Source organism: Sceloporus occidentalis, unplaced genomic scaffold (genome assembly GCF_023333645.1).
Source record: "Sceloporus occidentalis isolate IW3139 unplaced genomic scaffold, rSceOcc1.0.p SCAF_9, whole genome shotgun sequence".
In the NCBI taxonomy this organism is placed as follows: Eukaryota; Metazoa; Chordata; class Lepidosauria; order Squamata; family Phrynosomatidae; genus Sceloporus; species Sceloporus occidentalis.
In genome coordinates, this window is record NW_028316989.1 from 25,729,229 (window position 1) to 25,869,362 (window position 140,134).

The window sequence follows — 140,134 nt, forward strand, 5'->3', positions numbered from 1 at the left end:
GGCCCCTAATCCCCTGAGTTCTCAATCCCATTGGAAATGGGGCCCCTTTGCTCATAGCTGCCCTGGGCCTTTGGGCTTCTGGGCTCTCAGCTTCATGGCCTCCAGGGCCCATAAACATTGGGGTGCCATGGGCCACTAACATCATGGGCCCTGGAGCACTGAGGCCCACGGCCTCCTTGGACTGCTAGCCCCAGTGCCCCAGCCCCCAAAGGCCCTGAGCTCCTTGGGCCCTTAGTTCCCGGGCCCCAGTCCATCTTCTGGGGTAGGAGCATCTTCCTATTTTGGCACTCTGACCAATGGCTGGCCATGTGCCTGAGAGATGCCAGTAGTCCTCAGGAAGATGGAGCAGCCTCCCTTCGGATGGATGGACAGGGAGGTGGAAAGCAGAAGGTTCCATCAGGGAAGGAAGATTTATTACTGGCCATCACTGGAACAAGGTGGTGCAAAGTGGATGAAGACATTCCACATTCACACTTGCTTTGCGTCAACATTTCCCCTTGTTTTGGCAATGGAGACAAAAGGCCCATCCTAATCCCGGGGAGCCCTTCTGCCTGCATGGAAAGAGATGTTAGCCCAGAAATGGAGGGAGGAGGGCCTCTCTCCTTCTGGCTGCCTTTCCAGATTAAAGCTGGCCCTTATTTGAGAAGCAGAAGCCAAGAAGGCCAACAGGGCAACCCCCTTTTCAAGGCAGAGATCAAGGAGGACTGTTTTGCTGAGGGGCCACAGGGGCCCCATTGACTTGAGGAGGGAGGGAGGGAAGGCCCGCTGCCTTGCTGGGCCCCCAAAGTGGCTGTGACCATGTCCCCCCAACCCCTCTCCCCTAAACAGACCCCCAGCCGCCCCCTTCCCCAGACGCTTCCACAGCCGGATTCAGAAACCCTGCCTGGCTCCTCTTTCTCCTGCCTCTGGATTATTGCATAAGACAATTAATATGTTGTTGTTTTTAATCTATGGTTTTAAATTGTTAAGGTTTAATTGATGTTTTAAGGAGAGGGTGGGATTGGGGATATGGGATTGTATGGAAATTTTAACTTGTAAACCACCTTGATTGTCATTGACAGAAAGGCGGGATATAAATAAAAAAAAATTATTTTATTATTTATTATTCTTATTTACTCTCAGCCTGAGCAGTGCTCCTGAGGCTATCTGATGCGGGGTGCTGGCAATTCTTTTTTCCCCAGTGTGCCATATTTGGGTCCCCTGGCTATGGTTGTTTGTTTCTTTCCTGGAATTGTGGGCCAGTACTGGTCAGACTGGGAGCACCACTTGGAGTAGAGCTGGCGTGAGATGGGAGAAGCCCTCCCCAGATGTGTGTGACAGTGGAGGTGCTGGTAAATCTCTGGTACAATAACCGGTTAAGGATGCAATGCTGGAAAGAGCCCTGGCCGGCCTGGTGCTCAATTGATTCCTGGTTTGCTTACTAAGTGGTGCAGATCAGGTTACAACCACAGAAGGATAAAAACAGTCTCACAATATTTACTTCCAAATATTTCTGTTCCCACCCACCATCAAGGTGACCTTGCCTCCAAGGGATGGCGGCCATAAACACACACACACACACACACACACACACACACACACACACACGGTTCAGGGAGATGCCATTGCTCTCCATCCTGCGCCAGAGAGGTAGGCCTTTTCCTGGGAAACAGTTCCTCTTGGCTCTGTCCCTGTGGATGTGGCGACGGACACCCAGGACCAGAGCTTCATGGGGGCTGGAAATGGCCTGGGGGTGTTCAAAAGCAGCCCACCCCAGCCTATTCTGGGCCCTGCTGCATGTCTGGAGCTTCATGATGTGGGTAGAACAGCTTTCAGGACTTGGCCCAGCCTTTGCCCAGATGGTGCACTGAGGGAGAGAGGGGCAAGGAGAGGGTATCCAGACTTACTCCATACTCAGAGCCACCACTAGAAAGGCTCAACTGCCAGTGTTGCCGGGGGCCACCCTCTTCTTCCTTGGGGCCTTCCACTCATGTTCCTTGGACCCGGGGGATCTCACTTGCTCACAATGGTGGGTGACTGGCATGGTTCCCACCTTGGCCCTGAGGGTGGCTCTGCCCTCGCTTTGCACCTGAATGAGATTTAGGAGAACAGACAGATGGATACGCCCCCCCCCCTTCCATCCTCCTGATCCAGAGATGGGCCCATATCTTGTGCCCCCTCCCAAAGCTCTATGGGAGTTTTTTTTCTCCCAGTCCCCCTCCAGACAACTCTTGGACCCCAGGAATTTCACCAGCAGCTCCCCAGAGAGCCCACCCCCCCTTTTTAAGGAAATTAGGATCCTCTGGAAGAGGAAGAGGTGGCAGGCGGGGGCTGTGTGTGTATGCGTATTTGGGGAGCTTTCTCCCCTGTGCAGGCACCCAGACACAGGCCCTTTCAGGTTTCAGCCAGCCATCCCTTGTACGTCCAATGAGGGAGTTAGGGAAGTAGCTCCTCTTGTTTTGGTTCTACTGTCAACACATTTCTGCCTCATCAGCCCCAGCAGGTTCTTGGGCAATGGCTGGGCCAGTGCTTCAGTCCTGGCCAGTGCTTCTTGTTCCAACAGACCAAGGAACCAAGGCCCTTCTGTCACAAGAGGCTTCCTGGGTCTCCCTACCTGGGGGTGGGGATGCCTCTTCCCACTCCCCACATCCTTCAGCCATGTGTGGCCCACCCCAGAAGTCGTTTTAGTCTACAGGTGAACAGATTTCCTTTGCGAGGGTGGTGCTGGGAGCCCATGGGCGTTGCACCGACTGTGTGTGTGTGGGGGGGGCACTGAGGCAAGGCACCCCTCTCTGCACCCCCAGACTACATCCCACCAGTGGGGTGTCCAGCGCACACCTGAGGGTGCCCCTCTCCCTCTTCCTGGTGGGAATGCCTTTCTCTGGGGCACCAGTAGAGTAAAGTGAGCACCATCTCTAGACAGCCACCAGAGGTCACTCGGGCACCACTTTTCCAGGGCCACCGAGGGAAGATGGCTGGCTTGGCAGTGGAGGGGTGGGGAGAGGGGTGGACCCTGGGAGCCAAGGCCAGGGGGCACCCCACCGGGCCCAGCCAGCAGCGGAGGGTCAAGCAGGGCATAAGCAAAGGGAGAGCCAGGCCAGGGCAGACCAGCAAGCAGAGTGCAGAGGCAAGGCAGGTTTCCCTGCTGTCCCAGCCCCTCACGCTCCCCACTTGCACCCATGGCCTCTGCCTGTGTGATGCCCTGCCCACAGTGGCGGGAGGGGGCCCTGGTTTGGTGGGTGCTTTCACAGAGCCTACCCCTCGCAGCCTGGCTCCTTCTGCTGCCCATTTTGGACCGCAAGCTGCCTTTGGGTGAGCTGGGATGGCAGGGGAGGCCAGGAATGGACCCAGCCCTGATAGAGATAGAAATCCCTGCCCAAGGAACTGGTCACTCATGTCTTTTCTGCTCACCCCACACAGAACCAGTCTGGAAAATGAGTTTTTAGAAATGTGGGGGTCTTCTGAGTCAAATGCACAGAATACTTTAACAGCTGGGATGGGAGTGGGGCTGAAATGTCATTTCCAGCTATTAACTGAAGTGAGCACACTAGCCAGCTTTGAGTGGCTCAGAAATCTCCCAAAGTGCCAGTCAAGGCCCGGCTTGGGTCTCGTGCCTCCGTCAGGAGGAAAGTGCTTCATTTCACTGGTGTGGGGATCCCGTTTGGAGCCCTCCAGGAGATCAATTCACAGAGAATCAGTCCAGATAGTGGGAAGCAAAAGTCCGGCTTGTTAGCACTAATGCAGAAGCATATGGAGAATTGGTGAGGGAAAGTTGGGTGCCTGGGCTTGTCCCCAGGCTTCTGGGTGGCCCTGGCTTCCAGGCCTTTGTGTCCGCAGAGGCGCCTGGCACTGAACTGGCCCAAGGGGGAAAGAGGGTTCATCCCGGTGGCAGTGGTGGGTCACTTCGCCATCTGGCTGGCTCCCTGGACTCTGCTGCCTTGCCTCTCAGCTCAGGGGGGTCCTGGGGGGGGGTCCCCCAGCAGTGCACCGTCGTGTGGGCTTTCGTTTCTTGGTGAGACCACCCTTCCTGCATTGGTATTTGCAGTATATTGTCCTGGAATTAGGACATCAGCTAACAATGGAAAAACACTTTGTAGCCTTGCTGGTGTTCCTTTGTTGTTTTAATTATTAAGGCAGTTGGCAATATTTTCCTACAGTGTTGCATCCACATCCTCTGCTTATTTCAAAGCGGAAGATGGGGGGATTTGTGGAAATGTACCACCATCCAGTTGTTGTTGAACTGCAGCTCCCAGCAGCCCCAGCCAGTGAGACCAAGGAGAGATGCTGGGAGCTGCAGTACAACAGACAGCTGGAGGGCTGCACAACTCACCCCAGAAAGATGTGAAAGTGAAACCAGAAAGGCAGCTGGTGTCTGTTGTCCTGCATCCAGAGAAAGAGATAAGAAGGTGTTGTAGCTGCTGGCCAAGACCCTGGGAACTGGACAACCTTCCAGGAGAGGCTGCAGAGGGGGAAAGAAAGAGGGTCCAGAGCAGGACTTGGGGGACTGAGGAGGGGGGCACACTGCGATGGATGTGAGCTGGAGCTCCACCACCCAAAACTTTTAAGTGTTTACAGAATGGAGCATTTTTGGGACTCTGTTTGGTCTTGGGGGTCTCACTGTTAGCGTGTATGGATGACCCACAGGGCTGATGAGGAAGGAGGCCCAGTTGCAGCTGCTTCCCATCTGCTACTTGCTATTATTATTATTATTATTATTATTATTATTATTATTATTATTATTATTACAGCAGCCAGAGAGGAGAGAGCAGGTCAGTGGTTCCAGCCTGACCTCTCCTGCTTTCTTTTCCCATCAGCTCATGCAGACCACCGGGTTTAAAACCCTTTTCCCCATTGAAGGTCAGGGAGAGGATGACTAGGTGATAGAGCCCAACATTTCTGCACCCATCATCCCCTTACTAACTTACTTTGGCTGTTGCCTGGGGTGAGTGGGGCATGTGGGCTCCAGCTGCAGCACAGCCTTCCCTTTTCTCCCTTTCTCGCCATGTGAATGCATAGGCAAATGGGTACTTGGTGCTCCCTTTGTTATGAAAGGCAAGATATCTCGCGGCTTTGGAGGAAGCAACCATCTCCAGCCCTTGCTGAAATACCACTTTATGCCTTGTGAAATCTGGTGGGTTCGCCCTTCCCCGCCTTCTCTGGTCTGAGCCATTCCTGGGCAAGAGCATGCCTCTGGGGGCACCAATCCACCCACCCACTCTCTTTCTTTAACCCATTTCCATGTGAAAGGGGAGGGGGACAGCTCAGAAAGAGCCCTCACCCAGAAGGACATGCCTTTGCCTCTCATCGTCTCCCTGGCAGCAGGATGCCTTGCTTCCTTGGTGCTTCCTCTTCACCCACAGATTTGCAGTGACCCATGGCGCTCTCTGGCTCTCTGAACCCTGCAAAATGGCCTCTGGCTTCTCTCCCTTTTTTTTGGCTGCAGAGCTTGGAGGGAAGGCAAATGAGGGAAAACAACGGGGAGGCTGCAGATGACCCTCAGCCAGAGTGTATTTTCCAGCCATCATTTTCCAGTCTTGCCAAAACAGCCAGAAGCTCCCCCAAAGGGGAAAGCTGGAGTGTGAGGAGCATTTCCCCCAGCGCCGGGAGAACCCAAGACAAACCCCAAGGCAGCCAGGCCATCCATGGGGCCATATGCTCCAGGATCACTGGGTAGCTGGGATTGCATTCAGGGTCTGCTTCTTGTAGCTGAGGGGCTTTGGTCTAAGTCCAGGACGGAGGAGACTCTCAGCTGAGAGGAAGAAGCAGCTTGCTCATTAGAAACTCCAGCTGTCCTGCCGGCCTCGGTTTGGGCTTCTGAGTAGAGGAACACAAGGAATTGGGGGCCTTGTGGGATCTCCCTGTGAGGAGTCTTGGCAGTCATATTGGACCCTCACTGTGTGCCAGCGGCCACATCCACCTCTACCAGCCAGTCTTCCAGTGCCTTAATAAGATGCCACTTTGCAGGAATGAGACCTGCCCAGTCATCAGCATTGCTTCGGGACTGCTGCGATCTGGTGCTTTCCAGCCCAGCCCCAGACTCTCTGTGTCCCTGAAAGACAAGGCAGGAAAGGCAGGAGGGAGGGAGGCAGAACCGAAATATCTCGCTGCCATCTACTGTAAGACCAAGTGACAAGCATCCCCCCCCCCCCCCCAATTTGCAGACAGATAAATTGTCTTTGGGCTGCTGTCAGCAAGCAAAGCCAAGGTCCTCCTATAATAAGGTGGGTCACACAGGTGAAGGAGGCCTTTTAAGGAACAAAGGCCTGTTACAGACAGCCAAAATAAAGCTGCTTCGAGTCACAGTGGAGGTATGGTGTTTCAATGATGCATGCATCCTAAGAGTCCAGAAGTCGCACCAAAGCCACGCTCCAGCTCTAAGGACTGGAGCATGGCTTTGGTGTGGCTTCTGGACTCTTAGGATGCATGCGTCATTGAAACACCATACCTCCACTGTGACTCGAAGCAGCTTTATTTTGGCTGTCTGTAACAGGCCAAAGCTTCCACCAGGAGCTGCCCCAGGAGCACTGCTGCTGGCTGATGCGGTGACACTTGCCATCTGCTTTGAGCCTGGACACAGGATACACTTTGCCCCGTCCACCCCAACAGGCAGAACATTCCAGAGAGGGTGGTTTTCCTAGGCTGGGGTGCTGGATGGATGTGGCATGTAGAAATGTGTCCCTGGAAAGAACTGCAACCCAACCCTCCCACCGGCCTCCTCTTCTCAGGCATGAGTGACCTTTAGTTGCAGGTAGGTAACCAAGATGGATGTATATTTAAGGTTGATGGTTCTGCTTTCTTTGACAGGATTCCATCAGCAAGAGCCCAGAGGTTCAGAGCAATTCAGGAGGCAGGGAATATTATCGGTTGCTAGTTTATGGCATCATGTACCTGCTATCTTAGGATGTTCAAGTGAGAGGAAAATGTGAAGGGATTCATCTTCTTTATGTGTCGCCACATTCAACCCAATTCTCCTCAGGAGTCTGAACCTGGGGAAATAGATCGCCCTTCCTTCTCTTTCTCAGAGAAGATAATTACCAAGAAAATGGTATTACCAGTTCATTTACTCATGAGGGAGTCAATTGGCCCTCAAGTCTGGCCATTTAACTCTACTGCAAAGAAATTCAAACCCTTACACTCTGCATGGAAAGCGGTTTTGAAAAGGTAAGAGAATGGTTCAGCATAGATTTCACTTTAATGTTCTTCAAAATAATAAATTGCCCTGAGATACTTTGTTTTCAGCCCATTTTTAATAAGGTGTATCAACAATGCTATTGAATGTGAATCCATTGGGTGGTTGCAGGCAATATTGGAAAGCACTTAGCACCACTTATTTAACCCTTCAGCTTCTTTAGGGGGACTCTGAGGGGAAGGTTGCTTCCAGGCAGGAATAAGGCAAGCGGGGCTTCTGCGAGGCAGAGCCTTGGTCTGCTCAGGATTTCTTGGAGGCTTCTCAGCAGTCCCATCTTCAGCGGCTTCCTCCCTTTCCCACCTTACTGTCATTTGCTCCCCTTCCACCTTCACCGAGGGATGCTGCTGATGCCCATGGCTGGCTGTGGCTGCAGCTGCAGCTGTTGATTGAACTGTCAAAGCCCGTTCGTTGGTGGTTTGTGTGTGCGTGTGCTGCTTTGCACAACAGCCCAGCCAGTCCTCCTCCTGCTGGTGCTACTGGGTATGCTGGGAGGAAAGGAGGGAGCGGTGGGGATAGGAAGCAGATCCTGGGCATTGGTGTGCCATGATCTGAAGAGACCAAGAGGGCAAGGCTGGCAGTGGGCACAGGGGCCTCTTTCCCAGGGCAGAGACCCACAGGACACTTCATCCAAACTTCCACTAGCCCTCTGAGAAAAGCACTTTGGGACTGGCGGGTGTGGATAATGAGCCTTCATGTCCTAGGGCAAGAAATAACATGCCCGTTGAAAGGGGGCAGAGGATGGGGACTGGCGCTTAAAGGTGGGAGAGGCAAAGTCGAAAGCTGGGCAGTGCAAGAGCCCCTCTTCTCAGGGGCAGAGGGGCCCTTCCAGGTGTTACCGTTTGGGGGAGGGATTCCATCTAGCTCAAGATTCAGCTCAGCCCTCGTGGCTTTTGTGGTGGCAGACGGCCTTGAGGATGGCTGGAGGAAGGTCACTGGCCTGTGCACCTTGACTTGCCAGTGCAAAGTGGCAGGGTGCCCATCCACCTGCCTACTGTCAGAACCCCTTCATTCATTTATTCATTCGCGGTTCTGTCATGATGATGTAAAGAGTTTAGATTAAGTCATCTAAGTTAGTAATTAGTTACATGCACATTGATGATACAACCTTCACCTTGTTGTATGATGTGTTGGAATGTTTGAAGGCAGACTGTTTAAAGCTGCTGATCATATTTAGTAGTGAACACACACACACACACACACACATATTAAATAAAGGTATGTATCTGTAGGACTCAATTGAAAAAACATTATGGGAAATGCCCATCTGTGGTCATGATTTGTAATTGAATGTGTCACGTAAGCAAAACATAGGCTAACAGGACAAAGAATCCTTCACACCCTGAAAAAGATTTACAACTGAGAGAGGTTCCACAGATACAAGTCATCACTCATCAATTAAGGCATCAATAGCTTTCCCAAGACAGAGGATGTCCGGAGACCAAATGATGCCCGCATTGGGTTGCTTTGATGTAGGGCTCCAACCTCCGCTGAGGAGGGGGGGTGAATTGGAGAAACCATCTGAGAGGGAAAGGAAAAAAAGGGTGGAGATCACTGGTCGGTTTAAATTAAGGCTTCCCCTTTGTGTGCCTCAGATTCTGCAATGACGTGGTCCCGGGTGCTTCTACATTATCTTTTACAATAAACTTCTTGTTTTACATTAGTTTGTTGTGGATTTTTGGTCAGAGCAATCCCAAGTCTCACACCTACCTCCCCCAGCTTCAGGCTCAGCAACCGAGAAGCACCCTATATGAGGCCAAAGAAAATCCAGGGGGCTGTGGGGGGCTCTCCCGGCTCTGCAAGAGCACCAAGCGAGTCACGTGTGTGGACAAACAAGTGTTAACACAGATGCTGCCTCCGAAGCTTCAGGCTCAGCAACCGAGGAGCATCATTGGCAGCCCTGTCCAACAGAGCCTCTTTCTTTCCAGGGCTTCCTTCCATTCCTTTGGTGTCCTGCACTGATATGCTCAGGAACTCCTGCCTCATCCGTATATGAAACATTTTTATGGATTGCAGTTCTGTGAGCTCGATCAAACCAAATGCAACTGGGAATCCTTTAGGATGATGGATTGAGTCCACTGCAAGGCCTTTGGCTGCAACGAACAATCACGCATCCAGAATCTGGAAGAGCCATCAAAGGGCACAATGAAGACCCTCCACTCGCTGCCCCTGAAAGAGCAAGCAGCCCACCTGGCCTTTGGGCTTCAGGCAGCAAAGAGAGAGAGAGAGAGAGAGAGAGACGTTTTGGCAGTTTTGCTCATTTCATAAATTGGGAGCTTGATGGCCACCAGTTCACTCCCAGCTTCCCTACCCTGGTCTTCTGGACACTTGTGAGCCAGGCAAAGCTGGGCAGCAACAAAATCCTAACCCCTGTGGAAGTCTTAATTAATTGATTAATGAATATTTGTTCTGCTGTAGGTGAATTAAGCACACCACATGTGTGCGGCATTTAAATGTGGCTGCAATGTGGACTGAAGGAGGCCACACTTTGTCATTGCTCCCCAGGAGGCAGAATGGGCAGGAACCAGCCCCCCTTGCTGTCCACGGCCTGGAAGGTGGGTCCCTCCTGGAATAGCTCCTGGGGGGAAAGAGGGATGTGCCCCCAGCCACCATCCTAGCCAAACCCGGCATCGAAAGTAGTGAGAGGCTGCCATGGTGGGCTCTGGCATGTCAGTTTAACCTCCAGAAAGAAGGACGCCTCTGCCAGAATTCACAGGCCAAACTAGCCAAAGCATCCCTAGGACAAAGCTGTGACAGACAGAAGCTGCAGGTGGGGGGGGGGGGTCTTGTGTAGTGGCAGGCGGGGAGACAGTGGGGCATCTGTTATTGGGGTCCCTTTTGAGGTGGGGGAGCGTGAAGAGTGGTAGGCATGCAAGAAGGGATGGAGACATGACTGACATGGGGGCAGACAGCTCTTTGTGGGGAGAGATGGCCTGATGGACCAACTAGGGTGCCCAGCTCTCCCGCCTGAGGCGAACGTGGGGCTGGGCAGGAGGGTCTGGCCTGAAGAGGGGTGGATTTGGCCAGGAGGGTCAGCCACTTCAAGGGGTCTGCAAGTCAGCCGGCCGGCAACACAAACTCCCAGACCCAGACAGGCCCCTTTCTCGTGGGGAGGTTCTGATGTGTGGCCTTCTAGCACTGTCTCTGCAGGCAAACAGAGGAGGCAGAGGAGCAGGTGCACTGCCACCCCTGCTACTGGATTTATTTCCATAAACAAACTAATCTGTTGACGACAAACACTGCAGCTCTCTCACATTTGATTATTGTAATGAATGCATTGTAATGCAAAGTTGGAGGAGACTTATCCTTCAGCCACTTCCCAGCACTTTTGAACGAAAACAATGCCCAGAGGCCCTCCTTCAGTTCAACAGAGCCAGCAGCAGCAGCAGCAGCAGCCGCCGCCTTCCCTCCACTGCTATGAGAACCCCCCCCTTCTTTCATAAGAATAGGCTTGGCTTACCTCACAGGGCTGTTGTAAGGAGGACTGGTGACAGAATAGACAAGGGACAATGGCAGTTTGGTGGTCAAAGCTAGAGAACTTGGTGCTCTCTCTGAGCTTCTCCTTGGGCTGAAACCGGACAAATCCCAGAGGTCTCCTGCTTGCAACAGGAAATATGGGGGTCCCTATGCCTCCCACCCCTCCACCCCCAGGAGCTTTGGCAAGGGCCTAGCATCCCATGGGGCAGACTGCCTGCATCCGGGCAGGAGGCACCCAGCTCCCCCTTCTCCAGGGAGCAAAGGGCCCCCGAGGGACAGGCCAGCAGGACTGGGGACCCCCATTCTGGCCCCATGGAGCGGACCTGGGCTTTGCCTGGGGACTGGAGCCCCTTGCAGGACCCCAGAAGCACACCTTGCCCACCTGCCTGCTTAGAGGGCAGTGCCTTCCAGGTCCTCTCTGGTCCCTTCCCTTGCTGTGTTGCTGTGTGCCTTCCATTCATTTCTGACTCATGAAACCCTAAGGCCAGCCTACCATGGGGTTTTCTTGGCAAGGTTTTCTCAGAGGCGGCTTTCCCCCCTTGGCTTCCCCTGAGGCTGAGAGAGTATGACTTGCCCAAAATCTCTCAGTGGTTTCCATGGCGGAACAGAGGGGGATTCAGACTTTGGTCTCCTGAGTCCAATGCTCCGACTGACCCAGTCTCCTGTGATTTCTTCCTGAGGCTGCATGGGCCCAGCCCTCCCCACCCCCCACACCACCTCTGTTTACAATCTCTCTTTTTAGAAAATATTTGTTGGATGTTATTTATAGCTGGTTTTATGGTCAGCCAGTGCTTTGGAGAGCTGTCCATATGGTTCCCTAGGCAGATTTATAACTGAATTATGGGGCTGAGTGGCTGGTGCCATGTTCTGGATGGTTGACCCTTGAGAGCCAGGCTGGCTGGAGTCTCTGTTCCTCTGCCAGTGCAGGAGCCCCAGCGGTTGCCAGGGACAGGTAGGGAAGACTGGCAGTGACTGGTGCAAGGATACCCCCCCTTCTCTGTCCATGGAGACCAAGAGCAAGGGGACCCATGGGGCATCTCCCACCCTGGCTGGGGATTCAGCTGGGAGAGAAGGCAGGATGCCAGGCAGAGTGTGGGTCAGGGCTGCAGAGCCACCCTCCACCTCACCTGCACCAGACAGAGGGATGGAGGGAGCTCGTGCCACCCTTCAGAAACAGCAGTGCCTCCCAGGCCCCCTGTGACTTCTTCGGGATGAACTCTTCAAATGTACCAGAGGCCCCAGAAGGCCCTGCTGTGGGAGAAGGGATATGTGCAGCCCTACAAGAAGGAGTCCCATTCTGGGGCTTATGGCAGGGACCCCCTGCTGTTGGTGGAGGGCTCTACCTGAGGACCGTACCTCGAAGGCCAGGTCGGGGCCAGCCTCCCCTCCCAGCAGCATCAGCCCCGGCTTTGCCTTCAGTGAGGAACTGGACTCCCATCCGCATCCAGCAGCTCTTCAACACGAACAGGACTCTGCTGGTGCTCTCCTGTCCATTTCCCATGTCAGCGTTTGCAGGGGATTTGGGATGGGGCAAGGGGACTAGGGTTGCAGCCCAGCTCTTTGACCTCTCTGGCAGAAGGGTCTGGGGGCCTTATTCTTGGCAACCATGCAGCCTTGGTGGGGTCCCCCCAGCCCCCTGTGTCCTATCTCCTCTGTGGGGTATTTCCTTCCAGGTGGGCAGGGAGCACCATTGGGAAGCCATGGACTGGTTGGCTTCTGCAGGGATGGAGGAGACTGCTACTTGGGCACTGTGGCTTTTCTATGAGGCCTGTTGCCTTGCTGTCTCTGGCCAGGGCTCTGGATGGATCTGAGGGCTGGAGCTGGGCTTTTTGCCCAGACACAAAGCCTCCTCCTGGGTGAAACTGACCCTCTCTGCCTCCCTCCTTCGCTGGGCCTCCCTCCTTTGCTGGGCCTCCCTCTCTGCAGCTCCCATGCCCACAGCCACTGGCCTAATTTTAGAAATTTCCATCCTCTTCCTGGAGACCCTAATTTCTGTGCCATTTTGTGGCCTGACAAAGCATTCTGGACAACACAAAAGGCCACTGGTCTGGCTGTTTTGGTTGGGCCTAAGGAAGCAGTGCCAAACCCTACTGTCAACTCCTTTGTTGGCATTTAGAAGGTTTTCAGCATCCCAGCGGCTGAGCTTAAGGACTGAGTTTCATTTGCCCCCCACATATTCTCCTACATGGGCACATAGATGCCCCTGACCAACCAACCTCCCAGAGCCAAGAGTTCCTGCCTATGAACAGAAATCCCACTTGGGCCCCTGGATCTGGGCCAACTAAAGGCAGCTGTTGGGGGGATACCACCCCAAATGTGTGAAGGAGGGGGGCTGCTGGGGGTCCTGGTAGGGGCTGCCTCTTCCTGTGGCAATGCAGTGTAATAATCTTGCAGCTCGCACTTTTGTCTCTCTCTAGTATTTTGTAAATGAAATGGCCACAAAGTTATTTATTATCTGCGGATTACTGAGATCCTCTCTTGGCTTAGGTTCTGTCCAGCTAAGGAACCTGATGTGTAAGAAAGCATCTTCCTCCCCCTGTTCCCCCCCTCCACCAAAACCCTTCCCCCCCCCCCCCCTCAGTACACATTTTGCTTCACGCTGTGTAGCCGGTGATGCTGATGAGGCTGGAAAGTTGTCTTTTAGCATTAAGGATCAGCTGTGGTCTTAATTATGTGGACAGCAGTGGCTTTCTCTGGGGCAGGCAGTGTGTGTATGTGTGTGTGTGTGGGGCAGGTGGAGTGGGTGGTGGGTGAGTGGCTGCCCCTCCAGCTGAAAGGAGTGAGGGAAGATTTGATTCCCCGGGAACTCTTCAGCCTCCCAGGTCCAACCAGAAAGAAAGAAAGAAAGATCCTCTTTTGCCATGTCCGCTAGCACTCAGGGCTGGGGTTGCTGCTGCTGCTGCTGATGTTGCAATGGCGAACCCAGAGAACCCTGGTCCTCTGATAGAAGGATGCCATCTACCAGCCCTTAGAGATGTGTGGCTGCTTCTGGGGAGGCATCTTGATGGCTTACTTGCCCACAGGGCAAATGCTTTCCTTGCAGCCTCTGCTCTGGGGCTGTCCAAACAGGGCTGGCATAGAACCACAGGATCCTAAAGTTGGAAGAGACCCGCAATGAGCATCCAGTCCATCCCTCTTCTTCTGCCAGGAAAGGAGACACAATCCCTGGGACTGAGGCCCACCCAGCTTCTGCTTAAAAACAGCCCCTAAACAGATTTTGCTGTCAGCAAGTTCCTCCTAATGTTGAAATGGAATCTCTTCTCCTGTAGTTCAGATCCACTACTCTGCATTCTGTTCTCTGGAGCAGCAGAAAACAAGCTTGCTCCATCCTCAATATGACAATCCCTCAAATACTTAAACAGGACTCTCATGTCACCGCTTAATCTTCTCCTGGCAAGGCTAAACATACCAAGCAGCTCCCTAGGTCTCTCCTCATAGGGCCTCATGGTTTCCACACCTTCTACCATTTTGGTTGTCCACCTCTGGACATGCTCCAGCTTCTCAACATCCTTTTTGAATTGTGTTGTCCAGAACTGGACTCAGGATTATTCCAGGGGAGGCCTGACCAAGGCAGAATAGAGTGGCACTATCACTTCCCTTGATCTGGACATTATACTTTTGTTGATGCAGCCTAGAGTCACATTGGCCTTCTTAGCTGCCCCATTACACTGTTGACTCAAATTCAACTTGTGGTCTACTTAGTTTCCAAGTTCCTTTTCCCATGTACTGTTGTCAAGCCAGGTATCTCCCATCCTATATCTGTGCATTTCATTTTTACTGCCCAAGTGTAGCATCCTATATTATTCCCTGTTGAAATAAATTTTGTTAGTTTTGGCCAAGTGCTTGGCAGACGCTCCCGCATGACCCTCCCGGCTGCACTGCTGAGAACACAAATGGGTTGCTGCTGCTGCCCCTTTTTCACAATGTCCCTTTGCCTTGCATTCTCCCAAGATGCCAGCCCTGCGCCATCCTCTGGTCCCAAACACCCAAACATGGCTCTGTCCAGAACCCCAATGAAAGCAAACTCTGGGAAAGCAATGACTATGAAGCACGTCCATGGAAAGCATTAGATTTCAGTTTGTGGCACATGCTTTGTGGTGGCGGCATTGCTCCAAATGCCACGCCATGACAGGTGGCATTCCTGGCCCATGAGGAAGTGTAGTGTCTGAATGGCCTGCCACTGACTGGGCCGGTGGCAGCAATCCTTGCAGAAGGGTGGCCACAAGGATTCCTGCCTGCTTGCCAGGGCCTTCCTTCAGCCTTGCCCAGATCTTCCCAGTAGGCAATGCCAGCCCCATGGCGATGTGCGCTCCCTGCTGCCTTGCTCTCGGCCAGCCATGGGACCGGGCATCACTTGCCAGAGGAACTGGTGAGCAATGGCGTGCTGTCCCTGCCACTTTGGGTGCTGCTGAAGGGAGCCTGCACTCCCACCGTGCTCCATTTTGGGAGCGTCTTCAAGGCACTGCCTACCCAAGGGAGGGCAAGTCTTGCGGAGAAGAGCCAGGTCTCAGGGGCACCTTTTCACTGGCCAGGTCCTAGGCTTGCTCTGGTGGCCCTTCCTTCACTTCCCATGTTAAAACGCACCGATAGAAACACAACATTCAATCCAGAGAACAGCAGACAAGGGTTGCTGCAGTTATTTGACACCAAAGAACGAGGGAGAGACCCTGCTTTTCAGGCCCTTCCTCAGGTCTGGCAAAGGCGGGTCAGCCATTGTGGATTCCTGGGCTGAAGAGATCCCTCTCCTCCTCCTGCCTCTCGCTTTACCAAGCATGGCTGTCTTTTCTACGGAGTTGCGATAGCCTCACCTTAGTCATTTTGGCTAAATCCCGTAAGGTCTAAGGCCTGATTGGCTCTTTGGCCCATCGATTTATACACACACACACACACACACACACCATACATACATACATCTCTAGGTATCCATTGGGAGTCCCAGGTGCCTCGGTTTCCTTTCTGCCGGCTTTCTTTCCCAGGAGCAGAGTCTGTCCTAGAGGGCTCTGGCTGAACCGAGGAGGAGGAGCTGGAAAGGCCTTGGCTTTTTCGTTCTTGGTTGGCTTCTGATGCCCTTCGCCCCCAGACCCAGCTGGAAGCCCCGGGGAAAGCTCGCCAGGCCTCAGGCCCTCCGCAGACCGGCTCCCTTCGGCCGAAAGCCGGACGCACTGACCGCCCAATGCCCCACGGACGGAGCCCCGGAGGGCTCTGGGGCGCAAGGGCACCCCCTGCTGGCCGAGAGAGGGAGAGCCAGAGAGGGAGAGCAGAGCCCCGGGGAGGGAGGCGGGGCTGGATTTCCTGCTGCTGCTGCTGCAGCTGGAGCCACTCTGGGCGCCGTACAGCCAGCGGACGGAGGAGCGGAGGAGCGGAGGGAGCCAGCGAGCGGGACGCCATGGCCAGGCTCTCGGCGGAGGGCCCCTGAAGGAGGAGGAGGCAGAGCCCCCGGACCCCTCCTCGGCCCCTTCGCCGCCCGGTGAGTCCGTCCCGGGGACCTGGGAGGCTTCGGAGAGAGAGGGAGGGAGGGAGGGAGGGCTGCTGCCGAGCGGGGGCCAGTCCTGGCGGGGCGGGGTCCGGCCCTCCAGAAGAGACGGAGGAGGCCCCGGGGGGCCAGGGACCCCTTCCAGAAAGCAGCCTCCGCGCGCTCGCCCTGCCTTGCCCTCCGGCCCCGGCCCTGGCACTTGGGGGCAGGGCCCAGGAGCCACGGGGAGCGGGTGCCAGGCCCACCCCCTCCAGCCCCCCCTCTTCTCCGCAGCCGAGGGGCGACCCTCTGCTAGCCCCCCACTTTGCCCGGGGCCCCTGGGTTTGTGGCTCCAGCGGAGGAGGATCTGGGCATCCTGGGAGCTTTCCCTGAGTCTGCCCAGGTGGGGAGCTCAGGCTCTCTAGGGGAAGCAGCCCCCTTCCCTGGGCCCGGATGTCAGGCCTTGCCCGAAGACCCCTGCCGCCAGAGGGTCCCAGCGCTGGGCTGGGCCAGATCCTGCGGCAGAGTCCAGAGGGCCAGGCCAGAGTCCGGTCGCCCTCCCGAAATTCACACACAGAGACAGAGACAAGGCCTGACCGGAGAGTGGATCCGAGAGCTGCAGAGGGAGGGAGGGGAGTCCACCGGAGGGGCCCCTTGGACAAGAGAGGCCCCCTTTGACCCGGCCAGGATCCAGGGCCTAGAGCTGCCTCTGGAGACCTGGCTGGGAACTGGGGGGCAAGCATTGGCCTTCTGGGAGGCAGGCAGGCAGGCAGCCCCCCTCCGCCCCATCTGCCGGCCCTTGGTGGTGCTCTCGGGGCGGTAGGCAGATGCCTAGCTGGCTGCCAGTTTGCGCCTGGCCTTTTGGGGTCAGACGGAGCGGACCATTTGGACATAAGGGGTCAGAGCATTGGACGTGAGCCTCTCGAGCGCTTCCAGCTGGGGCCAGGCGGGTCTTGGCTCCTCCTTGGCCCAGAGGCTCCAGGCAGAAGCAGGGAGGGGGCCGGGCCCCATCCAGAGCCAGCCCAAGTCCCTTGGGGTCACGGAGGGGGTCATCTTCGGGCGTGTGTCCGGCCACTCTGCGCCAAGGGCCAGGCTCCGGCACTGCAGGGCCCCCAAGAGGCACCAAGGCGGAGGTCCCTTTGCCCCCCAGGGGCTCGGGGAAGTGGGGGGCTCCTCTCTGGGGAAACAGGCCTTTGGCACAGTCTGTCTGCCAGTCTGCCAAGGTGGGGCGGAATGGGGCACCACAGGGCAGGACAAAGGCCTGCAGCCCCTCCCAGCCCCAGCAGCTTCTGCTCCGAAGAAGTTCTTCTGGGCCAGAATGCAAGTGATGGGCGGGGCATAAGGCAAAGGGGGCGGGGCCTAAAGATGCCCACCTTTGAACTGGCTGTGCCTTGCTGAGCCTTTCAGCCCTTTAGAAGGAGGAGGTCTTTGCAAGAGGCCCCCCTCAATGCTGGTGTCCTGAGCAGGGCCCCTTGGCCAGAGGTTGAGCCAGGTTCCCAGGGGCCCCCAGTTCAGTCCCAGAGCCTGAGCAGGAGGAAGACAGAGAGGGCCTAGGACAGTGATGCCCCTTTGCTGCGGGGCTGCTCTGAAGCCCCCTCCTGGTTATTTTGGAGATGCATAACAGCAGTGTGGCTTTGGAGGCGGGCGCGAGAGACCCTGAGCTGAGAGGCAGATGTGGAAGTGGAGTCTCTTTGCTCTTTGCCACCATCATCCCCTTCTTGCTCCTGAGCCTCTGGTGCAACTGTCAGCCCAAGACCAAAGCACCTGTGCTTCATCGCATGTGAGCATTTGCCTTTGCCCCCTGCGTCGCACTTGGCAGGGAGCTCACTTGGTTTAAGGGTCTTCTTCCCCTGCCCCTCCCCCCCAATGCAGCTAGAGGATGAAACTCTGGCTTGCTGAATGCCCTGAGAGCTGTTCTTGCAAATAGTGTCTGCAATTATATCTTGCATAACCATATCTTGCTTTGTGCGCGTCAGTGCATTCCTACAGGAAATGCTGCTTTGCTGCACTCATTCAGACTGATGCAAAGAGCAGAACAGCAGAACTGCCAGCATTTGTAGAAAGAGAGAGAGAGCGGAGGGGGTTCAAGCGGGCCAATGGCTGGCAGGGTTTGCAGAAGGGTCTCCTGGCATCTGAAAGCCATTGCTACTATTAGAAGAATAACGAGGAGGTTGGGCAGGGTACACACAGACCAGCCTCTCCTCTTGGCTTCTTTGCGCTACGCAGGCCTGTGACTTGTGAGCAATGCTGCCAAAGCCTTGCTGAATTTAATGCACTTGACCCAGGAGGAGGCCAGGGCAAAAGTCCAGTCTGTGTGGAAGCCTTGGCTCTGAGCAGGAATAATTTCCAAGCAAAATACATATATGACCAATCTCCTTTATAAAACCCTGTTCTTCTTGAGTGAGCCTTGCTTTTGGTTGGGAGTTTTTCTAAACACCAAACCTTTGAGCTGTGATATATCAAATAGTGCCATGAAAACCACAGAAGTCATTTTGTCTCTCAGTCAGAGAGTAGGACCCCTTCTGACATTTTTGTTAATGTCTGTAGCAAAACTTGGTTGTTGTTGTTGCTGTTTTTAAACAATTGCAAAATGTCAGATGGGCAATGCCCAGCCTCCCTCAGCCGAGTATGTGCAAGGATGGGTTTGGAGGCCATGCTGACGCCTTCTCCTGCTTTCTAGATGCTGCGGAGACTGATGGGAAGCTGAGCTGCATCATCATCGTTGTCGTCGGTGGGTCTCCTTCAAGAGGCGCTTTATAGCCTCCCTGTTTGCTGTGGGTGGCCTCGACGGGCCCCAGGAGAAGCGTGTGCCACGTGTGGCCCTTGTGGATGTTTGCGGCAGTCCCACTGCCTGAGGATGATGCAGGAAGCAGGCAAACCCACTTGTGGATAGACTCCCTTCCTTGCGGGAAACAGCTGAGTGAAGTTGCCCTCCATGGTTTCTGCGCTCTTCCAGAGTCTGCTCTCTTCTTACATATACAAGATTTGCAAAGGAATGTTTACAAAGAAATTGGGAAACAGTACAGAGAAGAAAGAGAGCTGTAAAGGCAAAAAGGAACAAGACGTTCCTCTGTCTGGGCCAGTAAAGAATCCCACCTTCTCCAATACTTTGAGGAGCACTGTCCGGAAGATCGCCAAGTGCTCTTCCGCTCGCAACCTGTCCACGGAGGAGGAGGGAGGCAGTCAGGACTTCTCCCTCTCCCCGACCTTCAGCTACCGGGTGGCAATTGCCAATGGGCTGCAGAGGAGCGTTTTCTTAACCAACAAGAATGAGGACCTCCCTCGAGATCCCTCCTCCAACGAGAGCTCCTATTCTGACTCCTTGAGCGAAACCAAAGGCCTGAGCAGCAGCCGGGAACATTCGTCTCACACGATGCCCGTCAGGCGCAACCGGAAGAGCCTGAGCAGCCTAGCCCCTTCAGATGGCAGCTCGGACGGAGAGCGCACCTTGCACAGCTTGAAGCTTGGCGCGCTGAGAAAGCTGCGGAAATGGAAGAAGAGCCAGGAGTGCGTCTCCTCTGACTCGGAGCTCAGCACCTGGAGGAGGACCTGGGGCCTGAGGAGTAAGTCCCTCGACCGGACTGCCCGCCCGCCCAAGTCCAGCCCCCTGGAGCCCAGCTTCAGCTCGACGGGTTGCATCAGCCAAACCCACGACGTGATGGAGATGATCTTCAAGGAGCTCCAGGGCATCAGCCAGATTGAGACGGAGCTCTCGGAGCTGCGGGGCCATGTCAATGCCCTGAAGCAGTCCATCGATGAGATCTCCAGCAGCGTGGAGGTGGTGCAGAGTGAGATCGAGCAGTTGCGGACAGGGTTCGTGCAGTCGAGGCGGGAAACCCGGGACATCCACGACTACATCAAGCAGATCGGGCACACAGGGAGCAAGACCAGCCTGAGGTTCCTCAATGTGCCCGAGGAGAAGGGCGAGAACGTGGAATGCGTGGTGTACAGGACTTTGGTAGACAGAATGGGGTTTTCAGAGGCCCAGAATTCTGTCAAAGTGGAGTTTGCCCACCGAGTGGGACATCAGAGGGATTGCCCCAATGCTAAGCCCCGGCCCATCCTCGTTTACTTTGAAACGCCACAGCAAAGAGACTTAGTTTTGAAGAAATCCTACAAACTCAAAGGGTCTGGCATTGGCGTCTCGACCGATATCCTCTCTCATGACTCAAGAGAGAGGAAGGAGAGAAGCCTGCCTTCCTCACAGACCTACGAGAGCATGGATATGAAGCCCCTGGCTGCTGAGGTGAAAGCGAAGAAACATGATTGGGAGTCACCCGACAGCAGTGACAAAGAACCCGAATCAGATATAAATCGGAATAGCTACGCAAAGATATCCAAATCGGCACCACAGATGAAAAGGAGCCCTACTGCCAAGGCCCGGGAGGGGCTCCCAAACACCCAGGTCCTCCAGGGAGCTGTGAATGGCAACAGGTTCCCTGGTCAAGTCAGCCACAGGGAAGAGTCCCCCGGGACGAAGGGCTTGGCCAAGGACCCCATGGCCATCAGCTACAACACCATGACCCCCCTCTGGCAGTCACAGAGTGACTTTGGCATGCTCAAGCTCAGCCGGTCAGAATCAGATTTCTCTAAACTCTGCCAGTCCTACTCTGAAGACTTTTCGGAGAACCCGTATTTCGGCAGGACCAATGGCAGCTCGCTCTTATCTTCTTCTGACCGAGAGCTCTGGCAGAGAACGCATGAGGACTCCTCCAGCTGGTGCTGCAGCTCACAAGAGCGGACATTGAACCAAGGAGGTCACTTTTATAGGACTGGGGATGAAGTTGACAATGCTGAAGCCGTGGACAGTGGTGTCAGCAATGGCCTGGTGTGTGTGTCCAGCGACAGGAGCCATTACAGCGACTCCCAGGTCTCCCTGGAAGGTGATCCTTCACAATGGAAGGAGTGGAGTCAGCTAGAACAGGACACGGACCTGGGCTTGGATTCCTCAACACAAGACGTTTTGACTTACGACTTGAGCAGCTCTTCTGACCCACAGGTAGACTACGGCCAGATCTCTGATATCCAGTATGATGCTGAAAACAATGACTTTGCCCTGAACGGCAGCTGCCCTCCTGGTCAGGGGCTCAGCAGTGAGCCACAAGGCCAGTGGGATGACCAGTATGGGGGCTACCAGGAGAGCACCCCCAATAGCCTGTACCAGAATCAGAACCGGTTGCCTGCCATGTACCGAAGCCAAAGTGAACTGCCAAGCGACGACTCCGAGGAGGCGCCTCCCAAATCATGGCACAGCCGACTGAGCATTGACCTTTCAGACAAGACATTCAGTTTCCCTAAATTTGGAAATACTCTGCAGCGGGCAAGGTCAGCCTTGGAAGTGGTGTGGAACAAAAGCACACAGAGCCTAAGTGGCGGTGAGGACAGTGGATCATCTTTCATGGGGAGGTTTTGGACATTGTCCCAGTCGACAGCGAATGAATCAAGCACCACTCTGGATTCAGATGTTTACACTGAGCCGTATTACTACAAAGCCGATGAAGAGGAGGGCGAGGAGCAGAAGGAGGAAGACTACAGTGAGCCTGTTGGTGAGAACGAGACTGACTACATGGAGGTGATGGAGCAAGTGCTGGCCAAGCTGGAGAACAGGAGGAGTGCCCATGAGATGGAGGAGCCGGCCTCGGAGGACGAGCCGGAGGAGACACCCTATGAGAGCCCCTGCGCAGTCTCGCAGGAAGAGACACCCGAGGGGTATTTCAGTAACGATGTGGTTAGTGAAGATGTCTTGGAATTTGTGGGTGATTTGGTTCTTGAAACGGAAGTGGAAGAAGTGCTCGAAGATGAAAACCAGAATTTCCCGGAAGTTCCAGTTCAAATCCCAGTCAAGACGAGAGTACGCCCATCTTTTAAAGATGCTGCTCTCAAGGCGTACAAGAAACAGATGAGTGAGCTGGAGGAGAAGATCCTTGCTGGAGGTATGGCATTTACGATATTTTACCAGTAAGCAGCAGTAGCAAAAAGCACAATGACATAAAGGGGTGCTTGGTGTTTACAGTTGTTTTTCTCCCTTCGATTGCCATGCCACAGAAACTTTCTCTGCGTCCTGTAAGAATGAATCTGGACTCGAGGCAGAAGCTCCGGTTGAAGCCAGCTTGGCCAGACGCAGGAGCCGAACCGCAGTGCAGTTCAACCTTGATACAAGAGCTCTGTAGTCCCACTGAAACTGCCTGAGTAAACTGAATTAAATCCAGTTTCAGTGGTGTGACTGCATTACATATCAAACTGCTGGTTTTAAGAAAAATCTATTTTGCTCACTGTTAAAGTGGTAAAGGATTTTGTGGCATTTGCTCAGGGTTGCATTTACACTGCAGAATTAATGCAGTTTGACATCACTTTAACTGTTGTGGCTTCATGCTGTGGAATTCTGGGATTTGTAATTTTGTAAAATATTTAGCCGCCTCTGCTAGAGAGCTCTGGTGCCACAACAAACTACAAATCCCAGCAGTCCATAGGGTGGAGTCGTGGCAGTTAAAGCGGTGTCAGACTGCAATAACTCTGCAGTAGGGCAGCAGCGCCGGTCAGGGTCAGGGGTAGGGGTAGAGTTAGCAGGAGATGTATGAACCAGGCGTTTGATCCTCTTAACGGGCCCGTTCCCTGGGCTGCCTGCCAGGGCTGGGAGGTGCTGTGGGCAATGGGCACTGTGCCACTCTGGCGCCCACACAGCATACCTGGGTTTCCCACCTTGGGGCAATAAATGTGGCCTCTTCTTGTTCTGGCATCTGGGAGTGTCTTCACAACACTTTCGTTCCTGTTGGCTTTTGAGTGAGTTACAATACTACAGCTATTTTATCTGCTGGTGCTATTTTCATGTGGCTCTTGTTATCTACTGATGACTTTTATTTGATTGTTCTATCTGATTTATGTTATGCTGTTCCACCATGAGGTCTTATTTTATTTTACTGACTTATCATAAACTGCTTTGGGAGGATAATTTATCATTGAGGGAGGTTTGAAATAAACTAAACAATAAAAAATTTAAAACAATGTGAATTCTAGGGTTCATGTAATTTAGATGTGCTGAGTTCTCAGACTGAGCCCTAGAGATTCTTCTGACCTGCCCAGTTGGTTGAACACTGTACTTTTCTTAAAAGAAGTGGCCCAGAGACAGCCAGGAAAACCAAAGACATTTATTGAAGAGCCGAGGGTAGAAGCTGGGCAAGTGGCCCTACGGCAGGGGTCGGCAACCCTCGGCCCGCGGAGGCGGCAGGACCAGCCCCAGCCCGGTCCTGCTGCTGCTGCCGCCGCCACCACCACCGCCTCCTCCTCCACCTCCTCCTGGGCCACCCGATCGCGCTGCCCTCCTCCTCCACTACCGCGCGGAGGAGGAAGAGGAGGGCTGCGTGGCCTGGGGCAGAGGAGGCAAAGGGGGAAGCCCCGCGCTGCCCTCCCTGCCTCCCCGCGCGGCCCCGCGCTGCCCACCTCCTTCTTCTTTGCCTCCTCCGCCCCGCCCCCAGGCTGCGTGGCACATGGAGGAGGGGGGAGGAGAAGAAGGAAGAGGAGGAAGAGGAGAAGGAAGAGGAGGAGGGGGGAACAGAAGAAGGAGGAGGAGGAGGAGAAGGAAGAGGAGGAGGGGAGGAGAAGAAGGAGGAGGAGGAAGAAGAGGAGGAGGGGGGGGGAGAAGAAGGAAGAGGAGGAAGAGGAGGAGGGGGAGCAGAAGGAGGAGGTGGTGAGTGGCCAGAGGCCTCAAGGTTTTTTTAAATTTTATTTTGCATGCTTTAATTGCTAACAAGTCTCCCTTGCTTTGACAATGATAGTGTGGTGGTGGTGGTGATGATGATGATGATATGAGTCAGCTTGAGAGGCATGCAGGCACTGTTTCAGAAGACAAGAGAGTGTGACTTTCCAAAGTGCCTTTTCTGTGTATTTTTTGGTTCTTTAATGGTGGTATTGATATCAGAAAGCCTCTGAGGCAAGGCCAATGTAAATTGCTGTGATTTTTACAAACTCATGCGCAGTGAAGAAAAACCAAAGTCCCTTGACCAAGTACACACTTCTGAGAAGAACACTTGGTGCAAGAACTGTGAAACCACCTTGACATGTTCAATATGCATAGCCATGTGAACCCATGTTCAGTGTGAAACCCAAAGAGTTTGGTTATGCAATAAGCCTCTGAAATATCAAGAGGCCATCTTAAGTAAAGCCATGTTCAATGCCCAAATGGGCTGTTTGGAATGGGGGGAGGGGGGTTGGCCAGAAAGGGAAGCCCATTTCTGCCATCTGTCTAGGAATAATGCCCAAATGTCCTCCATTTTGATCATGCCTAAGAAACATGCATTTAGATTAACATTTTTAAAACTCACCAAATTTTTGAATGTCCTCCATTTTTATGAAATGTGTCCTACATTTGTTGTCCTATATTATTTAATTATTTAATTATTTATTTTTTGGCTCCCCCCCCTGTTGTCTGGGGGACACCAACCTGGCCCCCGGCTCAAAAAGGTTGCCTACCCCTGCCCTATGGCGTCCAGAGCAGCCACTTGACCGGACGCATTTGGGCCAGAGCAGCGTCCTTTCAGTTTGGCTTTGAGCGGCTTTCTTCAAAGGCTCCGCTGGGGAGAAAGCAGGCCACCTGCCTTGTGGGAAGGGGCAAAATGGACTGTGGCGTCCATTGCTCATCCTCTCTTGGGCAGCCTCCCATCGGCACCAGCTGCTGCGGTTGCTGCCAGAGAGGCCTGTGGGGACCTTTGGTGTCCTTGGCTGGTTACAGACCGGCACTTTAGTGCGTGACGAGCACGCACTAGGGTTACAAAAGGGCGGTGCTTCCGCACCGCCCTAACCCTAGTGCGTGCTCGTCACGCACTAAACAGTGGCGGCCCTTCCATACGGCCGCCGCCATGAGGACGTCACGGGCGCGCCACCTCTAGACGGGGCGGTGCGGACGTGATGTCCTTGCTCCGCGCCAGGGCACTTAGTGCGCCCTGAACACGGAGCAGGAAGGAGCTCTGTTTCGGAGCTCCTTCCTGGTTTAGTCTGCTGGGTGCAGCCTTCAGACAGCTGCGCCCAGCGGACTAAAAGAGAAAGGGGCCAAGCGGCCCCTTTCTCTTCTCCCTGCCACCGCGGGGTGTCCTTGGGGCTTGAAGCCCCAGGGACACCCCTTTTCAGGCTGCGGGGAAGCGGCGTTTTGCTGCTTCCCCGCAGCCTGAAAAGCGGCGGATCGGGGCCTCAGCGGCTGCCGTTCTGGCTGCTGAGGCCCCGATACTCCGGGGAAAGGGGCGGGTCCAGACCGCCCCAAATGGGTGGTCTATAACCCGCCCTTGTTTGCTTACAGAAACCCTTTTTTCCTTGTTTGGGTTTTATGGAAATCTGAGCCCTGTATTTTGATTTGCTGTGGCCCATGTCCCTCTAGACAACAGGCACTCCTTGAATGATCCTGGTGTCTGTTGAGGCATTTCTCCATCTTGCTCAGACCCCACGGCTCCCTAGGCACATCTTGGTCCTGTGACTGACAGCCCAGCGCTCTCCCCGGGTGGATCTGGGAGCTTTGCTTTGGTTGTTCTGCAGAAGAAGCTGTGGAATAGAAAGCAAGGGCTGAGTGGATTTCTGGGGTTTGGCTTTTCAGGTCTAAATGTGCTTTTGGAATTGATTGTGGGGATCTAGCAATGGGTGCTGTGGGAAACCCACCCTGTTGGGTTTCTGCAGACCTGAGCAGAGAAGGACGGGATGCTGCCCCCTTCTTCTGTCTCCAGCCCTGCTTCCAGCCTCCCTTGGGGGTTGCCAAGCAGTGGGCATACAGCAGTTGTTCTCCTTACAAGCGGCCTGAAGCTGGAAGAAGGGCCTCTTCTGCTGGAGCTCCTTTGCCCAGTTGCCTCTCCTCTGTGGGGGTCTCCTCTCTTGTGATGCTCCTTGGGGGATGCCACCTTCCATCCTTCCTTAGGCCCACTGCCTCAGATGTGGGGGTCTCCTCTCTTGTGATGCTCCCCAGCCAAAGAAGCAGCTTCTCTGTGCAAGCCAATGTTGCTCAGGTGTCAAGGAACAGGAGCCAGGGGCCAGGAGGGGCTTTATCTGGAGCTGATGTGAAAAGCCCCCCTTGGCCACTTGCCTCATGTGGGACGGATCTCTCTCTGTTTCTTTGCCCTCTCTCTGCCTGGCACACCATGAATGGTAGGCAAACCAGCCCCACACTGTCCCCTCCCAGGCGAGAAGTATCCGGATGGCAGGAGGATGTGGAGGCCGCCATTTCTCACCCCGTCCCTTCCATCTTGGGGTGCGCGCTGGGAGCCGTGTGCCCCCCAGCACTGCCCCACGCACCCCATTTCCTCTGGGGTGACATCCTTAGGGCAGGAAGGTTTCATTTCTTCATTGGGAACTCTCCCACTCTTCTGATCTGGTTCTTCGATAATAGCCATATAATAACATTAAGGAATTAAAATCTGTTTTTATCCCGGGGCTGTGTTCCTGACTTTCACAAAGTGAGGATTTGTGGGCTTTGAGCTGCAAGGGGGACACAGAGTTTTCCCCCTGCTTTTATCCAATTTGATGCTTCCCAGGCCTGGCTGGTGGGTTGGCTTCGTGTGGGATTTTGAGTGCCTTTGCTTCAGTGGAAGGGACACTTTCTTCCCTGGGGAGGCCTTTGGGGGCTATTTTCAAGTGGAATCATTTGGATGGCTCAGCAGTGGGCTGGTTGGTGGAAGGAAGGGAGGAAGAAAGGAAGAGAGGGAGGGAGGAGACTGAGGGCCAGGCCTGGGCCATCAGCATCCCCATGGTTTTGTGCTGCCATCCCCCTCATGGCCTGGCAGGTGCCACCCACGGCTCCCCTGTTCTGTGTGGTTCCCTCATTGCTTCAATCCCATCTGTCCTCCCAACAGCCCTGTGAGGCAGGCCAGGCTGTGAGAGGACGAGGGCTCTCTCTTAAGTTTCTCTGGAGTAATTTCCGAGAGGAGGCCGGTGGGGGCTACTTCTCCAATGGCAGTTCCTGGGATGGGGGCTGAGGGGGCTGGAGGATTGGGATCTCTTTGTCCCCGCTAGAATCACAGAATCAGAGAACTGGAAGGGGCCCGAGAGGCCATCAGGCCCATCTCAGTTCAGTGCAGGATCTCAGGCGAAAGCAGTTCCAGCAGGGAGCTGTCCAGCGTCTCTTTGAAGGTGTCCAGAGAAGGAGACCCCATCAGAGTATCCGCTCTGTTGCAAAACAGCTCTCAAGGCGTTCCTTCTAATGTTCAGTTGGGGTAGATGCCCTTGAGGGGTATTTAAAGAGGGTCATCATGTGACTTGAGCAGACTGTTTCTTTGGCCCCAGCTCAACCCCAAATAGAGCCAGGGAGGTAGAGGGGGGGCAGGCCTTTTTAGAGGACACCCCCACATTCTCAGTAAGGCCCCATCTTCCAGGGTTTTTAAAATAAGCTATGGAAACTTTTTCTTTTCTTCTGGCAATTTAAAAAGGTTTTTAAACATATGAAAACTCGGTGCCTCTTTTTAAAGAATGATATTCTCAGCCTTTTTGGCTTTAAGATTGAGATTTTGGTGGCCAGACTCATTGGGGCTAATGTTATGGTGCTGGTGTGCCTTCAAGTCATTTATGACTTATGGCAACCCTAAGGCAAAGCTATCATGGGGTTTTCTTGGCAAGATTTCTTCAGAATGGGGGTTGCCTTTTGTCCTCCCGAGGCTGTGAGCCTGTGAGAGTGGCAGAGTGGAGATTTGAACCTTGGTCTGCAGAGCGGTATTCCAGTGCTCAAACCACTATGCCACGCTGGCCTTTTATTTGTAAAGGAGCAGCTGGAGTCCATTGCCCACACCCTTGCGGCCATCTCCTGCCCCCCCCCCCCTTTCAGTGGCCTCCACCCGGAGCAAAGGCAAGGGCCGGGGAGCTGGCTGAGCATGTCCCCTCCCTCCCCATAGTGGTCCCTCTTGGCTTCCCCTCGCCAGTGCCTTCCCAAATGCTGGTTTCCCCTTCAAGCCTTCCTAATTCTTAGTTGACCTTCTCTGGATCAGACAAGTGGGTCTGGGTGCTGTGCCCCATGGACAACTGAGGGAAGCCTGGATATTCTCTTCCAGGTGCAGAAGCTGGGAAGGAAGGAAGGGAGGGAGGGAGGGAGGGAGGGAGGGAGGCGATCTTCTGTTTCCCTCCTTCTCTGCCAGCTGCTCCAGGCAACGCCGGCTCCTCTGGGCAAAGCCACCTCAGTCCTTTGCACTGTAGAGTGGTAATTTTAGACTCCATCATTCCTGCATGGCTTCCTTGGAGTCCTTCTGACTGATGGGGAGGCTTCCTCAGACATTACCCCCTCCATTTTCCTCTCCCAGCCTAATTAGGGGCTTCTGGAAATACAGCCCTCCTCCCCCCCCCCGTGCCCAGGCGCTCGCTCTGGGTTGCCGCGAATCGTTTCCGCAAACAGACTTCCCTCCCTGGGGTTTGGTTGCCAAGGAAATGCCAGCTGTTGGACCCAGGAAGGGCACAACTCTCTAGTATCAGCGGTGGCACCATGATGGTGGCCAGGGCAGTTGACTGGAGTGTCCAGGCTGTTGCCCTCTGGGACCTCCAGTGGGCTTTGCTCCCAGGGGTCCCTCTGGGGTCTCCTGGCAATGGCTAAGTCAAGCTCAGCATTTGGCTGTGGCTTGGGCTGGTGTGGGGGGGAAAGATAATTTCCCAGCCCTGGTAGGGGATGATGGTCACTGTGGTGGCATGATGCCAGCTGGGAAGGTGATGCAGCCAAGGAAGAATGACTGGGCAGAAGAGTGTGTGTGCATGTGTGTAGAGGACCACATGAAGCTAATTGTTGGTGCACAGCCCCTTCTCTGCTGACTCCCTCCCTCCTTGGTTCTTCATGTTGTGTACCCATTAGCTGCTCGTGGGCAGCGTAATGCCAATTACGGAAGAGTTGTCTTGTGTGGGTGCGCTAATTTGGCAGCGTGTGCTCTCAATTAAGGCATGTAATTTTTAGCTTAATGTTTCTCTTACACAGGAAGCCCTGAGAGTGATGCTTAAGTGCTGCCAGAGACCTCCTCCTCGGTAGCCTCTTTGCTGGGAGAGCTCTCTGCTTGGAAAACAAGACACCAGGCCTTGCCATGCATCTCCCCCTCACCACCCCCCTGGCTCCAGCCAGCCCTTCTTAATCAGCATTTGCACTCCCCCCAGCTCTCTCCTAATTAAACTGTTATAAAGAGAGTGGATTTCTTTGCCTGGCCAAGAGGAAGGGTTTAATTATTACAGCACATCTGTTTGATTTACAGGGCAATCTTTCTCTGTATCAGTTTTTGTGGTGTATCTATTTGAAGGTCCAAAGCAGGGGTAGGCAACCTGCGGCCCGCGGGCCGGATGCGGCCCGGCGAGGCCTTGGGACCGGCCCCAGCCTGGTCCTGCCACCGATTGCCACCGGGGCCTTTGGCCTCTCACGCACAGGGGCAAGGGGGGGCAATTGTCTATAGACGCCTCAGAAACATGCATTTATATTAACATTTTTAAAAAAATCAGCAAATTGTTTTGCTTGTCCTTCACTTTTTTAAAAAAAGTGTCCACCATTTGAAAATGTTGTCCTACATTTGTCCCGGTTTATTTATGTATTTAAATTTTTTAAAAATTATTTAATTATTTATTTTTTGGCTTCGGCCACCCAGTTGTCTGAGGGACAGCAACCCGGCCCCCGGCTCAAAACGGTTGCCTACCCCTGGTCCAAAGTGTAGATTTACTGGGCAGCTGGCATGTGAAGGGCTCTAGGGCCTGGGCAAGGGAACACTGCTGCTGTTGGCACAGATCCGAGCCCAGATTGGCCCAACAGCATCTGATCCAAACCATTTCATTGTGGGCAGCCAACTCTTTGCCCATAAGGTACCAGTCCAAGGCCTTGAAGGGAAGGAGCCAAAGCCTTGAAGGGAAGGAGCCAGCGTGGGGCCCAAGCCCTGTCCTGGGCTCCTCCTTGATCCAAGGGGGTTGGGTGGCCTTTGCAACCCCTCCTGCCCCTTCCCTGCTCATTTTGGCAGCTGTTCCTGGAGTGGGATAACCTGGTTGCAGCTGCGGGCATCTTGCCGAATGCTGCACTCGCAGAATCCTTGCTTTGCAATGTCAAACGCATGGCGCAGTGGGAACAACCGTGCATGCGTAAAATCATAGACTCCTAGAGCTGGAGGAGACCCCAAGGGCCATCCAGTCCAGCCTCCTTCTGCCATGCAGGAATACAGAACCAAAGCACTCATCATTTTCATTTATGAGTTTCCTAATCAGACATGTCGAAGCACAATTGGCTTTGGCTTCTGCCTAAGCCATGTGAGTGGCACACTCCCAGGGTCCTGGGCAGAGGAGCCTTTGGGTTGGATGGTGGGCTGTTGAGACATGGCCCCCTGGGTCTGAGGCTCTTCCTCTGCCAGGGGACCACTGTCTGGGGGGGGGGCACAGTCCCAGTGCTAGGAGCTCCAGGCCATAGGGAGGGAGTGAAGCCTGGACTTAGTACATCCCAATTTCTTCACACACTGGCAGTAGCTGGGAGGGCTGGAGGGAGGGTCTGGTTCAGCAAATGGAGGTGCCATCGCCAGCCACTTTGGCCTTCCTGTGGTTGTCTTGGTGCTTGAGCCATAGACATAGCCCTCTTGGTGGAAGCTCTCCATGTTGGGACAAGGCAGAGGGCACCCAGGGCATCTGAGTCCAGTCCTCTTCCTCCTAGGAAAAGAGTGTGGTACCATCAATGCCCTTCCAAACTACAGAGTTCTGGTGCTGCAATAATGTTTCCATTCCCACATTTCCATCCTATGGAATGTAGAGTCCAGGGAAGGGTTCTGACAGTTGCCAAAGAGCTCTAGTGCATCTCCAAACCATGAATCCCAGGATTCCATGGTGTAGCCATGGAGGTTCAAGTGAAACCATAGTGCTGCAGTTTTCAATGTGCATGAGCCCCATTGGCCCAACTGTGTATTTTGGTGGCTGTACTCTTTTATTTTATGCCCTGTTTGTATGGCCGTGGTGCTCTCGGCCCAGATGACCCATCCTTTGGGAAGGTGGGGCTCTTCACTTGAGGGATGCCCACTTGGAGCCAGCTTCTGAGGGCTTGGGTTCATCGATGGGCCATAAGAACTCTGTGCCAGAAAGGGATTTGGCCCCTAAAGGCCCCTTGGCCTGTGCCACATGCTCAAAACTGCCCCCGCCTGTGCCGCCCAGTCCTACCTGCAGCACAGAAGGGCCACAAAGCTGGGGAAGGGTGGGATGGATGGAGAGAGGGAGGGATGGTGGATGGGCACCCAGCCTGCCCTGCCTTGGCTTAGCCTTAGCTGTAGAGCCTCCCGTCCTGGCTGGCCGGCCATCCTGGCCCCTGGCATGAGGGTAGCCTTTGCATCTGAGCTGTGCCCCCTTTCCTGGAGACTCTTGGAACTAACTGTCTTTATTCCTCCTTTCCCCAATTCTCTTTCAGACAGCAGTTCTGTGGATGAAAAGGTTCTGACCTCACCTGTTTCCTTGGAGGGGGGCTGGGGGCTGTCTTTTGTGGGCCTGTGTTTTGTTACCCAGTTTGACCCGCTTGGTCCCCCATTTAAGTGGTGAAACACGCATGTTCCCTGCCATCCCTCTGGCTTTCCATGCTTCTGCCCTCCCTGCCCCCTTGATCCCCCCGCGATATGCAGGCGCCCCCTCTCTCCTCTCATAGTGGTTCTCTGACATATTGTGGGGTCATACGTCCTGCTAGTTCTCAGTCTGGGATTCCAGTTCTACTGCCCGTGGCAAGTCAGCCCCCTTACCCGCTGGCCACCCCCGCGCTTGCACCCCAGGTTTTAAAAGGAAGCCGCCTGCCCTTCTGTCTGCCGTCCCTCCGTCCATCCATCCCCAAGGGGCCACCTGGGTTGGCTGGCCGGCCAGGAGGGGATCTCTTTAAATGCTGGTTGTGGCACCTCCATTGTTGTTGTTGTTGTTGTTGTTGTTGCTGTTGTTGTTGTTCTTGTTATCTTTTTGACCGAGGAGGACTCTTGGCTTTGGCGTGGAGCTGGCCCTGCTTAGCTTTTCCGTCCCAGGTGTGTCCTGTTCTGTGTGTGGCGCACTTCTCTCCTCGCCCTCCCAGCCAGCCCAGTAACCCTGCTTTTCCTTCTTCTCCTCCATCCAAGGCTCGCATCGTCGGTGGTGGCTCCTTGGAGGCCTCCAAGCTGGCCATCCAAGCCTTCACTGGGTGAGTAGGAGCCTCTCGGATGGGGGGCATGGCAGTGGGGAGGAGGGCAGGGGAGATACCAGCCATGTGCCAAGAGTAGGCTCTGCATCTTTCTCCCTTCCTGCCTTCCTGAGAAAAACGTGGATTAAGCTCACCTGCATTATCTTTAACGCTATGTTTCTTGGGGAGACATTGTCCAAATTGACATATTTAATTTGCTTTACCCTCAAGTTAATTCTGTCTCAGGATTGCTTCCCCCAAACACATTTCCTCCCTCTTTCCCTTTCTCTTCCATCACCTTGAGGTCCTCTCCAGATGCCACCATCTTGCCTGGGCTTGTGGCGAGGGGCATTTTGATGGGTGGGGGCAGCTGGGTGTGCTGCAAAGTACCAGGGGACCATTCTCCTGGTGCCTCCTGTGGGGCCCAGAGGCATACAGAGCGGGAAGCTTTGGCTACCAAAGCACTGGGCTTGGCTGGGCAGCACACTGGCTGCACCCTGAACATTTCAAAAACAAAGCTGCCCTTTTGATCATCCCCCACACCTTTCATGTGTGTGGGGTGTGTGGCTTTTTGTCCACTGAGAGAGCAGTCAGGGAAGGAAGACGGATTGGCAGGGCCCGTTTTTTGCTCACATTCCCCCAAAGTGAGGATTCCTCTTCCTCCTCCTACTCCTGTTACTGATGCTTGACCTCTTACTTCAAGAGACCAGTCCTTCCTCTCTCTCTTCCCCGGTGGTGCTCTTGTGTGGTGCCAAGGCCCATCTCTCTCCGCCTGCCCACTTGGCATAATCCTGCCCACCAAATAAGCCACCAAGGAGCTTATGCAGCTTGGGCTGTTTTGAGGGATGCATGCTGTTCTGTGGGTTCCTGGTTTGGTTTTTGCCCCTTTGTTTTGTCACGCAGAAAGGATGTAGTGCGGTTGCTATATGTTCCTCTCGTCTGCATCTTCCTGTTTGATTTGAGTGAGGAGCCAAGCTTTGATGTGTTTGGAGCCTCTCTCTGTCTGTTTCCCTCCACTGCCATTGTCCCCTTCCAGCCCCTTCTGGATGCCCTCAGCACCATTCTCTTCTGAACGGCCTCCGCCTGTGAGTTTTGAGGGCTCCTCATCTCTCTGCTCTGGCAGCGGGAATCTTCCTGCACCCATTGAGCGCAAGCAGCTGCCTGGCAAGTCCTGAGCAGGGAGGGTGTGAGGGGAGAGGGAAGGGGTCTTTCTTTGAGGGTCTTTTGAAAGAGTTCAGTTGCCCACCTCTCAGGAGTACTTTGGCCACATATTCCTTTACTGGTGCCAACTGGATGGCTCTTGGGGTTTCTGCCTCACTGTGCTGCAAAGCAGGGGAAGGGGTGCTGGTGGCCTTTATTCTTAGCTGAGGAACCCAGTTTGTGGGATGCGTTTGGGGGAGGGATGCTGTATAGGAGAGCCATCATTTGACATGGCATCCTAGATTTCTTCAGCTTGGATCTTGTCTGGGAGTGAGGGGCTGTTCTATGCTTACCTCCTTCCCTTTCCCCTCACCTCCCTTGCCTACAAGCCCTTTGGGAGGCTAGTGTTTATGTTTCATTATAGTGGTCTTTTTAAATTGTGAGTCTTCATTTTGAGCTTCACAGGGAGACTGTAGGGTGGATGGGGGTGGTGTGGGGGGGTTGTCCTTGTCTGGTTTTGCTAAAGTCAGTAAAAGAAACGTTCCATGGTTGAGATTTCAAAAAGACTTTCCTGCATGGATGAGATTGCCACTCGGGGGTCCCACCCAGGAAGGGGGAAGAAGAAGGGCCAGGTGGTCTGTGGGGCCCTCCAGGCTCCCTTCCAGCCAAGGCAGCCCCACTCCCTGCTCATGGAATGGCTGGGCAGGGCACCTTCCTGGCTGTGGCAACCATCCTTGTGGTGGCAGAGGAGTCCAGCCCCACCCTTTCCTTTCTGTTTCTGTTGTTTCCCCTCCCAGCCCACCCTCATTTGCACATCTGCACTGACATGTGCACCATCACCACATGCACACATACCAGATTCTGCCAGAGCTTCCTACATTGGGCCAAGGGTGGCATGCATGCCCCAAACTCACTCAGGGCAACTTGGCCAGTGGCCTACCAGAGGCTGCCAGCTACCACCTTCCCACACTTGCTTTCAGGGGCACTGAGGGAGGAGTTGCCATGTCCTGTGGGGCTCCCATGGGGCTTGGTGGCTTTCCTTAGTGGGCCAACTGTCAACAGGGGGCTCCTTCGACTTATTCATCCTCTGCTGTCATGGAGGACATCTCAGAGTCCAAGCAATGCTTGGAGGCCATTCCTCCCAGAGACAAAGGCAGAGGCAGAGGCACAGTCAAGCCTGGTGCCTGCCTTCTCCAGGGCTCTTTGCGAACAGAAAGTGTTGCAAACAAGTGGTTCTTGAGTCGCTTGAGCTTTCAGTTGATGCTGCTGGAGCTGAAGGAGTCTAGTCCATCTCATCTGGCTCACGTGTCCATTGTTCACAAATCTCAGAAGGTCCCAGAGTGTTTTTAGCTGGCCCATATTGCTCAGGAATCATCTGGTTTTGGGGAAAGAGCTAAATGTTTTTTTGGATCCAGCACCTCAGCCGCCATCTTACCCATGTGTATTCTTTCCTCTTCAGCCCGAATAGTGCGCTGTACGGAATCGACAGCATGCCAGACCTCCGCCGCCGCAAGAAGTCCTTCCCGATTGTCCGGGATGTGGTAAGTGTCCACTGGTGTGTGGAGAGTCTGCTCCTTCACTGGCTCCTTCCTGAAGAAGCCCCTGGGCCCCAGGGGACCCACGTGGCCCTCTCAGAGTACTCCCCCATTGCACTGGCCCAGCAAATAGTCCATGCTGCCACCTCCTTCCCCTTTCCCAGCAGCAGACTTAGCAGGGGGGCCATGCCTGGTCACCTTCATGGCCGGAGGGCTGCTAGGGAGGCATGTCTACAGCTGGCCCTTGGCTCAGGACAATTAGTTCTGCAGGGAACCCAGAGTCGCCTCTGGCAATGAGCTCTATGGTAGTAGTTGGAGGGCTCCCAAAGCTTGGTGTGCAGGAAAGCTGTCCCCATGATAGCCTCCTTTGCCACAAGGTGTTTGCTCTCCAGCGGAGCCACTGACTAAATAAATGTCCAGGGTGCTTCCTGGGGGGAGAAGCAACCCGTTTTTTCTCAGAGGGATCGACACAATTGCCACTGGTGTTAATGCTGCTGAAAAGAGGAAATGCCTGGCAGGGCTTTGGGGAGGGGTCTTCTGGGGCCGGTTGGCTCTCCATGGGTCTTGCACCAGCGGACATCTCAATCGCTGTCTGTCTGGTCACCCTTGTGGCACCTGACTATTAATGCTTTCTCTCGTTCCTTTCTCATCCTCACTGGATTTTCCAGGCAATGGTAAGTGCTTTTCTGTTGATGGATGTTTTGAGATGTCATAATTAATCGTTAGTGTTGGGCTCAGTTCCAGAACAAATGAGAGGCCTTCCTTTCCTTACAAATCAGAAGCATGTCATAACAAAGAAGACTTGCATGCCAAATGGGTTTGCCAAAGATGTTTGAATCTTGTTTCAAAACAGCACAACTAATTCCAGAACAACTCCAAAATGAGCCAGTGTGGGGCTGAGCACCAGGATCTTTGCAGTGGGACCCGCACTTGCCCAGGGAGCAGACCAAGGTTGCTGCCCTCCTTGGTGGCCTTTCTTGGGAGTAAACCCTGTTGGCATCCATGGGGTTCCTCTGAATATTTTGTTCACTGAATCACAACATTTATAAAGTCCTTTCCCATTGCATTGGGGAGGCTGTGTGTAGGAACTCAAATAAATTAATGGATGGACAAGAACAATAAAGCCAGCCTGAAAAGCCCTGCTTCCGAAAGAAAGAGGCGGTACTAGGGGCTTTGTCATCTTTCGCAGCCAGCGAGGGCCCTTTGGTGACACTGGCCAGCCGCTTGAGGGAAGTCTGAGAGGCCCTCTGGAGGACTCCCCACAAATGTGTGCTCCTCTGCTTTGTGGGTGGCAGGGGTGGCATGGCCCTGTGGGCCCCTTGTGCCACGGAAGTGGAAGGTCTGCCTTTGGTGACTCCTCCAGTCTCAGCCCCTTCCTGGCAAACGGTATTCCTCTCTATCCTTAATTATTGATAAAGGCATGTAACCCAAATTCTTCCATGGAAGTTTGATAAATATTTAATAAAAACATAATTATGTACATTTCTCCATCCTCTATTATCAAAAGAATATTGCTCCAATGTGTGAGGATGATGTGGGCCTCAAAGCAGTGCAGACGCGCCTCGTTCTGCTCAGTCAGCTGCCCTTCTTCCCTTCCCAGATCCTGCAGACTCACAAGCTGGTGCCCTCTCTGCCAGGTGCCTCTCTTGGTACCAGGATGGCAACTGGGGCAGCCAGACCGCGGGGCGGGGGGAGAAGGCAGATCAAGGCCCACCAAGCCCCTTCATCTCCCCCCACAGGGAAGGGTTCCCAGCATCCAAAGCGGGGGATTCTTGGGGGCCTTGCTGGTATGTCACCAGCTCTGTATTCCAAGCCAAGGGAGGATGAACTTTGGCAGCCTCAGGTATCTGCCCTTTCGACATTTTCCCTGAGACCCAGACCTCCAAGCATTCTGTGAGTGGGGCCTAGAAGACCAGAGTAGGGTTGTGAAAAGCATCACTTTCGGGAGACTAAATCATTGTTGGCTCACCACATTTTTCTCAGTGCAATTCTTCATGGAGCAAAAGTTGAAAATATTTAATTTTGCTACACGAATATGGTGTTTTCATAGAAATGAAAGAGAAAGATGGAAGCTGACAAGCAAACAGAATTATTTCATTATGAATGGTTAGCTAAGGAAATTAATTATGAATTAGTGTCACAAGCTGGCTAAATTGCCAAGTGTTTGCAAAGAAAAACCATTTGCAAAGAGAAACCATGAGATTCGTCCATTAACCATCATGCGGTAATAATAAAGCAAACCAAATAAGGCCGTGCCAACGATTCTTTCTTACATCATAATTAGTTTCACAGAGTTAATCATATTACCTCCCTCTGCAAGTTTAACTATTGTCAGGGGAAACATTGCAGATTGGCTAGACTGGAAGAAAGAGACGCGATGCAGTTTTATTAGAGACTGTGTAAATGTTGAGCACTGTTAAATTGAGGCCATCGGCTCACAATTCCTGAGACGCCAGGACTCCTTGCCTGCAGCCCAAGAGCCTCTCCTTCCATGTTATGCTTACTCCAGAGGAGGCCTGTCGCTTCTGCGTCCCTGTTTATCCCCAAGCAGAGCACAGCTGGAAAAGATATTCTATTCTGTCAGGCATTAGAGTTTCCCGGAGTGTTAGCCCTTTTGGGGGAAAATATGAAAGCTAAACTATTAGGAATCAACCTTCTTTTAGCAGACTGACAATTGTAGAATGATAGAGTTGGAAGAGACCCCAAAAAGGGCCACCCAGGCCAACCCCCTGCCATGAAGGAACTCACACAATCAAAGCACTCCCTGAGACAGATGGCTAGAGAAGACGAATTGATACTGATATCAATTTGATTGATGCCATCGCCCCCATCCCCCCCTCCTCTAGAGGAAGACTCATTTCTAGTGCTAATCTGCCTGAAATTTTAGTGTATTCATATTGGATAGTTTTAAATTTTTTGATGTTTAATCTTTTTTTAGGGGTTGGTCACTGTTTTTATGACTGGGGGAAGGGCTGGGGTTTTTGAGTTTTTAAATTGTAACTTTTAATTGTTTGATGGTTTAATTATACTGTTGGAATCCGCTTTCATTCCTTTGTGAAAAAGCGGAATACAAATAAATGTTGTTATTATTATTATTATTATTATTATTAAGAAGTGGAACCGGAATAGCGGAGACTGAGAAGTGGGGAGCCTTCATATAATGAGTGACCCCAGGAACTGTCTTGGGTAGCATGGTCTAGTTATTTGGATACATGAAGTTATTTATGTCTATGCGGCTGCAGGGGGGACACTTTGATGAGAAAGTAGAAGGATTTCATTCGCAGGAAATTCTGTCCTATCTAAGCCCCAACTGCTTTAACACCAAGAGAGGCCTGAGCGGGGATGCTGGATTTTCCCATGGAAAATATATAGGGACGGGGTGTTGGGTGCTGGTCCAGAGGAATACCTTTGGGGCTTTTTGCTCATCCCAAATATGGTTTGCTCTTGCAGTCTGAAGGACCATCTTGTGGTCACCTGGACTCTGTCTCTGCCTTTGCATTCTCTCCCCACGACTCCAGCCAAACACATGGAGGGCAAAATGGGCTGGGCTGAGTGGTTTCCTTGGAGCATTCCTCTCCCAAAGCTGGGGGCAGACCTGCCATACCACCCAGCAGTTCTAGGGCCCTTAGGAGGGAGCCCAGCCCACTTGGGGCCCTTGCCCTATCCCCCCTGGACCCTTCTTCCCTCAATGGCCCTTGCTGCCCTGCCGCTTCTAACCATGTGCTTTTGCCTTGAATAGAAGACTCTAGCTGCCCGGAAGTCCGGTGTCTCCCTGGCTATGCTCATCCGGACGTCCGTGAACAACGAAGAGATGGTGAGGAAAGGAAAGATGTGGGCGGGGGGGACTGGGGGTGTCCTTTAAAGGCTCAAAGGGCAGAAGGTCCAAGGGAAGCCTGTAATCCCTGCATGGACACAGCCAGCTCTCTTTTGCCCTCATCCACCCCATTCTCACAAAGACCTTTGGCTCCAACCTGGCCAGGAGTGCTGGCGGTGAGTGGGCTTTGTGGTGGTGAGGTGACTGTCCTTGTTGCCCTGAGCTCTTCCCACACTTCAGGATCAGTTTGCTGGGGAACAAGGCCCGGCTGCCCTGGGGATGGTTGGGAGATGCTGCCCCTGCTTCCCAGTCCCTCTCCAGGGCTAAACTGTTGGTCTGGCATTTATACATTTCTCTTGGAAAGAGGTAAGCAAAATGTCCCCCCCCCCCCCCCCGACAATTTTATGGCCTCCAGCAGTCAAAACATTTGTTTATATGCTCCTCAAACTGTATGGGGAGCACTTTGCCATGTGCCTACCTCCTGGCCATTTGAGATGGTGAGATGGGATGACATGGCTGTGCCCTGCTCTTCGCTTCCCCTCTTCCCACCCGCCTTCATCACAGTGTTTGCCAGTTTGCTCCTTTCCTGAACTGTCACTGCCAGGCCCACCTTGGCAGCCTGGAGATGGCACTCAGGCATCAGGCTTATTGATTGTAAGCCAGCCTAAAATGCCTTGGCAAGAAGGCTTATTGATTGTTCTCCTCTGGCTAATTTTATTTGCTTCGTACATTTGTAAATAGAACATCAATTTCTTTCTCTAACTTGGGACCTGGTTGTTTCAGCTGGGTTGACTTTCTCTTGCCCCAGGGGCCCTGGAAGAGAAAGCATTAAGGTGGGGGGGGGGAGCACCCTTCTTGTGGTGCAGGACATCCAGTCAGGCCCAGGTTATGGGGGCTACAGCCGGCCACAGTCCAGGAGGGTCCTTTGGGGTTCTCCCCCGTGCTTTGGAAGCATGGCCCACCATGAAGATCACGCGGGGGTCTCTAGGCCTGTTGTGGTCCTCTCCCCCCCTCCCCTCGCTGGAGCTGCTTCTCACTTCAGGACCACAGAGAGTTCCGGTGCAGCTTCAAAGCAGGCTCAGCAGTCAGTTGGTTTCCGCCTCGCCACCAAGAAACCTGCAACCCAGAGTCCAGCCCCATTGTGGCTAGGCATTGGGCAAGGGGTCCCTCCTGGAGGGAAGGTCTGAGGTGGTCCTGCCTGGCCCTGGACAATGCTCCCCCTCCATGAAACCTCCCTCTTCGGAGACTTCCAAAAAGGGCACCTTAAGAGGGGTGAGGAAGACACAGGCCGTGGGTTCTCCTCTTGCTCTCTGAGTCCATTTCTCTCGCTCTCTCTTTCTGGGTCTGTTTCCTGTCTCTTTTCTTGCCCCGTGCAGAAAATGCATGTTTTCAAGAAGACTCTGCAGGCCCTCATCTACCCCATGTCCTCCACCACTCCCCACTATTTCGAGGTCTGGACAGCCACGGCCCCCACCTACTGCTATGAGTGTGAGGGGCTCCTGTGGGGCATTGCCCGACAAGGGATGCGCTGCACCGAATGTGGGGTCAAATGCCACGAAAAGTGCCAAGACCTGCTCAACGCCGACTGCCTGCAGAGTGAGTATCGGGGAGACAATGGGGGGCCGCCAGGACCCACTCCCCTTCCTCACCATCAGAGCAGCCCCTCAGGAGGCTGAGCAACGCTTCTGCCAGGCCAGGGCTATGTGCCATCTTCTCCAAGGCCACTTTTGGGGGGGGGCACAAGAGGTCCCCAAGCCTTCTTATGGGTCACTGACAGCTGCAATCTTGTTCTTTTCATCATTTATTTATTTGATGCTGTCTCATACTTGGTGTTTTTGTTTGGTACACTATGCCATTAAGTTTGCTTATTAAGCACTTTTAAAATGTAAGCAGAATAAAGTATGACCATGTACTGCACTATTTATTATTATGTATATGGGACAATATTATCATTATTATTATGCTGCTGTTGCATGAAAAGCCTCTCCTAGTAATACTGTGATTTGTTACTCTCAGGGGCTGCAGAAAAGAGTTCCAAGCATGGGGCCGAGGATAAGACCCAGAATATTATCACAGCCATGAGGGATCGGATGAAGATCAGAGAGAAAAACCGGCCGGAGGTCTTTGAGCTGATCCAGGAGATGTTCCAGATCCCCAGGGAAGACTTTGTCCAGCACACAAAAGCCGCCAAGCAGAGCGTCTTGGATGGGACATCCAAGTGGTCAGCCAAAATCACCATCACAGGTGAGAGGACTGGCTTTCTGGTCAGTGTTTTACCCTGACAGGATCCCCCTCCGTCTCGCCAGTCCCAGGATCAGTCTTTGTGAGTCGACCTGAAGGAAGTTGACTGCCATAATAATGTAAAATGCCCAACCTCATGCATGTTCTCTGGCAAATGCCATCAGTACCAAATACAGAACATCTCTATGTGCCAACTGATAGATCACATTCAGGTGTCCCAGTCAAGCATCCCTGACAGATAGCAATGGTTAAAAGCAAGTCAGCAAAGATTGGGCGATTGGGTACTGCGTGACTTGGCTCCCATCTATTCAGAAAATAAGGAGCACCAGAATTTGCAGAGGAGAACAGTGGCAGCCCCAGCCCTGGTTTTGGGGAGAGCCCTCTGCTTGGCATGGGGCATTTGGTCCCTCCCCTCCCTGCTATTGTCCTCCCTTTCCCCTTGACCACAGCATTTCTGGCAGGGGTCTGGGATCCATTGCAGCTAAGGGCAAGAAGCAGCCTCAGGTGTTTTTTCTTGTTTATTTCCCAGTGGAGAGGGTGATAGTCCTAGTGTCATATTGCAGAATATTGCTGTGCTGTCCTGGGAGGCTAGTGCTCCTCATCCAAATATTCTGTGGGATAGTCTGTGACAAGGCTTCCCACTTGTTCTGGGGGGCATCACTGCCAAAGTCTCTTGCAGCAGCAAAGCCGACCCAGAGTCTGGTGGCACCAGAATGACTTGGCAGTTTATGGTCTTTGTGCCACAATCGCTTTGTCTTAGAGAGCTCACGGTGCTCTGGGCTGGTTTTTCCTGGCTCTTTTTGGAGTCTGAGGATATGACTCCTGATTCTAGCCCTCTCTGTGCGCTCCCCCCTTGAGCTCCATGGAGCCCATAGTCTCTTCAGAGAGGAGCTGAAGGGGCACAAGTTGTGGGGAGGGAGGGGGCATACACCAGTAGTTGGGCAGCAGTGTCTTGACATCACTTTTAAACGTTAATCCATATTTGTGCATGGATTAGAGACAGGCAGTGAGGCTGTATGCATGAGATGCTTTGGTCCTTGAATCTCTGTGAAGCAGCAGCGAAGGGTGCCTGGGGCTTGGAGGGCTGTCAAGGCTTGGGATGAGAAGAAGAAATGGAAGAAATCTCTGGCTTCTCCACCCCTCCCTCCCCGCAAGACAGACAGACAGACAGACAGACAGACACGCCATTTGCCTGAGCTGCCCTCAGCCCCCTTGGCAAGAGGGAGATCTCCCCAGAAGGGAAGCAAAAGCCATGCGGGGGGGGGGGGGGGCAGTTTGCCTTGGAGAACCTCTACTCCAGCTCCAGCTCCAGCTCCAGCAGCAACATCACACCCCTCCAGAGAAAGAGCAGGGACTATGCCCATTAAAATGCCAGCTGCTGGACAGAGGGAATGGGACTTGTGCCCATTAAAATGCCCCCAGCAGATGCTCCCATTCACTCCACAACCATCAAGACAGGGCAGCTGTCATGGGAGAGTCAGTTCAAGCCTGCAGCGGATGGCGGGACGGACAGCTCAAGTGGGCTCTTCAGAAGAGGCCCAGAGAGAGGAGCCCATGGCTAGTGCAGGTAGAAGGGGCCCAGAAGCCTCTCTGGTTCAGGGCACTCGGGCAGGGGGGAAGGAGAGAGAGGTTCCCCCGTGCCAGCAGAGACCACCCATTATGGGCAGGGCAGGACAGACCCTCACTGGTCCCTCTGTCCAGATCAAGACACCCATTTGTTAACAGCCTCAGAAGTTGGTTGAGGGCAGGGGGAGACGCCAGGATCCTTTCTGCATCCATACTGGGCAAATTTCAGAGCCAGGGAATCCTCCCCCTCACCTCTGGGGTCCCTTCCTCAGTGGGGGTCAGCAGGTTCCCTGTTTAGCCCCCATCTTGCAGGTTGGCTGAGTTGGTGGTACATGTGTGCATGTGTGTCACCATGGGTGTTCTGATCTCCCCCAATCCCAGGAAGGTGCCTCCAATTAAGGTGCCTCCAATTAATTGATCGGAAGTGTCCTGAGGACTAAAGATAGCCCAGCTTCACACTTCAGAGTGTTAACGCTGCATCCCATTTGGAGGCCTTAAATAACACAGAGCCTAGAAATCGAACAGCCTGAGCTCAGGGAGGGAGGGCGCACAGGAGTGTTTAGCTGTTGCATCGTTCATCTCCTTCCTTCAGTGTGCAAGCCTGCCATGATTTTGGCTGAGATATTTGCCTGTTATGAATTGCCATGGAGGAGACCACTGACAAATGCTGCTATTTATAGCTGCATAAGAAGGCACTGCTGGTCATAAATCACGAGGTCTCTTTTCCTGGGGAAGGACGGCTCCAGGAGACCTCATGGGCACTTGCTCTGCACGCCTTCTCTCCTGCCAAGGGTTCTGTCCAGGAAATGGCCTTCGGTGGAGTCGGTGGCAGCTGCAGGCGGCTGCGCTCTGAGGAAGGGGAGGCTGGCTGGGAGTGTGTGTATCTTGGTCTAGAGAAGCAGAAAGGAAGGTCTCCTGGGAGGGAGGCCAGTCTCTGCCTTCCATGGAGCAAAAGGGACTAGGAACGTTATTATTATTATTATTATTATTATTATTATTATTATTATTATTATTAATTAACCTTTATTTATAAAGCGCAGTAAATTTACACAGCGCTGTACATACAATCTTTTTAATTGGACGGTTCCCTGCCCTCAGGCTTACAGTCTAGAAAGACACGACACAGAGGGAGTGGTGGTGGGGAAGGGGCATCTCTAGTAGGATAATACATATAAAATACATAGCAATACAGGAAATGATTCAATAAAACAGACAACAAAAGAACATCAAATAGCAAGTGTCTTCCTGAGAGTCCTGCAGAGTCCCACACTGGGCTCTCAGACTGGGCAACATCTAGGGGATGCTGGGGAGGGGGCTCCAGCTATTCCAGGATGGAGGCAGTATGCCGGGCCCTGGTAGTTTGGTTCCTTTGTCCTTCGACGGATCATCTCGGACACCCCAGGCTGGTTATTGGGTTTTCCTTCTGTGCCTTCTTTGTAGTGATCTGTTTCAGTAACCTGGCCCAGATTATTTGTAATAATCTAGTCACTACATGTCCAGTTCAAAGATTATTGTTTTACCCTGCTTGGATAAAGTCCAGGTAGGGCAACATGCATCGGCCATCACAGAAAACAAAGCAGGTGGCACTACATTGCTGCAGCTCCGTGAGGCAAGCAGAGCTGACCAGGTGCCTCCTATTTTGAAGGATGAAGGGGGGAGAGGTGCCCTAGGTGTATTTATGGGGGTCATTCCCCCTCCCCTCCCCCTCTGCTGACCAGCTGACTCCAGACCCCCCTCTCCTTCCTGGGAGCAGGGAGTCTGCAGCCAGGGCCCTTGCTGTCCATGGAGGTGGAACTCTAACCATTGACCCATCCAAGCCATCCATCTGAAGCCAGCACTCTCTGCTCCCCAGGCAGGATAAACTATAAGGAACAAGAAGCATGGATGGCTGCCTCCACCAAACAAACAAACAAACAAGCTTCATTTATATACCACTTCATACCGCCTAAGCAGTGTCTAAGCGGTTTACAACTGTAAGCTAATTTGCCCCCAACAATCTGGGTACTCATTTTAGCGATCTCAGAAAGATGCAAGCCTGAGTCGAGTTTGAGCCCCTTTGCTGGTCTTGAACTCGCAACCTTGTGTTTTGAGTGAGTGGCTGCAGTACAGGCATTTAACCACTGCGCCACCAGGGCTGGGTAGCTCCCTCTAGTGCCAGGGAAGGGGACTGTCAGCATACGGGCCCAAGCCCCCTCAAGCCCCCCCCGTCAGGAAAAAGGCATGCGCACCTGCCTTCATTAGGGATGAGAGCCAGCGGCTGCTCCCTCGCCTGCCCTGGGCTGGCATTCCTAGGAGCTCCGGGCTCCAAAGAAAGAGGGTGGGCTTGCTGCCCCATCAATGGCCAAGGGGGCAAAGTGGGGGGTGCCTTCCTCTGTCTCCCCTTGCCCCACACATTGCCTCTGCAGATGGGCAGGAGGCAATGGAGAGCAGAGCTTGGTCTCAGCTAGACTTGGGCACGGGCCATGCCAGAGACACTTTCTGTGATGTCAAGTGACTGGAGAAGACCAGGGGGAGGATGCTGCCCCCTCACCCTGTTTCTGTCCCCTGCATATCTCTCTCTCTCTCTCTCTCTCTCTCTCTCTCTCTCTCTCTCTCTCACACACACACACACACACACACACACACACCACTGTAGCCTCCACTAGCAGAGAGAGACATCATCCTCCCCTTGCTACCTGCACCTTTTTAACCAGAGTCCTCCGGGGATTGAACTCAGGGCCCATGGGCCTTGGCAGGAACAACAGCTGCCACCACCTCCTCCTCCTCTGCTCTGTGTAGCTGGTGGCAGGGGACCCAGGGACCCGCAAGGCAGCCCCAAGGGAAGAGGTCTGGTGGCCCACCTCATGGCTGTCCCTTTGTCCCTTGCAGTGGTCTGTGCCCAAGGCTTGCAAGCCAAGGACAAGACAGGCTCCAGCGACCCCTATGTGACTGTGCAGGTGGGCAAGACCAAGCGCCGGACCAAGACCATCTTTGGGAACCTGAACCCCGCGTGGGATGAGAAATTCTACTTGTGAGTACTTGGGTGCAGTGCTGAGGGTGGGTTGGTGGGCTGACCTGACGTTTGGCCTCCTTCAAAACCCAGGAGGGAGAGGGGTTGACACAGGCTCCTGACATTGGGCACCAGGCATGGCAGCAGGGGGAAACTTGTAGGACAGGCCTGGCTGCTCCAGGGAATGACTGCCCAAGCTCCGTTGCTCTACCAGAGCAAGGAGGGGTGGCAAAGCCATTGTCAGAGTGTGGCTCCCATCATCCCTGGCCAGAGTAGCTCATGGGGAGGCATGATGGCAGGGCACCACAACGAGGAGGGCCCCAGAGTTTAACCAAAAGCCATTCCATGGTACCTGAAAGAGGGCAGTTGGCACCATCTTGGGGCAGCACGCAGAGGCGCATGAAATCTGCCTGGATTGTGACAGCCACACTGGTGAGGAAGCGAGGATTTGCTTTATCTCATGGCCTTGGCTTACTAACTTATTTTCTCCCTACATTTTGGTCCCATCATTTATAAATCTGTGACGATGTACCTGGACATCCACAGGTGAGGCGGAAGAGCTGCACTCCTCAAGCCCTTGATGGAGTGAAGCTCACGGTGCCCTCCTGGGCATGTTGGACCACATCAGAAGAAATGGGTTTGCTTTCTGGGGGACGCAGGGAAGCCGCCCCCATCGTCTGCGACTCATCCTTTGGCAAGGAGAGTGGGGAAGGCAATGGCTGGCTGGCTTCCCCTCCTCTCTAGGCTTCTCCTGGGCCTCTCTGGGATGGAGAAACCCACCCAGTTGGGTCTGTGGCTGGCGCTTGCATGAGGGTTCTGCTGGATCTTTTTCTCTGTCTGTGGATGTGCATTTGTGTGTGTCAGTGGCCTGCCTAGCAAGTGGGGCTGAACAAATAGACACATGGGGGGCTGGAGGTTGCTCCAGGGGAAGGAGGGGAGAGAGGTGGGGGCTTTGGTACTGAGGGGTGGGGTGGGAAGTGAAGGGGCAGCCCCTGTTAGATTGGGAAGGGGAACAGGTCTTCCCAGAGTGGCAACCGTCCTCCTGGGTGGACTCCTGTCCCTGCCCTGCTTTTGAGGGGAGTGCTGGGGAGGAGTGGGGGGACCCATTGAATAGTGCTGCCATGTGGATGGCCAGGCCCTTCAAGACCCCCTACACTGAACGGAGAACCAAGCCCATTATTTGGAGGGGAAATGGGCTTCAAGGTAGGGGCTGTGGAGGGGGGATGAGTGGGCCCACTCCTCCATGCGGAGGGGATCTCTGCGAGAGACAGCACAGGTAGGAAAAAGTGAAGCAGACCCCTCCAGGTGAGGCACTGGCTTCAGCTTCCAGCTGTTTTCTGTGGGGCCTGCCCTCTTGCTGAGAGTGGCTGGGAAGAGCATGGCAGAGAGCATCATGGTCTTGGAGCCCCAAGGTGCGTTCTTCTGTAGGTGGGCAGAAGGGGCTCTCTCTCCCCTCCTCCTGGATGGTTTCCTGCCTACCCTCCAAGTGCCACTCTGCAGACTCTTCCCTCTCTGCCGCCTGAGCCAGGAGGAGGAGGAGGAGGTCCCCCCTTAAGGCTGGCCACCCATAACCCCTAGGACCCCCTCATCCCTTGCCCTGGGGACTGTCCTTATGGTGGGCATCTGAGGAGAGGAGGCCGACAAGGCTGGCATGGTGGCAGAGAGGAGGGGTCCTCGGCTTCACCATAGGATGCTTCCCCATAGGATTGTAGGGTTCACTCTTGCATAGAACTGCATCTGTTCCTCCTTCCCACTCACTCTGCTTCTCTTGTTCTGCCACCTGCCTTTTCTGGCCAGAGATCCAAAGCAGACACTTGCTGCCAGAAACCCTTTCCAGGATTTGAACTGGCAGCCCTGCCCCCACGCCTCCCCTTTTTCCACAGCTGGCCTGCTGGCCTGGGACTTCAGTCTTCTCAGAAAAGGAAAAGGGTGCTCACCTGAGGATAAAGGAGCAGAGGACAGAAAAGGGGAATTTCAGCACAGAATAAGTAAAGAGACAGTACAGGAATAACTTGTTAATCTAAATGAATTTAAGTCTCCAGGACCAGATGAACTACATCCAAGGGTATTAAAAGAGCTGGCGAATGTAATATCGGAGCCATTGGCAATAATCTTTGGGAACTCCTGGAGAACAGGAGAAGTGCCAGCAAACGTTGTCCCCATCTTCAAAAAGGGAAAAAAGAGTATCCCAACAATTATCGTCCAGTTCAGGGGTTGGCAACCTCCGGCCCGCGGGCACCTTTCCACCGGCCCCCAGTTCCTCCTGCCGCCGAAATCGCAGCCGATTTCGGCCGCTTCCGCCGCCATTTTGTCCTTCAAAATGGCGGCGCCCATTAAGAGGCCCGCTGCGGCCTCCGGAGCCCTGAAACGGGGCTTCAGGGGCCGCACCGGGCCTCTGGGACGCCCGCTGCGGCCTCCGGAGCCCTGGAACGGGGCTTCAGGGGCCGTACCGGGCCTCTGGGACGCCCGCTGCGGCCTCCGGAGCCCTGGAACGGGGCTTCAGGGGCCGCACCGGGCCTCTGGGACACCCGCTGTGGCCTCCGGGGCCCTGGAACGGGGCTCCAGGGCCGCACCGGGCCTCTGGGACGCCTGCTGCGGCCTCCGGGGCCCTGGAACGGGGCTCCAGGGGCCGCAACGGGCCTCTGGGACGCCCGCTGTGGCCTCCGGGGCCCTGGAAGGGGGCTTCAGGGGCCGCACCGGGCCTCTGGGAGGCCTGTTGCCATCGCTGGGGCCCTCCAGGAGGGCTCCGACGGCGGCAGCGGGCCCCTGGGAGGCCAGTTGCCGTCGCTGGGGTCCTCCAGGAGGGCTCCGGCGGCGGCAGCAGGCCCCTGGGAGGCCAATTGCCTTCGCTGGGGTCCTCCAGGAGGGCTCCGGCGGCGGCAGCGGGCCCCTGGCGTCAGGGGCCAGCAAAGATGGGGAGGCCTCCAGCGCTGGCGGTCCCCGCCGGCTCTTTCCTGGCCTCTGACAGGGCTTGGGGCCCCGTCAGGGGCTGGCAAAGAGGAGGTGGCCTGGCCCCTGGGGGTGGAAGCCCCGCCCACTGGGGGGTGGAAGCTCCGCCCCTGGGGGAGGCTCCACCCCTGGCACGCGGCCCCGCCCCCGGGGGTGGAAGCTCCACCCCCCGGCTTCGGCCCCCCAGTTGTCTGAGGGACAGCAACCCGGCCCCCGGCTCAAAAAGGTTGCCTACCCCTGGTCCAGTTAGTCAGACATCAATCTCAGGAAAGATTCTGGAGAAGATCATTAAGCAGGGAGTCTGTGAACATCTAGGAGGCAATGCCATAATCACAGAGTCAGCATGGGTTTCAGAAAAAGAAGTCTTGCCAGACAAATCTGATCTTTCTTTGATAAAATTACCAGCTTGTTAGATGAAGGGAATGCTATGGATATAGAATCATAGAATCGTAGAGTTGGAAGAGACCACAAGGGTCATCCAGTCCAATCCCCTGCCATGCAGGAAATCACAATCAAAGCATCCCCGACAGATGGCCATCCAGCCTCTGTATAAAGACCTCCAAAGAAGGAGACTCCACTACACTTTGAGGGAGTTTGTTCCACTGTCCTTACTGTCAGGAAGTTCCTCCTAATGTTGAGGAGGAATCTCTTTTCCTGCAGCTTGCATCCATTGCTCCGGCTCCTAGACTCTGGAGCAGCAGAAAACAAGCTTGCTCCCTCCTCAATATGACATCCCTTCAAATATTTAAACAGGGCTATCATATCACCTCTTAACCTTCTCTTCTCCAGGCTAAACATCCCCAGCTCCCTAAGTCGTTCCTCATAGGGTATGGTTTCCAGACCTTTTACCATTTTAGTCGTTCTCCTTTGGACACGCTCCCGTTTCTCAATGTCCTTTTTGAATTGTGGTGCCCAGAACTGGACACAATATTCCAGGTGGGGCCTGACCAAAGCAAAATAGAGTGGCACTATTACTTCCCTGGATCTAGACACTAAACCTCTATTGATGCAGCCTAAAATTGCATTGGCCTTGTTAGCTGCCACATCACACTGTTGACTCATGTTCAACTTGTGGTCTACTTGGACTCCTAGATCCCTTTCACACGTAGTTTCATTCAGCCAGGTGTCTCCCATCCTATATCTGTGCTTTTCATTTTTCCGCCCAACACCTTTCTCCGTGTTGAATTTCATTTTGTTAGCTTTGGCCCAGTTTTCTAGTCTGTTCAGGTCATTTTGAATCTTTTGAAGATATAGTATATCTTGATTTCAATAAGGCTTTTCACAGAGTTCCCCATGACATTTTGGCAAACAAGCTTGTAAAATGTGGGTTAGACAAGGCAACTGTTACATGGATTTGGAATTGCTTGACTGGCTGACCCAAAGAATGGTCAGCCATGGCTCCTTTTCATCCTGGAGAGAAGTGACCAGTGGGGTCCCATAGGGCTCTGTCCTGGGGCCAGTTTGCTATTCAACATCTTTATCAATGACTTGGATGACAGAATTGGGAGCATACAATCTGCAGATGACACCAAATTAGGAGAAGTAGCTAATACTCCAGAGGATAGGATCAAATTTCAACAGTGCGATGCGGCGGCTAACAAGGCCAATGTGATTCTAGGCTGCATCAATAGAAGTATAGTGTCTAGATCAAGGAAAGTAATAGTCCCACTGTATTCTGCTCTGGTCAGGCCCCACCTGGAATATTGTGTCCAGTTCTGGGCACCACCGTTTAAAAAGGATGTGGAGAAACTGGAGCTATGTGTCCAAAGGAGGGCGACTAAAATGGTGAAAGGTCTGGAAACCATGTCCTATGAGGAACGACTTAGGGAGCTGGGGATGTTTAGCCTGGAGAAAAGAAGGTTAAGAGGTGACATGATAGCCCTGTTTAAATATTTGAAGGGATGTCATGTTGAGGAGGGAGCGAGCTTGTTTTCTGCTGCTCCAGAGACTAGAACACGGAACAATGGATGCAAGTTGCAGGAAAAGAGATTCCACATTAGGAGGAACTTCCTGACAGTAAGGGCTGTTCGACAGTAGAACACACTGCCTCAGAGTGTAGTGGAGTCTCCTTCCTTGGAGGTCTTCAAACAGAGGCCAGATGGCCATATCTCAATGGGGATGCTTTGATTTAGATTTCCTGCATGGCAGAGTTGGACTGGATGGCCCTAGCGGTCTCTTCCAAGTCTGTGATTCTATGATTCTATGACCTGGGCTGGGCTGGGCTGGACTTCTGAGAGCCACAGGAGTTGTGTGTGTGGGGGCTATGTTGGGCAGGCAGGGGCCGGAGGAGGAGGAGGTCTCCCTTCCAAGTAACTGTACAGAGCATTGAGCCATCTTGGAGGGATCTTTGTTTGCTGCCAGGCCCGTGTGTGTGTGCGTGTGTGCGTACGTACGTATGTACTCACATGCACATTTTCTCTTGGCCCCTGCACCCTCCACTGCACCCTCAGCAGACCCACACCTCTGGGTCTTCTGGTGCGGCGCTTGTTCCATTCCCCTCCTGAGAGAGGGAGTGGCGCTTGCATTTGCGTCCCATGGATTCCTTTGGCTGGCTGTCTCTCACTTGCCATCTGGCATCAATGAACGGCTTCTGCCTCTTCACTCCAAAATAAGCAAATAAATGTTAATTAACCCAAAAGACACAAACAGTTGAGCTTTTCAAGTCCACAAATTGCTCCTTTTGCCAACACATTCATCTGGACCAATTGTGGTTGTCTGCCTCCTCCTTGACACTTAATCAGGGGTGGATCTGGGTGTTTGCAGTTGGGGGGTCATCCTCCCATTTCTGTGGGTGGCTTTGTTGCTCTCTCAGATCTGCTTGGGGGTGAATGTGGGGGGCTTGGGGTGGAGGTGGGACAAGTCTTTCCATTTGACAAGAGTGGTCAGCTGCTGTACCAGTTGGCAGCCACCTTTGATGCCATCAACCTCCTCCCCACAATAAGCAGAGCCTTTCAGCATCCAAAATGAAGTGAAAAACATTTGGCTGGCTTCATTTAAATGTGGGCTTCATTTCAAAAGCAAGAGCAAGTTAAGGCACCCCCCTGGATCCTGGGCAGCCCCACACAGACCCCTTGCTCTGCAGAAAACCCACATGCGGGGAGGGGGGAAGGTTCAGACATAAGGGTCCCCTCATCCCATGAATGTGAAAACTTGTCTGCCTTCAGCCACCAGCCTCCCACCCTGGCCCTTAAAGTCCACTTGGAGGGCTGCTGGCTGACCGACTGGCAATGGGGGTTGGGGGAGTTCTCATCCAGAAGAGCTGCAGTAGAGGGGGGTACACAGTTTTCTGTGGGGCATCCACCCTCTCTCCCTCCCTTCTTTTTTCCCATTGCAGAGGTAAAGTATAGCACCAGTCCCTGAGGCTGAGCATGGCTCTGCCCCACTTTTCACCCAGGAAGCTTCTTCCCAGGATGAGCCACAGATTCTGGGGCCCTAGAGAGTGCTTCCTTTCTCCCCACGCTTGCGCTGGGGGGAGGCAGTTGCCAACTGCTTCTGTGGATGGGGGCTGGATCTCCCCCTCTGTCCCACCTGCTACTCAGCCTCTCTGCAGGGGAGCACTTTCTCTGCCTTGGTCTGGAGCTCCCCTGCAGCTCCAAAGGAGGAAGAGGAGGGCAGATGCCCTTTCAGGCCCAGGGCCACTTGGCCACTTGGGCTTTGCAGTTGCCATCCTGCTTCAAATATCATGGAGGGCTTGAGGAGAGCCAGCCACCCTCCCAGCCATTCCTCCTCCTCTTCCTCCCCCTCCTCGTTCTCTTTCCCTGGGTGCCTTTTAGCAAATGCGGCCAGTGCAGCATGGAGGGGGACGGGGTTTAGTGGCTGCGCAGCTCCATCTCTGCTCAGTGCCCCGAGATTAGTAGCGATGGCAGAGGGTTTAGTGCGCAGGGCTTTCTGATTGCAAGTATGGATTTATTTTACATTATCCTAATTGTTTCTTTGACCAGGCTTGGTTTGAGAATAATCCTGTCTTGGGGATGCGGTAGCAGGGAGACAGTTTGGAAAAAGAAAGGGGGCTGCTGGTGCTGTTGGGGAGGAGGCCCCTTCCTCTGGTGCCATGAGCCTAGTTTCCTCCTCTCCAACCTGGATCATGTTCCTCTGTTTTCATCCAGCAGACTCTCTCAGTCTGAGATAGTTGGCTTTCGGGTTCCCCTTCTGCCCCAATGAAGAGGCCCAGTTTGATTTGAGGAGTAGAGAGTCCCCCAACTTCCCTTGCCACTGACCACTGACCACTCATCATGCCTTGTGGTCAGTTGAAGGGAAACACTGCACCCCTCACTTGCCTTTCAGGTCAGTGTGATACCCACACTTGTCTCGCCTGAGCAGCCTCCCTTGCTGGCATGTCAGGCATTTGCCCTGACACCATTGTGCCCCCCAGGTTACAGTAGGGGAGGGGTGCAGCTGAGGGCCCCATTGGGGCAAGTGGTGGGGGCAGCAGCTGTGCCAACACGCCTCCTGGCAGCTCTGTCTCAGGGCTGCTTTTTCCCTTTCATCTGTCCTGGAGGGATGGAGATGGACAGGCCAGTGGCATCCACTCAGAGATCCGCTGGAGCTGGGCTGCTCTGTGTAATGCTTCCTCAACTCCTCCTGGTCATGATCTCTCCTTGCCCTTGTAGTCCTTGTAGGCCAGGTGTAGGGAAAGGGCCTGAAGGACATTTCATTTATGCCCCCAGGAAGAACAGCCAGCCCCTTACTGCGCCATGCGCCTGTAGCTCCCAGAGGCATTCAGTGGGGCTGCAGTGTACCTTCCTGGTCATGTGCACAGTGACAGATGGGAGGCACAGTCACCGCTGGCAGTTTCAACCGCAAAGCCTGTTAAATGAGAGAGATCCTGCTCCCCCCACATCCCTGTAATAAACAGATGCAGGTCTTGCAGACCATGCTTATGTGGATCCCACATGAGCCAGGAAGGGGAGAGAGTCTAGGGATCCCCTTTTGGAAGGGCCCCAAGCTTGGGGGGTGTTCAGCAGATGGACAGCAGGGACGTAGCCAAGCGGGGGGTCCGTGGGGTCTATACCCCCCTTCCATTAGATATAATGAATGGTGCATGCTGCCATGCTGCTGTGCCCAAGCCCCATTATAACAGTGGCACTTAGTCTGCCTTCCCCTTCCCAAAATCCTGGAGATGCGAGAGAGGAGCTTCTGCCAGGGCTGGACTAATAGGAGAGCCATTGAGACCCTTTGGGGAACTTGCAGCAGTCTGGCAGCGCCCCCACCTCCTGCAGGAGCCCCAGCACTTGGAGGCTGGGGGCCCTTCCTTTTTACTGGTGGGGCCAGCTGCCTCTGTTCTATCCCCTCCACCCCCTTTTCTCTTGGGTGGGCAAAAGAAGTCACCCTCCTCCTCCCCACCAATGAAAATGTTCCCTTCCCTCTTCTGGTGGAATGGGCACCAGCCTGAAGCATTGGGGTTCCCTCCCCAAATGGATCCCAGTGTCATCAAGTTATTTGTCCATCCATCCATCCAACCTTTCCCACCTGTGTGATGGAGATGCCCCACAGATGGAGCCCAGGACCTCTGAGTTTCAGCCTGGCCTGGCTCTTCCCCTCTTTCCTGCCCCCTGGACCCACTAGGTGGCCTTGCTGGACACCCACAGGCCAGTCTGGACTCACCCTCAGTGGATGCCAAGGATGCCAGCTTGGGAAGGCCATTCTCTATGCAACAGTGGGTGGGAAGCCAAGGGGGGGGGGGCAGATGAGTCTCGGCTGTGGCCGTGGCCATGGGGTAGAATCCTTTCCAATTCCTGGTGACCAGCGCCACATGTGAGCCGGAGTGAATCTACCTCAGAGCAAACCCCTTGGGGAGGGGAGGGTGAGCAGTGGGGGGCTCCCGTCCCCCCCAGGCTCAAACCTTTATTAAGGGAAGCCCTGAGTGAGTGAGCAAGGCATGGGATGTGATGTGACAGGTGGCCCCGGGGGTTGGACAGGGGGCTGCTTGCCACGAGGCTTTCCCACTCCAGCCTCCCACACTCTTCCCTCCGTCCTCCGCATGCTTCTGAGGCAGGTGGGGCAGGGGCATCGTTAGAGGAGAAACACAATGTTTAATAAGAGGCTGGAGAAGCCTCCGCAACCAGGTTTTGTTTATGCATTGACCTAGATTTGCAATCTGCCTCTTTGGTGAGACAGGAAATAAATTACTTCCTGTGAAATACACACAGACACTGTTTGTTGCCTGCAGTGGATCAGGGCCTGGACTGAAATGCCCAGTGTTTTCTGTTTTTATTCTTCTCCAATGAGTGTAAGCAACCTGCCTTAATCTAGGCGCTTAGATTTCAAAACCAAAGGAGAAACCAAGGCAGGTGCTAAAACAGGCCCATGGTTCCTGGTGGGCCTCAGGCTTCCAATGGGGTGGCTTCCATCCTAGCAGAGGAGATGCCACTGCCCAGATCAGGTCCCTGGCCACCCAGTTGCCCCCACACCATCTTCCCTCCCCCATTTATCAAGTGCCAACTTGCCTTTGTGGACAACTTGCCCGTGGGGTCTCCATCCGTGAAGCAGTCGGCCCTGCAAGCCAGTCAAGGCCGTTTTGGACTCCTGGGAGCTTCTAGGGAGCCTCCATCCTCCTAGTGTCCACATGACAGGGGAGACGCACGTCCTCCAAAGGTTGTGGTTGCTGTCCTGGAAGCACTTTCATAGTGTTGTTGGTGGGGAGACTTTGTGTGTCTCTTTGCTGCTTCCAAAGAGGATCAAGGGAAACCCTCCATGCCATAGCGCTGGTGGGGCAGGTGGGCTTTTGCCTTGTGCTGTGCACTCCAGAAGGTAATCTGTGCCTGGGCCGATATCCACTTTCCAGCGAGTGCCACAACTCCACTGACCGCATCAAGGTCCGAGTGTGGGACGAAGATGATGACATCAAGTCTCGGGTGAAGCAACACTTCAAGAGGGAGTCGGACGACTTCCTGGGTCAGACCATCATCGAAGTGAGGACGCTGAGTGGAGAGATGGATGTTTGGTACAACCTCGGTAAGTGGCAAAGGTGTTGCACCCATGCAGACCCACACAGACCCACACCCCATGGGAGGGGAGCAGGGGAGGGCTGCCCCCTTGCCTTGTGCCAAGCTGGGCTTTCCCTGTACCCAGGCAGTGCCTCCAGGCAGGCATTTCCTTTGCTTTGAGGTCTCCACGTTCTCTTCCTGTGCCTGGCAGGGGCTCACCAAGCCCCCCCCTCCAGTGCACCGCCCCATGTGTGCTTTTGCTCCTGCGTGTGCCAGAAGCCTCACTGAGGCCTGGAGAGGAGCTTGCAGGTGGCTGGGCACACAGGGCTTCTTTTCCCATTCTCCTTGCCTGCCTTTCCCCATAAAACCCAGGTGCCAGGAGCCCAAGTGCACCCCGTTGTGTGTGCACCGATATGGCTCAAGGGTTCCTTTGGTTGAGCTCCTTGCATGGACTGAGCGTGGGACCAAGACCCTGCCTTGAGTGGAAGGCACTGTGGCTGCGTGGCAGCATTGCTCCCTTAGCTGCCTGCGGTGTGTTCCTGCCAGAGCCAAGAGCTTACCTTTCCTCTTCCCTCTTTCCCAGACAAGCGCACCGATAAATCTGCCGTGTCTGGGGCTATCCGGCTGAAGCTCAACGTGGAAATCAAGGGGGAGGAGAAGGTTGCACCATACCACATCCAGTACACCTGCCTGCATGAGGTAGGAGTGTTTGCATATGGGGGGGTGACTTCATCCCGGAGAGGACAGTGGGGGACCGGAGGCCACTTTCCTGGGGGTGGGAAGGCCTTGTCGGCGAAGAGGAGGGGGTTGCCTGCTTGCCTTCCTTCCTGCCTGCTCGTCAGGGGTCCCTCTGGGCAGGTGGGACCACACAGCTGGAGCACAGCCAAGACCAATCCGTCCAGCTTGGGGCCATGTCTCCCCCCCACAAGGCAGGGGCTCTGGATCCTCCATCTCAGACACAACCTCAGTTGCTGGGTGAAGGGGTCCCCTCAAAGAAAAAAAACATCCCATGAGTGGATGGGTTACATTTTGGCTGATAAAGCCTTCCCGCAAGCGTGATCTGATCCTCTTCCACCCCAGAGGTCTGCTCAGGAAGGAGAGCAGTCCCATTGGGGAATCCCTGAGCAAGACCACCTAGCAGCATGGAAGACCAGGACAGGGTTGGTGCCTGATTACAGGAGAGAGTGTGGCTGTGTCGCCTCCTTGGGCAGAGATTGGGACACCAAATGGCCAGAAGTGTCCTGGCAGTCAGTGGAAGGCTCCAGGATTTTCCTGGGACTTGATCGTGCAATGATCATTGTAACAGAAGCATTAATGAAAACCTTGGAAAAACTTGAGTGGGATGCATCATTGTCTTTCCCAGTGGTGCCTGGAGGTTGACGTTTCCAGTTAAAGTGAAAAGTGTCTTCCCTTTAGAGCCTCTTCCACTACTTGACGGAGGTGAAGTTCAACGGGGCGGTGCAGATCCCCTCCGTCAAAGGAGATGATGCCTGGAAGGTGTATTTTGATGATGCTGCACAAGAAATTGTGGATGAATTTGCCATGCGTTATGGGATTGAGTACATCTATCAGGCAATGACGTATGTGGCGCCTGGGGTGGGTGTTGCTTGGAGGGCAGAATTGTGGGTGGTCCGGGCAGGGGCAGGCAGGCTAAGGCCAGGAAGGCAGTCCCACACAGCCCTTTCTTTGGCAGCCTTTGCCATCCTGGACCCTTGGCAGCCCCACTCTCAGGAGGTAAGGAAGCAGGGGCACTTCAGTTTTTTGGCCAGACAACCGAGATAGAGTGAGTCTTGCCGTTTGCACCCAGGCCAAGTTCCTTCTTTCACTCATGGGGCCCTGGAGCTGCATCTGGCTGGCAGTCCTCCACGGGCTGGATCCATGCTGCATCACCTGAACTCCACAGGAGGTGTGAGGACAGGAGGGACCTCTGTGCAGGTTGCCTGGGGGGCAATGGGGACTCCCCAAAGTGTTTCCCTTTCTATCTCTCCTCCTCCTACCTTCTGCTGAAAATGGGCTGCTGAGCTTCCCTCTCTTTGCAATGACAGAAAGACAGCAGGGCTGGAATTTCAACGAGGGAAAGAGGTGCAGCTCCGTGCTCAAAAATGTGTTTTGACACACTGAGTTGATTTTATTCCAATGTTGAAATGCCAGTTCTTAATGCCATCCCTTAGCTGAGCCCTGGGAAGGCGTACCGCTCTGTGTAAAGATGGCATCCTCTGAAAAACACAGTGATATTTGCATACTAATTAATTTTTATGGTGCAGTCGAGACTTGCCCCAATGGATGCCTTCTACCTGAGGCATCTTCAGTCTGCTTCACCACAGAAAGTGTGCCATGGGAGGGGGGTGCTCTAGGAGAGCTTGCCCGGCCTATTCCCTGATAAAGAATTTCTTGTATTTCCAGCAGCCTGCTAATGGTTGGGGAGGTGGCTTGGAGTGCTCCCTCCCATTCCTTTCCCACATCTTCTCTGACCCATGTGGCCCCCTCCTCTGAGTGGCACGGTGGGCCCCTATCCTGCCCTCGGGTGCGTGGGGTGGGGGCAGACCGTTTCCCCCTCAGGACCCCATTGGCATCTCTCTGGCTCTATGCCCTTGCAGGCATTTCTCCTGCCTCTCCTCCAAGTACATGTGCCCAGGGGTCCCAGCGGTCATGAGCACCCTGCTGGCCAACATCAATGCCTTCTATGCACACACCACCGCCACCACCAACGTCTCGGCCTCGGATCGGTTTGCTGCCACCAACTTTGGGGTGAGTGCGGGTTTTCCTCTCCTCCATTCAAAAGTGAACGTGAGGCTTTTCCTTCATTAAGGCTGATTTCTCTGGGCCAAACATCAAGGAAATCAGTTGAAGAGGGACAGTGAAAAGGAAGAGGAAGGAAGCAGGAAACCCATTCTTAGAGCCTTAAGAACCAATGAGATCTCCTACTGACTGATTTGAGAGAGGGCCCAGGATTCCCGCTGCTTTGAGTAACAATAGTCCTGGCGGCAGAACAGAGGACTCTCCTGGTCTAGGCTTTACGGCTTCATGAGATTCTTCAAAACCCTCACAGATCTTATGCAAACAGCTAATCTTGTTACATAAACTCCACTTTGATGGGCAGGAGGTGCTTAGCTGCTCAGGTGCCCAGGATGGGAGGAGGGAGGGAAGCCCCCCACCTTCAAAGCCAATGGCTTCCCCAAAGCCCCCGTAAGTCTTAGCGTGTTGGTTGCCCACTCAAAATGTTTTCCAAGCCTGCCCCACTAAGGTCCTTCCAAAGCATTTTTTTGGTTCTCCAGACATTAATACCAACTGCAGAAGAGATTTGAGAAAGCCTCTTCCTCCAAGTGTGATTCCTCTTCCAAGGGGAAGACTGTGTGGCCCCAGCCCCCCATTTTTTGCTCTTTGTTCCTATTTCCTTCTTGTTCCCAACATTTTGATGTTAATCTTTTGGAGCCCAAGTCCCCTTCCCACTGGTCATTAATGCTAATTTGCCTTTGACGCGAGTAGCAATCCAGTTTGTGGCTCAGCAGATGGCCACCATGCCCATGCCAGGACCACAAAAAAGCAGCACTCTGTGCTTGAGGTCTAGCCGAGGAGTGGCAATGGCGAGAATTAAAGGGGGGTTGCAAGAGGGGGTCTTCAGCTCTTCCAAAAGAGGAGGGTGAAGGTGTGTTTCCTGTGCCTTCCCTGCTGCCCTCCGAGGCTCTTCCTTGTCCTGCCAGGCCCTCTGCTTCTCCCTTATTCTCATGCCAGGGGCCTGCCTGCAAGAGCAGGACTGGCAGGCCTAGTCCAAAAGTGGGGTTTTGCATCAAGAGAAGTGCTTAGTAAGAGGGCAAAGACACCAGCACAAGTGGACACACACACCAAAAACCTTTGGATGCCCACCAAAGCAAGACCACCTTCTGGAGGAAAGTGCATTCCTCTGAGCCCTGCTCTTCCCTGACCTGGTAAAGGTGGCGAGCTGCACAGAGAGGCTGGGAGGGACGAGGGGCCACCTGTGCCAGACCGCTAGGTGTGTAAAACCAGAGCCTGCAGGGAGGGAGGGTGGCACTTTTGCCCCTCTACTGTCTCAATAGGAGAGCTTGGGGTGCCTGGTGGGGTTGGGAAGCCATGTGCATCCCATTTGATACTGGGCCCCATGCTGGATAGGGCCACCCTTTACCTCTCACCGGGTCTCACAAGTAGGCATAACCCTGGAGAAGCCACTCTTTGCCACCTCCAGCCATTCAGGACAGTCCCTGCTGGGCACCAGGGGTGGCTCTTGGCAGTTTCCAGTGTTCTGGGGTGAAGCCTGCCCATCTCCTGCCTCCCTCTCATCTTCTAGGGACTGGGTTAGGGTGGCTGGCTACAGCTGAGGCCTCCCAGGTGCAACACGGGTGCTTTGCTGCTGAGCCGCCATCCCCCGCCTTCCCTGGGGCCAGTGTCCTTCAAGGGACCCCTGCGGAGTCCAAGGGAGGCCCTCCAGACCACTGCGGGCTGCATGGAAGCGTGCCTCCAGCTGCCAGAAGTGAGGCATGCCTGGCACACACTCTGCCAACTTTCAGGCCTGTCTGTTGTTTTTTGGGAGGTAGGGGGCTGAATGACAGCTCAGGTGCCTTCCAGTTGTGTGCAGTGCTTTCAGCTGTTTTGAGGATGCAGGGGTTGGTTGGTGATGAGGCCAGTAGAGCAGACCAAGTGCTCCAAAGGCTTCTCCCACTGACCTGTCTCTGTTTCTCTCTTTTTCTGCAGAGGGAAAAGTTCATTAAACTGCTGGACCAGCTGCACAATTCCTTGAGGATTGACCTCTCCAAGTACAGGGTAAGGGCTGCAGATGGGGCAAGGCCTGAGGGGCCCCACTAGCTTTCCTCTGGGGCAATGGTGGGAAATGTTATGGGCTTAGCGGAGCTGTGTTTGCCCAAGGTCCCCTTTATTCAGGAGACAAGACCTTTTCCTCTGTGTCCTTCAAGTGAGGGACAACCTGGTAGGGCATCTTTCTTCCACTCCAGCAGAAAGGAGTCTCTGGCGCAGCACTTCCTTCCTGGGTAGTGGGGGCTGAAGAGAGGACAGGGTGCTCTTCATCCCACTGCCAGGCCCCATTGCAGAGCAGAGGAACCCCTCCTGGGACCAGCTCTTCCTGGCCCCCTTTCCTTTGTGAGGAGGCCTAAAGCAAAGCTCACACCCTGCAAGGCTCATGCTTTGCAGTAGAGTGGCATTTGTTGATGGACCTGAAACTTGCAGGCGTCTTCCTCCCCACATTTTAGGCACATGAGTGGACAGGTAGGTGCTGGGCCAAGGCAAGGGGGACCCTGCTCCGCTGGGTGGTCTGGCTGGCCTCTTTGTGGGTGATGGGCCTTTCCTGTTCTCTTCACATTCAGGAAAATTTCCCTGCCAGCAGCCCTGAGAGACTTCAGGACCTGAAGTCAACAGTGGATCTGCTGACAAGCATCACGTTTTTCCGCATGAAGGTAACATAGTCATTGCAAAGCAGTGCCTAAAACAAGATTTGGAGGCACGGCTCAGAGAGCCTCTCTCGTCCCTTTGGGGCTGGTCAGTGAGGTGACTCCCATCCAGACAATGATGTAGGATGCCCTTCTGATAACCCTGGGATGCAACTCAGGCAATTAAGGGGGGGGGGATTCCCTGGGGTTCCAGTTTCAGAAAGACTTCCCTTCTCTTGCAGGGTGGCTCAGTTCAGCCTTGGCAAACTCTTCCATTTTACCTGGAAGAGGCAGTGAACTTCTCGCTCCTTAAAGCCCCTTTGAATCCATCCCAGGTCCAGATCTTTGAATCTTTCCTTGCCTCCTCTGGTACTCTGGCAACCACGAAGCCTTCTTGGGGTCCCCAGTGTCCCCCGTTCCCAACTACTGCAAAGAGGAATATTCTCATGTCCCCCAAAATATCATTTTGGAAACTGGCCATCACCCTCCACAAAGCAAAGGGGGCTTCGATGGCATAGCTGGTCTCCAGAAAAGCACCCCCCCGGCCATTCCCCATCCCGGCCACATCCCTTTGCTCTTGCTCATCCTGGCTTCTGCTTCTCTGCCCCTCAGGTCCTGGAACTGCAGAGTCCCCCCCGGGCCAGTGCCGTGGTCAAGGACTGCGTCCGAGCCTGCTTGGACGCCACCTACAAGTACATTTTTGACAACTGCTATGAGCTCTATGCTCAGCTCATGGACCAGGTGAGGGCTCGCTGCCTCCCCATTGGCACAGAGGGGGCAGTGGGGCAAAGGACTCCTCCTGCCCAGGTGGTCACTCTCTCAGGGGGTTCTGCCTGGTGTCTCTCAGCAGCCTCAAGGATCCTCAAGGAAACAGATGCAAAAGTCAGCCAAATGGACTGGTTCAAAGAGGCTTGGCATCCTAAGCGGCCCCCAAAGGCTCTGGGGAGATGCGGGGCAGTAGGGGATGGGGATGGGGCAGGGGCACTTTGCCTGGCACCTCACTGGTAAGGCCAAGGGCCCTGGGGAGGAGTGTGCCTGAGGTGGGAGTCATGCTGGGGGGCAGGATCCTCGCCAGCTCTGCCATGGAGGGACTCTGCCCTGGCTGCCTCCTTCCTGCCCACTGATTTACTGAGGGATGGACCCATGGAGGTGATCTTGGTCTCCATGGGAAGAGGAGGCCACAGCCCTGAGATTGATCTGGAGCTGCTGCAGTTGCTGTGTGGGGAGGAGGGATCACCCTTCTGGCTTCCTTGGGACTGCTGGAGTCGGGTCATGCCACCCACCGGGAGGGATCTGAGCCCCAGGAACTAAGCAAAGCCTCTGGATCCAGGGACTGACAGCCTCTGGGAGCCAGGAACACCTCTTGCCACCCGCACGCCCTTCTGCTTGTGGACTTTGTGGCGCTCCCACCAGCTGCTGCTCCAAGCAGAACATGGTTCCCAATAGTTCCACAGCAGCCAAATCCACCACCACGGTCCAGCCCACAAAAGCAGACAGGTCCTGACAGCCTCGTTCCTTCCCTGACATCCTCTGGATGGAAGAAAAACTCCCAGCAGCCAAAATGGCAAATCTGACAATGTGATCAGCTCAAATGAACGTCAGAGAGAAGAGGGGATTGCCTCCCAACTGCCCATCGGAAGGAGGCAAAGTGGGAAGAGGGAGCCATGGCCTCCATGGAAATGTGAATGGAGGGGCTCTTTGGCTGAGAGCTGTGCTTGGAGCCTCTTCCTTTCCGTTGCATTGTCCCAGGAAGGCAGGGACCTGGGTCTCTGGGGGCCGGAGGAGCAGACGGTGTGTGTGGCTGGGTTGGGGCCTCAGGGCTGCCTGCCTGCTCTCCCAATTGCCTGCCTTCCTGGTTTCAGCAATGGCAGTGGAGGAGGTTAATCTGCTGACAGCTGCAGCACATGTGAAGGAGTCATTCCTGGGATTAACTTGAAGAGATTGATGGGCAGGATTGTCATGACCGGTGGCTGGTTCTGCTGCAGAGCAAGAATTCACCGATGCAACATAACGATAGCCCTTATCATGTCTGGAGCGCTCCTGCTGCCTTTTATAGCCCTTGTTTTCTTCCCGGTTTAAGCTTTGGGTGACATTTGGACATTCTCCTTGTTTGCCCCATTTTACAAGGATCAGAACAGCTGTCTTGCCAGAGGCCTCAACCCTTGTGAATTTTGAAATGGAAGCATGATTTAGCTCTTCAGTCTCGGCTTGGCACAAGGAAACGCCTCACAGATGTGGATAAGCATTCTGCTCTGAAGGATGCTTGCCATGAGTTACCAAAGGCAGAGCATTAGAGCCGCCAAAGCTCTCCTTGTGCAAGCAGGACACAGATGAGACTCAGATGTGCCAAAGCCACTGTGATGGGCAGCATTTGAAAAGGGCACAGGTGGCGTGGCAGGGGGGGGGGGGCTCTGCTGGCCTTCACAGAAAGATGCAGTGCTGCTGCTGGTGGTGGTGGGGGTTGATCCCAGCTGATATCCATCTGGGGGCCCTGCAGAACTTTCCCTTAGTGGACTTCAAGCACAGAACTGCCTCACTCCCAACAGCCTTCGTGGCCAAGGAGCCTTGGAGCCACCCTCCCTGCCTCCCTCTCTGTCTCCCTCCCATAGCTCTCGCTTTGCTGTGGCTTCCTGGTGCCATTTCCCTGTGGATCACACAGAGCACTGCAGCACTTGGCTAATGGTCAGCATTGCTCTAGGGACTGGCTGCAATGTAAGGAGATCTCCACCCACCTCAGCCTGCAGGGCAAAGACATTCGTTTTCGTGGGTGATGCCCCACTCTCCCTGGGGCTTACAAGAGGGATGAGCACAGAAGAACAGCCACAGCAAAACCTCAGCAGGTGCCTTGCAGGCAGGTGCCACTCATCGTCCATCTGTGGGGCTGCAGATGCACCATCACAATGCTGGCTTCCAAGTGGGAGCTGGGCTGTGGACCTGCCTCCCTTTGCTCACTTGGTCTCACAGTTGAGTTGCTTCACTGTGGTATCCCAGGGTCCTCCTCTGTTCGTTTGGGTTCTGGTCTGGGTTAGGCTGCTGTTCTTCTTGCAAGAAAAAGGGGCTGGGGCTGGCATTTGAAGACAGCTTCTGGTCTGGAGGGTCAAACCATGTGGGCTTCTTGCTCATTACCATTAATTCTTCCTTAATGGCAATTTCTGTTCTGTTCCTATCTCATTGGGAACAACAACTGATGTTAAAGGGCAATTCAAAGGAAAGAGTTTCCTTTATGCAGCTCCTTTAGATCTGTTCTTGCAGCTGTTTCATGTTTGGTTGTGTTTTAACCTTGAGATGCCTCTGCTGCCTAGGAAGCAGAGCTGAGGAGAGAGATGAAAGTGTTCAGTTGTCGGATGTTTTGGGGAGCTTTGCTTGGTAGGACTTCCTAGGGAGTAAACTCAAGAGGAGGCCTGAGCCTGTGGCAGAGGGCATTGCATGGCGTGAGCGTGGCAATGGGCCCTGATTAAGGGATGGAGCCTCTATGCTTGCTTGCCCGCTCTGTGATGGTGACTGGAAAGGGAAGGTCCTCAGGAAGGGTGGCAGGGTAAGCGGGGGGTTGGCAGGAGCAGCCCTGGGCCAAAGCTCCAGGTATTCTGGAAGAGAGTTTTCAGGCTTCACTGCTGAGCGAGGCTGCAGGTGTTTTCTCTTGAGTGGCACACAGAAAGCTGATTGTGGTGGCTTTGGGTAGATGAAGACACATTTGGGGTGGGGGCAGAATACAAATAGTAGCCCCTCTTTCCTGCACGCATCCCATGTCCCTTGTCTCTGCCCATCCTGAAACGCACCCTGCCTTGCCCAGGTAGTGGGAAGTGCCACTGGGGATGCCAAGCAAAGTCTGGGGGCATGGGCACCACCATCCCATAGAATGGCCACCCAGATCCACCTTGGGCCAGGGCAGGATTCCCACACACACCAGTAGCCATGGTGGGGTGGCCTTTCCCCATCAGTAGAGAACTGGTGGAGGAGTTGGAATGGATGGCAGGTGCTTCATTCCCACCTCTGCCTTGGCCAGGCCTTCCTCTTGTGAATTTTCTAGCTGTTGCTTTGTGAGAAGCCATGGAATGGAAAGTCTTTTCCTCTCTCTCACTCACTCCTTTTTTTGGCAATAGGGCAAGAAGCAAGATGTCCCCCGAGAGGAGCAGGGCCCGTCAATGCAAAACCTGGATTTCTGGACACAGCTCATCACCCTCATGGTCACCATCATCGATGAGGATAAGACAGCTTACACGCCAGTCCTGAACCAGTAAGGAGAGCTCTTTTTTGTAAGAGGAGGGCAAAGGACTGCAGGAGAGACCCTGGGGGTGGGTTGTTTTCGTTTTGGAGGGGTTGTGTGGCCAGTGAGATGCTTATGAGGCTGAGACTCCTCTTGGGCCTTCCATGCAAAAGGGCAGGAGGAGGCCCGTCCACCTGCCATGCCAGCTACCTTGTTTTTCCCATCCGATCCACCTGGCTGTCAAGAGAGGAGGGCACCCAGGCTCCTGACCACACAGCCCATGGCCAAGGAGTCACCAATCTGTGGGACAGTGGCTTTGCCGCAGTGTCTGGCTGTGTGGCGACCCCTGGCTCTTGTTATGGGGGGCAGCTCTTGAGAGGGCAGCCTAGTGCCACTTCCGAGCAAGACCCTCCTGATAAATCCAGCTGTCCCCGACAGGCGCGGAAGCCTCCTCCGCTTTTGCGCGCCAAATTCCCAGGAGGAATTAATATCAGCAAATACAGGGGTTATTTTTATAATGCCAAATTTGCGCAGCGCTTCTGAAAGCAAAATAATCTGGAAAAGATTATCCAGCACCGAGTCATGGGGAATGCATTAAGAGCTCCTTCTTTCCACTCTCACAGGGCCTCTGCTGCTACTTGCATTGTGGGTCTTCCTGGTCAGATCCCCCTCCCCAGAATAAGTTGGGGGGGATGGCTTTCCCAAGAATTGTGTTTTGAAACTGGGATGAACTGGGTCATCCAAAGCTGCTGAGAACAGGTTTGATCTGGCTCTCTGGCAGCTTCCCTGTTTGCCAGAAAGGGGCAGAAAAGAAGGGCAAAACACCCAGGGAGGTCCAGAGAAGTATCACCCTCTTTATAGTTTCACACTTTGGGCCTTTCACGGAGCCTGAAATGCTTTACCCATCCCAGAATATATTTCTTCAGATAACGAGGCGGTCCTTCTTGACGGAAAAGACCTCCTCCCTCTTCCATTGCTTCCCACCTTTCCAGTGGGTCAGAGGTAGGGTTGCCATATCCCGCCTGGGGGCGGGACTTTCCTGGTTTTGGGCAGGTCTGCACAGTCCCGCCCCGGTTTGCCCTTTGTCCTGGGTTTGCCCCCGCCCCCGGGCTTTGTTGCAAAGTCTGCAACAGTGGTGGCGAGGGAAAGAGAGAGGCCTGTGTAGGCCTCTTTCCTTTGGCGGGGGGCTTCCCTCCCCTCTTTGGCTCCACCGGCCGCCAGGAATGGAGCCGAGGGAAGGAAAGAAGCCTCGACGAGGCCAGACTTCTTTCCCTTCTTGGGCCTCGCCACTGGGGACGGAGTCCAGGCGGGGAAAAAAGCCTCCCTGAGGGGAGGATTCTTTCCCTGCCTGGGTTCCCCCGTGGGGGACGGAGCCCAGGCGGGGAAAAATGCCTTCCTGAGGGGAAGATTCTTTCCTTGCCTGGACTCCGCTGCCGGGGACGGAGCCCAGGTGGGGGAAAATGCCTCCCTGAGGGGAGCATTCTTTCCCTGCCTGGGATCCCCTGTGGGGGACGGAGCCCAGGCGGGGAAAAATGCCTCCCTGAGGGGAGCATTCTTTCCCTGCCTGGGCTCTGCCACCGAGGACGGAGCCCAGGCGGGAAAAAAAGCCTTTCCTCTTCTTTCTCCTCCTCTTCATCTTCTTCCTCCTCCTCCTCTTCTTCTCCTCCTCCTCTTCTTCTTCCCCTCTTCCTCCCCTTCTTCTTCCTCTCTACTTCTTCTTCCTCCTCCTCCTCCTCTTCTTCCTCCCCTTCTTCCTCTTCTTCTTTCTCTTCTTCCTCCTCTTCTTCTTCTCCTCCTCTTCTTCTTCCCCTCTTCCTCCCCTTCTTCTTCCTCTCTACTTCCTCTTCCTCCTCCTCCTCCTCTTTTCCCCCTCTTCCTCCTCCTCTTCTTCTCCTCCTCCTCTTCTCCTCCTCCTCCTCCTCTTCTTCCTCCTCTTCTTCTTCTCCTCTTCCTCTTCCTCTGCTTCTTCCACTCTTCCTCCTCTTCTTCCCCTCCTCCTCTTATTTTTATATTATTTTTCCTATTCTTTCTCCTTCTTTTCTTCATTCTCCTTCTCCTTCATTTTTCTTCTCCCCCCCCCTTCCTCCTCTGTTGTTGTTGCTGCTGTTCTGTGTGCCTTCAACTCCTTTCCAACTTATGGCGACCTTGGTTATGGAATAAGCAACTGAAATATGTAATAACCTATGTTAAATATATAACCATGTTAAATGTTAAACCCAAAGGGATTGGTTATGCAATAAGCCTCTGAAATATGCAAGAAGCCTTGTCAAATGCCCAAATGTGCTATTGTGTGTTTTGGAATTGGGGGGGGGATGTTTGGCCAGAAAGGGAAGTACATTTCTGCCATCTGTCTAGGAATAATGCCCAAATGTCCTCCATTTTGATCATGCCTAAGAAACATGCATTTATATTAACATTTTTAAAAAAAACCATGGAATTTTTTCGCATGTCCTCCATTTGTATAAAATGTGTCCTACATTTGAAAATGTTACCCTACATTTGTCCTACATTTGTCCCGGTTTGGAGGTCCTGACTTATGGCAACCCTAGTCAGAGGCAGAGTGTTTGCCCATTCACATGCAAGCATGACTGAAATGCAAGCTGGTCATGCAGCTCTCAAAGGTCTAAAAAAGCTTGACCCCGAAAGAATAGAGCCCTCCTGGGCCAAAACATGAAGTGATCTCAGTAAGCCCCAAACACTCCTGAGACAAGGGCAGAACTGGCTCCTCTCCCAGGAGAGGCTGCCTGCAACCCAGGTGTTGTGCTTTTCCTAATCCCTGACTGCCCTCTTACAAGTTGGGCATTTCCACTGAATGGAGAAGGCTGCTCTCACCTCAGGCAGCAAAAGAGTGCTTGCAAACCCCATGAAGCCCCACAATGTCTGTGGCCAAGAGGGTGGGATGACTCTGGCTGGTGTTTCTGTCCTTCTCCCTTCCTCCAAGAGCTAGGCTTCCCTGGCGACCCATCTTCCAGTCTGTCAGTGCCTCTGCTCAATGCCAGCTTGGTCCACAGTAAAACACACACACACACACACACACACACACACACACACAAAGCAAGGCTGGGCTTTGGCTGTAAGGCCTGACTAGGGCTGGGGTTCTGTTAGGGGTGTTCACATGTGCAAGTCACGCTGCGCTTATGGTATTGGAAAGTCACACTGTGCAATGGAAAGATTTCACTAGACGCCGCAGCAGAAATGGACAAGCAGCATATTTGTCAGTGCCTTGTTTTTCCAAGACACACATTGTGCATTGTGTGTTGCAGTTGTGCAGCCTATAACTTGCATTACGGGTGTGCATTGTGAATGGTGGTTGTACATCCTGTACTTTGCATTGTGCTTTGTGCATTGTGGTTGTGCATCTTATACTTTGAATTGTGGTTGTGCTTTGCATTGTGCTTGGTACATTGTGTTGTGTGTCCTATACTTTGCATTGTGGTTGTGCTTTGCATTGTGCTTGGTACGTTGTGTTGTGTGTCCTATACTTTGCATTGTGGTTATGCATTCTACTATATTGTGCATTGTGGTTGTGCATGTATTGTGCCTTTTGCAGTGGCACCTAGTCTTTGGCATGTGTTGCACAATGTTGTTATTTGGCATGGGGATTGTGTAGCACTCACATAAAATACAGGTATTCATAACCAGATATTCAGCTGGGCTGGGGGCAGGAATGGCCAATGCCCGCAATGAAGACCATTGATGCTGATGCCAGTTTTGAGGGGAGTGCCCTGTGTTGGACCAGAGAAAGAGAACACGTATAATAATAATAATAATAATAATAATAATAATAATAATATAAATAAATAAATAAATAAATAAAATTTTATTTGTAGCCCGCCTTTCCAGTGATCAAGGCGGGTAACAACATGTTAAAAATGCAACAACAGCATTATACACAGTAAAACATCAAAATAAAATCACAAAATACACAGTACAATAACACCAGCTAGCATTACAGTGCTGCTGAGAGGGGAGAGGGGACTACTTCGGGAGCATTAGGGGTATGCCTGCTGGAACAGGTGTGTTTTCAACCCCTTTTTAAATTGGTCCAGTGAGGTGGCTGAGCGAAGCTCGCCGGGAAGCGAGTTCTAGAGCCTAGGGGCCAAGATGAAGAAGGCCCTCTGATTAGTGATGGAATATCTCGCTTCTGGGACTCTTAGTAATTGCTTCCCGGCAGACCTAAGTGTGCGGGGCGGATTGTATGGTACTTGTCCTCCAAGTACCCTGGGCCCAAGCCATTTAGGGCTTTATAGGTAATAACCAACACCTTGTATTGCGCCCGGAAGCGAATAGGCAGCCAATGAAGGTCTTTAAGGACCGGTGTTATATGACTGGTCCTGGAAGTACCAGTGACCAATCTTGCTGCCATATTCTGCACCAATTGCAGCTTCCGAGTATGGTACAAGGGTTTTCCCATGTAGAGCGCATTGCAGAAGTCCAATCGAGAGGTTACCAGAGCATGTACTACTGTTTCAAGGTCCCTCCGGCCCAGGTAGGGACGCAGCTGGCGTATCAACCGAAGTTGATAACAGGTGCTCTTGACCGTCGCATCCACCTGAGATGTAAGGTAGAGTGACGAATCAAGGAGCACCCCCAGACTGTGGACAGAGTCCTTCACGGGGAGCGTGATCCCGTTCAGGACAGGTGGAGAAATAACCATCCCCGGGCCTGGAGAACCTATCACAAGCACTTCCGTTTTCTCTGGATTCAAGCTGAGTCTGTTTTCCCTCATCCAGCCCATTACTGACTCCAGACAGGCATCGAGAGGAGAGATGCCATCCTTGGTCACTGCATCAGTCAGAGACACAGAGAAGACTATCTGGGTGTCATCAGCGTACTGATAACTCCGCGCCCCGTGCCTCCGGATGATCTCTCCCAGCGGTTTCATGTAAATGTTGAAAAGCATGGGGGACAGAATGGCTCCTTGAGGGACACCAGATGTAAGGGCCCTCTTATCGGAGCACACGTTCCCCCAGCTGCACCATCTGCCCGAGAGGTAGGAACGGAACCACTGGAGCGCAGTGCCCCCGATTCCTAACTCCCCCAGGCGCTCCAGAAGGATACCATGGTCAATGGTATCGAAAGCCGCTGAGATGCCCAAGACACTAACAGGGACACGCTACCCCTGTCCATGCCCAGACGGAGATCATCGATCAAGGAGACCATGGCCGTCTCAACCCCGTAGCCTGCCCGAAAGCCGGTGTGAAATGGGTCTAGATAATCCGTCTCATCCAAGATCGATTGAAGTTGGATTGCAACCGCCCTCTCGATCACCTTCCCCAAAAATGGCAATAGTGATACTGGCCGATAATTATTGTGCAACAGGGGGTCGAGGAAGGGCTTTTTTAGCAATGGTTTTACCGTGGCCAATTTTAAGCTAGATGGAAATTACCCATCCCTCAATGATGTATTGATAATACGGTGCAACAAGGAAGTTACGACCGTTCCCCCCTGAGCCGCTAGCCACGAGGGACAGGGATCGAGAGAGCAAGTTGTCTTCCTAACACTTCTAAGGATCTTGTCCACATTCTCGGTACTTACACACTCAAAGTGATTCAGTACAATCGAGTCCGCGGAAGCTCTGGAGACCTCTACTCTGGTATCTGCACTAATATTGGCATCAAGATCAGCCCTTATCCGAGAGGTTTTATCCACGAATAAGTTGTTAAATTGGTCACAGCAGGCCTTAGATGGTTCCAAAATAGGGTTCAGGGCAGGAGGGAGCCGAGTAAGCTCGCTCACTACCCTGAACAGCTCTGCTGGACGCAACTCCGCGGACGCGATACGTGCAGCAAAGAACGAATTCTTTGCTGCATCTATCGCCTCTCCGTAGTCCTCCAAAAGAAGGTCCAGGAGAGCCTTGTCGGCTAAGCGCTGGTGTCTATGCCAGTCACGCTCTAGACGTCGCAGCACCCGCTTCCTTGCCCGGAGATCTTCCGTATACCAGGGCTGTTTTTTGGAAGCCAGTGTCCTGCCCACCCAGCTGCCCAGCCTCTGGGTCCCTGATGGAGACGACAAGGGGGACTTGGAGGCAGCGGAGCAGAGAGTGCCAGGACTGTGGTGGTCCTCAGAGACTTCAGCAGTCACACCTGAGGGTGCTAGTTAGGAACCTCTTGGGCTCTGTGATAACCGGGAACTCTTGTGACACATGACTGGCTTGATGCTTGTTGCAGGAGATGTCCTGGACAAGTGGTTGCTCTTCAGCAGAGAGCTACTGATCCCGTTTCAGCAACCTGTTGTGGTCAAATCCTTTTATTTCATCTTTGCTGTGCTTGTGCTGTGCGCATCACCCTGAGACCTCCCAGTTTAGGGCGGGATGTGACTCTTTCATTGACCGACTGACCAACTGATGCATGCCCCATCTTTGCTTTTTCCAGGTTCCCGCAGGAGCTGAACATGGGCAAAGTCAGTGCAGAGATCACATGGACCCTCTTTGCCCAGGACATGAAGTATGCCCTGGAAGGTAAGAAAACAGGCAAATGCCACTCGGCACATGAAGTTGGGGAGCGTGCCCTTGGAGCCACCTGCAGCCCAGAGAGAAGGACCACCATACAAGGGGAGGAGTTTCCCTCTAAGAGAAAACCAGGCCAAGAGAGCAACACTCTCAGCCCCTCATGTGCCATGTGCCCCCGCAAACCCATTTTTACTCTGAGTTGGGATGGGTTTGTACTCCACAGGCAGAATGATTGCTTGATGCTCTCCTTCCACATCTACCTGCTTGGTGGCATGGCACCTATTCCCCCCTCAGTCCCACTCACCAGAGGGTTGCGTGCTTTTGCCGGCTGGAGGGAGGCAGCCCAGCATCCCCTGTGCCAGGGAACGGCAAGAGCCAACAGTGCGACATTCTGGATCCCAACCCCCGACCATAGATTCTGGCAAAGCCCACCTCTGTTTCTGGGCCACATTCCTCCCGTTCTGTAGGGTATGTACCTGCTGGTTGTGTGTAGTTCAGCCATGGTCCAAAACGTGGGAGAAAAGAACCCCTGCCTGGTGCTGTCAGCTTGCATCATGCCTGCTTGTTGCAGAGGGCGGTTTTTATGTAACTCAAATTCAGTGGTTGGTTTGGAGCACAGCCAAATACACCTCCTTTCACAAAGGATTTGTGCAAGGCAGCAGAGGAGGAACAAGGCAGTGGCTGCAAGGGCTGAGGAGGTTTCTTTTCTAGAGTTTTGTGGTCAGCAAGGACATGGGGAGGCAGAGGGGGGCTCTCCCCTCCCCACCTCACACCTGGGGGGGGGAGGAGGCAGGGAGGGGCAGTTAGAAGGAGCCAGCTGGCAGTGTCCCCACCTCCTCGCCACCGCCGCTGCCTGCAATTTTCTGCCCCTTTAGATTTTGAGCTGCTGGGCTCCCACGTCCACAACTGGGCTCTCCCTGAAAGGGAAGGCAGACCCAAGGGACCCCCTGGGAGTTAGGGCTTGAGATTTCACTCCTCTCCAAAAAAAAAAAAAAAAAAAAAAAAAAAAAAAAAAAAAAAAAAAGCCTCAACAAACTCAAATGCAGCCATATTTTAGGTTTGGTGGGTGTTTCCAAAGGCTACTGCTAAAAGAGCAACCTTCTTTTCGAAAAATACTCCCCCCCCCCAACACAAAAACACCACAGTGCAACACATTGCCATTAGTTGTACCGTATGTTATACAACTTGTTGGAGTCACACAGACCCATGAAATTTCGGAGAGACTAGAGAAGCGGCTCCAGCTTTCAGCTGCAGGAGATGCTTTGGAGATGGCCAGTGACTGCAGCAGACATTTGTCCTCTGCCCAGGGGCTCATTTCCGGCACCCCCAACGTCATGTTGGCAGAAAGAGAGGAGCTTTTGGGGTGCACCCTGAGTGAACCAGGGCAGACTTTGGGAGGAAGGCAGGCAGGCTGGATCTGTGTTCCCGCAAAAAGGGTGTCCTTTGGTTGTTTTCCAGCTGCACTCCTTTCTGGTCAGAAAAGAGATCTTGGTTTAGAAAAAGGGGTGAGATGTACAGTCACCCCAGCCCCTCAGCTTGCCCCAATCCTAAAGCTGCCTGGGGGTGCAGCTGGGACTCCAGTGGGCCAAGGGCTGGTAGCAGGAGACCCAATCGGCCCCTGCCCTCCCTCTCCTTTCCACACCCAGGTGGATGCTGTCGGTGGCCAGAAGAGACTGCCCTGGCCAGATAGCTCTTCTATGGCCCATGTGGGCAACACCGATTGTGGTAACGCTGCCCTTGGGCTCCTCGTCCTCCTTGGGGTGGGTTGCCCAGCTGCCCAGGAGTTTCTGGTCAAGCTATCCTCCAGTGGAGCTTTGGGACGATGGGACGAGCGACGACAGCGGCTTCCTTCCTCTCTGTCTTTTTCCTTCTCATTAATGTATACGCTGGATCATTTCTTTCGACATGGTTCTAAACTGGAGTGGGAGCAACTTGGCAAGCTGTCACAACTGGACAGAGGCCTCCCTTGCGATGCCCTGAGGCGACGTCTCCAAAGTCCTTTGGACAGAGGAAGGTGGAGCGGGGCAGGGAGGGAGCTGTGCAAGGCCGAGGAGGAGGATGTTGCCACTGCCAAAGGACAGTCCGGCACAGGCTTCCTGGGTCTAAAACCAGATAAAGTCTGCTCTGGATAGTGCCCATGGCATTGTTCTGCGTGGCTTCTGGACACAGGGATGTGGGGCACAGCCTGGTGCTTTTGTTCCCATGGACTCACTCGCTTGCAGCCGTGCCCCCTGCGTTCCCAGCTTAGTGTGTGAGGGACTGGTACCACCAGAGGGGAGCAGAGGTGCCCATCTGGGAATCTCCTTTGGCCCTTGCACCAGTGGAGAACCTGCTTTCCTTTTGGCTTGCATCTCAGGCAGGTTTGAGATGGAAGCAGGAGATGGAGCAGCAGAAGAAGCAGCAGCATCTGGCAAGGGGGGGGGCATCATTGGCCGCACTCTCCCTGCTCCTTCAAACCCATCCTTCCTCTTCCTCCTCCTCCTCCTCCTCCTCCTCCTCCTCTTTCTGTCTCCTGCTTTGGGGGGGGGGGGATCAGAATATGGCTTATTTAAATATAACCTCTATTGAGCCATGTGCATCTGTCAGATATCTGTTGATTTTCTATAGTATTTAAGCCCTTTCTCTCAAATCCTGTCATACTTGGAGCAACGTTGTGTTTTACAACAAGATTAGCAGAGTGGCAAAGCATCAAGTGCCAGCCCTCCCCCACTTGCCTCCCAAATTTCACCAGCGAAATCCACTCAGCACCCTCCAGCTGGGAGTTAGTCACGTTTTACTGACACTTATAAATGAATTCAGGCCTCTTGTTTGCCCACCGTACGTTCTGATCTCCTGCCCAAAATGACAGATTCTGGGGATGAGCTTCCTATCTTGCAAGGAGGGAGCCTGGCATCAGTTGTACAGGTGGCACAGATGGGCAAGCGGAGGAGGGCAGGCTCCTGGTCACCTTGAGAGCAGGGATGCAGCCATGCTGGCTTTGCCTTGAAGCCTCCTTTTTGACCTGAGTGCTGCCAGGCGGTCTTCCAAGCCATCCATCCGGTGGGGTACCTGAAGTCCAGCCCTCCCTGTCCTTCTGCTGCTACTTCTGGGGGGCAGGCACTCCTTGCCCTCCATTTGCCAGACGAGGAAGGAGGCACTGTTGGCAGCTTCCCAGGGATGGCACAGAGCAAAGCCTCCTTTGGTTCCTGGCTGCTGTGCCTGGATACTTGCCTCTCTCAGGAGGGAAAGGGCTGAGGGAAGCTCCCCTGTTTTCCCGGCAGAGGGGCTGTGCAATTCCCCCTTCAAAGCCACAGCCAAACACCAAGGTGGGCTCCAGACTCACCCTGGCCACGTCTGTCAGTGTCCAACTTCCCTGCGAGGTGGATGCTTTTATGAGGCCAACTGAACAGGGTACACAATTGTGTGCCAGTTTTTGAGACGTGGCAATGCCTTTGTTGGGCAAGCCATGGCAAAAGCCAGGCTGGGCAGACATGACGGTGGGGCGAAGAAGGTGAGAGGAGCTAGACTGGGCAGCCTCCCTGGCAACTTCAGTGTTTTTCGGTTCACTCTTTCCTAGGAAGCATGGGCAGATCAAGGGCCACACTGGTTCCTTCTGGGGCCTGAGACATGGAGGGTCAGAGGCCATGGGCAGGCTTTACTGTTGCCTTGGTCCTTCTCTGGGTCCTTGCTGAGGCCTGAGTCAGAAGGGAGTCAGAGGGAGGAGAATAGAGGGGGGAAAAGTGTGGGGAGGAAAGGGGGCAGCACCTTGAAGACTCACTGGTTTTATCTTTGCACTTTGGTGGAAGAAGAACCAAGAAAATCCCAGATGGTCTCTGGCAGGTTGACAAAGGCAGGCTCTTCTGGGGAAGGGGCTTTTTTTTTGGGGGGGGGTGTCTCCTATTACAGCCTTACCAGGGACTCCCTCTCTCCTCCGCCTGGGGGGGGGCTGTAGATCGGACCCTCAGGAGGTCAACCCACCCCTGAGAAGAGGGAGCCAGATAGGGGGCACTGGGTGAAAGCAGTGCCCACACAGGAGAGGATAGCCTTGGTCCAAGCCAGCCCAGGCCAACCAGATGGTTTCCAAACACAGGTCTTGTGGGGCCACTTGCCCTCTGCCTTTGTAGTCATCCGGCAGGCGCTATGAGATACATCCCACTGGTCCTGGTCCTGCTGAAGATTCACCTGTTTTCAACGCTAAAGTCTGGCATGATTTATTTTGCTGGAGCTAAAATGGGATCTGGGATAGTGTAATTTTATTTACGGCTGCAGTTTTATTAAATATTTTCTTTTATTTTCTTGTGTTCCATTACAGAGCATGAAAAGCAGCGGTTATGCAAGAGCACAGATTATATGAATTTGCACTTCAAAGTGAAATGGTTTTATAATGAATACGTGCGAGAACTCTCCTCCTTCCGAGAGGCCGCGCCCGAGTATTCCCTGTAAGTCTGGGGAAGGGGCCTGGCACAGAGGGGTCAGGGGGGGTCTGGGGGCAGCCGAAAATGGCACTGGACAGGGAAGAGAAGAGGAGCGGTCCTGGTAGAGCTTTCATTCTGCGTGCTGATCTCCCTTTCCTTTAAATATTAATCTGGCACATCCTTGCAGCCAGAGTCCACTGAAGCGGAGGTGCACTCCGAACTTTAAAGACCCTTTCTTCTGGACGTCTGTGTTTTCCTGAGAGACAATAGCCGGCAGCCATTCCCCCCAAAGCCCTTCTCCATCCACTGTGCTTAGCGGAAACTGCTGGGGGGGGCCACGTCGTGTCCTGGGCAAGGCCCCAGAAGAGACAGGAGGGGCTCTGTCCATAACAGCAGCTGCCCCAGGCAAAAGAGGGCAGAGGGATAGGCACTCAGGAAGAGTCCCCACACAGAGACCCATGGGCACAGGCCAGGCATGGGCAGCCTGCCCCTTTCCCAGGACTGCGTGCCCACAGGACACCCTCCCACCCTCTTCCTGTGCCCTTGGGTTCCAGACTGCCAGGCTTCGTGGCACCCTGTGGGAGTCCCCCAACGGCCCCATCCAGTCTCTGCTCCCTCGGCTGGGCTGGGTGGCTGCCCTTCTGTGGCGGGGGTCCTTGGCACAAACACACACACACACACACAGCTTGTCTTTGTGCAGCTTCTTGGCATTTCAGGGCCTGACCTCTGCAGAAGAAAAAAAAGAAGTGACTTCCTGCCCCCCTTTTTTTGTCCCCCAACAAATGGGGTCCAGGAAAATGACCAAGGCAGGTAGGAGACAGCTGTTTTGACTCCCAGGGGCCCACAACATGCTGCACATCCATCCAGAAAGTGTTTTGAAACACACACACACACCCGGAACAGACCAGAGTCTGTTTTTTTTTAATTTTGAGAGAGAGAGATGGGAACAGAGAAGCCCTTTCTGGAGCAGGAGAACGGCTGCTCCAGAAAGGGCTTCTGTTTCCTGCTCTACAGACCCTTAGGGGTGGGGTGGGGGTCACTGGTGCCCACTTCAGCTTAGCTGTTGGCCAAAGGGGGGGGGGCTCTGGATGAGCCAACAGCTTCACCTTGAACCAAATCCCCCATTTGAGTGCAGTGCCCAGCTCAATCCCACAGTGCATCCATCCTAGGCTCAGGGGTGAGGGGCAGTGGGTCCCCTGGATCTCTGCCCCCTCCCCTTTTCTAGGCTGCCATCCCTTGCAAGGAAGGGGCCCCATTGCTCTGGCCCCCCAACCCAGCATTCACGAGCATTTCTGTACTCAGGGAGCCCTGCTGTTCTTTATCTGCTTCTGGGTGGGAGGGGGCTGCTGAGGTTGGGGGCAGCTGTAGGGGGAGAACCTCCTCTTCCCGTCTATCCTCCCTCCTTCTTTCCCTCACAGGTGGTTTGAGCCCTTCGTCATCCAGTGGCTGGATGAGAACGAGGATGTCTCCATGGAGTTCCTCCACGGTGCCTTGGGACGGGACAAGAAAGACGGGGTGAGGGAGAGGGGCTCAGCCACTGTGAGGGCAAGGCTGAGGTTTAGGGGAGGCTGCCAGGTCCCCATACAAAGGGGGACACTGGTGGGGAGCTGGCTGAGGAGGGCGCTGAACCCTGTTAACTTCGCCAAAACCAAGTCGGGGAAGGAGGCTGGCTGGACACTTATGGCTCCTTGTGGTCCTGGCAGTGATGCGTCTGACCTCATAGAATCATAGAGGTGGAAGAGACTGCAAGGGCCATCCAGTCCAACCCCCCTTCTGCCATGCAAGAACTCTCAATCAAAGCATCCCCGACAGTTGGCCATCCAGTCTCTGTATAAAGACCTCCAAAGAAGGAGACTCCACTACACTCCGCGGGAGTGTGTTCCATTGTCGAACAGCCCTTACTGTCAGGAAGTTCTTCCTAATGTTGAGGTGGAATCTCTTTTGCTGTAGCTTGCATCCATTGTTCCGGGTCCTAGTCTCTGGAGCAGCTGAAAACAAGTCAGCTCCCTCCTCAATATGACATCCCTTCAAATATTTAAACAGGGCTATCATATCACCTCTTAACCTTCTCTTCACCAGGCTAAACATCCCCAGCTCCCGAAGTCATTCCTCATAGGACATGGTTTCCAGACCTTTCACCATTTTAGTCGCCCTCCTTTGGACACATAGCTCCAGTTTCTCCACATCCTTTTTAAACGGTGGTGCCCAGAACTGGACACAATAGTCCAGGTGGGACCTGACCAGAGCAGAATAGAGTAGCCCTATTACTTCCCTTGATCTAAACACTATACTTTTATTGATGCAGCTTAAAATCGCATTGGCCTTTTTAGCTGTTGCATTGCACTGTTGACTCATGTTCAACTTGTGGTCTACTTGGACTCTCAGATCCATTTCACATGTAGTTTCATTCAGCCAGGTGTCCCCTATAATCCTATATCTATATATTTTTGCGCCCTAAGTGCAGTACCTTCCATTTCTCCGTGTTGGATTTCATTTTGTTAGCTTTGGCCCAACTTTCTAGTTTATTCAGGTCATTTTGAATTTTGATCCTGTCCTCTGGAGTATTAGCTACTCCTCCTAACTTGGTGTCATCTGCACATTTGATAGGTATGCTCCCAATTCTGTCATCCAAGTCATTGATAAAGATGTTGAATAGCAAACTGGCCCCAGGACAGAGCCCTGTGGGACCCCACTGGTCACATCTCTCCAGGATGAAAAAGAGCCATTGTTGAGCACCTCCATCTCCACCTTGTTTGGCTCGGTGGCTTTCTTTGCCCACTGAGGCCAGAAGAGCTTCATGCAGCCTTTGCAGCCCTGTCACTGTGAGGAAGGCCACCCTGGCTGCCAGTCCATCTCAGCTCTCAGCCTGTGGTTAGTGGTCAGCCGTGGTCTCTCCTGCTGCCCCAAAGAGAGGGAAATGGAGATGCTCCAGAGGCAGCTCCCACAATCTCAGGGGATGCGCTTCCTTTGGTCGTGGTGGGTTTAGTTTAGAGCAGGGATCCGGAGAGGATTCAAGGCTGCCCTGCCCTTTTGGACCCAGGAAGCCTGAAGTCAAAGAGCAGAGCCAAGGAATTGCTGTTGCAGCCTCTGGGGGCAGTTTTGGAGGAAGGCAGGAAGGCAAAGGGCCAGCAGGGCCCCATCCCATGCCAGCGTCCTCTAATGGTCTCACCCCCCCTTGCTGCAGTTCCAGCAAACCTCGGACCATGCTCTGTTCTCTTGCTCCGTGGTGGATGTCTTCACGCAGCTCAACCAAAGCTTTGAGATCATCAAGAAGCTGGAATGTCCAAACCCAGAAGCCCTCTCCCACCTCATGAGAAGGTTTGCCAAGGTAGACTGGTGTTCTCTTGGCGCTGCCCCAGGGGTCTGGCAGAGGGAGGCAGGGGTCAAGCAGGTGGGTCAGGTAGCAGGGTTCTGTCTCTGCGGCTTTCATAGGTGGCCTCTCTTAATCCTCTGTGGGGCTGCCCTATGCTGGCCTGCCCTCTCCCTCTGAGGAAACCTCCTGTTTTCTAGACCACCCAACTTGCCAGTGTGACCCCTTCCAGTGCCAGGCCTGTCCAAACTAGGACTGTGCCCCAAAGGCTGGTCTCAGCCCAACTAGAGACCTTGGACTGTATGCATGGCTCAGAGGGGTGCCAGGTGGCTCCAGGATGGGTAGATGCAGGGGGCAAAGTGCCCCAGGTTAGCAACAGAGTGTCAGAGTCTGGCTCAGCAACAGCTGCCCAGTTGCCCCACGTGTGGAAGCAAAGCAGTGGCTGCACCCCACCCTCAGGCCGGGAATGGCTTCTTGCGGTCTGTCCCTAGGCCCCCCGCCAAGAGCTCAGAGCAGCCTTCCTGGGAGCAAAACCAGGGGATTGTAGAGGCCGGATTGTGCTTGGAGGGTGAGCCAGAGAGCAGAGCTGCCTTTCTCCTGCCCCCAGGCTGAAGTGGGGAGGGGGTCTGTATCTCTCTTGCCAAAATGGCACTTTTGTGTGTGCGTGCATGTGAGTAAAAGCACATATGGAAGATGGTTGGTGGGTGCTGCAACCCAAAATCCTGTACAAGTTGCAGTGCCCCCAGCTAAATGGGACTTGAGAGCCAAGAGGAGCCACTATGGTCTTGGGAGTCCAGGGGGCCAGTTGGAAGTGGGCAGGGGTCCAGTTCAGGGGATGTTCTCTTCCCCTTCCCACAGGGGTCTTTGGGCCCTCTGCTCTGGACAGTGGTGGCATGACCTCCCCCTCTTTTTTGGAAACATGATGGTCCCCCTTTTTCTTCCAGACCATCCATAAAGTGCTCACTCAGTACGCTGCAATTGTCACAAACGACTTCAGCTCTTATTGCGATAAAGAAAATGTGGTGAGTATCTTTTCCTAGTGGATTTTCTCTATAACACCCGCTCTCCATAGCGAGGCAGAGGTGTTACTCGGGGGCGGAGGGAGTGGTACGCTTTGGGTCTGGATGGTGGCCTCGTGCCATGGCACAGTTGGGCTCAGGTGCAGTCCCATGGGGCAGGGCAAGAGATGGCCTAGGGGTCAGGGAGGAGACTAGGGAGTTTATCAGACTCAAGTTTTGGACACTGTAATTGCACTAAGGAAGTGTAAAGAACGTTGTGAAATGACTATTTCGCGCGATGTCTTACCATATTGCTTGCTTTTCCATCATTCACCCGTAACGTTATGTTAGCGCTACAATAGCGCGACGTTGCACAAAAGTTGCGATTCCCATGATGCGAAATCACGCATTGCGGAACTATTTACTACACTCGCACCTTCCTTTTGTCTTTCGCATTTCGCAACAACATATTTGCACATGCGCCTTGGAGGTTTTGGTGGCATCCTGACCTTTTTGCTTCCGGGGGGGGGAGAGGGGAAAGGGGAGAAGCCCCTTCCAGTCTCCTGTTTCCTGTTTTCGCCTGCAGTGTGTGCATATATATGATCGCTATGAGCGATCATATATATGCACATGCTAGCTGTGGGAGGATTGTTCACATGGGGTTCACCATTTCCATCCTATGAGGCTGAGAGAGTGTGACTTGTCCAAGGGCTTTCTCTGGGAGGGTTGCAGGTCGAATTAGGGGGGCAGATAGGGAGCAGATAGGGGGCCTAGGAGAACGCAGTGGATGATGGGATCAGTGGCAGGCAGAAGGGGAGGTGCAGATGGGCCCCTGGGGAAAGGCAGTGGATGACGGGATTGGTGGCAGGCAGAAGGGGACGTGCAGATGGGCCCCTGGGGAAAGGCAGTGGATGATGGGATTGGTGGCAGGCAGAAGGGGAGGTGCAGATGGGCCCCTGGGGAAAGGCAGTGGATGATGGGATTGGTGGCAGGTCAAATAATGGGGGCAGTCAGTATTGATACATCGATCTATATATATTTATATATACATCTCTCTCTCTCTCTCTCTCTCTCTATCTGTTTATAAGTAAATATTCACATAAATATGTATTGATATATACATATATATATATACATACATGTATGTGAGTATATATATATATATATATATATACTCACATACATGTATGTATGTACATGAGCGCCCATTTGAATATATATATATATATATATATATATATATATATATATATATATATTCGCATACATGTATGTTCACGCATGCCCATTTGAATATGCAGATGAGCCCCTGGGGAAAGGCAGTGGATGATGGGATCGGTGGCAGGCAGAAGGGGAGGTGCAGATGGGCCCCTGGGGAAAGGCAGTGGATGATGGGATTGGTGGCAGGCAGAAGGGGAGGTGCAGATGGGCCCCTGGGGAAAGGCAGTGGATGATGGGATTGGTGGCAGGCAGAAGGGGAGGTGCAGATGGGCCCCTGGGGAAAGGCAGTGGATGATGGGATTGGTGGCAGGCAGAAGGGGAGGTGCAAATGGGCCCCTGGGGAAAGGCAGTGGATGATGGTATTGGTGGCAGGCAGAAGGGGACCCTTAAATTTCTAGCATCCTAGGTGTTCTTGCAGGGCAGAGGAATGGGGCTGGAATGGATGACCCCTAGGGACACCTTTCATTTGCAGCCTCCCAGGTGTCCATGCAAGAAAGAGGAATGGGGCAGCCTCCCAGGTGCTGGAGTGGATGACCCTGGGGGTTCCTTACATTGGAAGCCTCCAAGGTGTTCATGAAAGACAGAGCCACCCCCCCCTTCCCTGGGGGTAAAGGAAGGAAGGCCACCGGCAGGGAATGGGGTCAAAAAGCAGCCCAGCATCATGGGAACTTTGCAATCAGTAAGTTTAGCGTTACGTTGCGCTGCTGCCTACTACACCAAACCATTTTGCAACACATTTCGCAAGATAACGGGAGACCATGGCCTGGCTTCCACTTTTACCTGCAATGCCCAAAAGGGGGAGGAATGACACTTAAACTACGGGAGCGTTGCGCAACGGGCTCCCATAGAAATGAATGGCGTCTGGAAGAACATCGCGCTTTCACATTATTGCGCAACGTTCGTGACGCTAACATTGCACGATAGGTGGGAAAAATCGCCAAAAACTCACGTCTGATAAACCTCTGGCACTCTTCCCCACAAGTGCAGAGAAGAGAACTGTGGAGGGTCTCTCCGAAGGGCATAGGGCAGCGTCTCCGAAGGGCATAGGGGCAGCCAGCCTCTCTCATCCCCACATTGAAGGGGAGCTCCAAACCTTCCTGGGCTTCTGTGCCACTTAGAGACCAGTGGCCCGTGGTTGCCATCCAGTCAGTCAGCCATGCCAAGAAGCCACTGGTCAGCTCCTGCTCAAGTGGCTTGGGGACCATGCCTTTTGGGCAGCTGCTGGATGGATTCTTTTTGCTGTCCTCAGAAATCTCATTCCAGCTGAATGATTTCCTCTGTCCAAATAATGTCTTCTCTGGCAGTCACAAATCAATGATTCAGACAATGCCACTTTGGGAGATTTCCACATCTCTCTTCAGCATTTTTTCTGTCTTGGAGAGATGGAAAATAATAATTTCAAAATCCCAGAAGCCTGCAAAAGGAACCAGGCTGAATGCTTTGCTTGCTGAGAGAAATCCCATGGACTCTGCCAGGTGGCAAGTGGGCAATCCATTTTAAGAAAGATGGAAACACATACTTGGCATAAGGGGGTGGGATGGTTTGGGGGATGGAGAGGAGGAAGACCTCCTTGCAAAAGGGTGCCCCACAGTGCCCCCTTGACACTTGCCTGCCCCCCCCCTCAATAGTGCCCCTTTCCATAGCTAGCATCTATAATTAGCTTCTGTAAATACATGTCCTCTCCTTATTTACTCATTTCTAGCCCTGTATCTTGATGAACAACATTCAGCAATTGAGAGTCCTGCTGGAGAAGATGTTTGAAGCCATGGGGGGGAAAGAGGTGAGTCAGGTGCTCTTTGTTCCAACACTTAATCTCTGTTCAAAGAAAGAACCCAGCTGTGAATTAGTTAGGAATTAATTAATTAAAATATTTCTGTGCTGTTGCTGTGTCTCAAGGTGGCATGCAATTAAGGCAATATAAACAATTTAAAATTCCAGATAAAAGCTATAAAATATTTTAAATCAGATAAAAGCACATTATAGAGATTACAAGTTGAAACAGCAGAGAAGCCCAAACCTATTAAAACCACCATGTTCACTGAAAAAGGAAAAAAGATTAGTCCCTGAAGGCTTTCACAAAAAGAAGCCGTGGTTTGACTTGGTACTTAAGACTCCCGTGTTGTTGCCCACTAGGACAGTCTTGCAAAGGTGCCATCAGGGCTGCTTTACAAGGCTGCCCTCGATTGGCAAGTGAATGTGGGCAGAGGGGGGCTGTGAGGCCCCTGTCAGACCCTCTTGTCCAGGAGGTGCAGAGGAGGCCGGTCCTTCTGGCCCTGGAGCACTGAAGCGGGAAGAGAAGAGGCAGAGAAGTGGGTCCCTTGTGGGCACAAGGAGCTCCATCAACAGGGGCTGGCACAGGCCAGGCTGCACCCCCCCCCCCCCCGGTCCTGGTGTGTGGCCAACTTCTCCCTCTGGGCCGGACTGCCGCCTCTGGTGGGGCTCTTGGTCCTCTTGGCTGTTTGTTGCTGGCGCTGCCAGCAATCATGCCTCCCGTCTGCACTGGCCCACATTCAGACAGGTTGGGGAGGGGTCCTGGAAGCAGCAGTGGGGCCGCTGTGCATGTCTGTAACATGTCCTCCTGTCTCTGTCTGATGCATTTAACTTGCCATTCCCTGAGCAGAAGCAAGAAGGAGAGCGGTTTTCTTTTGAGGTTTGTGCTAGTAAGCATCTTCCGTTAATTCTTCCCCTGGCCGCCTGCCCCATGGCTCAGAGTGACCCTTGTGCTGCCGGGGTTCTCTGCGTCCGCCTGTGCGTCCTCCCATCCTTCCGTCCATTCGTCCATCTGTGCGTGCGTGCGTCAGTCAGTTGGCTGGTGCAACCTCTGCCCATGCTCAGCTGCCCGAAAGATCAGCACGGCCTCTGCGTTACGCTCCAGATCTTTCTGTGCTCACAAAGATGGCTTCTTTTCCAGACCATGTGCAAAGGGAGGGGTGGGAGAGAGGCAGGGGGGGGCTTGCTTTAAAATGCCAGTTTGGTGCTGAGAGAGAGCAGTCACTTTCTACAGAAGCATTTACATTTTAGCCCATCCAGTGAGAGTTTGGGGTGGGGAGTGCCCAGGGAAGGGCCCTGTCAGAAGGGGGCTGGGGGGCATGCCCACTGGCACAATTTCCAAGCTATTGGAGGGAATGCAGGAAAGGTTCACGACCCAGCTGCCCCTATTGCTCCTGAGAACCTGCAAGGCCCCCAACCCAGCAGGTGCTCCCCTCTTTTCAAGCCCTCCTGGCATGTGGGGCTCCTCGCTCAGGGCTTTTGCTCACATGGCCTGGATTAGGGCTTCTTTTTATGCGTTTATACACAAGTCGTCTCTTGAAGCTGAGGGGGCTTCCAGACTCCCCCCTGCCCCCTGAACAGTCCTGCTGAAGCATCCCAGGATTCCCCATTCAGTTCCATGGAAGAAGCCAGTTGGGACACAGACCCTGCCTTCCCTGGAGTATCCTGCCTCCATGGTATGGGATGTGGGACCTCTGCCTCTGCGCCAAAGGGAGGGGGAGGTTGGAGGGGCCCACGTTTTGAAGCAGGGAGATGCCCTGTTCTCTGAGCCTGTGGCAGCAGCAACAGCGGGTGGACCAGAGGCTCCCGCCCCCAGCCTACCCTTCCATCTTGCCCAAGCAAGTGCCCTCCACCTGCATTCCCCCGTGGCCCTTGGCTACTCTGTGCAATGGGCTGCCAGGTGTTTCCAGAGCTCAGGGAGCCACTCCAGAGCTGTCCATTCTCCGGTGGGTGGTTTGAACCTCAGGGCAGGAAGTAGCTTCTCAAAGGCATGCATGATGCTCCCCTCGGATTGAGCCCTTGGGAAATGGGTAGCTCTCCTCACACATTGTGGCCCCGGGGGCAGGACAGCCACTTGGGGGTGGGAGAGTTGGGCCAGCTGTGGGGGGGGGGGCAACAAGAGGAAAACTCACCCTGCTCCCACTAAAGCCCAGACGGCAGCCATGTGGGCAGCTGAAAGAGGCACCTTTCTCTGGCCACTGCCACCCACGTCCCCTTGGTGCTGCAAAAGGACCCCAGGGACAGGCAGAGGTTGCACACTAGGGGCTAAATGTGAATGCCTGTGCATGGACACCCCTTTTCTCCCCACCAGCACCTCGCACCCCTTGAGAGATCTGTGTGTGCTATGTAAGGGCTCTCTCCCCATGGCACCTGGGGGCTGGGCAGAGACCCTTGAGCTGCAAGGGGCCCAAGCATGCCAGGGCCCCACTGGAGGCTGCCCGAGGCTGTGTTGGGGTGGATGGACAGAGCCTCCAAAAAGCAGGAGCCAAGCCCCTTCCTCCCCTTCCCCCCCCACTGCAGAGACCGCATGGGCCCCCCCGGGCCGCCACACACTTCTCCCCTTCCCTTCTCTGCACCCCAGCTGGATGCACGGCTTCTGCCAACATTTAATGCAAACCAGTGTGAAACTCCCCTCCGGTCAAAGGGGCGCAAGTCTCCCCCACCCCCTGCCCCACTGGGAGGCTCTCCTCCAGGAGCAGCGGTGGTCTCCCGAGGGCTTCCAGGGAGGCAGATCGTGTCCTCTCCCTTCTGGCTCTCCTGGCCTTGGACTTCCACATTGGTTTCCCATTAATGTCCCCTCCCTGTAGTAGGTGAGTGGATGCCTTTGCCTCCTTTCCGCCAAAGGGACCTCTGGAAAGAAGCAGCGGGGCTGGGGGGCTGGGGGGGGACTGGGAAGAGGATGTATTGACGGAGGGAGGCTCACCCCCTGTGCTCTTTTCCAGCTGGACCTGGAGGCCAGTGCAGCCCTGAAGGAGCTGCAGGCTCATCTCAGCGCTGTCCTGGATGAGCTCAGCGTCATCTATGGGGCCAGGTAGCCTTCCTTACACCTTCCACAGTAGGGCAGGGCCATGGGCAGGGTCCAGTCTTGGGTGCTCCCTGAGGCCAGCCGGGCAGGGCCGTCGCAGGAGGCCGTGGGTGGGGGTGAGTGGATCTTGTGGGCAGCCGGGGGGTCCGGGCACCAACGGCCTTATTCTGGAGGCCTTTGTCTGATTACGCGTGACCTGGACCTATGACGGTGATTTTGAAAACTGACCAAGGCACTTTCACTGTGCTGTGTGGTGTCCCCGGATGGCTATGATCTTGTGCCTCGCAAGGAGGTCTTGTGTTTCTAAAAAGGCAGCGCAGAAATCAAAAGGGGATGACCCTGGGTGCCAAGGCCTTCTTCAGGGAAGGAAAGAGGGCAACCGTCCCAAGAAAGGTCTTTGCCAATGGCTGGGCATCTCCTAGCAGGAGCCCCCCATTAGCCCCCTTCCATTGAGACCTGGGGCTTTGTGTGGGTCTGGTGAGACCAGATGAAGGTGCTTTGCCCAAACCTGTCCACCCGATTGCAGCAGCTCTCCCAGGCTGCCTCCAGCACCAGAGACCCCGCTGTCACCTGGGGAGGGTGAGATGTGGTCTTCGGAGTGGGAGGCACTCGGGAGTCCCCCCTCCATCCATCCTCACTCTCTTCCTGGGTTTATTTCTCAGTTTCCAGCTGGTGATTGAGGAGTGTGTGCGGCAGATGGGCACCGAGCTGAGCCAGATGAGGGGAGATGGACCCTCCGCCAACAAGGCCAACAGCGCCGTGGAGGCAGAGATCGTCCTGCGGCCCCTGATGGATTTCCTTGACAAAACGTAAGGATTGGGGGAGTTGGGGAGGGTGGAGGAGTTGGGGAGATGGAGGGCAGCTCCCCCGCTCTGCTTTTGGGGGTGCTCGGCCCTATGCCCACCCTCCCAGCACCTCATCCACCCCCCCCCTTGGCATCAGAGAGTGATGGGTTCTGCAGTCGCCTTGGCATTGGCCTTGTGTCGAGGGCCTCCCGCTTCTACAGAGGAACTTGGGGGGGGGGGGGTTTGCTGGAATCCACCCAGGAAGCATCTGCAGAAATCAGTCTGTGAACCTGAAAGCTGCCGATAGAACCCTCTTTCAGCACCCTTTCTCTTTTTTATACAACTTGAAAAATCCCCATCTAAATTCCTCTAAAAATGCTTAACAAAACAAAACAACTTCAGAAAGTAGCTAGAAGAGGTTCCTTCTCCTGCAATGTGGTAACTGGGTCCCCCTCCCACACAGACAGTGTTGCTTCTGAATTTTCTTTCCTTCACCCACCCCACAGTAGAGAAAAGCCCTAGAGCTCCTCCTGGGATCTGACTTGCAGCCCTCCAAGGGCCCAGCTGTCCCTGTGGCAGAGCTGCCTGTGGCTGCCCTCTGGGGGCTTCTCCCCACTCTCTGCCACCCATCCAGGCATCCGTCCCTCTGTCTGTTTGTCTGTGGATGGGACCCCTTCTTCCCAGGGCTCTCTCTGAAGGCAGCCTTCTTCCTGTGCAGCTTAAGCGCCTCCGCCAAGATCTGTGAGAAGACAGTGCTGAAGCGGGTCTTGAAGGAGCTCTGGAAGCTGGTCTTGAACACCATGGAAAAGCAGATTGTCCTCCCGCCCCTGACGGACCAAACTGTAAGCTCCCAGGGCTTCCAGGCCAGAAGAGGGGCGGCAGGCCACCGTGCACCCCCCCCCCCACCCAGAAGCCACCAGAAGTCCCTCCTTCCCTGAGTTTCCACAGAAGGAAGCCCCCCTGACCCCAACCCTGCTTCCCCTGAAGCCCCCCTGCCTGCTGGGAGCCCCTGAGAGGCTGGGGTCAAGCTCAGCCCCCCCTCAAGTGGATGGCGGGCGTTGGACCAGGCATGGTCCCACTTTCCCCTTTGGCTGCCCTCTCTCTTTCTCCTCAGGGCCCCCCGATGCTCCTCAGCGCAGCCAAAGACTTCAGCCAGCTCTCCAAGCTGAAGGTAACGGAGCCTGTGCAGGGACATAACTAGGATTTTAGGAAGGGGGGGGGGGGTCCAGACTAAGTGCCACCATTATAATGGGGCTTGGGTGCAGCGGCGCAGCAGCACACACCATTCATTTTTGTAATGGAAGGTGGGGGGGTCAGGACCCCATGAACTCCCCCCTTGGCTATGTCCCTGGCCTGTGGCCCTGTGGGAGGAGGGGGACCCACAGCTGCAACGTGGGGGAGCTGCGCCCACACATGCACACAGACACATAGGGTCAGCATCTGGAAGAGAATCTGCCCCAGTCAGCCTTGCATCCACCTCCACAAACCCACAGGCACAGCTCCATTGAGTGAACCTGGAGTCTCCATGGGGATATCTGTGCATCTCCCTCCCAAATCCCATGAATTTGTCCCACCTTCTTAGCTTGCACACCCCCCCACACACACACCCCACATACACAAACTGTGGCAGTCCGCTCCACATGTTAATGTTAGGTTAAATAGAGCTATGTCAGTTGGGGGTTTTCAGAGCCCTTGACTACCCTCCAACCGACTAGGGAGGTGGTGGTGAACAGCAGGCAAGGGGCTGCCCCACTTTGGGAAGAACCGCTGTGCCACAACCGCCTTCCCACTCCTCTTTCAGGACCACGTCATCCGGGAAGATAGCAAGAGCCTGACGCTGCGGCAGTGCGCGATCATGGACGTGGTTCTGGCCACCATTAAGGTAGGAGCTGCTCAGCCAGGAGCTGGCACACTAGGGGCAGCCCCTCGCCAGCCATGAGAATCCCACATCATTTCTGCCTGTGGCAGGGAATATTCTGTTGAAGGAGTGATGCCAAGGAACACGCTGACTTGGTGCATAAAACAAGTCGTGGAGGAACAGCAGGTCAACAGGGGTTGGCCCCGTTACAAAAGGGGGGAACAGCCTGTTGAGAGGATTTACCACTTCTTTCAAAATGTTAATTCAAAAAACATACTTCTATTCTGCCCTGTGTCGAAAAGCCCACATTTTCCCCAGTGTTTGAAGGAGGCCCTCCTTTCCCATGCCTCCTTCTGCGCCAGGAAAGTTGCTGGAGGGCAGTGCAGCCACACCAGTCAGTTATAGATGGCGGGCAGAGGATTTCCAGCCAGCAGCAGTCCGTAAATAAGTGAGCTGCTCTGAAATTTCATTGCAAAACAATGCATTTTAGGTCACTCCAAAGTGTTTTTGTGGAGGTTGAAAGAGAGTATCACACACTCTGCTATCTCTTTGATCTTACTTGACTTCAAAAGAGCATTAGAGGCTCATTACACACACACACACACACACACACACACACACACACACACGGCTTTTAATGAGTTTGCTATGCAGAATACAGCTTTTAATTCCATTGCTTCATGTAAGATCTTTCCCTCTTCACCGTAATGAATCTTACCGTCTTACAGTGAGGACAGGGTTGTTCCATTGAGCAGGCCTGAAATATTTGCTCCAGAGCTTGAGAAATGGGGCTGTGACCCACCTTGTGACCCCCCCATTGCTCTCTGAGCCTTTCCATCCTGGGCCCCTTAGTCCTTGCACCCCCATCTCTCCTTGTGCCATTCAGCACTTTTAGGGGGTCCTTTCAGCCACAAGGAGGGGCTGGGATGCAGGCAACAGCTCCTCTCCATCAGCGGGAAATACAGTGGTGGCAAATTTCACAGTTCCCTAAGGGCACATTTCCATTGCTGAACTGCTCTCCTATCTAGAAAGATGTGTCTAATTACACATTTGTACTGAATAACTGCTAGCTAATTAAATCGCCCTTCCAGCAATTTAAATGAGGCTAGCCACCATTCAGCAGAGCTGGGCAACTAGGCAGGCAGCTGGAGGATTCAGTGGTCATCTTCTCCTCCGGTTCTTGGCTGTGCTGAGGAAACAGGCCTCCCTTGGCACCGAGAGGCTGCTGACCCCTTCAGCAGTGGACGTCCGCTCCAGCTGGCCTTGCGCTTGACCTTGCTGCCCAGCCAAGGGGCTTTTCCCACTGCAAGGCCATGGGGAGCGTTCAACCTTGGCATGCAGAGCAATACCACATAATTTTCCCCGGATGGATGGATGGATGGATGGATGGATGGATGGATGGATGGATGAATAGCCTCTGCTTGTTAAAGCCTGAAGGGTTGCGGAGGGTGTAAAGTGGACCAGTTCGGCCCTGTGCTTCCCATCCCGGCCGTGGGGGTTTCTCGGCTGGACAAGAGCCCCACTGTGACCCCCCTCTTTTCCCCTCTTCTCCTTTCAGCAATACTTTCATGCGGGAGGAAGTGGCCTCAAGAAGAACTTCCTGGAGAAGAGCCCAGATTTGCAGTCGCTCAAATATGCACTGAACCTGTACACTCAGACAACAGACGTCCTGATAAAGAAATTCATTGACACCCAGACAGCGCAAAGTGAGTCCACAGCAAAGGGACCGTGCCCCCCTTCTCTTGCCGATAGTGCCCTTGTTCCATTGCAGATGTAAATCACTTCCTTCATAGCTGCGTTTGTCTACAGATCTGGGGGGGATAATTGAAAAGATCTCCAGTGTTTGTCTTATTTAATTGCACTGTTTCTGGAAGACAGATTAAGGTTCCCCAAAGACTCACTTTCAGAAATCAATCTGTGGCAAGAATTTGAAAAACACAGCGCCAAAGCCCTCCCAGCTCCTCACCCCCCCCCCCTTTACTTCTCCTCTTGGCCCCCAAGCACCAGCCTGGCATTGAAGGCCATGATGTGGAAGCAAAGTCTGAGCTGTAGACCCCCCCCCCAACATCCACACACACAAGGAGGGCTGAGAGTAAGCTAGGCCCTCTCCTCCTCTGAATGCCCCCAGCCTCTCTGGGGTGAGCCCTTCTATGGCAGTGCCCCTTGGGAAAGGCGGCCCACCAACAAGCCTGTCCCATGCCTAACAGGTGGCCCCTTCCACCCCTACAACCCCCATGGGGCTGGTGTTGCTGGGCTGCTCCCCTTCAGGCCAGTAGTTCAGGGGGGCCAGGTAAGGAACAGGGAGGGGGCAAAGCAGCCAGAGCAGCCGACCAATAGCACCTCGGCCATTCTGGGGGTTCATGGTGGAACCACCCTGACAAGGGTTCCCTGCATCTCTTTCACTCTCACACACACACCACACACGGCGGTGCCTCCCCACTGCTCTCCCTGGTAAGGATGGGAGGCTATTTGGAGAGTTTCAGAAGGCTGAAATGTCCCTCCTGCTGACCAGTCAGACGGACAGATGTCGCTCCCAACTCAGCCACTGCCTTGCCTCTTGCTTTTTGAGGAGGTCCTCAGACAACCTCCCCATGCAGCCCGATCCAGAGGGGGTGTTTTGGGTGATGTGTTATGCCTGCATGGAGATCACCTCTTCACAGGGCCCTCTCTCTGGACTTTAGTGTCACCTTGGCTTTCACCCCTGCCATGTGCCCCCTCCCTCTCCTCCACACTCTTTCCTTCGTGACCCTCCCGCAGCTGCCTTTTATATCCTTCCGTATCCTTTCTTTCCAGGCCAGGTGACAGAGAACACTGTGGGGGAGATCCAGCTGCAGGTGGAGCTCACAGTGCAGCCAGGAACCGGAGAGCACAAAGTGACGGTGAAAGGTGCGTTACCAAAGCGGCACAGACCTCACTGGGCCTGTGTCTGTGTGCATGCATGTCTCTTAGGCATGGGGTCCTCAGGTGGTCTGTGCTAATTGTTGTTGCCTTCAGTTATAGCAATTAACGGCCTCCACTGGCAAACAAGTGCCATGTTCCGGCCCTTTGTAGAGGTCTTCCTTTTGGGGCCCAGCCTCAGTGACAAGCGGAGGAAGCACGGGACCAAGACCAAGAGCAACACCTGGTCCCCCAAGTACAACGAGACCTTCCAGTTGTGAGTGGGCCCAGGGTCCCCCTCCCTTCCCTTCCTCCTTGTGCATGCGCATGCCATGGTGGAAGCAAGGAGTACCTGGCCACCATCCTGACCCCTTCTCTCTCTCTCTCTCTGGCCCCAGTTTTCTGGGCAAGGAGGAGCGGCCAGCGGCCTACGAGCTCCACCTGGCCGTGAAAGACTACTGCTTCGCCAGGGAGGACCGCATCATCGGCATGACCGTCTTCCAGCTGCGGAGCCTGACAGACGGAGGGAGCAGTGCTGCCTGGCACCCACTGCTGAAGAGCATTCACATAGACGAGACAGGGCTGACCATCCTGCGCATACTCTCTCAGAGGAGCAACGACGATGTCGCCAAAGAGTTTGTCAAACTCAAATCTGAAACGCGGTCCCCAGAAGAAACCGCCTGAGAACTCCATGCAAGTAAATGCAAAAAACAAAAACCGACGCCAAGGCCCTTGACCCAGTGTTACCGATGTCCGAACCATGCATGTGTCTGCAACTCTGTGGGAATGTTTAACTAACTCTATTTCTGTGTTTGCCAGAACGTAAAGTATTCCGTTTGCCAGATATGTCCAAGAGCTCTTGATCTTTTCTACATGTTGGGGTCTTTGAAAAACAAGTAATTGTTTCAATGAAGTGCCAAAACTGCCATCGCGGGCAAACTGGTTAATGGCATCTTTTGGAAATGTTGCTTTTGTCGCATTGCCCCATCAGGTTGCCCAGCAACATGTTTGTCTTTTGGGTTGTGTCTTTGTTAGCGACTGGCGTGGGCTCCTCCAAGTCTTGTCCTCCCGGCCCCCATCCTCTTGCACCGTCCAGCCTCGGAACTTTCGGCCGCTCGGCCAGTTTCCATTTTATGCAAACTCCATTTTAACTCTTACTTCCCCTGGTGGTTTTTCTACCGTAACTTACAGGTGCAGTTACTTCAAGAAAGGGTTTCTAATTTTATAATTGCTGATATAAAGAAATGATTTTTGCATACAAACTTAAAAATAAAAAAGGTGGAAATGTTTTATGCTGATCTTTTCCCCCCGACCTCTCATAATGATCACTGTGATGTTGAATGGCTTGAGGTAACGTTGTTCCGCCAAAGGTAACACCATTGCAGTATTAAGGGGGTCGTCCTGTTGCCCCCCATTCAGAGGTCGGCTGCATGTGCAGGCCCCATGGAGACCCTCAGAAGCCCCATTCAGAGTCGGTGAGAGGGCTGGGAGGGGGTGGGATCCTGCACAGCAGCCCCTGGTTGCCTCTTTCAATGAAGCAAATGGGCCTGGGAAGGCCTCAGGCGGCCAAAGAGAAGGCTGTGGCCCATGTGGGGTGGGAGGAGGAGGAGTGCGAGGAGATGCCAGCCAGAGGTGCCAGCGTTGGTCATTGGCTCAGGGTGCCCAGGGAGGGGGCTTCTCTCTCCTCTGGGCAGGAACAGAGGGCCCCCTGCCCCACGGCCTTCTGGATAGCAGCATGTGGGCGTCTGGAGGGGTTTGCGGCTGCTGCTGTTGCTGCTGGACTATACAGGGTTAAAGGGAGGGAAGGTGGAGTGGGGGGTTCCCCTTCTGGAGACCCTTCCCCTAGAAGCAGTTTTGCTGTTGACATTTTTCACTCTGGCCATTACAAACCTTTAACATACTTAGCTGGAATCTCAGTTAAGTGCTTTATTTCTTCTTTTTATTTTCATAAATGTTTGAAGGTTTCTACTTATGCAACATGCCTGTGTCCTGCACTGAGGCAAAAAAATAAAATAAAACCAACCAAAATATCATCCACATGCTGTAAATATATTTCATGAGAAATTGTAAAATAAAGCAAGAAGAAACTGCTCTTTCTTTGTTCCCTGTCTTTATTTGCTCAGCAAGAGGGAGGGAGGGAGGGAAGGTGGGCAGTGCTGCTGTGAACCAGCGGTTATTATTCCACTTCTGCCAGAGGCACCTGGACGCAGCAAGGGAGAGGTCTTGGCCACAGGCAGGATCCACACACTTGCAGCCCCAAAGGTTTGTGATGGAGAAAGGGAGCCCTGGGCTTGCTGGGGGGGGATTTTGCCCAGATGCGCCTCCCTTTCTCCGTCTCCCCTTGCAGCAGCCCGCCTCCCTCTGGGAACCCAGATGTGTTCCCACCTATCTCTGTTTGGCTTCAAGCCCGAGTGTGGGACACTCGCTCAGGGGCCCAGAATCAAGGATGAGTGAGTCTCCTCTCTCCTTTGGAAGAGCCAGCCTCACTGAGAGGGGAGCAGGAGGTGGGGACTTCTGGGACCCACAGAGACCTCCTCCAAATACATCCCCTCAATATGGACAATTGCAGGCAAAAGGCAGGAGCAGGGTGTTGCATGGCAGGCGGTGCAAGTGAGTGCCAGAGGATCGGTTCCCTCCCAAAGACCTTCTCCTCCTGCCCTTTTGCATGCCTGGACTTGGTCCTGTGGCCTGTTCTGATTTCCAGTCATGTCCCCCCAATTAACGCACTGTCCAAACACCAGAAATACTGTCACGTCAGCAAAAAAAGACGAGAGATCACTGTGTCTAAAAACGCCTGCAGCCCTACCTGCCCAAAAGTAAGCATGCAGGCCAAGTGACCCGAGGGCAGTTTCCCCACCTCCTGGCCATCTTCCTGGCCACCCTTTTTTGCTCCTGGGCAAAGGACTCTCAGGATCCGGCCTCCTCCTTTCAGAGGATTCAGCCGGATGGAGGTGCCTCCAAGGAAGGAGGCTGATGGGGCAAAGGGGCAGGCAGAGGCCTTCCCTTTAGGGGTTGTCCGTTACTGTCTTTGAGGAATGCCACATGGAGAGCAGGAGAGGGGTCCACTGTTGGGGTTCTTTCTCCTTTCTACCTGCCCACAGCTGCCGCCTGAGGAGGACATGCCCATGATGGCCTGGCTGCCCACCACCCACAAAAAGAATCTGCCAGGCGTTGGGGTGCCACAGGCTTCACGGCTGGCTGTGTTTGCTGCCACAGACCAAAGGGGTCGGTTGCACTGGAGACCCTCTGAGGCTTTGGTGGCAGAGGTGAGAAAGTGGCCGACAGGCAGGGACTTGCTTTCAGGGCTGGGCAGGATGGGCACCATCCCTGGAGGGGCAGCTGAGAAGTCCTACAGCTTGCAAGAGGACAGCAAGAGCTGTTCCAAGAAATTGGGGGTGACAGGGACGGCTAAGGGGCTTCCATATTCACCCCAGGAGACCTTGGCAGCTGACACCTTGCAAAAAGAAGTTAAACACTACCTGGGGGACCTTTTTCACCATGTTTTTACCCACATACACTCAAACCTGGTGCTGCACTTTTCCTACCCCTGTGCCCAGAGGATATTTAAGGTGCTTGCTTACTCAGTCATTGCTGACGAAACTAGGAGAAGGCTCTAGGAAAGATCCGTTAATCCGGCCTCTCTCTTGCTCTCTCTTCCACACACACAAGCTGGGTCCCGAGAGAACATCACTCTGCCCAGTAATTTTGCTTCTGCCATTGGAGGCATAGGAAACCTGGAGGTCTATTGCGGTGGAGATTAACCCTGCCCTTCTGCGGACATGCACTTGCTTGGTGCCGGCTAGTTTTGCAAGGAGAGATTGGCATCCAGCCACTCAGGGAAGAGCTGTGATATTGAAATTCATCGTGAAGAGTATCAGGGACGGGCTCTGCAAGAGATATAAATAAGCCCCATCAAAAGTCAGGTGACAAGAGGGAAGTGTCTTGCTAAGAGAAAAGCTTGGCATCCTCCTTGCAGATGCTTAGCTCCGCAGCCTGTAAAGAAGAAAATCCCTTATTTGAGCAAAACTGACATGTATTTCTTAGACTTCATAAAGAATTCATGTTAATTTGTATATGTGTGTTATATTTATTGTATATATTTAAGTATCGCTGATGTACACCTCTTTCAAACAGTGTGTAAATATTTGCAATTAAATAAAATATATTTCAAATTTGTTTATCGATTTGTTTATCAAGGTGGGCATTTGTAGCACTTTGCTGTTGTTGTTGTTGTGTGTCTTCAAGTTGTTTTCAACTTATGGCAACCCTAAGGCATCCCTATTGTGGGGTTTTCTTGGCATGATTGATTCAGAGAGGGTCTGCCATTGCCCTCCTCTGAGGCTGAGAGAGTGGGACTTGCCCAAGGTGGGTTCCCATGTGGATTTCCATGGCTGAGCAGAGAGGGATTCAAAGCCTGGTATCCAGAGTCCTAGTTCAATGCTCAAACCAATACTTCCCACGGGCCTATATACCCAATGGGACTGGTGTGGCTACTGGGCAAGCAAGGAAGACCAGCATTTCCCTTTCTCGCTTGCTCACCAGGCCATTCGGAGGCTGCAGTGGGTGGGTGACCAAGGGGGCAGGTGGGTGGGTGACCAAGGGGGCAGGTGAGGAAGGCAGCAGGAGGGAAGGAAGGAGGGAGGGAGGGACAGTCCAATGCTGATTCACCCATTTTGGGGACCTGCACCGGGTGACACCACCCTCAGTGGTCCCACTGAGTCCCAGTACAGTGCTGCCCCAGATAAGGGCCCTGTTGAGCTGGGGGTTGGACTGTATGGTCCTTGTGGTATCTTCCAACTCTATGATTCTATGATTCTATGAGCCACTGAGTTCCTCCGTTGGTGACCAGCATTCCCCCCACATCTCCCACTCCCCCAGACACATGCACCCACCTCTCATGGTTGTTGTGGGCAGCAGGGCAGTAAGCCACAGGTCCTCTGCACATGTTCTGGGGCACCAGGCTGCCACTTCCCCTGAGCTCAGACATTTTCTAAGCAGCGGGACGCTGGGCTTTAGCTCATTGCACTTGCCATTCTCCAAGGCGAGGCTCCTTGAGGCTCAGCCCCTGGGCAAGAAGAGGCGTCATTTCTCAAATGGTTGCACTGGCAAGGCTGACCCCACTGAGTTCCTCTGATAAGGAAATAACAAGTTTTCCAATAGGGAGAGAGAGCAAGAGACAGCTGGAGATGCCCCTGGGGGAATTGGTGAGGACTCTCATTATCTGAGGGAGTGCTTTAATGTCAATCAAATGGCAAAATTATACCTTTATGGCCAAGAATATCACTTGGCTTGTCAGAAGCTGTCACCTCCAGACAGCCTCCAAAAGTAGATGGCAGGAGCATGAAAATGCCAGTGGGAAGATGCTTGTGCCTGCCATGGCCTCCACCTCACCAAGGCCCCCTGGAAGGGGTTTGAGGGGGGCAGCCTCCCACAGAAAAGAGCGGGGTCAATCCTGCCCTTTGGCCCTTGCAGGTAGGACAACCCTGCTGACCACTAAGAACATTTCGCAAATGGAAGCCAGGACACTCGTGGTCAAACAACATAAGAGTGCCATCAGGATGGCAAAATTATTAATGAGGAAGAACAGGCAAGGCAGAAGAGGCTGCATCAGTTTGCTTTTGCCTCATCCAACTGGGAAAAGAGAGACTCTGCCCTTCCTCTTTTTTCCCTGTTGCTGAGTGAGCAGAATAAAAACCACTTTTGCACTTTTAACTCCGTTTGTGGCAATAGAAGTAAACTGAGGACTAAGAGGGAAAGTGGGAGGAGAAGAGGAGAGCAACTGGAACATTTTAAAAGAAGCTGAGAAAGCTGGGTGACAGAGGACTGTGCCTGCCAATGTGGGCCATATAGAGGGTATGTAGGAAACAGGGACCAGGAAGGGTTCACTTGCATTCCTCCGGTCCCTATGCCCCTGCCCTCTCTGCCTTCCATGCTCAGAGCAGCCCTGGGGTCCCTCCCATGGCAGTTGTGGGTCTGCCTGGCAGCACCCTCCCTTGGCTGCGGGACCCCCACCCAGGCCTCCAGGTGAGCAAGCCATCCAAGCCCCTGAGCATCTCTGCCTGGCTGTTTTCTTCCTGCACCGCTTTGGCCCAAGAGGGCTGCGTAACAATGCTGTGGGTGCAACGCAGCCACCATGGCAGGGCTGGCTCTGGAGGCGCCTAGATGCACATGGCGGCATCACACAGGGGCTGGTAAAAGCCAATGGCAGGCTGCTAGGAAGACGGAAGATCTGAACTAAGCACCCAGGGGCTATGCGATATTTGGATGTGAGGTGAAGCCGCGGCTGCAGAGCAAACGCAATGCTCCTCTCCTCATGCAAATTTAACAGGGTGACGTTAAAGGTCTGCTCTGGGCCTCCCTACAGTTAAGAGCAAAACAACTGATTAATGGCCTCTGCTTCACGCGTTTGCTAGAAATGGATTTTTCTTGTGCAGCGTTTGCTGCATAAAAGAGAAGACAAGTATTGATTTCTCGGAATGAAAGAAAATGGCAGCCTCGCTCTTTATACATAATAAATGTGGCTGCTGGATTCAAAGGACTGCCCAGCCTTGGCCAGGAAGCCACCAGCCTGGCTGCCCTCCCCCTTTTCAGGAACGAAGGCCTCTCTGGGGCCGTGGGCACAGATAGACAGAAGGCTTTGCTCAGCCCCAGAGCCCAGAGGGAAAAGGACTGGGCCACCAGCCCCTTGGCTGGACAGCTGGCAGGGAGGACCAGCAAAGCCAAAGCAAGGTTAGCTCCTTGGCCGAAACTGAATCCTCAGTGGCTGCAGGTAAAGGTTAAAGCTGGGGCATGCATTCAAGAGGCTGCTTCTGCCCATTGGACCTTACCACACGGGGGCTTCTTGAGCGTCAATTCGCATTGGCCAATGCGATTTCACGTCATATCGCATTGGGCATCCACATTCGCGCTCTCTCAATACGCTTTGCTGATCCGATTTCATGTCATATCGTATCATTCATCCACACCTGGGCGGCCTTCTGGATCGGCCAATGCGCATCGGCCAATGCGTATTGACGCAAAGCGAGGCCAGTGCGGATTGGAGAACCACACCAGCCGAATAATGTGTGTTCGCCGATGCACATCGGCAGCTTTGCGCATGCTCTGTGGGGCTCTGAATGGGGCGCAACATTTTTAACTTCCGGGGGTGAAGAATGAGGTCACTGTTTAGCGCGGAATATCGCGAGAATTGCTGCCTTTAGCCTCTTAGGAAAGGGGTATGCTCCATCTGTATATGTGTGTGTGTATATGTGTACTGTGGAGCAGCTGAAAGTGTAATGCTGCATGTATATGCTTGCACACACATCTTTGTGTGTGTGTGTGTGTGTGTGTGTGTGTGTGTGTATATATATATATATATACACACACACATACATATACATATACACACACGCATATACACACACACACACACACACACACACACAAACTGTGGAGCAGCTGAAAGTGTAATGCTGCATGTATATGCTTGCACACACATCTTTGTGTGTGTGTGTATACATATATATATATATATATATATACACACACATACATATACATATATATACACACACACACACACACATATATATACACACACACACAAACTGGAGCAGCTGAAAGTGTAATGCTGCATGTATATGCTTGCACAGACATCTTTGTGTGTGTGTGTATATATATATATATATATATATATATATATATATATATATACACACACACACATACATATACATATATACACACACACACGCATATGCAGGAATTCCCTGTTACAAGGAAATTTCCCTGGATGGCAATTGTCAAGGATCCACTCAGTGAAATCATGCGGTTGGTACATTGCCATTCAGGAATACTGGATCACCCACCCATGGCAATGTACCTACCTTTCCCTAGGGTGTGCTTCTTGATGTTACTTTGCCATGCAGGAATTCCCTTTTACAAGGAAATTTCCCTGGATGGCAATTGCCAAGGATCCACACAGTGAAATCATGCGGTTGGTACATTGCCATTCAGGAATACTGGATCACCCACCCATGGCAATGTACCTACCTTTCCCTTGGGATTGGAATGAGAGTTTATATATATATATATGGATGGATGGATGGATGGATGGATGGATGTGTCTTTTTAGATTGTAAGCCTGAGGGCAGGGAACCGTCCAATTAAAAAGATTGTATGTACAGTGCTGTGTAAATTGACAGCGCTTTATAAATAAAGGTTAATAATAATAGTAATAATAATAATATATACACATAAACACACACATATATATACAAAAACACACTGTGCCACAGCCAAAAGTGTGATGCCTTATTTATATGTGTACACACACATCTGTCTGCTTGAGTGTTTATATATATATGTTATATGTGTGTGTGTGTGTGTGTGTGTATATATATATATATATATATATATATATATATATATATATATATACTGTGAAGCAGCTGAAAGTGTAATGCTGCATGTATATGCTTACACACACATCTTTGTGTGTGTGTATATATATATATACACATACATATACATATACACAAACGCATATATATATACACACACACACACACACACACACACACACACACACACAAACTGTGGAGCAGCTGAAAGTGTAATGCTGCATGTATATGCTTGCACACACACACAAATATATACATATACATTCCCCCCTCCCCGGACACAAAAGGTTTCTGCTTTATCTTGTTCAGTGGAAATAACGCTCCCAGCCCCAGCAGTTGTGCTAAAAGGGGAAAGGGCCACCGGAAGGAGAAAGGGGAAATTCCAGTTCAGCATCATGGGAGATTTGTAACCGGTGGTCTTCAAGAGAACCAGCGGATTGGATGTACACACCAGCCAAAGCAGCAGGGGTTCCGCACTGGCCATCAGTGCGGATCGAGCAGATCCCCTAATTTAGCGTACTCGGAAAACGGAGGAGCCGGCTGCCTTCAGTTTGGAACCCAGCCGTGAATACGCATTGGCCAAAGTGTATTCACGTTATATTGCATTGGTCAATGCGTATTCAGAGCTCACAGGTGTGGAACTCCAATGCTATATAACGCGAATACGCATTGGCCAATGCGAACTGACACTCGAAAAGCCCCCGTGTGGTAAGGTCCTTAGTTTGTTTGCACTTGCTGGATCGGGCACTTCTCAAAGTACGGATTGCTGCCCCATGGAGCTTCTGACTTCTCTTGGGCTCAGGAAAAGAGGAGAAGGGGAGGGGAAGACCCTGGGGACAGGCACAGAAAACAGGTGAAGAGGACTGCCATATTTTCACACATAGCCAAGCAACATCCCTTTTCCAGCCATGCATTTCTCAGAATTCGGGGGGGGGGGGGGTAAAATGCTGCAGGTCTCTTCGTGGTGGATGGTTTCCTCCTTTCTCTTTCCCATGGGATGTGGCATCTAGTTGAGAAATCGAACCTGACGGCTGCCACGTTTAGAGACATGTGGAGACTGGGGCATAAGGAAGCCAGGCGTGGCTGGGTCCTTGTTGTAGGGGGCAGTTATGGGGTGTGAGCACAACTTGGTCCTTCTTTCTTGTATGGGTCCCTGCCCCAACAGCCAAGGGAGAAGAGAGGAGTCCTTAAAGACTGGGAGGTTGTTGTTGTTTAATTGTTTATTTGTTTAGTTTTATTCTGTTTTGTTTTTGTCTTGTAATAATGTGTATGTGTTAATGTTGTTTAATTTATTGGTTTTAATTATAATTGATTTAATAATTTTTTAAGGGGGGGAGGGAATTTTGATGTACAATGTATTGTATTTTATTGCTGTTAGCTGCCCCGATTGACCTCAAAGGGGTGGGATATAAATAAATTATTGTTGTTGTTGTTGTTAATGAAACCAGCCCAAGGCTCAAGAGGCCCAGAGAGTGTGGTGTTCACAGAGCCATTTGGTTGACATCCAGTGCAGTTTTGACACATTATAGTCCATTTTATGTTTACAAAGTGGAGGCAACCACTGTGGCATAATATCTCATTAGCAGCAATTTTGAGACATCTTTTCTGAAAGTAGCTGCCTTGCAAAAGGCTTTGAGCCGTGACGCTTGCTTGCTCACTCCCTCATTCCGGCTGTGCACAGGAGCAGATTTCCATTTGGTTTGCAATGCTTTTTGTTCAGTGACTGGAATGTGAAAATATTTTCCCAGCCGCTCTCCTTGCCCTTCCTGCTTCCCCACCAGAAGAGAAATAATGTCCCCAGGAGCTGGGAATGGTTTAATGGGATGAATGTCACAACGCCAGCTCTTGTCAAGCAGCCCTGAATGGGGAACCCCATGAACCTATGTGATGCCACTCCCTGCCACCTCCGTTCAACCTCAGATGTTTCCTGTGTGGATGATCAGGGTTTGCCTTGACATCCATCTTGGGACATGGGAACAGAACGGGAAGGTCCTCATTCCAACACTTGGCCAGGGACGTAGCCAGGATTTTAGGAAGGGGGGGTCCAGACTAAGTGCCACCATTATAATGGGGCTTGAGTGCGGCGGCGCAGCAGCACGCACCATTCATTTTTTTTAACGGAAGGGGGGGTCCGGACCCCAAGACACCCTCCCCCCCTTGGCTACGTCCCTGGCTTGGCTTGTGGGCACCAGACAGAGAGTTGAGGGGAAATTTTGACTGAGGATGGGAAGACTGGCCTTTGCCCGAGGGCTTGAGGAGCAGCATCTCCTTTTCCTGCTGCTTTTTGGAGAAAGTCAGGTAGGGCTTCTAGGCCTCTGGGCTGGCCCTGAGTTCCCTCTTTCCCATCCTCAGGGCAAGTGGAGAAGTCACAGGCAGAGAGCAATGCCTTCCATGTGTTCTCCTCATAGGCTCGATTGTATGTTTCAGCATGGTCAGTGCTGCCATGTATCAGGCTTCACAGCTCCAGAAGAAGCTACCTTGGCAACATCACCTGGGACCGTCTCTTGAGCCATCACAAGGGATAGTCCCTGGGCCTCAAGGACTGGGATAGTTGTCTCAACCTGGCAACCCTCCACCCATTTCTCAGCCTGGCACACGATTTCCCTGCTTGTGCCATTCAAAGCAAACGAGAGAGAAGCCACACTTGGGCTCTTATTTCTGGTGCCAAAGTGGCCATGAGAGCTCCCTTATCCATGGGTAAGTCTACTTGGATTCATGTTAGTAAACGTGGAGAGAAGGGCGAGGGAGGGAACGGCTGTCCTGGTTCCTTCCATAAACAGCCAAAGCTCCCCCTTCAGACCCTGCACTTCCCTTCCCCACACTGAGAGAGAGAGAGAGAGAGAGAGAGAGAGAGAGAGAGAGAGCGCAGCATGATCATGAACTACCTTCTTCAGACAAGGCCAACGGACTCGGACTCGGTGCAACCAGGGAAGAGGGATGGGGGCAGTAGGGGTCCCCTCTCCACATGCATCCCTCCGGGATTGTGCCTTGCCCAGACGTCAGGGTTTGTGTCCCTGTGCCATATCTGTGGGTTCATGGTTGGTTGGTTGAACACAGTGTTCTCCTCCTCTGAACACAGCCAGAGATCCCTTCTGGGTGCTGCTGCTGCTGCTGCTCCTGCTATAAACATCCCTCCTTTTTCTGTCCTGGGTGCCTGTTGCTCTGCTGCCTGCTCTCCCTGACCTCCCTTGTCCTGACACTGGCAGATTCGGTGCCTGCAGCCCAGTCCCAGCTTCACTCTGGATAGGCATGGCTGTACATGCCATTCTTCATCTGTGCTCTTTCTTTGCGCTCTCATGAACAAATAGCTCCAGCTCGGATGTTGCTGATGGTGCTGGAGGTGGGGAAACCCTTGCAGTCTCTCCCTTCCTTGGCTTTCAAATTAAATCTTGTATACATTTTGTCATGGCTGCACACAGGCCTCCCTCTCATGGGGAAGGGCTCCGGTGGATGCAGGACCTCACACACTTTTGGCAGCCAGATCTATGAGTCCCGGGAGGCTTTGGAGGAAGAGAAGCACACACAGACACACTCACACACCACACACCCTCACACCCCCCCCCCCCCGCTGGCCTCCCTTCCTGATGGTGCAAAGTGGCCCTGAGGGACCCTTCCAGAGGGAACGGCCATTATTTAGCCAACCTTGACATGGTCCCCATTCAAGAGAAAGGCCTGCATGAATCATGCAAGGGGCTGCTGAGCAATATTGGGTAATATTTCTAGTATTACTCTGTGCGTAAAACCAGATGAGTTTTGCACACAAACATACTCTGTAAATGTGGCCCAATAAGATGCCTCTCAGCGTGAATTACAAGAGTGTTTTAGGGTTTTCTGCTGCCAAGCAGCCTGTGGTGAGGAGGGGCTCTGTGTTGGAAAAAAAACAGCTTAATTTAGGAGGATGAATGCATGCGTGGGCACACACTTGGGGGCAGACAAATGGCCCCCAACCACCCCACTACTGGAGTTTGGGGCATCCATTGAAAAGGGGGTGCAAGGGGTCCCTCAGGAGAAGCCTCTCTGCTGATGCCCAACTTGGAGAGCAGCACTGCCCCCCGCCCCCCATCTTTCTGCCAGTGGTTTGAAGGGTAGGAATGGCAATGTTTGGGGGCACCAGCCACCCTTGCCACCCGCCTGCCTGCTCCCCCATTCGGTGGCCACCCACTGAGACCGAACTTTGGGGGATTCAGGGCAGATGAAAGGAAGCCCTCTTTAGAATCCTAGGACTAGAAGGGGACTCCAAGTCCAACCTCTACTCAACTCAAGGTCCCCTGAGAAATGGCCATCCAACCCCGGGCCGGCTCTAGGTATTTTGCCACCCTAGGCGAGAAATATTTTGGCACCGCTGTCGCCCGTAATAATTATTTTCACCCCTTGATTTCCGCTGTTTTGTTTGTTAAAGCTAAACATGACATAAAACTTAGGTTCGAATCTCTCGTCACAGTACTGAAAATTAGTCAAAAAGCCAATTAGGTTTTTACAGGTTAAAGACTTTTTTATTGCTGAGATATTTGGAATGGAGGCTAATGCACACATATTCCTTTTGCAAGCTGGAATGGAAAAATCTGGATCCCATCCCATGAATTTGTGGGGTAGTGGTGGTCCATCTATGACCCCTAAAAACTAAAAATCTTCACCCAGGGGGCAGAAAGGGCATCACAAGAAAGAGAAGAAAACCAGGAGGGTCACCAGGTGAGAGGACTAGGGCTGCTGCCACACTGCAGAATTAATGCAGTTTGACACCACTTTAGGTGCCCTTGGCTCCCACAGTGACCGGCTGTCCTAACTTGAAAGGAGGACAAGGCACTGCAAAATGTAGGTCTTTCAAGTAAAATGGAGGACATAACCAAGTAAAAGCTAAAGCCCCTCATATAAATATAAATCCATGCTTCTCAGTCAGGGGTCGGCAACCTCCAGCCCGCGGGCCGAATGCGGCCCGCGGAGGTCGTTGGAGTGGCCCCCGGCTGCTGCCGCCGCCGCCGCCGCCACCGCCGCCACCACTGGTGGCGGTCACGGCTTTTTGCTGCTCTGGACGCCGCCATTTTTTCGTTCAAAAATGGCGGCGCCCAGAGGCAAAGTCTCGCGTGACCACAGAAAAGGTCGCGTGAGACTTCGGCCTCCAGGAGGCCAGCTGCAGCCACCGGAGCCCTCGAATAGGGCTCCGACTGCGGCAGCGGGCCTCTGGGAGGCTGGTGCCATTGCTGGTGCCGGCGGGCGGGCTGCCAGAACCAAGGAGCCTCGCTGTAGCGAGGTCTCCTTGGCCCTGGCCGGCTCTCTCCGCTGGCGGGAGGGCTGCCAGAGCCATGGAGCCTTGCTGCAGCGAGGTCTCCTTGGCCCTGGCCGGCTCTCTCCGCCGGCGGGAGGGCTGCCAGAGCCATGGAGCCTTGCTGTAGCGAGGTCTCCTTGGCCCTGGCCAGCTCTCTCCAGGCAGGGAAGGAAGGGGCGGGGGAGGAGGAGGAGGAAGGAGGAAGAGGAGGAGGAGGGAGGAAGGAAGGAGGAAGAGGAGGGAGGAGGAGGAAGGAAGGAGGAAGAGGAGGAGGAGGGAGGGAGGAAGGAGGAAGAGGAGGAGGAAGGAAAGAAGGAGGAGGAAGAGGAGAAGGGAGGGAGGAAGAGGAGAAGGGAGGAAGAAGAGGAGGAGGAGGGAGAAAGAAGGAGGAAGGAGGAAGAGAAGGAGGAAGAAAGGGGAGGGAGGGAGGAAGGAAGGAAGGAAGGAGGAGTGCATTTCTGTGTATTTTCAGTGCATTTAATGCTAAAAGGTCTGCTGTAACAATGATAGTGGTGGTGGTGGTCGTAGTGATGGTGATGATGAGTGAGCTAGAGAGCCATGCAACTACTGTTTCTGAAGCTGAGAAAGTGTCACCTTCCAAAGTGTGTTTTGTGTGCTTTTAATGCTAACAAGTCTCCCTTGCTTTGACAATGATAGTGTGGTGATGGTGATGATGATGAGTGAGCTTGAGAGCCATGCAACTACTGTTTCTGAAGCTGAGAAAGTGTCACCTTCTAAAGTGTGTTTTGTGTGCTTTTAATGCTAACAAGTCTCGTGATGGTGATGATGATGAGTGAGCTTGAGAGCCATGCAACTACTGTTTCTGAAGCTGAGAAAGTGTCACCTTCCAAAGTGTGTTTTGTGTGCTTTTAATGCTAACAAGTCTCCCTTGCTTTGACAATGATAGTGTGGTGATGGTGATGATGATGAGTGAGCTTGAGAGGCAGGCAACTACTGTTTCTGAAGCTGAGAGTGTCACCTTCCAAAGTGTGAAATGCACAAATGTGCTGTTGTGTGTGTTTTGGAATGCATTTTGGGGGTGTTTGTCCAGAAAGGGACCGAGGAGGAGAGGGCGGGCACACGCCTCCTCCTCCTTGCGGGGCTTCGGTGGAGGCTCCGCCCCCGGAGTGTGGCCCCACCCCCGGAGGGTGGAAGCTCCACCCCTCGGCTTCGGCCCCCCGACTTGTCTGAGGGACAGCAACCTGGCCCCCGGCTCCAAAAGGTTGCCTACCCCTGTTCTTAGTGATGTTCAAAAGGGAAGACATTTTTGGAATTCCTCCTGGACAGAAGACTGAAATGTAAGATATACCCCAGAAAAAAAGGACATCTGGTCATCTTGCTGGTTCCATGCTATGGAGCCCTGGGATTTGTAGTTTGTTGTGGCTCCACTCCTCTCTGACTGAGAAAGGCAAATTCTCCTCCAAAAATCCAAATCCCAGGATTCCATAGCATGGAGCCAGGGCAGTTAAAGCAGTATCAAATTGCATTATTTCTGCAGTGTAGATGCAGCCTATGAAACAAGGATGGGAATGGCTTCAGGGTGAGAAAGAAAAGACACATAGTAGGCACACCATTTTCAGTGCTTTAGAAGGACAGGTTGCTTACCTGTAACAGTATTTCTTCGAGTGGTCATCTGTGAATACATACAAATGGGTTTCACTGCGCCTGCGCAGTGCTGTTCGGAAACTTCTGGAATCACTAGGCAAAGTTTACTTTGCAACATATAGAAACTTTTTGGCGGTAACTCCACCCACCCGTTATAAGGCCCCTGCCTTCCCGCTCTTTTCCCCAGTTCCGCAATTTTTCCGCCAAGCAGGCGATGGAAAGAGCCAATAAGAGCAGGACACTGAGGGGAGGACGGGTGGGATTTGTATGTATTCGCAGATGACCACTCGAAGAAATACTGTTACAGGTAAGCAACCTGTCCTTCTTCTTCGTGGTCTCTGCGAATCATACAAATGGGTTTAGACTGACAAGCTTAGGTAAGCGGCGGAGGGAGTGTTCTGAAACCAAAGCTATGGTAAAACAAAGGCATATTTATTGTAACAATAAAACCCTGAACCATAAAGAGAGTCAGTCTTTTGTATGTGCACAAAAACTCAACACAGCAATAACACTGCAAAACCTGAGAAGGGGATGTAAAGTCATGTAAGACCAATCCCATCGGAATTGTGCAAACCAACATTCAACAGAATGTAAAAACAGTGGCATTATTTACATAAACCTTGTAAACAACAATCACCAGTAGTGCAATCAATGCAACCCTGAGACCAACACAGCCCTCCTGAAAGCTGAGTCTCGGATGGCCCTGGTGTCAAGCCTATAATGTTTTATGAAAGTCAGAGGCTGGGACCAGACAGCAGCCTTGCAAACATCTTCCAAGGGGATCCCCGACAGGAATGCTGAGGATGCTGAAACTGCCCTTGTGGAATGGGACCGAACCCTGTCAGGGAGAGGTTTACCCAAAAGCTCATAGCAGAGGTGGATGGTACCAGCCACCCATTTGGAGAACCTCTGCGGAGACACAGGCAACCGTTTCTTCGGTTCCGAGTAGCACTGGAAGAGCCTCTCGGATCGACTGGAGGCAGCAGTTCTGTCCAGGTAAAAAGCCAGCGCTCTCCTGACATCGAGCGAGTGCAGGCTTCGCTCCGCATCCGAAGTCGGATTGGACGCCAGAGTAGGCAACACAATGTCCTGGCACATGTGGAAAGCAGACATAACCTTGGGCAAGAAAGTAATGTCTGTCCAGAGGACTACCTTGTCCCTGTGAAATTTTAGGAAGGGCTGGTCCCTCTGCAAAGCACAGAGTTCGCCCGCACGGCGGGCAGAGGTGATGGCCATAAGAAAAGCGGTTTTCCAAGTCAATAGTCTCAAGTCCGCTGTGGCCATCGGTTCAAAGGGCTTGGATTGGAGGGTGGCCAGCACTGCCTCCAAGCTCCAAGCCGGCGCCGGTACCGACACAGGAGGGTGCTGGTTGGCACATCCCTTAAGGAACCCCTTCACCAAGGGGTCCCTAAAGAAGGAAGCCCTACCCTCAAATTGGTATCTGGAACAAACTGCAGACAAATAGCACTTGATGGATGTGAGGCATAACCCCTCATCCAAAAGCGCCATCAGGAACTCCAGTACCACTGGAGTGGAACCTGAGTCGGAGACAAGCCCTTTCGATCAAGGAAGAGGTTAAACCTCCTCCACTTCAGGGCATAGGACCGCTGGGTGGAAGGTTTCTGCGCAGCCAGGATCACAGTCCTCACCGCATCCTGCAGTGAGGCTAGGGGCTGGATTCTCCAGGCCACCAACGGCAGGTTCTCGATGTCCAGGTGAAGAATCCAGCCGTACTGGATCGACAGCAGGTCCAGACGGAAGTCGAGGCGGAGGAAGCATCTCTTGGAGAGGTGGAGAAGGGATGCGAACCAGGGCTGCCTCGGCCACCACGGGGTGATCAGGATCGCATCCGATCGGTCCGTTGTCATCTTGGACACCACTCTGATGATGAGAGGGAAGGGAGGAAAGGCGTAGAGCAGCTCTCCTGTCCAAAGGAAGGCGAACGCGTCTCCGAGGGATCCGTCCATCCGCCTCCTGGAGCAGAACTGGGGACAGTGGCTGTTCCATTCGGTTGCGAAGAGGTCGACATGGGGGGTTCCCCACCGATCGAACAGGTCGCTGACCGTCTCCGGATGGAGCCTCCACTCGTGGCACACCGAGGGAGATCTGCTTAGGCGATCCGCCAACTCGTTGTCTTCTCCTGGAAGGTGAATCGCCTGGAGGAGCACCTGTCTGTGGATGCACCAGTACCAAATGCGGAGAGTGATCTCGAGCAGAGTCCTGGATCTGGTGCCTCCCTGTTTGTTGATGTAATACATCACAGTGGTGTTGTCCGTTCTCAGGAGGACCACCTTGCCTGCGACCGAGGATTCGAATGCCTTCAACGCCTTTTCGACTGCCAGCATCTCCAATGCGTTGATGTGGAAATGCTTGTCCTGGGCGGACCACTTGTCCTTGACAACCAGGTCGAGCAGGTGGGCGCCCCAGCCTTCCAGGGAAGCATCGGTTGTCAAAGTCAATTGAGGCTGAGGTTGGTGGAAGGGCATCCCGATACAGACATTGTGGCAGTCCAGCCACCACCTCAGGGAAGTGGCCACCGTCTCGGTACCGTGAGCCACTTGGACGGAGGGTCCTCCATCGGAGAGAAGACTGAGAGGAACCAGGACTGCAGGGGTCGGAGGCGAAGCCTTGCCCACGGTGTCACGAATGTTGTGGATGCCATGTGGCCCAGGGCTACCTGGACATCCCTGGCCCTCACCCTTCTGTGGGAGATGCAAGACCTCAGCGATGCTGTCAACGCCTGGAAACGGTCTGGAGGGAGAAAGGCGGAGCATCTTTCAGAGTCGAGGATGGCTCCGATGAACTTGGCCTGCCTGGTCGGTGTGAAGTGGGACTTCTCTTCGTTGACGACCAAACCGAGGGAGTCCAAAAGGTGCAAGGCGAATGAGACTGCCTCTTGGAGCTCTTGTTGTGAGTCGGCGACAAACAACCAGTCGTCCAAGTACAGGAAGACTCTGTGACCCCTCTGATGGAGGTATGCCACCACTGGAGCCAGGCACTTTGTGAAGACCCTTGGGGCCGTGGCAAGGCCGAAGGGAAGCACGTTGTAGTGGTACGCGGTGGAGCCGATGGCGAAGGCGAGGAATCTCCGGTGGGATTCCCGAATTCCGATGTGGAAGTAGGCATCCTTCAAGTCGACCATTGTGAACCACAGGTCCTGGTGGAGCAGAGGCAGAAGAGAAGCCAAGGTTACCATATGGAACCGGCGGTATTCAAGAAAATAGTTCAGATCCCTCAAGTCCAAGATGGGTCTGATGCCACCATCTGCCTTCGGTACCATAAAGTGCCTGGAAAAGAAAGCCCTGGAGTAATGTTCGGGCGATAAAGGGGAAATTGCCCCCTTGTCTAGCAAGGTGCGCACTTCATCGAGAAGGGTGTCCGAGGGGAGAGTGGATATGAAGGCTTCGGTTGGGGGGAGCTCTTGGAACTCGAGGGCATAACCCCTACGGACGATGTTTAGGACCCACAAGTCCGTTGTAATGGAGACCCAAGTGGTGGCAAAGGGCCTCAGAATGTCCAAAAAGAAAAGGGTGGAAGAGACGAAGCGCGCTGGAACCCTTCAGGCTCTCTTTTTCCCCTGGTCAGTATCCTGCCGGCAGGACTTTCGGTACCGGGGAGGAAAGTTGCAACAGCCAGAGGAGGAGGAAGACTGAGAGGGGTAACGGCGTCTCTGGGAGCCTTGCTGCTGAGACTGCCGGTCCTGCTGGAAGGGCCCCTGTGACTGACCTTGGGGCTGCCACGGACGCTGCCTCTTCTTGAAGGGCGAGATGGAAGCCGACGACATCCTGTGCTTCTTGGCCACCGCCTTCATCCTGAACTTTCTATTCAGGCGTTCGTCGGACTCGGCGTGGAAGAGGCCAGTCCCGTTGAGTGGCATGTCCTCGATGGCTGACTTCACGTTGGAGTTGAGGTCTGACCCCCTCAGCCACGCATGTCGGCGCAAAGCCATCGATGCCGACATGGCCCGTCCCACACAGTCAGCCACATTCCTGGAGGCAGTGAAGAGCCAGCTGCTGATGGAGTGGGCCTCATCACGGAGCTCTACCAGGCGTCTCTGGACTTCATCCGGGACGTCTGGGAGGAGTGGCGAGATCCCCTCCATTAGGGTCTGGATACAGGCCCCCATGCATGCGTTATAATTGATGGCCTTGACCGCGAAGGCCGCCGCTGAGTAGGCCTTCTTGGCAAGACCATCAACTTTTCTTGCTTCTCGGTCGACTGGAGAAGTAGCCTGCTTGGGGATGAAGCCCTGCTGAGCCCCCTCCACTATCGCCGAGTTCTGCTTGGGGTGGTCAGCCAACCAAGGGCGCGTTACAGACGGGGTGGCCTGTAGGCGTACCTTTCCCCACCGGACTGGGGCTTCAGTGGCCAGAGCGGCAGCCGCTGAGGCCCCGATCCGCCGCTTTTCGGGCTGCAGGGAAGCGGCAAAAGGCAGCCTGGAAAGGGGTGTCCTTGGGGCTTCAAGCCCCATAGACATCCCGCGGCGGCGGGGAGAAGGAGAAAGGGGCCGCTTGGCCCCTTTCTCCTTTGGTCCGCTGGGCGCAGCTGTCTAAAGGCTGCACCCAGCGGACCAAACCAGGAAGGAGCTCCGAAACGGAGCTCCTTCCGGGGTCGCGGAAAGGGCGCCCTAAGTGCCCTGCCGCGACCCCAATACGTCACAACCGCGCCGCCTCGTTTGGAGGCGGCGCGGCCGTGACGTATCGATGACGGCGGCCGTGTGGAACGGCTGTTGCCATTTTGTGCCCGCGCAGCACGCACTAGGATTAGGGCAGTGCAGAAGCACCGCCCTGGCTTAACCCTAGTATGCGCTGCGCGCGTCCTTTTAAGCCCGTGTGTAACGGGCCATGAGCAACTCGACGGGGAGATGCGGTAGAGGGACTCGATCCTCCGGGACGATCCTACCAAGGAGGCTGGCGCATCCCACGACCTCCGGACGATGGACTCCAAGGACGGCAGCAGCGGGATGGAGGGCGCTGTGGGCACCCGGCCATGCACCCGACGTTCCACTGGGTCCCGAGCCTCCTCCTCGGGGAAGGGGAGCTCAATGTCCCCCTTGCCATCTTGATGATGTGCTCGTTGAACGAACGCACATCATCGGTTGGAGAAGACGGCTCAGGATGGTGCATCTGTTCTGGGGATGCCTGGACGGAGGTGTCGTCGTCCGAAGGGTCCCCCGACGGTGGCAAGGGCTCCCCCTCCGAGTCGGTGTCCGATGTCAGCGGGATATCCGGGACCCGGACTCGAGTAGCGGGACGCATCAGGATCTGCAAGGCTAGCGGCTCTGTCGCGGGATGCTGCGGGGCAGATGTTGAAGCTGTCGGATGCGATGACGGGGGCTTCTCTCCCTGAGGGGCCACAGGACGCAGGTTCAGCCTGGTGAACTCTCGGCAGGCGGTCTCCCTCAGCACTGCCATGTAGTATCTCCCCATCTCCGAGTCCAAGAACATGTCAGTGTTCTCATCCACTGGTTCGTCGTCATCCGAATGGAGAGAGAAAGAAGGAGACTGCCTCCAGCCGACTGTCCCTGCATCGGCACGGGCGAAGTCCACCGTCGAAGGCAGCGATGTGTCCAGGACGGGAGCCGCATGCGAGGCGGAGGAGTCCTCTGGATGCGAGGAGGCTGGCGTGCGAACCTTCTTGGATGGGGAGCGTGGCTTATGGGAAGCGCGCTCCTTCCCCTTGGAGGACATCGCTGACCCACTCTGGTCCCCGGTGGGCTTGGAATTCTTGGGTGCGGAGTCCTCAGTCGCCTCCTTGGAGTGCCTCCTCTTTGATGATCATGGCGTCTCAACCCGATCCTCGGGGGGAAAGAAGGGGTTGTCCGGCAGATCTGAGAGGACAACGGCTCCCACAGACTGCGGCTTGGATGTCTTGTCCCTGTCCTCCATTGCAGCCTTCCTCGATGTCACTGAGGATGCCCCCTTCTCGGGCAGCTTGGAGGCATGTCGAGATGCCTTCAACGACGCCTTGGAGGATTGGACCGGCACGGTCAGGACCTCCGCCTCCGCTCGATCCTTCGAGCGCAAGCGCGAGCCCTCCAGGGATGGCTTCCTCCCAGACTTCGCCCCGGGCTCGGAACCCTCAGTCCCCGACGTTTTGTGGGGGCGCTTGGAGGGCTTGTCGGTGGCACTGGGTTTTTGCGAACCACAGGCCACATCGGTGGTGGTGGACGACTCTGCCATCGGCGGGGCAGACACCAAGCTGGACACGCTGGCCCGGGAAGAGGAGGCGGCCGGTACAGCCGAGGGAGCCGAGGATGGACGCGGACCCCCCTCTTAGACTTTTCCCTGAGCGATGGCCTAAGTCAGCCGAGACTCACGATTCTTCCGAGCCTGGGAAGAGAGGGACTTGCAGAGTGGGCAAGCCTTAGGGTCGTGGTCCTTTCCTAGGCACAGGAGGCAGGAGGAGTGCAGATCTTGAATGGGCACCTTGCCTCCGCAAACATCACACTTCTTGAAGGGTGCAGGCATCCTTCCGAAGTCGACAAAGTGAAAGGGAGAGTCCAAAAACGAGGTCAACAAGCCGAAAGTCCGAAATTACCAGGGGCGGGAGAAAGAGAATGGTCAAGAGACAGTCCGAGGTCAAAAGTGAAAGTGATTCCAATTGCAAGCTAAAGCGAGCGAAGTTCCCTGAAGCAGCTAGCGCGGCGGAAAAAAGGAACTGGGGAAAAGAGCGGGAAGGCAAGAGCCTTATAACGGGTGGGCGGAGTTACCGCCAAAAAGTTTCTATATGTTGCAAAGTAAACTTTGCCCAGTGATTCCAGAAGTTTCCGAACAGCACTGCGCAGGCACAGTGAAACCCATTTGTATGTATTCACAGAGACCACAAAGAAGAAATAAACTATAATAATAATAACAACAACATCACCAAGAGTGGGCAAGCCACACTTTCTCAGCCTCAGAGGAAGGCCATGGCAAAGCTTCTCTGAACTCATATTGCCAAGAAAACCCCATGATAGGTTTGCTTCAGGGCAGGGCACATCTCCTCCTTTTTCAGGACATGTCCTCCATTCCAACCTTCTGTCCAGGAGGTTTTCTAAAACATCCTCCATTTGAGCATGACTAAGAAGCATGCATTTACATTTCTAGGAGTGTTTTGAGCTTTTCTTGAGTCCTGTCCTCTCTTTTTCTTGAATGTCTTCCATTTTGTGGTGCCTTCTTTTGTGGTGAAGACATCTGGACACCCTGGGATGAAGACCAAGCTTTTAAAGTGGATTGTTGGAGCCAGTGTGGACTAGTTGTTTGAGCATTGAACTATGATTCTGGGTTCAAATCCCAGCTCGGCCATGGAAACCCACTGAGTGGGGGCATCACACTCTCTCAGCCTCAGAGGAAGGCCATGGTGAGCCTCCTCTGAACAAACCTTGCCAAGAAAACTCCAAGAGAGGGTGGCCAGGAGGCAAAAAGGACTTGAGGACACACAGCAAGAAACAACAACAACAAGGGGGTCTAGGAATCAGAGAAAAGGGTGGGTGAGTGGGAAGGGAGGCAAAAGTGGGTGGATAGGGAAGGAATAGGGCCAAAGTCTGGGAAGGAGTTATGGGGGGGGGGGAGAAATGGGGCCATGGAAACCCGCTGGGTGGCTTTGGGGGAGTCACACTCTCTTAGCCTCAGAGGAAGACCCTGGCAAGCCTTTCCTGAACAAGTCTCTCTCTTGGCAAGAGAGAGAGCGAGAGAGGAAGGAAGGAAGACAAGAAGGAGGGAGGGGGGAAGGAAGGAAGAAAGGAAGAGGGAAGAAAAGGGGAAGGTAGGAAAGAAGGGAGGGAGGGAGGGAGGGAGGGACAGGAGGAAAGAAAGAGGGAGAGAGGGAAGGAAGGAAGGGGGAAGGTAGGAAAGAAGGAAGGCAAGAAGGAAGGGGGAGGGAGGGAGGGAGGGAGGGAGGGGCAGGAGGACAGAAAGAGGGAAGGAAGGATGGAAAAGGAGAGAAGGAAGGAAAGAAAGGGGAAGGAAAGAAGATAGAGGGAAGGAAGGAAGGAGGGAGAAGGGAGGCACTCTGCACTCCACAACAAACTCCAACTCCCAGAATTCCATAGCCTTGAGCCAGAAAGAGTTAAAGCAGTGCCAAACCAGGTTAATTCTCCGGTGTGGATGCAGCCCAGGAGTTGCAGAGCACAGCAAACTTCTTCCCCCTTTCAGCCTCAGCAAGCAGGTCTCTCTCCCTGCTACTCGGAGGCTGGCAGTACTGCTGGCTGCTCTGCTTGGCTGATTCTATGATCCTCAGGCTAAAGCCACTCTCTCTCTTTCTCTCTCTCTGGCGCCCCCTACAGTTTGGCGCCCTAGGCAGCTGCCTAGTTCATCTATGGACGAGCTGGCCCTGATCTAACCTCTGATGTGGATTTTGGATTTTGTGGTACTCCAAAGAAGAAAGCCCATCTAAAAGTTCTCCACTAAAATGTTTTTTTTTCCCTGCTAATAAATAGGACCATGCTAAGCGAGTGGCCCATCCGGATTGGCCAAAGCCAGAAAGTACATTTTGAGAGAAACCTTGAACAGAGGCCTGTAGCACATGGGCAGGAGAGTGCCGCTGCTCTCTGGTCCTCCTGCTGGCCTTCTGATCAGGAGCATTGGGTGGCACCAGGAGGCTGGGCCAGAGAGGCCTCCCATAGTCTGCCCTGGAGAGTCTGCCTCCTGGGCATTGCAGTCCTCCTCTGGCAGGTGGGTTCATGTGGGCCACTTGGGGGGTCTCCTGGGCACTTCCAGGGGGCTCTGGGTGGCCACAGGGCTGCACCACCATGCCAGGCCCTCTGCCCACCTGGCACAGTCTCATACTGGCTTTTCATTTCTTGGCTTCTCCTCATGGTTCCAATGTGAACCTTCACAAACAGTCAGTAGCAGAACAAAAGGCTGCTATCAGTTTTCAAACTCTTCCAGGTTTATCTTTCAGACACCATCCTGCAAAAGTCAGTCACACACCAATTATTAATGATCAGTTCAAGGAGGAGCAATTGTTTTTTTCCTGGATGTGTCCATTTGACAAACAAGAACCACTTACACCAAGGTCTCTTTCACACTACATAGCACTGTGATTCTGGTTTAACTGCCACGGCTATGCCCTATGAAATCCTGGGATTTGTAGTTTGTTTAGGTACTAGAGCTCTGGGGCTGAGAGTTCTAAATATCCCTCCTTAAGTTGCAAATCCCAGTATTCCACAGGACACACAGCCCTGGGGGCCATTAAAATGGCACCAAAGAGCCAGAGGTGTGAAAGAGACCCAAGAAGTCTTTGAGCTTCTGTGGATGGGCTTAGAATCATAGAATCGTAGAGTTGGAAGAGACCACAAGGCCCATCAAGTCCAACCCCATTCTGCCATGCAGGAAATTCCAATCAAAGCATACCCGACAGATGGCCATCCAGCCTCTGCTTAAAGACCTCCAAAGAAGGAGACTCCACCACACTCCGAGGGAGTTTGTTCCACTGTCAAACAGCCCTGACTGTTAGGACGTTCCTCCTAATGTTGAGGTGGAATCTCTTTTCCTGCAGCGTGCATCCATTGCTCCGGGTCCTGTTCTCTGGAGCTGCAGAAAACAAGCTTAATGTATGTTAACATTATTTCAAGAGGTTCCCTCCTTGTTGACGGTTCCAAAGAAACCAGATTCCACAGCCACAGGTGTGGATTGCCATCACAGGGCATGCACACTCTGAAGCAGCTCCCTCTGAGTTTCATGGGGTTTGCTCTTTATGGCAGCATATTTGGGGATGCAGAGAGCAAACAGAGGCTTTATTTTCTCTAAAAACTGATAACATGCTGAGGAAGTAGGCTACCAGCTTCTTTCTTTCAGTCTGAAAGGTGCCCCAAGATCTCTTTGATATTCCTATGTCTTTTAAATGTCAGGAGATAGCCAAAGTGCTGAAATGTCAACCCCAAAGAGGTTCAGCTCCCTGGGCAGATCCTTGAAAGCTAAGCATTTCCTTTTAGACTGATCCCGTGTTGTGCAGCTGCCTTTGTCTTTTTAAAACCACAAAGTAAGTTTGCAGAGCCAATCCAGATTAGGACTACCTTGCACAAAAAGGAGAGAGTTATCCATTTAATTTATTAAATTTATGTCGTACCTTGTGTTCTCAGGTGGGACCCTCAGGTGAGACCCTTTATGTCTTCAGATAGGACCCTGTGAGTGACCCACCATCTCTCTCAAAACATCCTTGCTCCTGATATGCCAATTTTTAAGGAAAACAAAGCCTCCATGAATGTCCTGCATGCCACCTTAGTCACAACACCACCAGCAGCCATAGCAGCAGCAGCAGCAGCAGCAGCAGCAGCAAAGGACTTGCTCTGTTCTCTGAAGGACTCTTGAACGCTTCCCACCATCCCAGGGCCTCCTCTTGGGAACAACTATGGACAAAGCACTCTCTGCAGTTCCAGCGGGATCCGAGTTCTTTAAGCATAGACACCTACACTCTTCATGTGGGATGCTTCTGGCACTTTGCAAGGATTAACGTGAAGCAGGATTGCAGCCTCACAAGAGAGACAGCTTGTGTGTAAGATTCAAAGGACACTTCTCCAACTGGGGAGCCATTCTCCAGTTAATGGAGATGGATGTGGGGGGGGGGGGTTGCTGCAGTTGCTGAAGGCAGCTGTGCATGACTCCAAAGGCACCCTTGTGGCTTCCCCGAATGCTCCTGTCATGCCACCATGACCAGCAAACATGCCTGGGCTCAGTGTGTAGCTCAGCTTAGCTGTAGGGCTACCAGGTGACTGTGCCAGGCCCTGAGATTTGGAGGCCCAAACCCGAGAACCCGGGACAAGACTTTGTGATGGGACAGAGAGTGGCCCCAGTAACAGCTGGGCACCCTGCGCAGCACCCAGGGCTGCACAGAACATGCTATTCAAACTACCAAATGCTAAGGCTAACAAATGAGGAAAATATATGCATGCTCACACTTCTTAAGGCAGTGCTCCATACTCCGCAATGGACCCAGTTTGGCAGGAATAGTGCCCTCTAATCCACTGCCATCCCTCTTTCTCAGCTGCCTTAAAAGTCCTTGATATCTCTCCCTTCTTCCCATTTCCCCTTTTGTCCTCAGCCGACTTAGTTGTCCTCAGTTTACTTCAACTGTCTGCAGCCTACTTAGTTCCAAGCAGAAAGTAATTTACACTCAGCTAACTCTGCAGGAGGGGAAGTTTTGCCCTTCCCAGTAGCCTTTTTTGCTCAAGGCATAAATTCAGGGTGCCTCTTCTTAAAATAGTAGGTCTCTGTGTTCTTCCACATTGACAACTTTTGCCCTAGCATGGCCTGGCCACACACCAACACTGGCCAAATAAAAGTGCCCTTCTTTTCACCTGTGAGAGACTCTTGAGGGCCAGAGAAGAAGAAGCCGGAGTTGCAGTCCCAGGCCTGTCCCAGAGCTTTGGTGGGAACCCTCCTGGGCTAGCAGGGCCACTCTGCCTTCAGCAAAAGAAAGCAGCCTGGCAATGGGCACCAGCCAAGCCAAGTCCTGTTGCCCTCCTGACTCCAGTCCCCACTCAACCCCTCCAAGCTGGAAGGTAGCATGCCAGACTGTCTGTTGCCAGGAATGAATGAAGGATGCCAGTGTTCTCGCCGAGGCCTTTAAATGGGAAGCTGGCATAGCCTTTGCAGGGTAATCCCCTGAGTGTGACCCCCCCCTCCGTAATAGAGCCCATGCTGGAAACACAGATCCATGAAGAAAGGGCCTCTGGGAGGAGGGAGAAAACACCTGGGGGGGCTGAGGAAGGGGTTTCTCAGCCCCCACCTGTCAGTCTGCTGTGCCCCCAAGCAGAACCAAAATGGCAGGGCTGCTGTCCATAGACTGCCCAGAGGCGTCTTGATGATTCTTCTCTCTCCAAGGATTTTGACTTGTCCTTTTATTGGAATGCTTTTCAAGCTCCAGCTGAGAATGAAGCTTCTGCCCATCCTCCACATGGGCCCAGGCACATGGCCTTCTCTGGGGCCCCCGGGGCCTTTTATCCTGCCGGTCTCTGGGGACTCTGCTGAGGCCTGCCTGTCACTGCCACTGCATTTCAAGTGCATGGCCAGCCATTTTGCCACATCCACAAACACTGGAGGAGCTGGAGGAGATGCAGACTAAGCACCCGGCAAGTTTGGCCCAGATTGTTTTAGATTTATTCCCAGTGAGAACGACTTTGAACTCTCAGAAGTGAATTTCACTCTGAACTGCTGACTCTCTCAAAGTCACCTTTCCTCCATGGATGCCAGAAAAAACGGAGAAGCAGATGTACAAAAAGCCAGCTCGCTCCCTGCTCCCTTTCCCAACAACTCTATATAACTTCTAGCAGGAGGAAGAGAAGGAGAAGGAGTGGGAGCAGGAGTAGGGGGTAACTCTTTAAAGGCTACGCTGGGTCTTCCACAGCAACGTTCAAACCAAAGCCCAGTTGGAAAACAGTGGCACTGGACACTCCTGGTGAGTGGGAGAAGTGCCATAGAAACAGAGCATCACAGAATTGGAAGGGGCACCAGGGGCCATTAGTCCAACCCCATTCTGCCACACAGGAATGGGCAGCGGAAGCACTCCCAAAAGATGGCCATCCATCCACTGCTGAAAGATGGCCATCCAACCTGGGCTTAAAGTCTTACAGAGAAGGAGAGTTCACCACCACCTGAAGCACTTCCACTGCCAAAAGCAAGCTTGGCCACCTGCGGGACAAGCAGGTGGAAAACGCTGGTCAAAATGGGTCAGGGAAATGTACTGGTCTGTGCTGGGGAACAATGATTGCTGCAAAGGCCTGTGTTTAGGTTCTGAGGTGTTTTTAAAAAGAGAGACTCAGACGTTGAACTAAAGGGGCCAAAAACCCACCCCAGGACTGTCACTGGCTTGGGTCCGCCAGGTCCTTCTCTCTGCAGTCCTTGGGTGCTTTTCTTGGGGAGGTCATTGCACTTAGAGAGGCATAAAAGCAATCTCAGCATAGTGCTGCTCCCTTCTTTTCAACTCTGGCTTTTGGGCAAAGGACCACTCACGCTCCGAGCAGACAGGCCTTGTCACTGGTGGCCTTCCACTCAGGCAATGGCTCCTGGCGACCCTCAGGAGTCCCTTAGTGGCAGCCAGATGAAGCGGCACAAGAGCGGTACCAGGCAGAGCTAAGTCCCTCCTGTACACATTTTCAAAAGCATCAGAAAGGGGGCTTCATGTCTAATGGGCATTGGTCCCTGAGGACCTCTATACCCAAGAAGGGCTGCTGGGGCCCCAGGAGGTGATTCGGAGGGAGGCAGCAGAGATGGGCAGGAGCAGCTCTGGAGGCATGGGGATCCTTTGGCTTGGCCCTTTGAAGGGAGGCCTGGCCAACAGCCAAGGCTATCTGAAGGTGGAGAAATGCCACCTTCCCTGACACTCTCCCCAGGAAGCCATGGCCATTGCCAGGTGTCTTTCTCCGTGGGGTGAGAGGGGGCTGCCCTTCTCCCTTTGCTGCTGGGTCTTCCTGTCAGGCACTGTGCTCATGTTTCTCTTTTGTGTGTGTCTGTTGCAGGGTGTCTTGCCAAGGCTTCCCTTCTTGCCATTGCCACCGTCCATCATCTGGCAGCATCAGGAAAGGAGACTTGAGGGGGGAATGCAAAGGAGAAGGGGGTTCTTTGTTAACATTCAGCCCCTTCCCTGTGAGAAATCCCTGATGTGTTCTTGGTGACATTTATTAATCTGGAGGAGTGAGGAGCTGTGAAGAAGTTGCCGCTTGGCATTGCAGCACTCTCTGGCAGCAGTTCACACTCTCCCCAGAGGCATTACTTTCAGGGAGGACTCCTGTCACAATGGCCCTGCTCCCCACCCCACAAGCGCCAGCTCCTCAGGAGAAGCCCAGAGATGAAAAACCCAGCAGAGGAAAGAAAGGCAGGCATAGAGAAGGCACTGAGTGGCCCTCCCTGAAAAGGAGGGGGAGAAGTCAGCAGTGCTGGCCCCATGGTGACCTCTACAAACCAAAACGAGCAGCAGGCTTACAATATAATTGACAAGGAAGGAGGGAAACAAGGGTAAATTGTAAAAATAATTAGAATAACTGAAACAAGGACGTGACTTCCACATGCTGCCTCAGTTGTCTATCCCTCCTCAAGGTCCTGGGATTTGGGGAGGAGGAGCCCTCTGCCCACCTACCTGCCTCCTGCTCCCCTCAAAGACAGAGGTGCCTCCTCTGCCTTCTCCCCAAATAGTGGCCAAACCTTGCTCTGCTCTGCGCCTGTGCTCTTCTTGTGAACCAGCACAATGGAACATGTCATGCTCCAAATAATCCCTCTAACCCCAGCCAGAGGAAGGCGCCTGGCATCAGAGGAAGCCCCCCCCTCCACCTGCCTCCATTGCTTCGCCTGTTGCATCATCTGGGCTTATTCCTCACAAGGGACCCAGCCTGTTGCCAAGATGTGAGGCTTGCCCACAGAGGCGGCACAGGGGTTGTGGGTCCTGCAGTGGGGCAGCTTCACAGAGGGAATGCTTGTCCAACACCAAATGTTGAGGGGAGAACAGGTGGTGCAGATTATTTTATACATTTATTTACATTTTATGTACCACCTTCTCCACCACTGGAAGCAATGCGTAGAGCTAAAAAATGCTGCCTAATAAACCAATTTAACATATAAAGCCAATAAAGCAAGGACCCACAGCTAAATGAGAATTCAGAAAATACTAGCTTTTCAATTCGAGCCCAACACACAGAGAATGCTCTCCCCTCCCCCCCCCCCCCAAAAAAAAAGAAGGAAAGTCTTAAAAAGCAGCCAGAAAAGCTGCCCAGGGCAGCATCTCAGGGGGCAGGTGCCACCCCAAGGGTAAAGGGCAGCATGGGTTCTGGCCCCTTTGCCCCCTGCCCTCCCTTGACCCCCTTCAGTCAGAGAGCAGGGAGAGGGGCTTCTGGGAGGGGGCACACATCAGAGGATGTGGGGCCAGGTGTGTGTATTTTAACCCACCAGTCCAGCCCCAGTCCACAGTCTCCCTCCCAGAAGGTAAATGTTAAAAGCCACTCTAAAACTGCAGACCCCGAAAACCTTGGCACCAGGATCTTCCCACCTGCAAGGCCTGGCTGACCGGTGGCACTTTCCTCCCCCTTCCTTTGCCCACTGCAGAGGAGAAGGTAGAGCCAAGCAAAGGGCTGAAACCATGGCCCTCAAGAGAGATGCTCACATGCATTGGCACGTGCCAGAGAGGGAGCCGCGGGTGCCCAGCTCCAGGGCAAAATGGCATCACTCTCCGGTGCCCCTCTCCAGACCCTCTTTCCATGGAGGATCTTTCTCTCTCTGTTTCAAGCAAACCACTTCCAGTGGGTCTGCCAAGAATGGAAGGGCCGGATGGACAGGAGGGGCTGATCTGGAGCTGCGGCTGTGCAAACTGGCACCTGGCTGGTTGGAGGGCTCTTCTTCTCCAGCCATAAAGAGTGTGGCAGACATGCTTATGAAGACATAGCTCTTGTTTTCCTCTGAACCGTCACACTAATGGGAGCCATTCCTCTCAGGAGGCAGGCCAGCAGAGGAAGATGGATGGCTAACCAACTGCTCCATCGGCAGAGAACGCTCCTGAAATGGGCTGCCTGGCCACTGCAGCTGGGATGACTCTCTCCTTTGGAGGCATTTAAGCAGAGGCTGGCTGGGCATCTCCTGGGAGCGCTTTAGTTGTGGGTCTCTGCATAGTAGATTGGGGCTGGACTATATGGCCCTTAGGACCCCTTCCAACTCTAGGATTCTGGGATTTGACCCCTTCCCCAAGTCCAAGAAGATCCAATGGCCCAAGTGCTCAGGAGACAGGTGGGCGAGGGGCAGGAGTGAGCTGCTGAGTGTCCACTTTCATGCTGGAGATGGTTCCAGTCCATCTGCAAACATTTCTCGCTGGGAAAACAAACATTTCGACCTGGCGATGGAAGGTCTTCCCCTCTTGCCATTGGGCACTCGGCAGGAGCAAAGCTACTTTAAGCATCACCAGAAAGAAAAGAAAAAAGAGGAAATGTGGATTTGTGCAATATTTCTGCAGCCTGTGCAGAACTCCAATGTTACAGGCATATTTATTATCAATTATTATTAATATAAATAGAACAGAAATGCTCTAAATCCTCCAACACCAGAGGAGCCTGAGACCAGTCTTGCCCTGTTTGGCAGCTTTCAGGCTGCTGTTTATTTTCTGTGAGCTGTGGATAATGGGCAATGCCAATGCCACTCTACTTCACTCTTCTCCTAGTTTATTTACATTTCAACCAGACTGGAAGGTTCTGCAAACAGAGGGACTAAGAAAGGCCCTCCAATTCCAGCCCCCGTTCAAACAGAGGATTGTGCTCTTAAACAGGAAAAGGACAGGGAGGGAAATGGATCCGTTCGGAGTCAGGCTGGAGCGGATGCAGCCTCTGCCTGTAAGCCCTGGTCTTCTCTCTGGAGGAATGCAGCAGGCCAGGCCTCATGAATTCATTTTCCCAAGGAGATGGCAAAGGTAGTGCATAAATCAAATTATTGAAACAGTCATAACGAATATTAAATCAGAATTTGGAAGACAAAAGAGACAAGGCCTGGTGTGGTCAAGGCAGAGCCCTGCAGCTGCCAAGCTTCCTCTGGCTCCTCGAAACAATTCTCCTTTTGCGTTTCAGATTAATAGCAATTTATGTTTCAGCAACAGCTATAAACTCATGGCAGAAAACAAGAGGAAAATATATGTGGGCAGATTAAAAAAAAAGCTCAGACTTCATATTTCTCCTGCAGTGTTAGAGGGACAGCACTTCAGGGAATATGATGCACCCCAAACATAGCTGGTCTTCCACTGTCCCCCCCCCCCTTGTCCCCATATCCTGCCCCCCCAGTCTGGACACACAGTGCACATGCGTGTGTGTGCCCCCGCAGTGGAAGACTGGACCAGACCACATCAGGCCCCAGGGCTGCCTATGGCTGCGGGAGAGACCATTTCAGAATGCCTCCCCAGAGTTGGAAGAGGGAAAGAGAAGGGCATCCTGCAAGAAGAGAATTAGCACTGCAAAGTAACAGGCTCTCCTGCCTCTTTGTCCCAGGCTGAGGTTGGGGCATCCCCTGCGCTCCGGTGGCACAGTGGGCCCCACAACACAATGGCTCTGCACTACGGATGGCTGGATGCAATGGCACTGCACGAGGAACACCACAACATAGAGGCACTGTACTGCAGACAACACAATAACTTGCTAAAGGACCTCATAATGACACTTCATTGCATTGCACTGCAAATCCCACAGGCCCAATGGCAGCCCTGCTGCTTAACAGTTCAACTTAGAACTGAGGCAATGAAGACATAAAACCATCCCGGAAATCGGATTTCAAATGGAGTCTCCCTTCCTCAGTTGCAAAGGTCTGCCTTGTGTGAGAGAGGAAGCATCTCTGTTTTCTCACACTTCACCTGTGGGGAGAAGAGTCAATACATTTCCCACCCTTCCCCAGGGAGGAGGAGAATTTTGACTGCAATTTACATCCCAAGTGCTCTCAGGTGGCCATGGATCCTCCTGCTCCGAATGGCTTTCAGAGGCAGAGGCGCTGTTGCCCTAATTCCAGGCCCCCAGAGAGAAAAGTGGAAGGGGGGGAGCCCCTTGGCTCTTTGAAACAGAGCTGGGCCTCTGTCCTGAATGACCCTTCCAGGGTGCCCTCCTTAAGGGCTGCCTAACTCCCTGCTGGCCCCTCTTCTCCTCCATCGCCCCCAATTAAAGCCCCCAAGTCTTGCAGGCTCTGGGTCCCATGGCTCCCATCAGCCGATGGAGAGAATCACTCTCCTGGCTAGGTTCTGGAACAAGCAGCAAATGGAGAGGAAAGAAAGCAGGGGGGGGCTGCTTTGCTGTGTTCCCCTGCTGCCACCCTGAAAGGACCCCCCCCCCAGCTTGCCTTACTCCCTGCCTCCCCACTTCGGGGGGGGGGATATTAGAAGATGTATGTGCCACTGCCATTTCCAACATGACCCCTGTTTTTCATGATCCCCCCCAACCCCCCCCCCCCGGGGCAAAAAAACAGGTTTGTGGGGGAAGCTGTCTGGTCCAGCCTGGAATCAGGGGTTTGCTAACCTCCGTCCCTGGTTTTTCAGGGGCTCCTGACATAGGCCTGTGGAGGAGAAGGGAAGGCCCCAAAGCCAGTATGAGGGTGGGGGGCACAGCATTCACTGCACCTGCACACCATGTGCCTATGGCTTTAGTCTGGGATAGGATGCAGGGTAATGCTCTCCTTTTAAAAAGCAGCTCACTTGCCACCAGCAGCCTGGCCAGGCTCCTCATGACCTCTGTGCTCAGGCTGAGACCCTCCAGCTGGAACAGCTGTGGCCCCAGAGCCCCCTCCCCTGGGATCCCCCACGCAGGCTTTGCCCCAGCTACCCACCACCCCATGGCCAGACCCCAAAATCAGCCAAATTGTAATGGCTGCCCTAAAGTGCCCCTGCTTCCTCTGTTATCAAGTGAGTAAGCAGTTATTGGCAAATGTCCTTCCATTCTTCTGCTGAAAACCAAGCTGGGTGGATAGATTATGAAGGAGCGGTGGCATGGTTTTCAAAATCTGAACAACATGGGATATTTTCTGCTCTTGGAATTAAGCCGCCTGCCTCTTCGTGGATGTCTGCATGAAAGGCTTCCTCCTGCCTTGGCATTCCTCCCTCCTTGGATTATGAATCAGCCAAAAGCAGCACCAGGAGATTTGTCAAGGAGAAGGCAAGTCTCGTTGTAAGTCCTTATTTAAACTTGGGTGGGGCTGAGAGTGAAGCAACAGCTCCCTGGCAGAGGCATCCGTCATCCACTTGGGCTACAATAGTGATGTGGGAAGGGAAGGTGGCAGTGCCCTCCAAGGCAAGACCCTTGAGGCCAGCCTGGCATTGGGGCCCACTCCTCTCACACACACCCCAAATCTCTGCACTTTGTGCCCCAGGAGGAGCTGGGCAAAGTCAGTTCCCCCAGGAGCCACACAGGCTTTGAGAGCCTTCACAGCCAACTGAGAGGAAGGGGACATGACTCCCTGGTGCCACCTGCCATGTGCCAAATTAGGGGGTGGGCTGCCTGGGTGATAGTGGGCACTGTGCTGCTTCTGTGCTGTGACTTGAGGCGACTAGTCTCAGCTTGGAATGGGTGCTGGCTCTGGAAGCAAGAGGTCTTTGGCTGTAGGTTGACTCGTGTTGAGAAGCCACCTCATTCACCCGCTCTGCAGATAAAACCCAAAAGAAACACCCTGGTCTTGGGTTCCCCGAGTCCCAGCTGTGGTTGCCACCAGTGTCCCTGTTATGCCATCCCAGGATGCTGCCTCTCTTGCCAGGGAGGGCCTTCCCAAAGGGCTGGCACAGCAAAGGCACAGGGCCACATGGGAGCTTGGCCAGAAGGACCATGAAGAAAAGGAGAGGCTGACCCACAGCCTTGCTCCTCCTGTTTCTTCGTTTCTCTGGAGCAATTGCCATCCTTCCATCCGTCTGGAGCCATGCCTGAGCTTGACCCACCTCCTCGGTGGCAGCTGAACAGACGGACGCAGGGGGAGATGAATCCAGGACAAGGGGCTCCCTGTGGGCCAGGGGACTCCCAAGGCCCCTGCTGGGAGGAAGCGCTTCTAGGCTGTTGGATGGATGGTCTCTCTCGCATGAAGGAGCACATGAGCATCAGCAGCAGCAATAGCCCCATGGAAGAAGGAAGGGAAAAAGAGGCTGGGGATGGGGACCCTCAAAATGGAAGCCAGACAGAAGCCCAGAGGAGGACACCAAGGGAAGGGAGTCAGGGGGAGGCTTTGGACGGAGACTGCAAAGGGGCCCAGCTGCCCTCACCGGGGCAAAGGGAGTGCCCCTGGTTTCCACCGCCTGCCTTTTCCTTGCCTTAGCAGGAGCCAAGTTTAACCTTTCCTTCAGAGTGAGGGAAACAAGGTTGCTGCACAAGAGAGCACAAGGACTGGGTTCCCATTTGCATGGGAAGGGAGAGAGCAGGAAAGGCCCAGGCTGGAGGGAGCCATTGGAAGGAAGGAGGGAAAGGGCACTGTGGGGCAGTAAGGACCCCTGGGACTACCAAAAGGAAGGCAAAGAAGAGGGTGGGGAGGGAATCATGGGCCCCTTTGGAGGAAGTGCGTGACCACTTTGATGGCACCACTTGCACACAGGACTTTGGAAAGTGCTGCCCTTTGGGCACTGATCCAGAACAGGAGAGAAGGGGGATAGGTACACACACCCAAATGGTCTCCAGAAGTGCCCCCGACCCACATCACCTCAGCGGGGAGGGGCAGGAAAGTGCCTCCCTTCCCTTCCTCTTCCCAAAGCCCCCAGCCTGGGCAGCCCTGTGTTGCCCTTCAGCTCTTTTAGGGGGAGAAGGAAGCAGAGCCTAATTTGAAATGCCAAAGAAATTAATAGATGTTGATCAGAAAGCACTCTCTCTTGGGACAGAGACAGTTGCTGGTCTTGTTATGCTCTCCCAATTTTATTAGGTTTATTGAGCTGTGCTGACACCCTTAATAGGGCTATTATTTTTAAAAAACACATTAATTTTCACAGAGAGATTTATAAACAAATGTTTGCTCCCAAATTAATAATAATAATAATAATAATAATACTAAAATTTTATTTTTACCCCGCCTTTCCATAGTTATGATCAAGGCGGCTTACAAAATTTAAAACATTACAATACAAAATAAAAATTCAATATAAAAGTTAAAAGCATTGCTACAAGGAACAGGAACAGGAAATCAATAAAATACATATGTGAAGGGCAAAGAGAAAGAGAGATTAATTTACAATGGTCCGGGGTCGAAAGGGGAAAAAAAAAATAAATAAAAAATAAAATAAAAATAAGGGGCAGGAAAATAAACAATTTAACTAAGGTGGGAAGGCCAACCGAAATAGATACGTTTTCAGATTTTTCTTGAAAATATCTAGTGAGGCGGCGGAGCGAAGCTCTACGGGGAGCTTGTTCCAAAGTGAAGGGGCAGCGATGGCAAAAGCCCTCTGTGAGGTCTGTGCAAAGTTTGACCTAGGGACCTCCAACAAATTTGTCCCGGATGTTCTGAGTGTGCGGGGCGGATTATATGGGGAGAGACGGTCCTCCAAGTACCCTGGGAAGTTTTGCATTTCCCAGCCTTGCCGACTAACCAAAATGAGACATTCCCTTGGTGTCCCTCCGCACACTTTGCGGCCAGCCTCACCGAAGGCTGCTGCGCTCTGCCTCCTTCCCTAGATTTCACCCAAAAGAAAAGAAGGGGAGATACCTCCCCTCCCTCCCCTCAGAGGAGCCTTGCCAAACTGGCAGGCCATGGAGGGGGGGGGGGTCAAGGGAAGCAAGTGGGGCCTGAAGCCTCCTTTCTGGGGGAGGGCAAGACCATGCCTTCACTGGCTGCCAAGTCTGAGCAGAGGCAGATCAGCGGCCATTTGGGCAGGGCATGAAGTGGGCTGCCCTGGGACCCATTTGCACAAGTCCCAGTTTCCCCTTCCCCATAGAAGGAAGCTGGGGTGGGGGGCAGGCTGGCCAATGGGAGGTGTGTCCCCTGGAAGTGCTGGCAATGGTCTGGGATTGTAGGGACTGGAACCTTGCCCACCCCGACAGGTGGCAGCTGATCCCTGGCACCGGAGGTGGGACTCTGGCCCTAGCCCACCTGGAAATGCTGGTGGTTGAACCCTGGACCTCTGGTCCGCAGCAGGGCCACCCCACTCAGCCCTAGGGCCCAGTCTTTCTGCAAGTGAAGGCTTTGCCTCCTGCAGCCCCAACCTCAAGAGCCAGAGCAGTGGAGTTGTGGCAAGAGGCTGGGGAGGCCCAGTTCATATCTCTGTGACCCGTACTGAGTGACCCTGGGCCAGCCTACCTTGCAGGGCTGTTACGAGGTTACACAGTAAGGCAGGAAGAAACTAACATTGGCTTACCTTGTGAGATGTTTGTTTTCAGCGATGAGGGCAGACATCCTTAATGAGGGTTGGTTCTCCATTTTGCTCCAATCAGGCAGGATCTTGACTTTGGGCATCAGCACAGGGAGACACGCCCCCACTCAGTTGCCCAGTCATTGAAAAGCCAAGCAAAGTATAGATAAATCTAGAAGACTAAACGTCCCTATATTCTTAAATATCTAAAATTCGTGATAAACATGAAAACTCAACAACCTATAACTAGAAAAAACTTAGTTGAACTAACAGCCTGTCCCCCCCGGCACCGGGGAGAATAATTCCTCAGTTTCGGGAGGGCAGGATGTCTCCGCCCTCATCGCTGAAAACAAACATCTCACAAGGTAAGCCAATGTTCGTTTTTCCAGCGTTGAGGGCGGAGCCATCCTTAATGAGGGATATACCAAAGCTCTCCAATGGGCGGGGAACTGAGGTAATCAGAAATCTATAAAATGGACTGAAGTATCCACCTCCCAAACAACGCCTCAGCCGATTGGAAGGCATCGATTCGATAATGATGAATAAATGTGGAAGGGGATGACCATGTGGCCGCCCTACAAATATCTGCTAAGGGAGCATTAGTGGCAAGGGCAGTAGAGGTCGCGGCACTGTGAGTGGAGTGTGCGGTGACCTTTCCCTGGAGTGTGGCCCCGGAAATTGAATAACATGTAGTTATGCAAGAGCGAATCCATCTAGATAGAGTGGAAGATGAGACCTTTTTTCCCATGTAGTTTGAGCTGAAAGACACAAACAGGTGATCTGATTTGCGAGTTTTGCGGGTACGCTTGATATAAGTGAGGAGAGCCCGTCTAACATCTAGTGCAGGGGTAGGCAACCTGCGACCCGCGGGCCGGATGCGGCCCGGCAAGGCCTTGGGACCGGCCCCTGCCTGGTCCTGCCGCCGATTGCCGCCGGAGCCTTTGGCTTCTCGTGTGAGGACGTGGGGCCTTTGGCCTATCAGGAGGAGGCGGGCAAGGGGGGGCAAGCGGTGGGCAAGGGGGGCAATTGTCTATAGAAGCCTCAGAAATATGCATTTATATTAACATTTATTTAAAAATCAGCAATTTTTTTCACGTGTCCTCCATTTTTTTAAAAAAGTGCCCTCCATTTGAAAATTTTGTCCTATATTTGTCCCAGTTTATTTATTTATTTCATTTTCCAAAAAATTTTTAATTATTTATTTTTTGGCTTCGGTCCCCCAGTTGTCTGAGGGACAGCAACCCGGCCCCCGGCTCAAAAAGGTTGCCTACCCCTGATCTAGTGTATGCCATGTCTTTTCAAGTTCCTTTTTGGGATCTGGAACAAAAGAAGGCAAGATAATCTCTTGAGATCTATGGAATGTGGAATTGACCTCGGTCATAAAAGTTGGGTCCAGTCGAAGTAAAACAGAATCTTTTCTGAATATGCAAAGTTCACTTCTAGTTGACAGTGCTCCCAATTCTGATGCTCTACGTGCCGAAGTGATAGCTGTAAGGAAAAGAGTTTTCCAAGTCAAGAACTTTAGATCTGTTTTGTCTAAGGGTTCAAAGGGAGGTTTAGTCAGTGCCTGAAGGACAATGTGTAAATCCCAGTTAGGGTATCTGTGGACCATAGGTGGCTTGATGAGAGAGGCTGCTCTCAAGAACCTTTTAACATAGCGATGGTTCAATAGTTTGAAGGCCAATTTTGATGGGAGAGCTGACGTAATGGCAGAAATCTGTCTTTTCAAGGTATTAGGCCTGAGACCTTTGTCGAGACCATCTTGGAGGTATAGCAACAGTGTGCTTATAGATACAGAGGAGGAGGAAGTCTGGTTAGATCTACACCAATTATAGAAAGATCTATAAGAGTATTCGTAAATTCTCTGAGTAGATGGTCTCCTCGATTGGATAATAGTATCTGCGACTCAAGGAAGCAGTCCGTCTTTAATTAATAAGTGCCTCTCAATTTCCATGCGTGAAGGTTTAGCCATTCCTGGTCGGGATAAGAGACTTGACCCTGGGTCAACAGGTCTCTGTGGATCGGAAGGCGTAGAGACTAGAGCCATTTGGGATATCTCGGAAAACCATGCCCTCCTTGGCCAGTGTGGAGCTATCAGAATGATTGTTGATCTTTCGCTTCTTAGCTTTTGGAGGCACTGTGAAATCATTGCTGTTGGTGGGAACGCATACAGAAGGCCCTGGGGCCAAGGTGTGTGTAGGGCATCCATTTGTTCTGCGCCCTGAGTCAGAAAACGTGAGAAGAACCGAGGGACCTGGTTGTTCACTGGGGATGCAAACAGGTCGATCAGAGGCATGCTGAACCTCCGTGTTATCAGGAGGAAGGTCTCTAGATGGAGGTGCCATTCTGCTTGATCTATGTCCGATCAGCCAGTCGGCTCTTGTGTTTAGTTCTCCCTTTATGTGTTCTGCTTTGAGGGAGAGGAGGTTGGTTTCCGCTCAATGAAGCAGTAACGATGCTTCTTGCATCAAGGTTGTCGATCTGGTCCCTCCTTCTCTGTTTATGTGTGCCTTTGTTGTTATGTTGTCGGTGCATATTAGGACCGCTTTGTTCTTTATGTGTTGAGAGAACGCTAGAAGTGCTAGTCTTACTGCCCTTAGTTCGAGCCAATTTATGCTGTGGGCTCTTTCCTTTGGGTTCCAACATCCCTGTGCGTATAGGTCGTGTAGAGTGGCCCCCCAGCCCCTCAAGCTGGTGTCGGTTGTTATTAAGATGGGGGGGTTGGTTGAATTGGACGCCCCAGTAGGATGGAGCGGGAGTTCCACCATCGTAAGGACAGTTTGACCTTGTGAGGGAGTGGAACTTGCTTGTTTATCTTGTGCGTGATTGATTTTTGATGAGGTAATATCAGCCACTGTAGAGGGCGGGAATGAAATCGGGCCCAGGGAACACATTGGGAGGCTGCTATCATGAGCCCCTGTAGCCTTGCGAGGAGGAGGAGGTTTGGTGATGGATTTTTGGTTATCAATGCAATCGTGTCTTGAATCGTTTTGATCCTTTCTGGTGGAAGAGATATCAGACTTTTTATGGTATCTATAATCACTCCCAAATGATGTATGCGTTGGGTAGGGGAAAGGTGGCTCTTCCCAAGATTTACCAGAAAACCGTGGTGATGTAGTGATGAGAGAATGACATTGACATCTCTTGTCGCCTGAGATGGAGAAGGGGAGGCGATCAGGAGGTCGTCCAAGTAGGGGAAGACACGAATCCCTTGAAGTCTCCAATGGGCCACCAGAGCTATCATGATTTTGGTAAATACTCTTCGAGCCGATGATAGGCCGAAGGGAAGGGCCCTGTATTGGAAGTGAGTTTTGTAGTAGCAGAATTGTAGAAACCTTCAGTGGTCCCTGTGAACCGGAATATATAAATAAGCTTCGGTCAAATCCACAGAAGCTAAGTAGTCGCCTGGATGGAGAGATTCTAGAATAGTCTTGAGCGTTTCCATACAGAAGCGACGTTTGGGGACATGTCTGTTGACTCTTTTCAAGTCGAGGACTGATCTCCATGATTTGTCTCTTTTTGGGACTAGAAAAATGATGGAATAGGACCCTTTCGTGATTTGAGGAGGGGGAATGGGTTCGACTGCCCCAATCTGTAATAGATGGTTGATCGCTTCTAACATTAACTGGTGTTTGTGTGGCCTTTGGGATTTGGGGGAAATAATGAAATGATCCCTTGGAGTTTGAGTAAAGTCTATCTGATATCCTGAGGACAGGGTAGACAGTACCCATTTGTCTGAGGTAGTTGAGGACCAAGTCTGAATAACGAAAGGACTGTTGACCTTGACGGGAGGGCCTTCTATCGTCTCGGCGAATGGTAGATGGAAGAGCCTTTTTCTTATCTTTGTCTCAATAAGTACCGGGTCTAGGGCTTCACCAAACAGTTTGGTTCCACTGAAGGGAGCCAGTGTCAGGTTTTGTTTAGAGTGAGTATCTACTTGCCAGTTTTTTAGCCAAAGGTATCTTCTGACTGGTATTGAGGCCGCCTGAGCACGTGAGCTGAACTGAATGATGTCAAGGGAGGAATCGGCAGCGAATGCTAGAACCTTAAGTAATTTGTTGATTCCTTGACGGAGTCTAGTGTTGCCCTTGGGGACTTCTAGCATGAGGTCTTTAGCCCATAGATGTGCTGCCCTGGTTAGGATGGAGGTAGATGATGCAGCCCTGATTGCAGTGGAAGAGGCCTCAAAGCACCTCTTAAGGGAAGAGTCGGCCCTTTTGTCTTCAGGCAGTTTGAGTGATTCTTCCCCATCTTTAGCGTACACGGCTGACGTAACAAGAGAGGAAACTGGAGCATCCACTAAGGGGATCTGTAGTTTGGTTATTACATTCTGAGGCAGGGAATAAAACTTTTTTACAGAGCTAGGATTGGGTCTGACTGTGGCAGGTTTGGACCATTCATCTTTGATTACTCTCATGAAATCAGATGGAAAAGGAACCTCATCGGAGGATGGTGAAGGTTTTGGAAAGGATTCACCTTTGCCTTTAGGTAGATCGGTGTCATCTTGTTGGGTAGGCTGTGGTTTAGCCTCAAGTTCAAGGGCTCTGATTGCCTTCTTCAATAAGATAGGGAAGTCATCAGCAGGGAAAAGTCTAGCCGAAGAAGAAGTCCCAGTTGGGTCTTCGTCTTCATCCTCATCAGACCATTCTCCTTCCTCTGATTCAGAGACAGAACTGGATTGTGATCTGGAAAGGTTCTCATCTTCAGATGATCTAGTTGGCTGAGGTTTGAATTTTTTGGTGTTTTTTGATGTTTTGCCACTAGATGGCGCCCTTCTCTTAAGTTTGGAGCCCAGGGAATAAGGAGGAGCCGAAATGGGCTTTTCCCCTCCCTTTTTGGGTTTGCGCACCAGAGGCGGGAATTTGTCCCTTTCTGATTGGAGGATGGGATCCCTGGAGGAGCAGGAAGCAGGAGGGGAGAGGGAAGACTCTCTGGCCCTATGGGAAAGGTAGCTATGTCTATCTGACCCAGACTCTTGGGCCGAAGGGGCAGCCGAGGCTTGAGCCACTGGGTGCGAGGGAGGCTTGGGAGGCAGTGGAGGAAAATGCCGCTGCCTGCATGGCAATTAAGGAAACCAGGGCAGAAAGCTCTGGTGGGAGCGTTTGGGGAGCCGCTCATTGCAGTGCTACTCACACTCCTGGGTTTGTCCTCCATGGCAGCCACTCCCTCCCGATGTCAGGACCAGTGTTGCCAACAAGCCTCGGAGATAATTCCCGAAAATGTTTGTCCAAAACCTGCTGAATCCCCCCAGATCACACGGAATATTCAGTCACAATTCCCGGAAAATTCCCATAATGTTCAAATGGCGGATGTTTTGCAAATAAACTTAAACATAATTGAATAAAAATAATTGTAACTTATTTCAACTCTCAAAATCACCATTGAACCAAACAAAGAATATTTCAGTCCTTTTAAGATATTTATTTTGACATGAAGGGGGTTCAGGAAGCTTTGTGCCAAACAGAAATGTGTTAGGCTGCAACCACACTGCAGAAATAAATCCAGTTTGACACCCTTTTAATTGCCATGGCTCAGTGCTAGGGAATCCTGGGAATTCTAGTTTTCGGAGACATTTAACCTTCTCTCTCAGCAAACTCTGGTGTGACAACAAACTACAATTCCCAGGATTTCATAACACTGGGCCATGGCAGTAAAAACGGTATGAAACTGGGTTGTCTCTGGAGTGAAGATGCAGCCTGAGTTAGGTCCAAGACACACTGCAGAAATAAACCAGTTCAAGACCACTTTAGGTGCCCTGGCTCAGTGCTATGGAATCCTGGGAATTGTCTCTGGAGTCTGGAGTGAAGATGCAGCCTGAGTTGGGTCCAAGACACACTGCAGAAATAATCCAGTTTGAAACTGCTTTAACTGCCCTGGATCAGTGCTAGGGAACCTCCTCCGGCTGCGCTAAGCGCCCTTCGTGCCGCAGCTCAGAGTCTTGGGCCGAGCCCCGTCGTTCATGAGAGACCCTCTGAGCATGTCCGGACTCACCGGACATCCTGGAGCTATCTAGGTCCTCCATTGGTTCTAGTCTGCCCCACAGAGAGAAGAGAAAGGATTTTTTTTTTAAAGTAAAGGAAGAGAAAGCTTGAAAAGCAGCCTGATGGAGCAAAGGCAGGAACTAGACTGGGCAACTGAGTGGGGGCATGTCTCCCTGTGCTGATGCCCAAAGTCAAGATCCTGCCTGATTGGAGCAAAAGGGAGAACCAACCCTCATTAAGGATGGCTCCGCCCTCAACGCTGGAAAAAGCCACACATCCTGGCCCCAGGGATCATGGGAAGAAAGAGGGATATGAGCGTCATTAATAGAATAAAAAATTAAAATATGTACTGTATATAGACAGCAGGCAAACACAAGGTAGGAGTGTTAGCCGAGGACTGACTGTCCTCACACAACCTCACTGGAATGAGCCACTCTGCCACAGCAGTTTGCGCCGGATCCCTGCAATTTGTTTTAGAGGCAGAACATGCTTGCCTGGCGATTGCTCCATCCATTTCTGTGAGCTACTATGTATTTTCTGAGGGAGAAGTGAATATTTTATGGGCTCTGGAGAAAAGCCTTGCACAGATCATATTTTAATATTTAAGCAGATTACAGGCCTGCTCATGAATCATTGCTCAAGGAACGGCTGCCAAGCGGAGCTCCTTCCTCATCTCCAGGCCCTGCATCCTTCAGCGCTGGGTAAACCGCTTGTCTGTTTGACATGAGAGCAAAGAATATGTTATCAACTGGAGAAGGGAGGGCAGCCGCCAGCAAATGGGAAGCTAAGCCAAGGAACTATGAAGCAGTTTCCTAGGCAGACAGTGGGCCCTCCAGCCCATTGGCACAGCACAGAGATGGGCCCTCAGCAGGGGCCTCTGGGGTGGGAAGAGCCTTCCTTCCTCCCTCCCTCTCAAGAGGATCCAGGGGGGAAATCAGCTGGGGAACACCGTGGGCAAAGGGGTCCCATCTCACCCAGGAAGGCTGCAAGTTGGTGGCAGGCAGAAATAAATTCGAGAGAATGGGGTTTCCAGATTAGCAGCCCCTTTTCTCTCCCCTCCTCCCAGCCCCCGTTTGGCCTCTGGCCTTGGACTGGGAAGGCTGCAGCCACACTGACTCCAGGAAACACTGAGCCCCAAAAGTCACAGCTTCGGCAACTGGGTAGGTTTACCTTGGGAAAGAGAAGCCTAAGAGGGGACATAATAATAGACATAAAGGGAGGGAGGAAAAATAAATAAGGGCCTAATTCCCACTATGGTTTAAACCAGATTATGATTACAAATGATTCAGTTCAAACCACCATGGTTCCCACTTAATTCGAATCGCTGAAGCGATTCGGAAAGGGGAGTCATGGTTATTACCCATTTGACCTGCATCAAAAAGACGCTTGTATAATGGGGTGTTTTTTGGGCTGAATCGATTTATTTAGAAATAAATAAAGTGGGAACCTGACAGATTTGGATTCGCTGCTGGGTTCCCACTGGCAGTGGCTTTTCCTTGGTCTATCCACCCCGGCCATGCCTTCCTCCATCCCCACGCCTCCCCGCCATGCAGCCTGGCCTTCTCCGCCTGGGCCTTCCTGCGGCCTCTCCGGCAGCGGTCTGGTGCAAAGATAGCAGGAACCACATTCCAGGCCGAACTGAATCGTAGGAAGAGTTTTGAGTAAAATCCAATGGGGGGGGGGCAAATTAAAAGCAGGAATTTGGGCATTAGATATATTTAAAGCTTTTGACTGTGTGGAATGGCCAACATTAAATATAATTATGAAAAAGCTTGGAAAGGAAGTAAAAATAAGGGAATAGATCAATTATATTGTAATAATTCAATAAAGGTTCATGATGGAATTACAAAGGAAATAAAAGTAATGAGAGGTACAAGACAAGGATGCCCGCTTTCACCAATATTATTTGCAATGGTTATAGAAATGTTAGCAAATGTTATAAGGAAAGTTAGTTGTTTGGAAGGAATAGGATTGGGAAAATCCCATAAAATTAGTTTATTTGTTGACGACACGTTATTAACTATTAAAGATTTAAAGGACAAAATAGGAAAAATTAAGGAACATTTGAATCTATTTGGAGAGATAACAGGACAAATAATCCAGAAAGGGAAAGAAATGGAGGAAAATGAAAATATGAAAGGTACAACTAGTAAAATTTATAAATGTATAAAATATTAATGGAGAATAAGAGGAAAACAATTGTTTACTGCTGCTGCAAGATTAATCATAGCAAGAAACTGGAAAACAAAAATGTGAAATTGGAGGATTGGTATAAAGAAGTTTGGAAGTTAGCAATTAACGATGAATTAACAGGTAAAGTGAAAGTAAAAAAAAGGATTATGGAAAAGAAATGATTTTGATAAAATATGAAAAAAAAATTATTGAAAATGTATTAAGAAAAGGAAATTAAGGAAATTATATCCACAGGAGGAGTTAAGATTTTGGATGGAGTATAAATTGTGTCTAAAATTAAATGTAGAATCAGAATCCATTAAATCATGTATGTTACAATGGGCCAAAAATATAGGACATAATTTACAGTTGCAACAATGGGAAAGAGCAAGGGGTAAAGACCTGGAATTCACACAATGTATGGGCATTAAGGAAAATCATATTAAAATGGTACACAGGTGGTATCTTACACCAAATAGGTTGTCAAAGATGCATGGTAACAAAATGGACAAGTGTTGGAAATGCAAAGAACATGTTGGGACGTTCTGTCACACGCGGTGGACTTGGGCCAAGGTAAAAAATATTGGAAAGAAGTCCATAAGATAATGCTAAAAATATATAAACAAGAATACCCTCTAGACCCAGAATTACATCTACTAAACATGGTCGAAAATAAAAATGCTATGAAAATTTTAAGACCACTTCTATACATGGTAACAACGACAAGAATGATAGCGAAACATTGGAGAAATACGGATATGCCAAAAATTGATGAATGGTTAGAAAAATCACTAGAAGTAATAGAAAAGGCTTATATAACTCTGCAACTGCAAGAGGAGAAGATTCAAGATGGAAATATTTGGGAACCACTACTTAAGTTTTGTGGACAAAGATGGTGTAAATAAAATAGAAGTAGAATTTGGTAGAGTAATAAATTTCATGTAATAGTAGTATATATTGTGTAATGCATTACGGGAAAAGAGAAAAAGAAAAATGTGAGTGTGTGTGGTTGTAAGCAAAAGCATGAAGAAAATGCATAGTCTTTTATTATAAACATAAGAATATTTTATTTAAGTTGAGAGATAAAGATGTATGGAAATATGTGTAACAGAGGGATATATAAAAATGGGCTGGAAGTATAAGTAGCTACGTAAAATCATAATAGGGGAATGGGGGAGTAAGGGAAGATATATTTTGAGATTCTGTATATAGCATTTTATTTTATTTGTAAATATTAAATAAAGATTATTAATTTAAAAAATGGATGGAGTATAAAGAAGGAATGGCTCCGGGGGGAAAGGGGGGGCACTGAGGGGATAGTTAGGATTTTGTTTCTTTAAAAATGAGTAAGATGCAAAAGTACATGTATGTATGGGAAGAATATTAAATTGGTTTTGTTTTGTAAAACTTCAAAAAATATTAATTAAAAAATAAAACCTCAGGTTGTGTTGCAAGAGACTAACATGGCTGTCTCTTTGAAAATTAGCCATCTTTAAATATCTGAAGGGATTTCACATAAAAGGCAAAAAGAGAGCTGTTTTCTGCTGCTGCAGAGACTGGAAAATGAACCAATGGATTCCAATTACAAGGAAAGAGATTCCACCAAAATATTAGGAGGAATAAGGCCTTGGCTGTAAGAGCTGTTTGGCAGTGGACTGCCTCGAAGGACGGTCAAGGCTTTTAAGCCCAGGCTGGGTGTGCTCAGCCTCCTTCCTGCTCAGAGCTGCCAAGCCTTAGCCAATGCAGAGGGAAGCCTAAGAAGCCACAACTGGCCTCCTGCCACCCATCACCAGGAATCTTGACATCTTTGCAGTTCTTGGTTCTTGCACTGGAGAAAAGTCCTCAGCGCCGGCTCCAGCTGCTGGCTTGTATATAGCATCATGTCAGCAGGCAAGCCTAGACAACTCCCAGAGAGATCAAAACAGAGCATTCTGAGTCAGCAAAGATCCCCTCTCGCCCCTGTAGCAACACGGCTAGGTCTTACCAGGATGCAACAAGGAAATCCTGAATCAGTTGACTCTGAATGTAAGAAACTCAAGGAACTTTGAAGAATGTGGATGAGACAAGGGAAGAAGGTTTTAATGGTGTAAAATGGTACAAAGCCTATTCAGTATGGTTGAGGGAAGCAGGATGCTATGCCTGTTTCTCACTAGCTAAACGCAGCGTGTTTGTCTACCCTAACTCCACATCAGCGATGGCCGCTCAGGCTGAATGGGACCAGGTTCAAAGAGCGTCCGAAGTTCACAGAAACCGGCACACAGGTCAGTAGGGGGCTGAGGATTTCTACAAGCAATTTGTCCGACCCTCAAAAGGAGATCTCTACAATCTGTGAGGAATCTAAATGAGCATAGAATCATAGAGTTGGAAGAGACCACAAGGGCCATCCAGTCCAACCCCCTGCCATGCAGCAGCGGCTGTAGATCCCACCCCAGGGAGAACCCTTCCCCCAGCAGCCGGTCCTTGGAGCAAAGGGACCATGCTCCTCAGCAGCTTCAGAGTCTGAGGGGACAGGCTAAGACCGAGAAACAGTCCTTAAAAAGAAAAAAGAACACTGCGTGGAAAAACTATAGATTTACGTAATCCCAGGGAGAAGAATGCTGCTCATTACTTTTACTTTCTAGAATCTGATCAAATGAGGAAACATAACAGCAGGCCCGTGTTTTACACATAATCGCTTTATCTGATGCACCATTCAACTCACAGGCTTTAAGGAACTGGCAAGTGTACAAGTCTCACAGGAAGCCTCCCTCTCTGTTGCAGGCGCTTCCCACCCTCCACCCAGAGCTTTTGCATTGAGGCGCTCACTGCAATGGGTGACCCCCGTGACAACTTCAACACCCAATCTTGGATGAGAGGGAAATGCAAGCAATGCAAACAAACAAAGAGACACAAAAACAACACAACCATGAGAGAGAAAGAGAGCCTTTCTAAGAGGAGTCCTCCATTTCCACTGTTTCCTGTAACTGCTGGACCATCTTCTCTTCCAACTGTTTGGTTTTGCCTTTAAAAACAAAAACAACAATAAAGGGTCAAAGGCACCATTCTCCCAAGTCAACAGCCAGTATGGCAATCTTGCAACAGGCTCCTCTACCCAATTTTCATGCAGATTCCTGCTTTGGTTCTTTTTAGGTAGCTGAGAAGCCAAGAGCCCTGAAGTCACAGTGGCTCTTCCTTGTCCTCCAGCTGCCTTGAGCTATTGACTTAACACATTATAAGGGCCATTTAGGAACACTCTACACAAGAAGGAACAACCTCGAATAAGAAATAAAATAAAACTTTCATTTACATCCCGCTCTTCTATAGCAAGACAACCAGAGCGGCTCTCACTAAAATGTCCACATGCAATATATAGAATTACAATGCCCCCTCCCTTAATAAAGAACTA

At 52.8% G+C, this 140,134-nt stretch overlaps 2 protein-coding genes across 2 annotated transcripts in view; one reads left to right on the plus strand and one right to left on the minus strand.

Moving 5' to 3' along the window:
- Positions 1 to 16,000: 16,000 nt before the first annotated feature.
- LOC149307076 (protein unc-13 homolog C-like) lies at positions 16,001 to 93,706 on the plus strand. The gene is made up of 33 exons (XM_089537961.1): positions 16,001 to 16,109; positions 18,775 to 22,027; positions 31,444 to 31,466; positions 32,126 to 32,187; positions 34,766 to 34,847; positions 38,581 to 38,655; positions 40,032 to 40,251; positions 40,672 to 40,899; positions 45,331 to 45,472; positions 55,185 to 55,354; positions 55,910 to 56,025; positions 56,743 to 56,906; positions 57,924 to 58,074; positions 60,034 to 60,102; positions 60,660 to 60,749; positions 61,335 to 61,463; positions 64,823 to 64,956; positions 71,301 to 71,386; positions 75,669 to 75,795; positions 77,190 to 77,286; positions 78,956 to 79,099; positions 80,026 to 80,103; positions 83,003 to 83,080; positions 83,921 to 83,950; positions 86,013 to 86,101; positions 86,758 to 86,904; positions 87,599 to 87,722; positions 87,995 to 88,051; positions 88,682 to 88,762; positions 90,297 to 90,444; positions 91,532 to 91,624; positions 91,733 to 91,892; positions 92,014 to 93,706. The coding sequence occupies exons 2-33, from the start codon at positions 19,030 to 19,032 to the stop codon at positions 92,297 to 92,299; spliced, it is 6,678 nt and encodes a 2,225-aa protein (XP_089394087.1). The 5' UTR covers positions 16,001 to 16,109; positions 18,775 to 19,029; the 3' UTR covers positions 92,300 to 93,706.
- Positions 93,707 to 139,406: 45,700 nt separating this feature from the next.
- Positions 139,407 to 140,134, minus strand: part of LOC149307077 (putative ribosome biogenesis protein RLP24) — a 2,208-nt gene continuing 1,480 nt past the window's right edge. The window contains exon 6 of the mRNA XM_089538062.1: positions 139,407 to 139,750. Within this exon, the coding sequence (XP_089394188.1) occupies positions 139,677 to 139,750 (74 nt within the window). The 3' untranslated portion in view covers positions 139,407 to 139,676. The remainder of the gene's footprint in view (positions 139,751 to 140,134) is intronic.

What these genes read in the sequence shown, in the direction of transcription:
- LOC149307076 (XM_089537961.1), top strand. Translation starts at nt 19,030, where the DNA reads ATGGTTTCTGCGCTCTTCCAGAGTCTGCTCTCTTCTTACATATACAAG. An exon ending in TTGCTGCCACCAACTTTGGG is followed by an intron (nt 58,075 to 60,033) that starts GTGAGTGCGGGT and finishes CTTTTTCTGCAG; the next exon opens with AGGGAAAAGTTCATTAAACT. An exon ending in CGCCCCTGACGGACCAAACT is followed by an intron (nt 87,723 to 87,994) that starts GTAAGCTCCCAG and finishes CTTTCTCCTCAG; the next exon opens with GGCCCCCCGATGCTCCTCAG.